General features: G+C 42.8%; 2 protein-coding genes across 6 annotated transcripts; one reads left to right on the forward strand and one right to left on the reverse strand.

The window, feature by feature from the left end:
- Nucleotides 1–11,467: 11,467 nt before the first annotated feature.
- LOC117507672 (bactericidal permeability-increasing protein-like) lies at nt 11,468–47,056 on the forward strand. Of its 3 annotated transcripts, XM_034167491.1 has the most exons (17): nt 11,470–11,564; nt 12,815–12,930; nt 17,582–17,690; nt 17,771–17,885; nt 17,954–18,085; nt 18,161–18,316; nt 18,401–18,464; nt 32,751–32,811; nt 32,895–32,986; nt 36,789–36,965; nt 37,563–37,622; nt 37,706–37,873; nt 37,996–38,063; nt 38,148–38,190; nt 41,063–41,126; nt 41,254–41,330; nt 46,769–47,056. In XM_034167491.1, the coding sequence occupies exons 3-17, from the start codon at nt 17,582–17,584 to the stop codon at nt 46,808–46,810; spliced, it is 1,428 nt and encodes a 475-aa protein (XP_034023382.1). In that variant the 5' UTR covers nt 11,470–11,564; nt 12,815–12,930; the 3' UTR covers nt 46,811–47,056. The 3 variants fall into 3 exon arrangements, with proteins under 3 accessions (XP_034023385.1, XP_034023383.1, XP_034023382.1); XM_034167494.1 differs by lacking the exon at nt 12,815–12,930 and having other exon boundaries at nt 11,468–11,564; nt 17,582–17,695; nt 17,775–17,885; XM_034167492.1 differs by lacking the exon at nt 12,815–12,930 and having other exon boundaries at nt 11,468–11,564.
- cdk5rap1 (CDK5 regulatory subunit associated protein 1) lies at nt 40,754–90,781 on the reverse strand. 3 transcript variants are annotated; one of them, XR_004559828.1, is made up of 15 exons: nt 90,360–90,781; nt 83,839–83,942; nt 82,483–82,517; nt 68,700–68,800; nt 65,666–65,876; nt 64,633–64,753; nt 61,830–62,060; nt 52,599–52,696; nt 52,452–52,507; nt 52,096–52,226; nt 51,870–52,019; nt 51,063–51,194; nt 48,535–48,678; nt 47,473–47,486; nt 46,837–47,149 (listed from the first exon to the last, which is right to left on the reverse strand). XR_004559828.1 is itself a non-coding variant. In XM_034167490.1 (14 exons), the coding sequence occupies exons 1-13, from the start codon at nt 90,571–90,573 to the stop codon at nt 48,580–48,582; spliced, it is 1,683 nt and encodes a 560-aa protein (XP_034023381.1). In that variant the 5' UTR covers nt 90,574–90,781; the 3' UTR covers nt 40,754–41,183; nt 48,538–48,579. The 3 variants fall into 3 exon arrangements, 2 of the variants coding, with proteins under 2 accessions (XP_034023381.1, XP_034023380.1); XM_034167490.1 differs by lacking the exons at nt 46,837–47,149; nt 47,473–47,486 and adding an exon at nt 40,754–41,183 and having other exon boundaries at nt 48,538–48,678; XM_034167489.1 differs by lacking the exons at nt 46,837–47,149; nt 47,473–47,486 and having other exon boundaries at nt 48,474–48,678.
- Between the last annotated feature and the right edge of the window lie 13,008 nt (nt 90,782–103,789).

The following is a 103,789-nucleotide window of genomic DNA, read 5'->3' on the forward strand; positions in this document are numbered from 1 at the left end:
GGGAACACCCTAAACTTAAAAATCTGCATGATGGCACAGCAACATTGTGCCACTGCTTTAGGGAGAGCCCTGCCACTACTGATATTGTTTAAAAACACAAAGGTACTTTTTATCCGATTACACGATTAATCGATAAAATAATTGATAGAATATTCGATTCCAAAAATATTCGATAGCTGCAGCCCAAATCACGACACAGGTCGTGCTACTGCATGAAGCAAAGGCATGCCTGTGTCAGTGGGCCTTAACGCATGCGCAGTGAAGGCAGGGGGACTGAGGGGGGAGTGCTGAGCCCCTGACACCAGTTCCATCCACCTATAGTTCCAGCGATTAGTAGCTCCCTCTTGGTCAACCAAGGAAATTACAGTGTGCCTGAAGGCCTGTTCTGCCAACAAATCATACCATTTGGAGCATAATTTTGAAAGAACATGACTTTTATGCAAAGCGACTAAGATGACTGAAACTTCAGTGAATGATCATACACAGTTTAAGTCCTTTGTAGGATCTATAACAATTTTTATGGGTTCTATTTTTTTTTGGGGGGGGGGGGGGGTCACCCTGTATGATTAAATAGATTTTGTTGCAGTATTTTTTGGGCTGCAGCTTAGAACAGCTTCACCAATTAATTCTGATATCATAATACAGCCAAAAGAATAAAATAGAAAAATAAAAATAATAATATGAGCAAAACGCCACACAGTGGTGCTAAGCTCGCTCTATGGTAGACGAAGCCACAAATCGGAAACGGCACAATGCCCTTAGATGAAGCCACAAACCAATGATAGGTTCTGCAACAATTATTCAATTTTAAATTGTTGGTTGATGACATACACAGATAGTGAAGAGCTTCGCTCATTAATGTCAGCGACATCAAACATATATTGTGTGAAATTCCAAGTGTTCCAATACTTTTGGAGGGCACAGTATCCTCACCTTGTGATGAGTGCAAAATGAGTGTGGTATTATTATTGTTTTTGTTTAAGAAGGTTTAATTTTCACTGTTGCTGCACTTTGTGTCAAATCATAGTCATATCATATATCAAACTGATATGACAATATTGAGATACGATAATTTGGCCATATTGTACATTATTATCACTTTACCGGGGCGTTGCTAGGCCGGTATCATAGATTTACGTCGATGCTATCTGGCTATACCCGCCCGCTGTGCGTAAACAAATGACGTCATAGTGCGCAGCCCAAGAACTGTCCACGGAGGAAAAAAAAAAACTGTCCGCAGAGGAAAAGATGAAAAGGTGAGAAAGTTCAAAAGCCAGCATCTGTGATGGTATGTATTAGTGGGGTGGGGATGGGGTGGTATGGTATGGGGGTGTATTAGTGCCCATGGCATGGGCAACTTACACATCTGTGATGGCACCATCAATGCTGAAAGGTACATCCAGGTTTTGGAGCAATCAGACTGACAGCTGCGTGTGCTGCCAAGCTGCGTGGTGCAAGGATGCCCTTGTGTGGCTATGTCTAGTAGTGTTTTAAATTAGTATTTATAAATTGTCATTTTAAATAGTTCTATTGTTAATAAAAAATTTTGTATTTTAGGAACCACTTCTCTGCCTCATTTGCAGCGAAACAGTGTGTTATTTTAACTGTCGAATTCCCTGAGTGAAACTCCCAGGGTGGTGTCAGAAGTCTGACCTATCATGTTTGTTCATGATTTCCAATTGTTTTGTTTTGATAATTTAAAGTAACTCATCCGCTTTGCCACACAAATAATATGCAAATTAGATGATGACATCATTTAGTGACTTCTGGCGACTTTTAGGACAGCCAATAGCTATTTTTCTTACTGAGGAGTTGGCAACACTGCACACTGCTCAGCGTGGCGCTCTTGCTGGAGCAACATAGCTGCTATTTTGGCATTGTGGGATAGCTCGCCGGACTACTTTCTCCACACTGCTCAGCACATCCGGTTGTTAAGCTCTGACGTAACGCATCACGTGATAAATCTGTTTCCGGGTCCAAAGACCTGCAAGTTTACAATTAAAGTTCCATCTGTATGATCCTTTTAAGGATCTACAGTTTAAGTTTAGTTTGTGTCTACAGTGTGTGCAAACCTCCGTCCCTCCCTTCTCCACCTCCACCTCTGTTAACCGCATTCGTCTGTTTCTAAGGTAAGAACACTTAATAAAACCTTTTTTTTCTTTTACTTTATATATTTTATTATGCACAGGTAAAATATACATGTCTGTTTGTTAATAAAAACATGTATTTTTTGTTCATTTAGAGTGATTTGGGGATGTTTTACAAGACTGGAACGGATTAAAATTATTTTAGTTATTTTCAATGGGGGAAATTCATTTGAAATATGAGCAGATTGTCTTACGAACTTGGTCACGGAACAAATTAAACTCATAAATCAAGGTTCAGCTGTACTACTAAAATGTAATTTTACTACTTTACTACTGTACTACTATACGAGGTCTGTTAGAAAAGTATCCGACCTTTATATTTTTTTGCAAAAACCATATGGATCGGAATCACGTGTGATTGCATCAGCCAAGCTTGAACCTTCGTGCGCATGCATGAGTTTTTTCACGCCTGTCGGTTGCCTGTGAGCACGCTTTGTGGGAGGAGTGGTCCGGCCCCCTCGGCGGATTTTTATTGTCAGGAAAATGGCTGAGCGACTGCCGCTTTGCTGCATCAAAATTTTTTCAGAAACTGTGAGAGACAGCCAGGTGGAAACCATTCGGAAAATTCAGATGGCTTTCGGTGAAGTTCTTATGGGCATCACACAGATTAAGGAGCATTACAACCGGATTAAAGACGGCCCACAGCAGCTGAGGGCACGCTGCGCTTTGAGCGGCCATCGACAGGCTGAAACGACCAGATCATTTCCAAAGTGAACGCTGTGTTGATCCGGGACGTCGTCTGACTACCAGAGAAATGGCAAGAGAGGTGGACATAGCACTTTTTCAGCACATTACACTGTTACAGGAGATTTTGTAATGAAAGATGTGCGGCGGAATTCGCGCATCATGACGGAGCCACTAATGGTGCAGAACAAAAAGCACCTCTGTGTTGGAAGTCTCACGGGACATGCCCAGCTCTTCCACCATTCGGAAGATTCAGACGGCTTTGGGTGGCTTTTCAGTCGAGTGAGTATCCGAGAAATTGTCTAAGATCTGGGCATGTCACATGTCCTATGAGACCAATCAATCAGTCAATCAGTTTTATTTATATAGCGCCAAATCACAACAAACAGTTGCCCCAAGGCGCTTTATATTGTAAGGCAAGGCCATACAATAATTACATAAAAACCCCAAAGGTCAAAACGACCCCCTGTGAGCAAGCACTTGGCGACAGTGGGAAGGAAAAACTCCCTTTTAACAGGAAGAAACCTCCAGCAGAACCAGGCTCAGGGAGGGGCAGTCTTCTGCTGGGACTGGTTGGGGCTGAGGGAGAGAACCAGGAAAAAGACATGCTGTGGAGGGGAGTAGAGATCAATCACTAATGATTAAATGCAGAGTGGTGCATACAGAGCAAAAAGAGAAAGAAACACTCAGTGCATCATGGGAACCCCCCAGCAGTCTAAGTCTATAGCAGCATAACTAAGGGATGGTTCAGGGTCACCTGATCCAGCCCTAACTATAAGCTTTAGCAAAAAGGAAAGTTTTAAGCCTAATCTTAAAAGTAGAGAGGGTGTCTGTCTCCCTGATCTGAATTGGGAGCTGGTTCCACAGGAGAGGAGCCTGAAAGCTGAATGCTCTGCCTCCCATTCTACTCTTACAAACCCTAGGAACTACAAGTAAGCCTGCAGTCTGAGAGTGAAGCGCTCTATTGGGGTGATATGGTACTATGAGGTCCCTAAGATAAGATGGGACCTGATTATTCAAAACCTTATAAGTAAGAAGAAGAATTTTAAATTCTATTCTAGAATTAACAGGAAGCCAATGAAGAGAGGCCAATATGGGTGAGATATGCTCTCTCCTTCTAGTCCCCGTTTGTACTCTAGCTGCAGCATTTTGAATTAACTGAAGGCTTTTCAGGGAACTTTTAGGACAACCTGATAATAATGAATTACAATAGTCCAGCCTAGAGGAAATAAATGCATGAATTAGTTTTTCAGCATCACTCTGAGACAAGACCTTTCTAATTTTAGAGATATTGCGTAAATGCAAAAAAGCAGTCCTACATATTTGTTTAATATGCGCTTTGAATGACATATCCTGATCAAAAATGACTCCAAGATTTCTCACAGTATTACTAGAGGTCAGGGTAATGCCATCCAGAGTAAGGATCTGGTTAGACACCATGTTTCTAAGATTTGTGGGGCCAAGTACAATAACTTCAGTTTTATCTGAGTTTAAAAGCAGGAAATTAGAGGTCATCCATGTCTTTATGTCTGTAAGACAATCCTGCAGTTTAGCTAATTGGTGTGTGTCCTCTGGCTTCATGGATAGATAAAGCTGGGTATCATCTGCGTAACAATGAAAATTTAAGCAATGCCAGTCTAATAATACTGCCTAAGGGAAGCATGTATAAAGTGAACAAAATTGGTCCTAGCACAGAACCTTGTGGAACTCCATAATTAACCTTAGTCTGTGAAGAAGATTCCCCCATTTACATGAACAAATTGTAATCTATTAGATAAATATGATTCAAACCACCGCAGCGCAGTGCCTTTAATACCTATGGCATGCTCTAATCTCTGTAATAAAATTTTATGGTCAACAGTATCAAAAGCAGCACTGAGGTCTAACAGAACAAGCACAGAGATGAGTCCACTGTCTGAGGCCATAAGAAGATCATTTGTAACCTTCACTAATGCTGTTTCTGTACAACAACACGGAGGTGCTTTTGTTCTGCGCCATTAGCGGCTCTGTGGCGAATTCCTCCGCTCCTGTTTTCATGACAAAATCTCCTTTAACAGTGGAATGTGCCGGAAAAGTGTTGATGTCCACCTTTTCTGCCATTTCTCTGGTAGTCAGACGACGTCCCGGATCAACACAGCATTCAGTTTGGAAATGATCTGGTCGTTTCAGCCTGTCGATCGCTGCTCGGTGCGCGGCGCGCCCTCCGCCATTGTGCGCCGTCTTTAAACCGGCTGTAACACTCCTTAATCTGTGTGATGCCCATAAAATCGTCCCTGAAAGCCATCTGAATTTTTCGAATGGTGTCCACCTGGCTTTCTCTCACAGTTTCTGGAAAAATTTGATGCAGCGCTGCTCCAGCCTTTCAGACATTTTCCTCACAATGAAAATCAGATGAGGGGGGAGAACCAATGCTCACTCAAAGCCTGCTCACAGGCGAATGACGCAACCGACAGGCGTGAAAAAAACTCACGCATGCACACAAAGGTACAAGCTTGGCTGATGCAATCACACGTGATTCAAATCCATCAGGTTTTTGAAAAAAAATAAAAAGGTTGGATACTTTTCTAACAGACCTCGTATATTAGTCTGGAACAAAGAGGACAAACAGTGTTGTAAAGGACAACAAACAGGACGTTAAAGAGCAAACTTCACCTTCCCCCAAACGACATGAACAGGAGGCGGTCGCAGCTCACAACAACTCCCACTGAAAATAACGGAGAAACGCTTCTGGCATTTTTACATAAAACAAACACAATAACAACGTCTAAAAACCCAGTTAATATATCCAGGAGAGTTTTAGGCACAATATACAAAGAGTTTTATGTTGCGATGTTAATGCTGTTGTCTGTGTGTAACGGTTTAAGTGCAGCCTGATCAGAGCGTCTCAGTGCAGTTCTCAGTGTTAATGACAGCGCGCCTTTTTTGTTTGGACCCGGAAGTTGAAAATCACATGATGTGTTACATCACACTTAACAACCAGATATGATTGTGAGTGGTGAAATCATTAGGATTTTCCTGGTGAAAATTAAATCAAAGCAAATGCCTGCCTATGGGTAACATACAGAATGTGTCTCTTTATCCCTGATTGATCTCTTTCAGTGCAGCTTCTTGTTCTGACTTTAACACGAAGTTAACACCCAAGTCTTTCATCACCAACTGTAAATGGTCATCAAACCATTCCAATCGTATCTTTCTGAACTCTTTTGCATCAAAATCCATTGTGTCAAATGTTTACAATGTGCTTCAAAACTTTGTTTTGTAAATATTTATTATGACCACTTTTAAAACTTCAGGTTATCTTTATAACTTTATTACTGGTAAATTTTAGACTTAATTTACATGAGATATACTCATTATCTCACAGGAATATGTCACAATTATCTGCGAACTACTTTTTGTGCAGGAATTCATTAAGCACATCGGCCGCAGGCGCGTACTAACACAGAATACGCAGAAACTGTATATCGTTGTTCGGCCAAAACGAGAGTGTCCACTGCCTGAGCTCGTGGCGCGCGTGAGAGTGTCGAGTGTCAGGTGTGGGGGTGGGGGGCTGGAAGCTGAAAGACAAAACAACAACAAAATATTTAAAAGTGGGGGTCTGGAAGCTGAAAGGCAAAAACAAACAAACAAAAACAAAAACTATTTAAAAGGCGGAGGGTCTGGGGGGAGCTTCCCAGAAGCTGAAAGGTTGATTTTTTTTTTTTTTTTGAAAAAGTCTGCAGGACCTAAATGACATGGTGAGATGCTGAAGAGCTTCGCTCGTTCATGTCCGCGACATATACATATTAATAATAATGTAACTTTGACAGATATTCATTACCCACTCGACGCTTAAAAAAAAAAAAAAAAAATGGTCAAAGTGCACAAACCTGGCGAGGTGAAAACCACATCCAGCAGGTGGCGCTGTCGGTCGTTCTCCTGTTTGGATCGGCACAGTTCATCCTCGTACTCAGTTATTGTTCTTTCAAACGCTCCGAAAATCTCCTCAGCAGCCACACTCAGCCGCTCGGCCACGAAGGCTCTCAGCATCTGGACTTTAGACATCTTGTCCCAACTTCGTTCTCTGTTCTTCCTGTCAGCCAACAAGCTAATTAGCTTTGTTGGCTAAAGGGAGACGCAAACTCCGGTTGGACGAGTTTATCCACACATACAGAGAGTAAAGTCCTCGTGTTTTTGTTAAATATTAAATAAGCACATAAAGAGAAAAGTGGAATTTAGCTAACAGATGTGCTCCAGACACACACTATCTAGCTAGCTGCATTAATGGCAAGTGTTTCCGCCTTTCATTTCCTGATGCCCTTCAGAATAAAAGCTTCAAATTGAGAAGTCTGAATCTTGATTTCTCTTCTGAAACGTTTTAATTACTGTACTTAATTAACACGTAAGTGGCTATAATGATACATCAGCTGTCAGAGGGAGAGGAGAAAAAAAAATCACCGAACAGATGGACTCAAAAGCTCTCATGTTCTTTGGTGATTTTTTATTTCTTATGCATCTGTATTAATAACTCCATAATACGATACGAAAATTCCACAGGTTTCACCATTGACATATCTCAAAGACAACAAAAAGCACACATAAACCATTACAGAGTAAAAATATAACAAAAATATAGGATAAATATATATAAAATAAAATATAGCAGAAAACTGTGACTGCATTACAAGTACAGTAGTCATCACACATTCAAAAACAGATCAATAAAAGTATACCATGCAATTTTCCAAAAAACAAGTAAAGGTAAGCAGCTCCCGCCTTCTCGTTTTATTTATTGCATTCATTGACAGCATCTGGGACAAAGGATCTTTTATACAGATTTTTCCTTGCTGTTGTCTGTAATTCTTCCCTGATGGTAAAATCTCAAATTCACTATACAGAGAATGGGAAGAGTCATTAATAATCTTCTCAGTTTTACTTGATAATTGATGAATTATTGAACAACTGATCAGTTCATAATTGATAAGAGTCCTTCACAAGCAGCAACAGGATGGAAAAAACAACAGAAGGTGTTGACATCAGTTATCTTCCTGACAGGAGCCTGTTCAGACCCATTTGAAGATGATGCTGTTCACACGCAGAGAGACCGTGGACAAAGTCCTGCTTCAGTCAGCCTGAAGAAGACAGAAGTCCTCAGTCAGGCAGAGCGCTGCCCACCCTTCATCAGCATCAGACAGGCAGAACTGACATCAGTCCATCAGTTCATTTAGTTTGGGGTAAACTGGATCATCAAACACCAAGTTTGGCAAGAACAATGAACAGCAGCGTGGTAAAGGCAAAACTAGAGCACTGCAATCGTGGAGCGCACCACATTTTTACCTGGGAAAAATTTTTCAAGGCCAAAGTCCTGTTAGAAGTGGCTTTTCATAAGATAATTTACATGTGACCAAATATCAGGAGGAAGTATTTAGTTCATGCACTTGAATCAAAGTTTTTCTGTGGTGTTGTCAGGGTTTTTTTTTTTTTTCCAACTTTTTCGATTTCTGAATTTTTTTCAGATAATTTTCACAGAAAAATTATCTGAAAAATTATTATCTGGTTATCTCTGCATGTACAATGTGTCATTGCTTTTTCGCACATGGTTTCTGACTGATAACTGGAAGACAAACAGGCATAAAACTGGAACCTCCATCCAATTTTGGTGGTGGAGGTAAATCAATAACAGAAAACGAGAGTGACTGAGGCATTTTTGATTGAGATATAATGCAAAATGTGCACCAAATGGGCTTTTCAATATTCATTTCAAATGTCCACAAAATCCACAATCCTGATCAGACCCAGGTCAAACTTTGTCAGGTGATAAAGGATACCATCCTACATAACACTCTCAAATCTGGAAGAAATTTGATTTTTCTTTAGTCATCCAAGTTTTTTCCTGACTTTGATGTTTGACCTTGAAAATGTATTCAGTTCTTGCCAATAAGGATATGAATCTTCAGTAAAAATTTCATAAGGATATAAAATAAGTATTTGAACACCCTGCGATTTTGCAAGTTCTCCCACTTAGAAATCATGGAGGGGTCTGAAATTTTCATCTTAGGTGCATGTCCACTGTGAGAGACATAATCTAAAAAAAAAAAAAAAACAATCCCAAAATCACAATGTATGATTTTTTTAAATAATTTATTTGTATGTTACTGCTGCAAATAAGTATTTGAACACCTGTGAAAATCAGTGTTAATATTTGGTACAGTAGCCTTTGTTTGCAATTACAGAGGTCAAACGTTTCCTGTAGTTTCTCACCAGGTTTGCACACACTGCAGCAGGGATTTTGGTCCACTCCTCCATACAGATCTTCTCTAGATCAGCCAGGTTACTGGGCTGTCACTGAGAAACACAGAGTTTGAGCTCCCTCGAAAGATTTTCTATTGGGTTTAGGTCTGGAGACTGGCTCGGCCACTCCAGAACCTTGAAATGCTTCTTACGGAGCCCCTCCTTGGTTATCCTGGCTGTGTGCTTCGGGTCATTGTCATGTTGGAAGACCCATCCACGACCCATCTTCAATGCTCTAACTGAGGGAAGGAGGTTGTTCCCCAAAATCTCACAATACATGGCCCCGGTCATCCTCTCCTTAATACAGTGCAGTCGTCCTGTCCCATGTGCAGAGAAACACCCCCAAAGCATGATGCTTCCACCCCCATGCTTCACAGTAGGGACAGTGTTTTTGGGATAGTACTCATCATTCTTCTTCCTCCAAACACGGCGAGTGGAATTAAGACCAAAAGGTTCTATTTTGGTCTCATCTGACCACATAACCTTCTCCCATGACTCCTCTGGATCATCCAAATGGTCATGGGCAAACTTAAGACGGGCCTGGACGTGTGCTGATTTAAGCAGGAGAACCTTCCGTGCCATGCGTGATTTTAACCCATGACGTCTTAGTGTATTACCCACAGTAACCTTGGAAACAGTGGTGCCAGCTCTCTTCAGGTCATTGACCAGCTCCTCCCATGCAGTTCTGGGCTGATTCCTCACCTTTCTTAGGATCATTGATACACGACGAGGTGGGATCTTGCATGGAGCCCCAGTCCGAGGGAGATTGACAGTCATGTTTAGCTTCTTCCATTTTCTAATAATTGCTCCAACAGTTGATCTTTTTTCACCAAGCTGCTTGTCAGTTGCCCCGTAGCCCTTTCCAGCCTTGTGGAGGTCTACAATTTTGTCTCTGGTGTCTTTGGACAGCTCTTTGGTCTTAGCCATGTTAGTAGTTGGAGTCTTACTGATTGAGTGGGGTGGACAGGTGTCTTTATGCAGCTAACGACCTCAAATAGGTGCTTCTAATTTGGAATAATAAGTGGAGTGGAGGTGGACTATTTAGCGGTGGACTAACTGTTGGGAAAGTGTAGTGACACGGACCCACAACAGGGGGTGTAAATGAACAGACAATGAAAGAGTCGAATATGAACACTTTACTGTTGTGAATGAGCACAACCACAATACAGAGGAATGTGAAATTTTGCAAACAGTCAATCACAAGGGTGACGTGTGGGCAGGCTCGAGGATAGAAGACGTCTGTCCTGAGAAGAACCGGAACCACACGATTTCCTCCGCCACCGAACCCGGAGAATACTGGAGCCGCCAAGTCCCGAGTCCCCAGGTGGCCACCGTCTCCGAATGTCGGATCTGGTACTGCTGGCAAGGAGCAGAAACAATAAGAGGTGGGTGTGTGCACACCCAGTAAAAACAATGGTGGAGATTCCACCTCCACCTCTCATCCACACTCGTGCAGCTCCTGTCTCAAACACTTATCTGGTGGGGGTGTAAAGCGAAGCTGTCGCCGGTCACGCCAATCTCCAGATAGATCACTCCGCAGGAAAACAGCTGCAAAAACGAGTTTACTAAACACAGTCAGTGATACGGCTGAGAGTATTACCTTCACAGGTCGATGATATCTCGGCAATGAGGTGGAGATGACGTCCGCGTTTTACGGAGTGAGATGATGTAGTGTAGATGGGTGACAGCTGTCACCCCCGGCTGTGTCCGTGGCGGCAGCGCCCTCTCGTGCCTGAAGCCCGCACTTCAGGCAGGGCGCCCTCTGGTGGTGGGCCAGCAGTACCTCCTCTTCTGGCGGCCCACACAACACTAACAGGTCTTTGAGGGCCAGAATTTCTGCTGATTGGCAGGTGTTCAAATACTTATTTGCAGCAGTAACATACAAATAAATTATTAAAAAAATCATACATTGTGATTTCCGGATTGTTTTTTTTTAGATTATGTCTCTCACAGTGGACATGCACCTAAGATGAAAATTTCAGACCCCTCCATGATTTCTAAGTGGGAGAACTTACAAAATTGCAGTGTTCAAATACTTATTTTCCTCACTGTGTGAACAATTGTGGGCTCCAGGCTTATTTTAAATACAGGAAAGCTTCTAATTCTCACATGTTCATGGTGTTTTTCAAACAGTTGAATCAAAAAATTTGTTTCTGAGACAAACCAAAGCACTGGATTCTTTGGAATCTGCCTTTTGTGCTTTGTTCCCAGTGTAATTCCTGACTGGGAAAACTGAAAATGCCTCAGCAGATCCAAGGAGCCACAAAATGCCGCATGAGATGAGATGTTTGAGTTCCTGTAGCGTTGCCCCGCCTCTGACAGTCAGACTGTGAAAAGCTGGAGATGTTTCGATTGGCTGCATGCTGCTCAGTTCCTGATGAAGTCTCCTTAAAGATCATGTGCCACTGTTCCCATTTCAGTCCGCCTCGCTGCCTGTCAGACTGACACAACTGGCTGCTTCAGGTCAGACCTGTTTACCCACATTATGTGTGTGTGTGTGTGTGTGTTGGTTGGTTTTCACTGCTATTATTCTCAAATGTTGAAGACTGGTGAATTGTCAAAGCCAATGTTCACCAAAGTGCACTGATGAGGTGAATCCAGATCAGCAATGATCAAACTGCTGACGGCCTTAACACACAAAGTCTTATGAGCAAATACGCGCGCAGGTGTGAATGTGTTTGTTTGTCTACAGTGGTTTGCAAAACTATTCAGCCTGTTGGTATTTCACGCATTTTAATTTGTTTAATGGCATTTCAAATACAAAAAGTAAATCAGGCTTCTCAATATAAAAATTTCAAAAATTATCTTCCTTAAACTCAAACTGAAAGTAAATCTCTACAACTTGATATAAATTAATTAAAAATATAAAAGCCAAGATGATGGGTTGCATAAGTAATCAGCTCCTTTGGTATAATACCTGTAAATAATCAGTTTTATTGCCAGTTTTCTTCATTTAGTTCTCTTCTTTATTTACTTTATTGCCTTTCAGCTTCCATCATATTTGATGTAAATAAAGTTCAAAACATATTCAGTGACTTGAAAATGTTCATGTATCCATCCCTTGACTTGTCTGAAGAAAACTGGCAATTAAACTGATTATTTACAGGTATTATACCAAAGGGGGTGATTACTTATGCAACCCATCATCTTGGCTGAGATTTACTTTCAGTTTGAGTCTAAGGAAGATCATTTTTGAAATTTTTATATTTAGAAGCCTGATTTCCTTTTTGTATTTGAAATGCCATATACAAATTAAAATGCATGAAATACCAAGGGGCCGAATACTTTTGCAAGCCACCTGTGACAGACTGGCGTCCTGTCCAGGGTGAACCCTGCCTCACGCCCTATGACTGCTGGGATAGGCTCCAGTCCCCCGTGACCTGATCTTGGATAAGTGGTTGAAGATGGGTGTATGTGGTCTGGTTTGAAGGTAAACCTCCCTGTAGTGGGATCAGACAGATGATCAGCAGCTGATCACAGCCGAGAGTCAAACCAGGAACCTTCTGCACACGTGGTCAGTGCTCTCACCTTGAAACAGTGAAGTGAAACTTTTGTTTTTCAGACTTTTCTTCCCAATGGGCTCAATTCGTTGTTAGAAGAGCTGTGTGTGATTAAAAACAGAACTGTGGGCCTGGCCTGTGGTCTTAATTTAATTAAAGCGGTCACGGGTTACGTGTCTCCACGTCCAGAACTCACAGTTGCCTCTTTCACAGGGCTGAACTCCACCAGCACTCCAGCTGTATCCAGGACTTCACATCACCCAAACTCGACCAACACTGAGAGAACGCATAGCTTGCCAAAACCAGACATCCCAGAATTCTGCAGCGAGGTACGTACGTTTTTTTTCAGATGAGCAGTGACCTCTAGTGGCCACCTGGGCCCTCATTTATCAACCATTCATATGTACAGATTTGTGCTTAAACTGTGCACGTGAACATTTCTACACAAAATGTGCAAATAACCTTCTTGTACTAATACTTAGAAATGTGTGTAAATATACACACAGCATGTAGTGGTAGAACAGGGAAACTACAGCTAGAAATCATTGGTGCAGTCACAGTGAACAACAGCCTCATCCACACACGTACTTCATTTCCTCAGATTAATAAGAACACAGTTAGGAATTACGTGGACTTAGAAACAGGTGTGTTGCCTCACCTGGTGTCAAAACCCACAAAACACATTGGTGTGAACTAAACAGCAGCTTTTGACCTCAGCACTGAAATAAAAAAATAAATTAAGACCTTTAGCATCATCAAGCACCTTGATCACCGCCTGTTACTACAAGGAAAAAATTAAAAATTTCTTCCTGCAATTTCGTATTAAAATGTGCCCACATTACTTTCAATGCTGAAAATTGAAGAGAAAACACTTAATAAGCTGCAGCAGTGCAGTGATGTTACAGGAATGCAAAGGATTCTGGGACAATTGAAATTAGTTGTCTCATTTTGTTAACTGAAAAGTTTTTAAAGGACATGTCGCATGTTATTTGATGTCCCGGTTAGCAACACAGCATCAAAGTATTCATGACTGTAAGTCTATCCACGCACATGCCGTAATATTTAGTGGTAGCTGATGTATTTTATTGCTAATTTTGTGGAAAACATCTTATTCTGAATTTCTCCCCATTTCTTGGCATGGGATGTACATTTTAGCAAACGTGGAAAGATCCCGATGGCCCAGTGAAACAAATGCTGCTATGTCCGATAACGAAGCTACTGAGCTTTCATTCGAAAGTGATAGCTCAGATTTACAGAGGATATACAGAGAGGAGACGACACACTTCACCCAAAAACTCTTTAATTTTTTGAGAGTCTGTCGGATTTTGGATCCCCCCTTGGTATTTCACGCATTTTAATTTGTTTATGACGTTTCAAATACAAAAAGTAAATCAGACTTCTCAATATAAAAATTTCTAAAATGATCTTCCTTAAACTCAAACTGAAAGTAAATCTCTACAACCTGATATAAATTAATTAAAAGTATAAAAGCCAAGATGATGGGTTGCATAAGTAATCAGCCCCATTGGTATAATACCTGTAAATAATCAGTTTAATTGGCAGATTTCTTCAGACAAGTCAGGAGATGGATACATGAACATTTCCAAGTCACTGAATGTCTTGAACTGTATTTACATCAGTTATGAAGAAACACAAACAGTATGATACTCTATGGTAAATCTGTGTGGAGTAGACAGTTCTCAAAAACTGAGTGACTGTGCAAGAAGGAGAAGAGTGAGGAAAGCCACCAAGACACCCAGACAACTCAGAAAACATTACGGGCTTCTGTGGCTGTGATTGGAGAAATTGTGCATAGTGCAAGTTTTGCATTTTGTATCCCCAGTTATACAGCTTCATGATGAAGTGGTACAGAGGAGGGTTTTCTTTCACCAAAACATTAAATCTAGGCTTGTATCTCAGATGTACCTTCTGGCAAATTGTAGCTGAACTTTCAGGTCTTCTTTTTAATAAATTCCTCCTCTGTACCACTTCATCATGAAGCTGTATAACTGGGGATACAAAATGCAAAACATACACTGTGCACAATTGCTCCAATCACAGCCACAGAAGCCTGTAACTTCTTCTGGGTTGTTTGGGTGTCTTGGTGGCTTTCCTCACTCTTCTTCTTGCACAGTCACTCAGTTTTTGAGAACTGTCTATTCCACACAGATTTACCATAGAGTATCATACTGTTTGTGTTTCTTTGTAATTAATGTAAATAAAGTTCAAAACATATTCAGTGACTTGGAAATGTTCAAACATCCATCCCCTGACTTGTCTGAAGAAAACTGGCAATAAAACTGATTATTTATATATATTTATATAAGTTGTATAGATTTGCTTTCAGTTTGAGTTTAAGGAAGATCATTTTAGAAATTTTTATATTTAGAAGCCTGATTTACTTTTTGTATTTGAAATGCCATAAACAAATTAAAAAGTGTAAAATACCAACAGGCTGAATAGTTTTGCAAGCCACTGTAACTCAGTTACAGCTCCCCCCCAAGGGCGCAATTTAGAACTAGAAATTGGTGGGGACAAAGTGCGAGGCCCGCAGGGCCGAAGCCCATAGGCCGGGGGTCTGGGGGCCACTTTAGGCTCCCAGAAGCCAACGGTTTCTAGATAAGCTCAGATGCATTCTGAGCATCCAGAACAGTAATTTTAATGTTTTGAGAAGACCATAAAATGGACACCATTTGACTTATGCAATTTGAAACTGTGGCTATAAGTACTTTACGAGGTCTGTGAAAAAAGTAACGTACCTTTTTATTTTTTTCAAAAACTATATGGATTTGAATCACGTGCGATTACATCAGACAACCTTGAACCCTTGTGTGCATGCGTGAGTTTTTTCACACCTGTCGGTTACGTCATTCACCTGTGGGCAGGCTTTGAGTGAGGAGTGGTCCACCCCTCCCGTCGGAATTCCTTTGTCTGACTATTTCCTGAGAGACTGGCGCTTTGCTTGATCAAAATTTTTTCAGAACCTGTGAGGCACATCGAAGTGGACACCATTCGAGAAATTCAGCTGGTTTTCGGTGAAAATTTTAACAGCTGATGAGAGATTATGGAGTGTTACTGTCGCTTTAAGGACTTCACACGGACCGGGACGTCGCGCCGCGTTCCGAGGCGCTGTCGTCAGCCTGTTTTGAGCTGAAAACCTCAAAATTTAAGCCTCTGTTGACCCAGGACGTCGTGAGAGAACAGAGAACTTTCAGAAGTGGTCGGGATCAGCAGTTTATCCGGACATTCCACTGTTAAAGGAGATTTTGTAATGAAAGACGTGCGGACGGATTCGCACGTCGGCAGGCATAAGTTTGAAAAAACAACAGATAATAAGTTTAGGATAAATTACTTATCATGAATTTAATTTTCGAAGTGGCACTAATGACAACACTCATAACTGAACATAATTTCGCTTGCATAGACTGATTTTGGAGATCAAGCAATAATTGCAGATGGGCTTTCTGAGGTCGCAGATAGCTTTTCTGATTTCCTTTTCTAACTTTCAGAATTTAGTAAATTAGCATATGGTCCACTGATAATTATGTGTAGACACTAGTCCCTAGAGGCAACTATTTTTGGTTTCAAATCTGGGCAAATGCAGTCCCAGAAAATTCTGAATGTGACAAACAAGAAACAGGTGTTGTAAACAAGTCAAGGCTGCTAAAAATACAAACTTGCAGAAACAAAGATACTATTCTGACATGGTTTGCACATAAGACTGGCATAGCATGTTTCAAGTACACACATATATGTCAGAAGGTGGGGGGGACATACCATATTGTCCCCCCTGGTTGAAAAGGTGGGGGGGACATGTCCTCCCTATCCCCCACCAAATTGCGCCCATGGCTCCCCCACCATGAACGTGCACACAGATGTATTTCTTAGGTTTCTAACAGGTACACTGATGACAACACTTATAAGTGTGCACAAAGCTGAGCCTCCAGCACACTTTTTTTAACATGCTGCATTCATGATTAATGGATGTCCATGCAAAGTAGTCTTCTCACAGTGGAGAGCGGCGGCTGCTTTTACAGTGACAGCATCAAAATTAACAGTTATCAATTAAAAATTAGTTCATCATAACACAACATCACACTTACGTAAACTTTGCAAATAATCTGTGGCTCTGTTCTTGACGTTAGCAGCTACATTCAACAGCACGCTGGGACGTTTCCTCAAAGCTACGTACACACTGTCGGAAAAACGAGTACTCACGAGTACTTTATTTTCGGCAGTCTCCATAGCTGTTTGTTGTGAATGTCGTATACTTTGACACCGGTCACGGAAGTGCACAAAGTAATCCCGGTGTATTATCAGATGGTCACTAACAGCCTAAAGCCGAAGTTGTTGTGATTTCTGTGCTACATGTCCTTTAATGCTGGTTCTTGTGGTAAGCTTGTTGAAGCTTGTTAAAGTGATTTCGTCAGTAACTGTAATGTCGAAATAAAGAAACATCTGACACCATCACTGAATGTTATGAAGAGCTGAGTTGAAAACTACTTTTGGACTCATCACTGCCACCTAGTGTTGCCACTCACTGATGTGCCCCCACATAAACACCTCAGTCTCTGTTTCACAGAAGTTGATGTTCTTTGCTGTTTTGTGCCAGTGAGGAACACAAGCAACAAACAGATGTTTTGTTTCCATATATGGTTCATTGAGGGCGTCTCTGAAAGCAGACAACCAAAACCAGTTTTGCAGTTTGTAGAACGTCTCATCCTTGTGACCTCAATCACGAAGACTGTCAGATGTGGACTTTTAAGACAAAGAAGCCACACATGCAGTAAGTTTTATGAGGTGTTCATTTCAAAAGAGAAAGTTCCCTTGCGACACAGTCTAAATACTGCACAGTTCATTTCATTAACCAATAACTAGTGAAAGAGGAAGTGCTGCTCTGTCGGTTGGTCAGAGAACGTGACAACTGCTTTATGTCACACTGCTGAAACAGAAGCTGCTGACAATTCTGTGTCTAAACAGATGAAGATGTTCCAATCCTGCTGGCTGCTTCTGGTGGCTTTCGTCCCAGTGACCTTCAGCACCAATGCTGGGGTGAAGGTCACGCTAACGGAAAAGGGCCTTGAATACGGTAATGTATGCAGCACAATTTGAAAGGTTCCGATCTCTCTGTGGTTTAATTTCTGAACTTAACTGCTCCTCTTTTGACAGGCAGAAAACTTGGAATGGCCACAATCCAACAGAAACTCCAAACTGTCAAGTTGCCAGATGTGTCGGGGAAAGAGAAAGTGTCACCCATCGGCAAAGTCGAGTACCATCTGTCAAAGTAAAGCAACACAGGAAAGCTTTTTGCAAATATTTTCTGTCGGATACTAACTACCACCTTTATTTCAGCATGCACACAGTCAGCGTGCAACTGCCGTCATCCACAGTGAGTCTGGTACCAGGGACCGGGGTTCAGCTCTCAATAGCTAATGCCTTCATCAACCTGGATGGAAACTGGAAAGTCAAATACCTCAGGGTCATGTGAGTGACATTCCAGCAGAATAAAGAAGCTTTTCCTCTCAGTGTTGTGACGACTATGCTGCTACGTCTCAACAGAAAGGACAGCGGCTCCTTTAATCTGAAGGTGAGCGGACTCGCTGTCAGTACGACTATCACAGTCAGAAGTGATGAGACGGGTCGACCTGCAGTCAGCACAGTTAGCTGTGCAGCCACCGTCGGCAGCGTCAGCGTCAAGTTCCACGGTGGAGCCAGGTGAGGAAATGAGAAAAGGTAACGTGTGCACTTCCTGTTTGAGTCGGCATCTATCCCCTGACTGCTGTGGCTGCCGTCTTCCAGCTGGCTCTACAACCTCTTCACAAAGTTCATCGATAAGGCCCTGCGCAGCTCTCTGCAGGGAAAGGTGAGGACAACCCACCTCCCATCACGTTTACATGACAATCACTCATCCTCCCATCACCTACATGCAACAAAGCAATGATATAATGGCAGCAAATCATGGAAAGTGAGGACTAGTCCAGTCAAGTTATTCAATTTAAGGCTCCAACCCACCACTAACTGCAAAAAAAAGAAAGTTTAATGTGGGAGTCTCCTCTGATATACCCCAGGAATAACATATTAACAGTAGAGAACAATAGAAGGGGTAGAAGGGCCCAAAATATGTTAATTAGGTCTAAACATCAAAGGAACAGTCAAACTAATGTAAATCTTGTATCTGTCATCAAAAGAGGGACTGATTTGCTGTCCAAATTCACCTGTAGTGTTGTTAGAAATACTAGAAACTGAAATCGGGTGCCCTTTTGGGTAATTAGATAATTACGCTGCTCAATGATTCTGAATTCAGGAAATATGTAGAAATCTGCCTGACTGGCCCAAATAGTGAATACGATCAAATTATTGAAGCTGGTGAGAAGGCAACTGTGTCCCTGTAGAATGGAGGAAAAAATGACGGACGGCCTCGACAAAGTGAGATGCCAGTGATTTAAAGAAAGACTGTCAGGTGTTCAAAAGAGATTCAGGCACAGGTTTTGCCACCAAGTTCAGGTGCAGCAAAGTATCACTCACTACGTGTCTTACATCAAATATGTGAATGGAACGGAGAAAGCCTAAGTGCCACTGAATATGGGCGGAAGGAAAAGAATGGCAAGTTCATTCCAGTACGAACAGACCAGCTCCTGACCTCCTCCTGGAAATTATTCACTGTAACTGTAAAATCGGATGCAGTACTTTGAAATGCACTTGTCACAGGCGCGGCCTTCAGTCTACATTTGGCTGTGGAAACTGCAAAGGGTCTAGCTGCTCTAATGCAATGGACCCAAAAGTTGTGACTGAAATTGATGAATGAACAATCACAGAGCTTCAAAAAGTGTTTCTGTGATTTAGAATCATCTCACTCCGGGTTTTGTCTTATCTGGTACAAGGTGTACATTTTGTTTAATCCATATTTGCATAATTAACACCTCCTTAGGATTCTTATATGTGTTAACTGAACACCTCCTGAATTTGACACACATTTTTGTTTGAAGTTCTAACTGTCATGGTGAAATAGGTGTTCTTTTCAATCATGGTGATACTTAATTATGATTACATAATTAGCTAATTATCCAAAAGGGCATCTGATTTCAGTTTCTAGTATTTCTAACAGCAGTACAGGTGAATTTAAACAGCAATTCAGTCCTTTTGATGACAGATACAAAACCTCTAATTGTTTGACTGGTTCCTTTGATGTTCAGACCTAGTTAACATAAATTACCACATTTTAGGCCCTTTCACACCTTCTATTCTCTATTTTTAATGTTATTCCTGGAGTGTATCAGAGAAGAACCCACTTTTTTTTCTGGCTGGCCACACTGGTACATGTCTGGAAAAAAACAGGGAGGATGATGACTCAAAGATAAGAACTTTATAGATACATGTACACATGACAGAAACCCACAACAAGGACATTTATGGAGACCTCAAACTACACAGTTTTGTGAATGTGTGGGCTGAAGTAGGAATGGTCACAGGGACTGGCTCTAAACTACCCTGAAATACTGCCAGAAATTACAGGCTGCTAATATAACACACTTTAGAAGAGCAGGACGTTCAGCGGGAGAGGCTGGGCCTCCAGTATGCAGACCTCAGTTCCAGTCCTGGTGTCAGCACCTTGTCTGTGTCCTTGGACAAGACACCTCATCTGCATCATCCAGGTCCAACAAGCTGTAAATGGGGATGCAACCTGTGTTGAACTGAAGTCCTGTCCAGGGGGACTGAAAGACTCTCATCCACTTCACAATACAGAATCTGGAGATAAGCTCCAGGGCCTGCATAGGACAAATTCAAGAGAAATCAGCCCCAACTCAGAGGCTATATTAGACACAAACATATTTTTGGAAAATCCATTACAGACTGACAGACTGAGCTCACAGAGATGATCGGTGCCTTTTTTTTTGTCATTTCTTCAGATATCACAGGTTTTTCAGATTTCAGTAACACTGAACATAATGTAAAATACCTTTGCAGATTGCTGAAATTAATATTTTGCTTCCTCGAGTGAAATAAAGAAATACAGGGTACAATAGGTGTCATGTGATGATAACAGATTTCTCCAGGATAAGTTCACACCTGGGTTGAGATCTTGTTCCTAACAAGACTTAATATACGAGGTGTATTAGAAAAGTATCCGACCTTATTATTTTTTTCAAAACCCATATGGATTTGAATCACGTGTGATTGCGTCAGACAAGCTTGAACCCTCGTGCGCATGCGTGAGTTTTTCCACGCCTGTCGGTTGCATCATTCGCCTGTGAGCAGGCTTTGAGTGAGGAGTGGTCCAGCCCCCTCGGCGGATTTTTATTGTCAGGAAATGGCGGAATGATTTGGGCTTTTTTTCCATCAGAATTTTTTCAGAAACTGTTAGAGACTGCCAGCTGGAAACCATTAGAAAAATTTTAAAAATTTGAAAATTTTACGGGCTTCACAGAGAATAACGACTGTTACTACAGCTTTAAGGACGGCTTTAAGGACGCTTGGCATGCCGCGCTCCGTGCCACCATCGAGAGCCACAAACCACCGGATCATTTCTAAACGGATGGCTCTGTGGATCCGAGACCGTCGTGTGCACTTTCTCTGGTTATCACAAGAGCTGGACATCAACCATTTTCCAGATTTCACTTTTAACAAGAGATTTTGTCATGGAAAGCCGAGCGGAGGCTTCGCGCGTCACGACCGATTTGCTGATGGAGCGAGACAAAGGAACACCTCCGTTTTGGTCTCACAGGACGGCTTTGAGATGGTGTTCAGACAGCTGTCGGTGGTTTTTCCATCGACTGATTATCCGAGAAATTGTGGATGTGCCTGGACATGCCAGAACATGTCCCGTGAGGCTTCATCATGGCATTGCTGTGCGCCATGCGGCACCGCCGCGACGAGCGAAGCCTCCACTCCTCTTTCCATGAGAAAAACTCCTGTAATAGTGGAATGTGCTGTTCATTTCCAAACTGGACGCTGTGTTTTATCCGGGACGTCGTCTGACTAGCACAGGAATTGTGAAAAGACGTGGACATCAGCACTTTTTCGGCATATTGAGACAGATGTGCGGAGGAATTCCGTGCGTCGCGGCGGTGCCGCATGGCGCACAGCAACGCCGTGATGAAGCCTCACGGGACATGTTCTGGCATGTCCAGGCACATCCACAATTTCTCGGATAATCACTCGATGGAAAAACCACCGACAGCTGTCTGAAAGCCATCTCAAAGCCGTCCTGTGAGACCAAAACGGAGGTGTTCCTTTGTCTCGCTCCATCAGCAAATCGGTCGTGACGCGCGAAGCCTCCGCTCGGCTTTCCATGACAAAATCTCTTGTTAAAAGTGAAATCTGCCGGAAAATGGTTGATGTCCAGCTCTTGTGATAACCAGAGAAAGTGCACACAACGGTCTCGGATCCACAGAGCCATCCGTTTAGAAATGATCCGGTGGTTTGTGGCTCTCGATGGCGGGACGGAGTGCGGCGCGCCAAGCGTCCTTAAAGGGGGCTGGACCACTCCTCACTCAAAGCCTGCTCACAGGCGAATGACGCAACCGACAGGTGTGGAAAAACTCACGCATGCGCACGAGGGTTCAAGCTTGTCTGACGCAATCACACGTGATTCAAATCCATATGGTTTTTGAAAAAAATAATAAGGTCAGATACTTTTCTAATAGACCTTGTAGTTTGAGTTCCACACAGCAAAAACGGACTCTACGGAACAAACAAGCGACTGCATGTTAAGGAAAGACACCACACCCCAACCCAGGTTAGAGACTGAGAGCTCTGAACTTTATGAACATCACTCGACGACTAATCGAGACAATTAAAAAACATCACCAGCAGTGAAACTAAACTGACTTTAATTACAAACACAAAAACAATAGAAGTCGAGTTTGAAAACATGGTGTCACTCAGAGAACTACGTGGACCCATCAGTGATCGACTCCTTGTTTTTCAGGTGGAGGCTCATTTGTGGGAAGTGACTTTTTACCTGTCTAACCCGTGTTACAGGTTATCAGCCTCTTTCCTGGAAACAGACATCGATCCTCGTTCTCTGCAACAGATTCTTTGCTGCAAACAAACAAACTGAAGCTTTCTTCCTTGAGATTTACTGATTCCTGCAAATTAAAGTCATCAACGTTCATGTCTGGTTAGAAATTAAAAAGTACGTACAGTGAGGTAAATAAGTATTTGATCCACTGTCAAGTTTACAAGTTTTCACACCTACAAAGAATGTAGAGGTCTGTAAATTTTATCGTAGGTTCACTTCAACTGTGAGAGACAGAATTGTAAAAAAAAAAAAAAAAATCCAGAAAATCACATTGTATGATTGTTAAATAATTTAGTATTTGATCACCTACCAACCAGCAGGAATTCTGTCTCTCACAGACCTGTCAGTTTGACTTTAAAAAGTCATCCTATTCTGCACTCTTTACCTGTATTAACTGCACCTGTTTGAACTTGTTACCTGTATAAAAGACACCTGTCCACACACTCAATCAGTCACACTCCAACCTATTCACCATGGCCAAGACCAAAGAGCTGTCTAAGGACATCAAGGACAAGCCATAACAGCTGTGTGGAACACAATCATCCAAATGTCATCCAGGTACATCCTATTCCAACATAAAAGGCCCAGTTTCCCTAATGTGACCGTAGGACCTTTGTGGCCAGGGCGGCGGTGGGATTGAACCCCAGACGGCTCGCACTAAAGACCATTCCTCTACCAGGTCACCCAAAGGGGAATTGGCCAGGACGACAGAGGGATCAAACCCTGGACGGCTCGAACTCAAGACCATTCCTCTATCAGGTCAGCCAAAGGGGAATTCCCTGTTAGCCAAGCTAGCGGGAACGTCTTTTCAATCAGGACCCAGGACCTTCATCCTGCTACATATCTCCCCACCATTTTTGACTTCGTCCCGAAGTCACAGGTGCATTTAAGCATGTTCTGTGACTACCCACATCCTGCCGACAATGCCAATTGTGACCGCAGGATGCTTTGTAGTCGGGACAGCTGTTGGGAAAGTGTAGGAACACGGACCCACAACAGGGGGCGCAAATGAACGGACAATGGAGTAAGTCAAAATAACAACGCTTTACTGTTGTGAATGTGCACAACGAATTCAACCAATTACAGAATTGGACAAAAGTCAATACACAAAGGTGTCGTGTGGGCAGGCTCGAAGATAGGAGACGCCTCTCCAAGGTAAGACCGGAACCACACGGCTTCCTCCGCCACAGGTCCCCGGGTATACTGGAGCCGCCAAGTCCCGAACTCCCAGGTGGCCACTGCCTCCGCGTGTCGGACCTGGTACTGCTGGCGAGGGAAAAAGAACAGTTAGATGGGGGCGCGTTTGCACCCAGAACTCCGAACGGCAGGAAAGGTACCTCCACCTCTCGTTGGAACAGTAACCAATAACTAGCTCAGTCAAATGCTGTGTACTCAGTAGGCTTTGATACGTCACCTCTCTGGTAGAAACGATATCTCGGCAATGAGGTGGAGATGCCGTCCCGCTGATATACCCGACTGATGATTGCTGTCAGCTGTCTCAGGTGATGGGTGACAGCTGTCACCTTGGCTGCTCCTGTGAGGCGGCGGCGCCCTCTGGTGCCTGGAGCCCGCACTCCAGGCAGGGCGCCCTCTGGTGGTGATGGGCCAGCAGTACCTCCTCTTCAGCGGCCCACACAACAACAGCGGTGGGATCGAACCCCACACGGCTCGCACTAAAGACCATTCCTCTACCAGGTCAGCCCAAGGGTAATTCCCCATTAGCCAAGCTAGCGGGAACGTCTTTTTAATCAGGACCCAGGACCTTAATCCTGCTACACTGATATCATTGGAGCTATTGAATGCACACATGTTCACATCATATGTGATGCGCAAATGCGCATCAGGCTGGTGACTGGCACAATGCATGATAATGGTAAATGGACTGCATTTATATAGCGCTTTTCCATCTGCATCAGACGTTCAAAGTGCTTTACAATGAATGAATGAATGATTTTTTTATTCGCCATGCACGCACAGACAAAATCTCTCATTTACAAAACAAGTCATGAGAAAACAAAAATTAAAACATATAGAACAAAACTCAAACAATTTACCAATTTAGTGCGGTTGAAAGGGTGTGGGCAGAAGCAAAAGCTTATAAATGCCCACCCCGTACATCAGTTTCTGTGTACAAACAAAAAATAAACACAAAAAACAATTATCAGTCAGCAATGTAACGCAGTGAAACACACAAAGTAATACAACGGACAAACAAACAAAAAATAGCCACACACAGTTTACTTAATTACGCAAACTATAACAAGTTAATGTATTATTTTTATACAGTCTTTTAAAACAAGCCAATGTACTGGATACTTTAATACAATCAAAACAATCATTCCACACTCTAACACCCTTTACAGAAATGCAATGACCTTTAGCAGTATTTCGAATCTTTCTTCTATCAAACAGTAGAGAAGCTTGAATCTTCGACTGGACTGGGTTGCTTAACGCGAGGACGTTTCGCTTCAAATCGCAGAAGCTTCCTCAGCTAAAATTCTTGCTCTGGTGGTCTGACTTCTGTCTTGACTCTTGTAGAGCAAGAATTTTAGCTGAGGAAGCTTCTGCGATTTGAAGCGAAACGTCCTCACGTCAAGCAACCCAGTCCAGTCGAAGATTCAAGCTTCTCTACTATGGAAACCACCTGGACAACTGAGAGCCTACACCAGGGGTAGGCAACCTGTTCCAGAAAGAGCCATGAGGGTGCAGGTTTTCTTTGCAGCCTCTGACTCCACCAGGTGATTTTACTGATTAATATCACTTTGAGCAGATGGAATCAGTTAATCAGTGAAATCACCTGGTGGAGTCAGCGGCTGCAAAGAAAACCTGCACCCTCATGGCTCTTTCTGGAACAGGTTGCCTACCCCTGGCCTACACAGAAACTTCTATCAAACACCAAAGATCCACGCAAATTATAACTGGACTCTCTCATTTTAAACAGCTCCTGGACATGATGAGGCAAGAGTCCATTTTTAACTTTATACATTATCTGTATTGTAAAATAATTAACCAAGTCATAAAATTTCAAAAACTCAAGACGAACAAACAGTGAATTAGTTGGTTCATGATATTTTTTTTTAATTTTCACTCTTATAGTTTGTTTTTTTTTTGTAACAGAAATATTGGATTAGGATTTGTTTTATATGTATTTCCCCAAACTTCAATGCAGTAAGTCATATAAGGAACAAGTAATGAGTGATACAATGAAACCAACAGATGTTGGGGGAGAAAGTATTGTACTTTGTACAAGACAGCAATAACTTTTGATATTTTGGTCTCAATATGCTTGTCATCAACAAAAACTCCAAGAAATTTAGTTTGAGATATCAATAATTTACTGCTTAAATTTCTAGGCTTGTTTCCAAATATAATGCACTTAGTTTTACCAAAATGAAGTGATAATTTATTAGAGTCAAACCAGTATTTAAATTTTTGCAGTTCCCTCTTCACCAAGTCCAAGAGCTGTCTCAAATTATCTCCACTACCAATCACAGTTGTATCATCAGCAAACAAAATACAACTCAAAGACTTAGAAACCAAACCTATATCATTAATATACAGCCAAAACAATAATGGCCCGAGAACTGACCCCTGGGGCACTCCACGTGTAATCCTCAATCCCACCGTGTAATCTTTTTATCCCACCAAGGTGAACACACTGATATCTATTATGTAAATAACTAGCTATCCAGTTAAAAGCCAGTCCTCTAATACCATACATCTGTAATTTTTCCAATAGTACGGTATGATCAATAGTATCAAATGCTTTCTGTAAATCAAAAAAAAAACAAAAACCCAAGTGTATTGCTTCTTCTCTATTGCATTTGTAACTTTTTCCACAAAATCTATTAAAGCCAAAGAAGTTGTTCGATTTTTTCTGAAACCAATCTGCTGTTCGTTAAGTATATGATGTTTTTCTATAAAATTTTTCAACCTCTTTACAAATATTTTTTCCAGAATTTTAGAAAACTGTGGTAACAAAGAGATTGGCCTATAATTTGAAAAAACGTGTTTATCGCCAGATTTAAACAACGGTATCACCTTAGCAATTTTCATTCTGGAGGGAAATTTCCCAGTCATAAGTGACAGGTTACAAATATATGTTAAGGGTTTGATAATACAGTCAATAATGTTCTTAATCAAAACCATATCAAAGCTATCAATGTCAGTGGATTTTTTTCCCCTTAATTTTATGAACTATGTTACAAATTTCTTTTTCATCCGTTTCTCTAATAAACATTGAATCCTGAATTTTATTAATTTACAGTTGTCCGTAGAACACTTTGCCGTAGTTACAATTGAAATTGATGATTTTTTTTTTATCAACATTAACAAAATAATCATTAAAATAATCAGCAATAATTTTATTTTCTTTTACAATTTTATCAGAGGCTATATAAAAGTAAGATAGATAATCTTTAACAACTTTTTTCTTTTTAATGATTTCACCAAATAGCTTTCAGGTTCCCCTAATATTAATTTTATTTTTCTCCAACAAATCGCAGTAATACTGCTTCTTACACAATCGCATAATGTTTGTTAATTTATTTTTAGATGTCTTGTATACGAGGGCTGTCCATAAAGTATAGGTCCTTTTTATTTTTTTCAAAAACTATATGGATTTCATTCATATGTTTTTACGTCAGACATGCTTGAACCCTCGTGCGCATGCGTGAGTTTTTCCACGCCTGTCGGTGACGTCATTCGCCTGTGAGCACTCCTTGTGGGAGGAGTCGTCCAGCCCCTCGTCGGAATTCCTTTGTCTGAGAAGTTGCTGAGAGACTGGCGCTTTGTTTGATCAAAATTTTTTCTAAACCTGTGAGACACATCGAAGTGGACATGGTTCGAAAAATTAAGCTGGTTTTCAGTGAAAATTTTAACGGCTGATGAGAGATTTTGAGGTGACACTGTCGCTTTAAGGACTTCCCACGGTGCGAGACGTCGCGCTGCGCTCTCAGGCGCCGTCGTCAGCCTGTTTCAAGCTGAAAACCTCCACATTTCAGGCTCTATTGATCCAGGACGTCGTGAGAGAACAGAGAAGTTTCAGAAGTCGTCGGTTTCAGCATTTTATCCAGATATTCCACTGTTAAAGGAGATTTTTTTAATGAAAGACGTGCGGACGGGTCCGCGCGTCGGGACGCAGCCGGCGCGGAGGCACAGGAAAAACACCTCCGTATTGATAACCATTTGTAAAATCCAGGCGGCTTTTGATGGCTTTCAGTGGAGTGAGTATATGAGAAATTGTTTAACAGCTGGACATGTTCCAACTTGTCCTTAAGGCTTCCAACAGAGGTGTTTTTCCTGTGGCGGAGCGTCGCGGCGGCTGCGAGCCGACGCGCGGACCCGTCCGCACGTCTTTCATTAAAAAAATCTCCTTTAACAGCGGAATATCCGGATAAAATGCTGAAACCGACTTCTTCTCGTATTTCCTATCGGCTTCATTAGTTCTAAATTTTAAAAACTGCTTATACAATAAATGTTTCTTTTTACATGCATTCAGGAGTCCCTTTGTTACCCAAGGTTTATCAGTCCTTTGTGTATCTCCGGTTTTAGGCACCGATGAACAATGTTAATCATACAGATTAGATACAATAGAAATAAATGATTCATATGATTCATCAACATCATCACAATAAATTTCACACCAATTCTGGCACAATAAATCCCTTCTGAGTTTCTCAATATTAACATTAGTTATTTTCCTAATAAAAAGTACAGTTTTTGTTTGGTGCACGCTGTCCACTGATGATTGAAAGGCTACAAAAACTGGCAATTGATCACTGACATTGGAAATAAGTATTCCACCTGTTATAGTCCCTACAGTGGCATTTGTTGATATGTTGTCAATGAGTGTTGATGTGTTCCTAGTTATCCTGGTTGGATGTGTGATCACAGGATATAGACTCATACAAAACATAGAGTTTAGAAATTCAGTTATTTGTAATTGACCATAAGGGTTTAAAAAATCAATATTAAAGTCTCCACAGACAAACAAAAGCTTGTTATTATTAATTGTGTTGTACATGTGAGTCAGTCTATCCACAAAAGTATTGATATCTGATCTTGGAGCTCTATAAACGCAGCTTATAATTATATTTTTTGATTTTTTTACATTTAATTTCAACTGTAACACATTCCATGATATTTTCCAAGGAAAATGACATACTATGTATAATTTCACATTGGTGATTAAAACTTACATAAAGTGCCACACCACCACCTCATTTATTCTTCCTGTTTATTACAAAAAAGTCATATCCCTCAAGCTGAACATCATCCTCTAGCTCCTCTCTCAATCAAGTCTCAGTAATTACTATAACTGAAAATTCCTTATTTGATGTTCTTAAAAAGTCCTGAATTTTAGAGAAATGTGTAAGGAGACTACCACTATTAAAATGTATAATAGAAAAAGTCCCATTTATTAAAGAGTAATCCTTCAGTTTCTCTTCAGTGAAATATTTACAATTTTGAATAATATTTTCACAAAAAAACAAACAATCTGGGTCAATATTGTTTTCAAAGTTATGAAAACTGTGTTCAGTATCAAAGATTTTTAAGCTAGACTCCTTTAAGCTAATTACATACAATTACAGTTGTATGGAAAAATTTGGGCCCCCCTGATGATTTCCATGATTTTCCTTTATAAATCATTGCTTGTTTGGATCAGCAGTTCCAGTTAAATATATCATATAGCAGACAAACACACTGATATTTGAGACATGAAATGAAGTTTATAGGATTTACAGAAAGTGTGCAGTAATTATTTAAACAAAATTAGACTGGTGCATCATTAATCTTTTTTTATTTTTGCTTGATGGTGAGCTGCAGAGCTTCTTAACAGTCTTCCTGTGTTCAGTATTTGTAAATAAACATGTACATTGTGAACGTCACACTGTCAGCAGAGGCGCGCATCAACTTTTTAAGATCACAGCTGTCGGCCTCACATGCACGCACACACACACACACGCTCTGTAGCTCCGTCAAACATTGTTCCAGTTTCATGATTAATCCGTTTAACAGCGTCCTGAATAAACTGTCCCTGTGTGTCTCCACGTCATTTCCAGTCATCTATAGTCTAATTTCTTTTGTGTGTTCATGTTGTCTGATGTGACGTCGTGGGGAATCCCTGCTCAAAGGACTTATTTACATGAAATTGCATATTTAAACAGGGCGTGGCCAGGGAGGAGTTTGGTTCCACGTTCAATTCCATGTTCAGAATGGAACGTGCGTGGATCCACACCTACGCACACTTTGATACATCTGAATATATTTGTGCTTATGCCACATTCAGGGTTTTGGTGTACACCATGTTTTAGTAGAAGGTCCACGCAAGTCTTTGTACACGAAGCCGCTGAAGATCTGTATAGAGGAGTGGGTCAAAATCCCTGCTGCAGCGTGAAAACTTGGTCAAGAACTACAGAAAACATCTGACCTCTGTAACTGCAAACAAAGGTTTCTGTACCAAATATTGAGGTCTGTTTGTATCAAATACTTATGCAAATAAAATGCTTAATTTATTATTTAAAAATTAAACAATGTGATTTTCTGATATATATTTTTTTAGATTCTGTCTCATTTTTATCATAGTGTACCTATGATAAAAATGACAGAGCTCTACATTCTTTGTATAGGTGGGAAAACTTGCAAAATCAGCAGTGAATCAAATACTTATTTGCCTCAGTTGGATCAAATGGTGAAGGAGGACTTTGGAAAGACCTGGTAAGCCCAAACGGATAGTGTAGGTGAACTGGGAACCTCTGGAGGAGCCCACTGTCCAACAGATCTTCAACTCTCACCTCCGGCGGAGTTTTTCTAGCATCCCTGTGGAGGTTGGGGGCATTGAACCAGAAATTACAATGTTCAAAGCTTCCATTGCTGAAGCTGCAGCAAGGAGCTGTGGCCTGAAGGTCTTAGGTACCTCAAGGGGTGGTAACCCTCGAACACCATGGTGGACACCGGTGGTCAGGGAAACCGTCCGACTGAAGAAGGAGTCCTTCCATGATCTGTGATCTCGGAGAACTCCAGAAGCAGTTGCAAGGTACCGACGGGCCTGAAGGGTGGCAGCCTCTGCTGTGTGTGTGTGTGTGTGTGTGGGGGGGGGGGGGGGGAGCAAAGCAGCACGTGTGGGAGGAGTTCTGAGCAACCATGGAGGCGAACTTTTGGTTGGCACCAAGGTGCTTCTGGCGGACTGTGAGGCACCTCAGGAGAGGAAACATGGAACCATCCAAGCTGTCTACAGTAAGGATGGGACTCGGGTGACCTCAACTCAGGAGGTAATCCACAACTGGAAGGAACACTTTGAGGAACTCCTGCATCAGACCGGAGCACCCTCTATAGAAGGGGCAGAGCTAGAAGCTGATGGAAGATTATCATCAATTTCCCTGGTGGAAGTCACTGAGGTAGTCAAACAACTCCAAACTGGCAAGGCCCTGGGGGTTCATGCGATCCACCCAGAAATGCTAAAGGCTCTGGGTGTGGAGGGATTGTCTTGGATGAGACAACATTCCATTGAGGTCTGGGACAGTGCCTAAGGAGTGGCAAACTGGAGTAGTGGTCCCCATATTTAAAAAGGGGGACCAGAGAGTGTGTGCCAGTTACAGGGGCATCACACTACTCGGCTTCTCTGGTAAAGTCTACTGCAGGGTGCTGGAAAGGAGGGTTCAGCCGACAGCCAAACCTCTGATTGAAGAGGAACAATGCATGTTCCATCCTGGTCGTGGAACAACTGACCAATTCTTCACTCTCACAAGGATCCTGGAGGGTGGCTGGGAGTATGCCACCCAGTCTACATGTGTTTTGTGGACTTGGAGAGGGTGTTTGATCATGTACCCCAGGAGATACTGTGGGAGGTGCTGCAGGAGTATGGAGTGAGGGGGTCCCTTCTCAGGGCCATCCAATCTCTGGACTCACAAAGCAAGAGCTGTGTTCCGGTGCTCAGCAGTAAGTCAGACTCGTTTCCGGTGGGGTTGGCCCCCGCCAGGGCTGCCCCTTGTTATCAATCATGTTTCTGATGTTCATGGACAGGATATCAAGGCATAGTCAGAGGGAGGAGGGTTTCCAGTTTGGTGGTTTCAGGGTCTCATCAGTTTTTTGCAGATGATGTGGTCCTGTTGGCTTCCTCAGCCTGTGACCTCCAACACTCACTGGATCAGATCACAGCCGAGTGTGAAGTAGCTGGGATGAGGATCAGCACCTCTAAATCTGAGACCATGGTTCTCAGCAGGAAACTGATGGATTGCCCACTCAGGCAGGAAACTGATGGATTGCCCACTCAGGCAGGAAACTGATGGATTGCCCACTCCAGGTAGGGAATGAGGTCTTGCTCCAAGTGAAGGAGTTCAAGTACCTCGGGGTCTTGTTCACGAGTGAGGAAACAATGGAGAGTGAGATTTCCCGGAGAATCGGTGCAGCAGGGGGCGGTGTTGCATTCGCTCTACCGTACTGTTATGATGAAAAGGGAGCTGAGCCAAAAGGTGAAGCTCTCGATCTACTGGTCAAGCTTCATTCCTACTCTCACCTATGGGCATGAGGGTTGGGTCATGACCGAAAGAACTAGATCACAGTTACAAGCAGCCGAAATGGGCTTCCTTAGGAGGGTGGCTGGTGTGTCCCTTAGAGATAGGGTGAGAAGCTCAGTCATCTGTGGGGAGCTCGGAGTAGAGCCGCTGCTCCTTCACGTTGAAAGGAGCCAGCTGAGGTGGTTCAGGCATCTGGTAAGGATGCTCCCTGGGCGCCTCCTTAGGGTGGTGTTCCAGGCACGTCCATCTGGGAGCAGACCCCGGGGAAGACCCAGGACTAGGGAACGCCTCAGGAACTCCCAGTCAGAGGTGGTCAATGTGGCCCGGGAAGCTGAAGTCTGGGGTCCCCTGCTGGAGCTGTCGCCCCCGCGACCCAATCCTGGATAAACAATTGACGATTACATGATCGTATTCATTGTTATTGAGTTATTATGTTAATAACATGGAGAGGATGTTTCCTGCAACACAGATACAGAAGGTGAACTGACCCACAGGGGGCAGCGCAAAGCAAAAGGTTAACAGATGCTGTGTATTTGTGCTTTTCAGTTTTCTCTTTGTAGCCAGTTGCTGAAAGTACTTTTTTCCATTTATCTGTTGCGTATTGTTGCAGATATGTCCCCTGGTGGCCGACGCTGTGTCTGATTTAAACCCTCATTTGAAAACTCTCAACGGTAAAAGCTTTTATTTACATTAAACATTAATGCTGACGGTGTTTAATTTCAACATATGAAGGACATTCTTCTGCATGCTGCAGTTTTAGCTCGAGTGGATCAGTACGCAGAGATCGACTACTCCATGGTGTCATCACCCACAGTTTCAAAGTCTTCAGTCAACTTGGATATCAAGGTCAGTCACTGGACATTGATCAGTGAATGTTCTACACGTTACAGCGTGAGGAAGCATTTAGATTACAAGCTGACAGATCTATAAGCTTTGGAAATTAAGAAACTGACAAACAAACTCATTGTAACTTCAAAAACACCTGCTCCTAATTTCCAGCACGTGTGTGATAAGTCCTTTTTTTTATGTTTTGAAGTTATAGTCTTTAATTCATATATTTTACAGGGTATGTGTCCATGCTTTTCCAGAGCCTAAGAATAATTGTAACTCCCTTGTTTGCACTTGGGGTCACCACAGCAAATCCAAGGTGGATCTGCATGTTGAATTGGCACAGGTTTTACGCCGGATGCCCTTCCTGACGCAACTCCACTTCACATGGAGAAATATGGCAGGGGTGGGATTTGAACCTGGAACCTTCTGCACTGAAAACAAGCGCACTAACCACTTGGCCACCACCCCTGCCAGCCTAAGAATAATGATTTGGAATTGTACGTCATCAAAGTAGAGAAGCTTGAATCTTCGACTGGACTGGGTTGCTTGACATGAGGACGTTTTGCTTCAAATCGTAGACGTTTCCTCAGCTAAAATTCTTGCTCTGGTAGTCTGACTTCTGTCTTGACCCTTGTAGAGAAGAACAAACAGAAGCCACAAAAGCTGGAGTTTTAAACCTAACCAGACCCCTCCTACTGAGAGGCAGACTGCTATTGGCTAGTGAGTAAAAAATGCTTTAATTAGCACCTATTGTGCTCTAGTTAGCACCCTCCTAATGACAGGGTAGCTGTCCCTCCTAATGATGGGACTGACGCATCTCCTGACGACGTGAATGACTCATTACCATGAACAAAAGACTGAAACTGCTTTGACCTGAGTACCCCATTGTAAACAGGGGACAAATCGTGTCGCAGACCCCCTCCCCGGTTAAGACTGGGTTTCAGCTGTTTCACATACAATGCCTTCTTCACCCCTCTCTCAAACCATTTCTACTCTCTACCTAAGATTTTAACTTCCTTGTCCTCAAACGTGTGGTTAGTGTCTTTAAGGTGGAGATGAACTGCAGACTGAGGTCCACTGGCGCCCTCTCTCCGGTGCTGGTATAGCCTTTTGTGTAATGGCTGCTTAGTCTCACTTATGTAGTGTTCATTACAGTTTTCCTGACATCTGATATAATACACTACATTGCTCTGTTTATAACTAGGGATCCTGTCCTTAGAGTGAACTAATTTCTGTCTCAAGGTGGTACCAGGTTTAAAGTAAACTGGGATTTTGTGCTGTCTGAAGATCCTTTGTAGTTTTTCCCCTACTCCTGCTAAATAAGAGAGAGACACTCCTCTTCTTGTCTCCGTCTCCTGTCTGTCTGGTCTCTTTGTTCTCTGGTACTTCTGCACTTTATCCAGGGACCATCGTGGGTAAACACATACTGTGAGGGCTTTCCGGACATGTTGTTCTTTAGCCTTTCCCTCTGTAGTTGTGGGCACCTGTAGGGCTCTGCGTTGAAGAGTCCTGATCACCCCGAGCTTGTGTTCAAGGGGGTGGTTTGAGCCAAAGAGCAGATATTGGTCAGTGTGAGTGGGTTTTCTGTAAACCCCTGTCTGGAGCTGCCTGTTCTCTCCAATACTCTACAGTAGCATGTTTGATCGTGACCCCAGTGTATCCAAAAAGTATTCACAGTACTTCACTTTTTCTACATTTTATGTTACAGAATTATCTCCTCAAAATTCTACTCATAACACCCCATAATGACAAAGTTAAAAAGGTTTCTTTTGAAATTTTTGAAGATTTATTAAAAATAAAAACACATACATAAGTATTCACACCATTTGCTCAATACCTTGTTGATGCTCCTTTATTTTTTTGGCAGCAATTACAGCCTCAAGTCTACTTGAAAATGATGCCACAAGATTGGTGCACCTATCTTTGGGCAGTTTAGCCCATTCCTCTTTGCAGCACTTCTCAAGCTCCATCTGGTTGGATGGGGAGCGTCGGTGCACAGCCATTTTCAGTTCAATCAGATTCAGGTCTGGGCTCTGGCTGGGCCACTCAACGACATTCACAGAGTTGTCCTGAAGCCACTCCTTTGATGTCTTGGCTGTGTGCTTAGGGTCATTGTCCTGCTGAAAGATGGATAATGACCCTACAATGAAAGTCGCCCGTTTGAGGTCAAGAGCGCTCTGGAGCAGGTTTTCATCCAGGATGTCTCTGTACATTGCTGCATTCAGCTTTCCCTCAATCCTGACTAGTCTCCCAGTTCCTGCTGCTGAAAAACATCCCCACAGCATGATGCTGCCACCACCATGCTTCACTGTAGGGATGGTGCCTGGTTTCCTCCAAACATGATGCCAAAGAGTTCAATCTTTGTCTCATCAGACCAGAGAATTTTGTTTCTCATGGTCTGAGAGTCCTTCAGGTGCCTTTTGTCAAACTCCAGGTGGGCTGCCATGTGCCTTTTACTAAGGAGTGGCTTCTCTCTGGCCTCTCTACCATACAGGCCTGATTGGTGGATTGCTGCAGAGATGATTGTCCTTCTGGAAGGTTCTCCTCTCTTCACTGAAGAATGCTGGAGCTCTGACAGAGTGACCATCGAGTTCTTGGTCACCTCCCTGACTAAGGCCCTTCTCCCCCAATTGCTAAGTTGAGATGGGCGGCCAGCTCTAGGAACAGTCCTGGTGGATCTAAACTTCTTTCATTTACAGATGATGGAGGCCACTGTGCTCATTGGGACCTTCAAAGCAGCAGAAATGTTTCTGTACCCTTCCCCAGATTTATCCCTCAAGACAGTCCTGTCTCAGAGGTCTACAGCCAGACCTTTGACTTCATGCTTGGTTTGCGTTCTGACATGCACTGTGAGACCTTATATGTAGACAGGTGTGTGTCTTTCCAAATCAAGTCCAAACAACTGACTTTACTCCAGGTGGACTCCAATTAAGCTGCAGAAACATCTCAAGCATGATCAGTGAAAACAGGAGGCACCTGAGCTCTATTTTGAGCTTCATGGCAAATTTGCCAAGAAAAAGCAAAAAAAAAAAAAAAAAAACAATACCCAAACCCTTTTTTCATGTCATCATTATGGAGTATTGTGTGTAGAATTTTGAGGGAAAACATAAAATTTCACCCATTTTGGAATAAGGCTGTAACTTAAAATGTGGCAAATGTGAAGCGCTGTAAATACTTGATGCACTCTTTGCAAAGGTTTCAGAGACTCTGCCCCCAATGCAAACATGCTGAACATTGAACTTGTCTTAGGTCTTCGGTAAGTGACCGAGTTCTGTTCTTTCAAAAGCACCCTGACTGGACCCCATACCAAACTTTAGTAATTCTACAGATACGCTGATCTGAACAAAACCAAACCTATATCTTCAAGTACAAACATTTTAACAGTTAATCAAACACAAAGTATGAACAAATGAAAGACAAGAAGACATCACATTTTAAATGTGCCTCAGTTGTAGTTAATGGCCTTGAAGATGGAATCTTATTCTTATGATGTCATTAAGTGCTGTGAGGCCGCACTCAGTCTGATGGACAGCCACACCTGTTTCTAATCCATCATCAATCCAGCATCCACCAGCCGTCCAGCAGAAGGCAGAAACAACTACGGGTTAATACACTGGCAAGAATGAGTCACCCGATGCAGAAGTTTGATTGTGGTGAGGTACAAAATGAGAAACTGAAAGGTGTGGGCTCAGGTTATCTCATCCGTCAGTGGTTTTGACATGGAACCTGTCTAGACTGTTCCAAAGCCTAGTTTAAAAAAAAAAAAGAAAAGAAAAAAAAAGAAGACGTTCAAATTTTTTGGTCTGTTTCATCTCAGGGTGAATTTTACAACATCGGGAAACATCAGGAACCTCCGTTCTCTCCTGCAGTCTTTTCCCTGCCACCAGAGAACAACAACATGTTGTACATCGGACTCTCTGTCTTCACTGCCAACTCTGCAGGCTTTGTCTACAACAAGGCCGGAGTCCTCAGCCTCTACATCACCGATGATATGGTGAGCCACAGCCTTCTACTCAACCTCACCTAATGACTACACAGCACAGGGACACACATAAGGGACAGACACAAATCCAGATCCACATCTCTCTGGTCTGCAGCTCAGGGAAGCTCCAGAAGAACGTCAGCCGTGACAGCAACAGAGAATATTAAACAGAAAAACTCAGGATAAAAAAAAACGTGTTGTGAAATTCATTTCACAGGGTATGAAAGTTTCATTCTAGAATTAAGGTGTAATCAGACATTAATCGGCACTGACAGTGGTTACAGTGTGAATGTATTTGCACTGGTGTAAATCCATAAATGTACTGTCATCTGCAGCATTTAAACAGAACTATGTTTAGTGAAATGTGGGCTGAAGGTAAAGAAGTCGTGTCCACATTACTGTGTCCCACATTCTCCTGCTGGCTGAACTCTGACGGAGCATGACAGTGTTATTAGTACTCAGGTGCGAATTCCTTCCTAAATACTTGTCCTGTGTTCTTTGTGTTTGAACTCTTAACAGACGAGGGGTCTGCTGAGAAACTCTGGTTTTGACTCAGTTGGTCACGTCGCGGTTTGAGGTTCTGGGTCTTCATGTGTCTCTGTCTTACAGATTCCTAAAAGCTCTCCCTTTCGACTGAGCACCGCTTCATTTGGAATTTTCATCCCACAGGTGACAGAAAACCACACGCCAGTTACACGCCGAACCCCGACCCACACGACACTTTGGCACCAAGGTTCTCACTGTTTTGTCAGGTTGCCAAACTCTTCCCGGGTCTGCTGATGAAACTCATGGTGAAGGCAACAGCAAACCCCCTCTTAACCTTTGAACCCAACAATGCAACCGTTCAGGCTTCGGGCACAGTGACGGCCTTTGCGATCCAAACCAATGGCACGCTGTCTCCCCTCTTTATCCTGAATCTGGTAGGTTACACCGTTAGCTAAACAAAGTACGATCGACCTCCTGCTTCCTGCTGTAAATGGAACACTTCAGCACAATTAGAATGTCAGCAAGTATGTGAATTAATGACCATGTTTGTTTTCAGGAGAGCAGCGTGAGCGCAAAACTGTTTGTCAGCAGCTCGAGGCTGGCTGGAAGCGTGACCCTCAACAAGTGAGTAACAAAAAAGTTCAGCAAAGAGATAAAAGGTCCTTTCACAGCCGAACATCAAGGTTTAATTCCACCTCATTTGCACAGCATGAACATGACCCTGGGGACAAGTTACGTGGGAGACTTCAAGGTGAAACACACACACACACACACACACACACACACACACACACACACACACACACACACACACACACACACACACACACACACACACACACACACACACACACACACACGACCATAGATATCTTTTCAGATGGAGAACCGGGGTGATCCGTTCATTCACTGGCTGTTACCAGAACGCCACCATCTTGATTAGCATCTAACAACCAGAGATAAATAGAAATCAATGTGGTCATGTTCAGTGATTTCAAGAGAGTTTCAGGATAAATCTGCATTTTCCGTGCTGTTACATTTATTCAAACTCATTCCCATGTTTGTACAGACACTATTTGTCAAAACAAATACAGAAGAGGATCAGACTGTTTATACAGTAGTGTTCAGAATAATAGTAGTGCTATGTGACTAAAAAGATTAATCCAGGTTTTGAGTATATTTCTTATTGTTACATGGGAAACAAGGTACCAGTAGATTCAGTAGATTCTCACAAATCCAACAAGACCAAGCATTCATGATATGCACACTCTTAAGGCTATGAAATTGGGCTATTAGTAAAAAAAAGTAGAAAAGGGGGTGTTCACAATAATAGTAGCATCTGCTGTTGACGCTACAAACTCAAAACTATTATGTTCAAACTGCATTTTTAGCAATCCTGTTAATCACTAAGCTAGTATTTAGTTGTATAACCACAGTTTTTCATGATTTCTTCACATCTGCAAGGTATTCATTTTGTTGGTTTGGAACCAAGATTTTGCTGGTTTACTAGTGTGCTTGGGGTCATTGTCTTGTTGAAACACCCATTTCAAGGGCATGTCCTCTTCAGCATAAGGGAACATGACCTCTTCAAGTATTTTGACATATCCAAACTGATCCATACCTGGTATGCGATATATAGGCTCAACACCATAGTAGGAGAAACATGCCCATATGATGATGCTTGCACCACCATGCTTCACTGTCTTCACTGTGAACTGTGGCTTGAATTCAGAGTTTGGGGGTCGTCTCACAAACTGTCTGCGGCCCTTGGACCCAAAAAGAACAGTTTTACTCTCATCAGTCCACAAAATATTCCTCCATTTCTCTTTAGGCCAGTTGATGTGTTCTTTGGCAAATTGTAACCTCTTCTGCACATCTTTTATTTAACAGAGGGACTTTGCGGGGGATTCTTGCAAATAAATTAGCTTCACACAGGCGTCTTCTAACTGTCACAGCACTTACAGGTAACTCCAGACTGTCTTTAATCATCCTGGAACTGATCAATGGGTGAGCCTTTGCCATTCTGGTTATTCTGTCCATTTTGATGGTTGTTTTCCATTTTCTTCCACACGTCTCTGGTTTTTTGTCCATTTTAAAGCATTGGAGATCACTGTAGATGAACAGGCTATAATGTTTTTGCACCTGCGTATAAGTTTTCCCCTCTCCAATCAATTTTTTAATCAAACTACGCTGTTCTTCTGAACAATGTCTTGAACGTCCCATTTTCCTCAGGCTTTCAAAGAGAAAAGCATGTTCAACAGGTGCTGGCTTCATCCTTAAATAGGGGACACCTGATTCACACCTGTTTGCTCCACAAAATTGACGAACTCACTGACTGAATGCCACACTACTATTATTGTGAACACCCCCTTTTCTACTTTTTTTTTTTTTACTAACAGCCCAATTTCATAGCCTTAAGAGTGTGCATATCATGAATGCTTGGTCTTGTTGGATTTGTGAGAATCTACTGAATCTACTGGTACCTTGTTTCCCATGTAACAATAAGAAATATACTCAAAACCTGGATTAATCTTTTAGTCACATAGCACTACTATTATTCTGAACACTACTGTATAAGACTTGAATTAATTTGTTGGTCCCAATCCAAATAGAAAATAATACCATTAGTTTGTCAAACATACTGTGTCTGCCACGACACGAGATACTAGTCTGATCCTTAATTAATTTCATTATGAAGTTAAAGATGGGAAATAATTGGGGTGAAAGTAAGAGCTTTGCGGGCTCACATTATGTTAAAGATATTAATATTAAAGACCCACCTGTGGAGCCGCTTTTATGGAGAGCTTCTCCGAGAAAATATCAAATAAAATGAAACAGCCACACCAGCCAGGGTGAAAGTAAGATTATTCAATCATTTCTGCACCAAGTTGAAAGAAATCTGAAAACACAACACTGGAATATGGAGTATATCAGAGAGAAATTAATCTCATTCATGTATATTCTTATATTAGTAGAATATACAATGTCAAAGCGACTGTCATGTGACCCACTAGAGAGAAAGCATTTCCATTCTATGAATTTGTTCTTACAGAATATCTCAGGATGGAAAACCTGATGTGAAGAAAAACCAGAGGCTAATTAAAAAGGGATAAAATGAGACTTTATGAAAGTGAGACTTCCAATTGAATCACTAAACAAATGGTGAGATATTTATCAGACAAAACATTCAGGCAGTAAAATTAAAGTCACTACTTTACAGAATACAAATCCACACACACACACACACACACACACACACACACACACACACACACACACACACACACACACACACACACACACACACACACAAAAAAATCATTTTCTAACCTTTATTCAGCAATTTTATTAATTTCCCCACATCAATAATACAGACTTATGAAAACTCACTCCACAGTTTATTTTTTATTTAACCTTTATTTAACAAGCTGACAATCCTGTCAGCTTGTTGCTGCAGTGCATCATATTTAATCTAACGCCTGATGGCGCAGAATATCGCTAACAAGATGGCGGCTGCCAACAACAGCTCACAGGCTGCATCCGCCACCTAGTGGTTCAAACAGAAATCAATGGTCAGCATGCAGCATCAGCACCCACTTAAACTAACGCCCACCCGTCCCCAGGTCACGCGCCTGGACGCCGTCTTCAACATGGTCCTGAAAACGGTGGTGATTCCCAAAGTGAACGGTAAGCCTGGCGTGGACATTCACCATCAGTTCTTCCTCACTGCTGAATTAGTTCCTGCTACAAGACAATAAATCAGAAACCATAAACGTCACTCGATGCCTCGTTTCCATCATTAACTGCTTCACAGCTCAACTTGCCAGTGGTTACCCGCTTCCTACGATTGGACAGATGAAGCTTGTCAACACCTCGCTTCAAGTCCTGAAGGTCAGATGTGGGTTTTGTTGTTGTTTACTTAATTACCGACACTAGCAGAGGTACAGTATGTGTCTCAGCCCAGGTGAAGAGCTGTTACCACCTTTTAAGGTTTTTTTCATGACAACTAATTTGTCCATAAGCTCAGAGACACAACTCTATGTTGATTTTTGGCCATCAGTCCGTCGTATTTTCTCTAAAAGTTAACTTCTAAATGAATAAATATTTGAGGCCTTGCTGCACATTTGAGCAGCTTTTATCTCCATTTAGTGGGCGACGTGAGCATTTCAGGGCTTCTGGAACATTTCCTACTTTCTAAACCGAAAATTCAGTTTAAAAAAAAAAGAAGAAATATATAAATGTCAGAAATGGTTGGGGTTTATTGTGGGAATTTGGGGTTTTTGGCCTCACAGAGCTTTGACCTCCCAGTATTACTGTACAAAGATTGAGAGTTTTACAGTTCCGGAATTTTCAGATACAAACGTTTGCCAGAAAGACGGAACTTCTGACAAACACAACTTACAGTTGTGAAAAATATACACATAAACTTAAGCACATGGTTGGAATCAGTGCATCACAGCGGTGGTCTTAGGCTGGAGATAAACTACAGCACTCATTCTTCTTCAGTCTGGATGATTTTGCTAAACTTGTGCCGGTTCTTGTGTAGCAGATATAAATTAAAACAATATTTAATGAAATCTGAAGTTTAATTAAATACCTCAAAAAGGGCACCACTTACTTACAAGTGTAGGAAAATGTATTATTTTCAGTATTAATCAATCTTTGACAATATGGGTAATGATTCATAGTTTTATTACCAAGACGATATGTTGATGTAGTGATGAAAGTGAGCCAGGAGAAAAAGAAAAAAAAGTTTGTGGCAAGGCCCGACGGCCCTGGTGGGGGTCTGGGGGTTCTCCCCCAGAAAAATGTGACATCTTGGATGCTGTCAGATGCATTCTGGTACATTTTCAGGTCACCAAAAAAACAAACTCCAAAAAACAAACTCCAAAAATTTCAAAGTGTTGTTGGGTCAGGTCAGTTTTTCCACCTCACAGAAGAATCTTTTCACACAACCTGCATCGTGATGATCCAAGTTGTATGAAAAGACAGTGAATTTTCCCATACTGTCAAGATGGCAAAACTATAATCCACAGTCTGCCAGATGGATCAGAATATGATGTTATTACTATTTGATAAGACCACTTATTATATGGCTGCGACGCTACGCGCACTCTGATTGGCTGATTTCCAGTCTGTCAGACCGGTTAACGTGACAATCAGTCCAGAACACATATCACATTCGTAACAAACCAGAAAGCTAAAAACACAATTCGAAAAACCAAGTATGGACATGCACATATTCCATAAATATCTAAACAGATTCAGAAAAAACAGATTAAAAGTTTTACCAGCTAACGATCGGACCATCTGTTAGCAAGTTCTTCATGGAGGTGAAGGGAATGGGTCGGACTACGAGCTGAAAACTGTCAGCAGCTTTCAGGCGATACCGTATGTTTGTGTGTTCATATTATATATAATAAACAAATTATTAACCTCGCTTGGTCTGTACGGGGATATCAAACCTCTGTGTTTTTTTGCAGACTGTCAACACCTCAGTCTGACATTTTTCCCGTACAGACCAAGCAAGCGGTTACTAATCCATTAATATCCACATTGGACTGTTCCTGTTCTCTCTCTACATTTATCTAAACATTCTGACTTCAGCAATTTGTGCTTTTATAACAAGTGGGCCAGATACGGGCCTCACTGTCCTAGCCTGTGATTGGTTGGCGGCCAAGACGCTGACATCAACCTCACTTTGATGTGACGCGAGCGCTGCTCTCCTATTGGTTGTTTAGGAGTGGGACTTCCCATTCCAAAATGGAGGCCAGTGTCTGGCCCAATTCAGGGCCGGTTGTCGGTCTAAACGTGCACCAGGAAAACAAAAATAACCCTTCGGGTTTATTGGCAGTTTGCAAACCAACATGGTGCATTACTGCCACCAACTGGTTGGGTGTTAATGGATTCTGATGTATGCTATCAAATATAACTGGAAATATTCACCACTTAAGTAAAAACCTGGATTTCTGGGAATTTCTGGAAAACTTTCATCACTATGATGATGAGACATGAAAAACGATGAAAACAACAACAACAAAAAAACGAGGCACAAAATATAGAAATTACTAAAAATAAACCTGGATGGAATTTATAGCGGTGAGTTTTGGGTTCACAAATTATTGTTATTATTATTAAGAAAATGAACAAAGGAAAATCACTGTGCATCACTGACAGCAAAGACAATCAGAACAGTTGATGGTTGAAGGTTCACTTATCTGGGTCCTTTGGATCGGGCAGAGTAATGAGGTGTGGTCCGGTTCCTAGTCAACCTTTTTCTGGCCTTCTTTAATTGACCTGCATCCAGGTAAACACTCCCAGATGACTACAAGTGACGATCTGGCTCATTTTTCCAGCAGGATCAAATGTGGTAGTTTGGTGGTTCTGTAGAAGTTTGGTGTCACTGACCGACCCAGGATGAAGATTTTGGTCTTTGCTGTGAAAAATGCTTCAGCAGCTTCCAAAACTTGTGGAAGATCACTTTAAAGTCTTAAGCTCCATTCACACTGGGCTGGTGTAGAGTTGCATTGCGCTGCTAGTACACAGCAATAGCTGCGGAAGTTGAACACAGGGAGAGAGAGTGAACTTTATGCGGAGAGGGAAGGAGCTTGGCCCCATGATGCAACACACTGCCTGGACACGCAGATGGATTTGATACACTGGAAAAAGACACAATACATTATTTCCAGGAGTTAATGACTTTATTTAACGTGCTACAATCGCGAGACAACATAAGAAGATGAACATGCTATGGAGCTGCAGCCGGCGATCACGCATGCATTTCATCCATGAGGAGTTAACGGTGGACATGTCCTCTCGCTGTCGATCTGTCCATGAGGAGTGGACCGTGGACATGTCCTCTCGCTGTCGATCTGTCCATGAGGAGTGGACCGTGGACATGTCCTCTCGCTGTCGATCTGTCCATGAGGAGTGGACCGTGGACATGTCCTCTCGCTGTCGATCTGTCCATGAGGAGTGGACCGTGGACATGTCCTCTCGCTGTCAATCTGTCCATGAGGAGTGGACCGTGGACATGTCCTCTCGCTGTCAATCTGTCCATGAGGAGTGGACCGTGGACATGTCCCAACGTTCAAAGCTTGGCAGCCCGCCTCTTCTTGTTCCGTGGTTTTGAACCTTCACTGCCAGCAAAGTCCAGTGGGATGGATAAAATCTAGCAATGAAGGTTTGTACTGATAAAAACATTAAAGGACTTTTCACCCTGGTGTAGGGTCGTGTAGAATTGTGGAGGCTTGGTGTTGTGTAGATTTACATCAAGTAGCAGAGTGTTGTGTAGACTTGCTTAAAAACTGCATACTTTCTGCGTCCAGTTGAATGGCTCCTTTGTGAGCATTTTGTTCCAAGCGTCTGTAATAATCTGACTTGTTCTGCAGTTAATTGGCCTCACAGATTCTCTAAAGCTCCTTTCAAACTGGCGTATTCATAGAGCTGCGTATTGTGGCGTATCGTCTAAGCTGATTTGAGCAGCTCTACGCCCACTTTTAGCAGCTCAACGTCGAGTTTTTGCTCCCTACGCAGCAGTACGTTGAGGGCTACGTGTGTAGGATGGAAGAAATTAAACATTTAATTTTCTTTGGCGTAGAGCGCTGGACACTGTTTTAAGCAGGTCTGCACAGCGTTACTGCAAGCAAGTCTGCAACACGGCGCTCCTGTACACAACCAAAAACTGAGTGGATCCAGAATGAATCAGCTGCAGCCACAGCGCCTGTGTGTGATCAGAACAGCTGACGTAACTGATGGACGTGTGTGTGCTCAGAACAGGAAATCGAACCTCAACTCAGAAATCCAGAAACAGAACACTAGCAGCAGATTGGTCGCTCTCTCTGTCACGCTCTCTGTCTGATCAAACAATAGGCGGTGTGACTCACGTCGGTGCGATCATCAAATGCCCTGATCGATCAGGTCTGTTCAAATCAGTGGACTTGATCGGAGCAACCGGAGGTTTAAAAGCTTAATGAGTCACAGCACTTCATTCACAGCAGCCTTACCACAGACAGACTCAGCAGCATCTGGACACAATGAAAATGATCCACCAAGACAAATAATAATAACAACAACAAAAAAAAAATAATAATGTTAAATGACACTTCCACAGAGGCAGAAAATAGCAGCTTTGGCTACATATGTGGCTGTAATGAAACTGTAAAACCCTCATGATACAATCCACTGTTTTCCAAGCGCTGTGATGTTGTTCTGCACAGCCGGCAGGAGGGAACTGGGTTTAAATAGCGGCAAGGTACACGCGACTGTGTGCACACATTAAAAAGTGAACACACAGCTGCAAGTAGATCTACGAACACGGACAACGGGTGAGTACGTGCGCATTTTGGGCGTACTTAAATCAAACACAATGCTGCAATACGCAGCTCTACGAATATGCAGGTTTTCTGCAGAGTGAGGTGGCGGTTTATGCACACAGAAAACCATGACAGAGTGCCGTCTTCGCTGTGGGCGCGGACACACAGGTGTCAAGGTCACAGAGGCTCAGAAAATCAAAATTACAATAAATAATATCAGCAATTCAAAGTTGCATCTTTTGGAAGATTAGCAACAATTCAGTCAAAATAAATCAGAGACACAGAGAATGAAAAACAACAAAAGGTTTCTTATTATTTGTCTTTTTACCGTCAACAGGCAGCGTAATTTTTGCCAAAACTCAATGACCTCAGATCTCTGCTGAACTCCGATCAAATGTGCAACAGGTTTTAAGATGAAAAATTCTAAAGTTAGCCGCTTACCTTAGCGCTCACTGAGTGATTATGAGTGGACCTATGAGGAGGGGGTGGGGCTTACTGGACAAGCTCCTCCTCAGCAGGTTGACTTGTGCTAATTCTTTTCTGTGCCAATTTATCGTGTCTCACCATAACTTTCCTTTCTTTTCGTGATCTTCTGTCCTCCAGCCTGAAAAATCAGTTGATGAGTCTCTGAATTTCTCCAGTGATTGTTGGTCTCATTAGAGTCATTTAAAGTAACAGAACAGTAAACTAAAACTGTAATTATGCAGTAGTTAGAATGTGTGGCTGGGGACGGCGGTGCAGAATATTTTGAAACCTTTGTTCAAACATTGTCCCAGAATCCATATTAAAAGGAAGACCTCACAAGCTGTGCTAAAGGGGACCTCAGTACGTCACCAACTGACTCAAAACAAACGCACTGAAACGTTCCAGTTGATCTGATGATGATGAAATATTAGGCAAATGTGAATGAACCAGAGTTACACCCTTTCTGAGTTTCACATTTAACGGCTGCACTCACTGCTCATCATTTATATACCAGATCAACACTGTCACTCTGTTTTCTTCTTCTTCTAGGACTACATGCTGATCGCCACAGACGCTCAGTTTACCAGCTGAACCGCATTTTTTTTTACCACATGAAGATACGATCACAGCTGACAAAAACAACCAAGGCCTGAAAAATGAAAATTTCAAAGCTACATGTTCTTTTGTTTTTTTGTAAGGATCATATCAGGAGGCACTGTGTCAGATTTGTTAACTGTTGATTTATTTTATTTTTTTAAGGATCAAATCAGTCAGAACACACACAGATGTGTGTGTGAAGGTGGTGAATATGTGCCTGAATAAACCCAGTTTAGTCTTGGTGGTGGTCTTTCTTTGCTCAGCCGCGTGGATCAGATTTAACATGGTAACACCTTCTGAACACGTCTTCATCATCTTTAGAGAGAAGAGGATGTTGTGCCGTCTACACGGGGTAAAGTACGAGGGCTGTCAATAAAGTAATGGTCCTTTTTATTTTTTTCAAAAACTGTATGGGTTTCATTCATATGTTTTTACGTCAGACATGCTTGAACCCTCGTGCGCATGCGTGAGTTTTTCCACGCCTGTCGGTGACGTCATTCGCCTGTGAGCACGCCTTGTGGGAGGAGTCATCCAGCCCCTCGTCGGAATTCCTTTGTCTGAGAAGTTGCTGAGAGACTGGCGCGTTGTTTGATCAAACTTTTTTCTAAACCTGTGAGACACATCGAAGTGGACACGGTTCGAAAAATTAAGCTGGTTTTCAGTGAAAAGTTTAACGTCTGATGAGAGATTTTGAGGTGAGACTGTCGCTTTAAGGACTTTTCACGGTGCGAGACATCGCTCAGCGCTCTCAGGCAGCGTCATCAGCCTGTTCAAGCTGAAAACCTCCACATTTCAGGCTCTATTGATCCAGGACGTCGTGAGAGAACAGAGAAGTTTCAGAAGAAGTCGGTTTCAGCATTTTATCCGGATATTCCACTGTTAAAGGAGATTTTTTTAATGAAAGACGTGCGGACGGATCCGCGCGTCGGGACGCAGCCGACGCTGTGCGGCGGCACAGGAAAAACACCTCCGTGTTGATAACCATTTGTAAAATCCTGGCGGCTTTTGATGGCTTTCAGTGGAGTGAGTATATGAGAAATTGTTTAACAGGCAGGACATGTTCCAACTTGTCCTTAAGGCTTTCAACAGAGGTGTTTTTCCTGTGGCGGAGCGTCGCGTCGGCTGCGTCCCGACGCGCGGACCCGTCCGCACATCTTTCATTAAAAAAATCTCCTTTAACAGTGGAATATCCGGATAAAATGCTGAAACCGACTTCTTCTGAAACTTCTCTGTTCTCTCACGACGTCCTGGATCAATAGAGCCTGAAATGTGGAGGTTTTCAGCTTGAACAAGCTGATGACGCCGCCTGAGAGCGCTGAGCGACGTCTCGCACCGTGAAAAGTCCTTAAAGCGACAGAATCACCTCAAAATCTCTCATCAGACATTAAAATTTTCACTGAAAACCAGCTTAATTTTTCGAACCGTGTCCACTTCGATGTGTCTCACAGGTTTAGAAAAAAGTTTGATCAAACAAAGCGCCAGTCTCTCAGCAACTTCTCAGACAAAGGAATTCCGACGAGGGGCTGGACGACTCCTCCCACAAGGAGTGCTCACAGGCGAATGACGTCACCGACAGGCGTGGAAAAACTCACGCATGCGCACGAGGGTTCAAGCATGTCTGATGTAAAAACATATGAATGAAATCCATATAGTTTTTGAAAAAAATAAAAAGGACCGTTACTTTATTGACAGCCCTCGTATAAACCATCTGTTGGCGTCACCTTTGAGTGGAGCTCAGACTTCAATCACGGCTGTGTGAGAGCTCAGCAGACGGATGGCGCCTCACGGGTTTCCACTTGATCTCTCAGCGAGCTGTTGGCCAGGACCCGACCTTTCAGGCTGTGGGGGCTGGCTGATAAAATCTATAATCACACACACAAAGAAAGAAAGAAAACACTCTCAAAGTACTGACGTAAAACAAAAAAACAACAACAACAAAAAGCCCCTGCTGTACTTTTTTGGTTTGTGTTGTTTGAAAAGTGAAGGTGACACTGCTCGGTTTCTCAGCTGCACACAGTTTGTCCACACACGATTTTTACATGACTCCAGTAAAACAAAAGTTCCAGCTCCCTTCATCCCACCGAAATGATGAAAATGGAGCATTAGAAATGTTTGCACCAAATACGTCAGCACTGATCCGAGTGTTTCAGGGTGGAACCAAGCAAACATGGAAGAACAGCAGCAATCTGGAGCTGGATATCCAAGTATTTCAAATGGTGGAGGGTTAGGGTTAGAGACTATGGAGACTATGTGCTGGTGCCTACCTGCACATAGTCTCCAGGGCTGATCTTCTTACACAATCACACACAAACCTGAAAAAAGGAACAGACATGAAACAGGAGCAGAGTGAGAGATTCTGCTCATCTCTACAGCTACTAAGCACAATTTAGAAGTGACACTGAATGCATCAGGTGAGAAACTTGTTACCGTGTGTTTGTGTTTTACAGTTTAAACGCTGTGAAACAATTACAAAACAGCATTTTGTTTGTCTGATTAACAGTTCTGTTAATCAGCCCATCCTGGATGGCGACCACCCAGTCAGACTACCGGTCCATCCCCGCCTCTCTAAAATAACCATCTATCTGCTAGGAGCCAGGAGACACATGGGCGTGTCCTTGACCTGCTCCAGCTGCTGAGGTACTCAGAGCTGAGACATCCATGTGCTGGATCATGATCCCAGAAACACACCACAGACAGAATGTCAAAGGTGACGTCCCTTCACAAGTGACACGTCTCACCCGAGTCTCCTCAAGTCACCGCTTGTTTGACACAAAGTCTTTCCAGCAGTACCCAAAGATCCTCGGAATAGACCTGGACATCCAGTCGTCCCTGTGTGAGCGCAGTCGTAAGCGTTTTGTCATTATTATGCTATTGCTGGATGATTCAAAAAAATTCAAATTGGGTCGAGTTGTGGATCCCAGCAGCTCAGGTGCTTTTGTTGGTGAGGAAACATTTACTGACACCAACTCCATGGACGATGCTGTGATCTCTACAGAATCACTGGACACTGTGATTGCAGCACTTGAGAAGATGAGTGAGGAATCGGAGGGTCTGCGGTTGTGACGATCCTGGATCAAGACTAAAATTCAGGCTTTGAATTACTTCTTGGACTCATCCATCAGACGTGTGTCTGTATGTGGTGAAAGTGTTGAACTTGTAGAGACAATCAGTCATCTCAGCAGTGACAATCATGTCCCTAGGTCCTCATCCTTTGAGATCAAGAGAATCCTGGGAAGATCTCATGAAATCACGAGGTCAAAGGTGTTTGGTTTTGCCGATATCATTGCAGGATATCTTTGAAGTTCTAAGTCTTTAGGATCCTGGTGCTTCCTGTCTAACTGTGTGGTTGTGAGATATTAACCAGTGACTTAAGGTGACAACCAGGGATTTTAGGAACTAGTTCTCCTCTGAGGATCTGTGGGTACCACTGCAATGAGTTTGTGTCAAACGAATATTGGCAAATATTCGTTTGACACACAGATAACTGTGTGTCAAACGAATCAAAACTCATCTGAATGTACTTGCATCTTTTTGCAAGTAAGTTCAGATTAAACATCAAAGCTGAGGAAAAATATTTTCATGTCTATTTCAAACTGATTAAGGACATAAGAAATGTAACCAACATTAGAAGAAATCTCAAATGAACCATAATCGTGCACCAGAGGTCCCAGAGCCGAGCCTCCTCCCATCTCTTTTTGTATCAAGTTGGTTAAACACCCACCTGAAATTAATTTTTTTTTTTTTAATTAAAGCCCACCTAAAAAATTAATTCTGTGACCCCCAGCATATTGTAAAAAGCAAAAAAATAAAAAATACAATAATAATAATAATAATAATGCTTTCACACACAATGTTTTTCCCATCTCTTCTGTGTCTGACTTGTGACGACATCATCTGTTTGACCCGTGCTCTTATTGTGAAAGACTCTTCTGCAAGTAACAGGTGTGCAAAATGTTTCAGCCAAGTAAATTATCGTCCATGTGGTTGAAAACTGACTGTGCACAACATGTCACTTTTTTTTTTGCTGCACCAGCTGACATGGAACACATTTAATAAATGACAAAAAGAAAAAAAGAAATAGGTGATTTGTTCTTTAATTTGTGAGGAAATCAGACATTTTATTGAAATGGACAGCCCGACAAACTATATTTGGGTGAGTTTGTGCAAACGTCCACCCCCACTTTAAGAAGAATTTAGCGTGGAACACCCAGGTGTGCGAATACGGTATGTTTAAATGAAAGCCTACCTGCACCAGCACATAGTCTCCAGGGCTGATCTTCACAGTGTTGGATTCATCAGCTGGAGCTTCTCTGGAGAAATTCACCATCATGTTGCCATCCGTTCTCCCACACAGGTCTCTGTCAGATCGCTTACTGTCCTTGATAAAAACACAGACAGCTGTGTTGGTTGGTTAGGTGTTCCTCTCCAGTGTTACAGAAATACAACTGTTAGCCATCGTGAGCTAATAAATACTGATTCAACTTGACTTTAATGGGGGCAAATATTACAAAGATGTTAATACATCAGCACAAATTTAGACACACAGACTGACATCTGTCTTTAACAGGAGCCACACGTCTTTATAGACAAAAACACCACTTCAGAGTTGTCTGGGTGTCGGTTCAAGATCATCCATGCTGACAACTAGTCTATCCCCACCTCGCTAAAGTAACCAAACATCTGCTGCAGCTACAGCAGGTCGACATCGGATCTGCTGTGGAGACCCTGAGTGGAAAAAGGAGAAGCTTTGACCACAGAATTACAGACACATACAGTATTTCAAAAGCTGCTCAGATTAACCCAAAGGATATTTCATTGCCTCACATCGGGGTGAATGTGAGGCATTATTTGTAAAGCGCTTTGAGCGTCTGATGCAGATGGAAAAGCGCGCTATAAATGCAGTCCATTTACATTTCATAAAGGGGGATGCAAACTTTGATGTTGGGCTGGGACTGAAGCTGAACAAATTTTTATTTATTTTTTAATCGCTATGACAGAGTGAATTTTGAGTCCAATGTGTCAGTCCTTGGACAGCTGTGGGTGCAGTACTCACTCCCTCCACTAGGACGAGCTGCGTGCTGCCAACAAGCGCAGCATTGACCTTGGCAGCCACTTCTCTGAATCTGGCGATGCACTCCACCAGCCGCCGCCGCTTCACCTCTGCTGGCACGTCGTCGTGCAGCCGATGGAAGGCGTGAGTTTTCTGAGTGCGACAGCCAGAAGAAGGACGTGAAAACAAACACCGCACAGAAACACGATGAGTCGATCAGAGCACTGACCTCTCTCATGCTGTAGGCAAAAAGGAACCCCTGGCTGTAGCCCACGTTCGTGATGAGCGACAGCGTCTGCTGATGGTCGTCCTCTGTCTCACCGCAGAAGCCGGAGATAAAGTCGCTGCTGAGACTCACTCCTAACACAAACATGTCAAACACACAAAAACCCCTCATCACTCCTTCATGGCTGCAGAACGTTTTCTTATTTTATCTTATTCTTACTAAGTGCTAGCATGAATGTCGACAGTATATTTATGATGTATCTACAGCCAGTACAACACCGCTGTGACCTCTGTTATAACTCGGAAGAGCTGGTGCAGGATGAAGGTTCCAAATGTCCATTTCACCTCTCTGGAGCATACCTGGAATAATTCTCCTGATGTTCTCCACAAGCTCAAGGTAGACCTCTCTCGTGTAACTGAAAATTGTGGAAAAGACGATGCTTCATATCTGAAGCCTTTCTGGGAGTGTTGAAGACACACTATGTCAAAGGTGCAGTGCTCTCTTACCCACGGCGCATGGCTTTCAGGACCTGGCTGCTCCCGCTCTGGGCTGGAAGGTGGATGTGCTTACAAATATTGTTTCTCTCTGCGATCAGATGCAAAACCTGTGAACACCAAAACATCGTGAAGCCTCAGATTCTCCAGTGACTCAGGTTCTTTCACACCACATTCAAACAGCAGCAGAGCGTGTTTGGGGCTGGACCAAGACTGCTTCCTCTTAAAGGGTCACAGTACTCAATACTCAATTCATTATTATTTAATTTATAGACACTTAAAAAGCAAAATCATAAAATTCATGCATTCAAATGATCCAGAACTGATTATTGCAACATTTTGTTTTCTGGTCTCCGGGTAAATAAGATGAGAAGTCTTCAGATATACTGAGGTGTTTGAGTGTTTGCTTCTTTACACTGGCTACCTGTTCATATGAGGAAGGATTATAAGGTTCTGTTGTTAACCTATAAAATGCTGAAAGCTGGCACAGCCGTATGTGCCGGCACGCGCACCAACGTCTCAGGAACCCGGAGTGTCGTATGTTCCTAAGGAAAACAGCAGACGGTCAAGGATTTGCATATCAGGCACCAATTCTGTTGAACAACAAGCTGAAAATCAGCAGTCGAGTTCTGACCGTACTATCAAATCCAGCCTGGGACTCCGATGAGGGTGGTCGCATCTCCTCCACTCTCCCTTATCTCTGCTTTCACCTTCAAGTCCCTACTTCACCAGACTGTGAATCCCTCAATTATATTGGATACTGGATCTATTGGACTACTACTGAACGCTATTGACACCATCCTTTCTACAAGAAGGTCAGGACCGGGGGATCCTACCTGCCCAGATGGAACATATCTTGTGGGCTATGTTCTCGACTCCTGGGGGTCGTGGCGTGTTGCATGCTTTTGCGCCATTCTCTGTGGAGGATGTTGAGGATTTATTCATATTTGGTCTTATGGTAGCAGGGCTGGTACTTTCTGGCTTATGTGCTGCCCTGATCTACCGGAAAATTGGCGAGACAAGGGCATCAAGAACCACGGCCCCTTCCTTGTCCGTCATGATTAACGAGGTGGGCAAGGCAGTGCATTCTCAGACTGCGATGACTCTTGAACTCAGACGCAAATTGGATGACATCTTGGAGTAGATGCGTGCCTTGCAGTTGAAGCTGAAAGTTTCGGAGGACGGTGAATATTCTTAATTCATAATTGGGAATATTCCTAATTCATAATTGGGAATATTCTTAATTCATAATTGGGATTTGGTTGTTCAAGTGAAGCTGTAAAAAGTGTTTTCACTGCTCAAACCACAACACAGCAGGCTTATCAGCCTGAAGGACAAATTGCCCTGCTGTTTTCCTCCAGAGGAATGTCTTCTTGGCCTTGGTGAAGATTTGGCTCTTTCTTATCTCAACTCGCAAAGACAATAAACTGGTTCACAGGACTGAAGCATGCCCCACTCCCTCTCCCCACTCCCTCCTACCCCATCACACACCCCCCACTCTGCTCACGTCATCCCTTTAATTCTGCGGGGGCGGTGCGGTTTTAGCTGCAGCTGGTCCCCCCAAGCTGACGTTGGCGCAACTCAGGGTTGCTGCGTGACCTTCACCCACTTGCCTCAATTCGGATAACGGACTTCTTCAAACTCAGTGCACATAAACAATGTCAAATGTGTATGTGCTGTCCTTAATTTTGATGTGTGCCATTATTACAGTAAACAAGTAATAATTGTGGACTAATTGCTGTCTGAGGTAACTGGAGTATAAACATAATTTCTCCACTGTGAGATCAATAAAGTATATCTCATCTCATCTCAAGTCCAGACTCAAGATGCATTTATTTTCTACTGTTTATGTTTAGTGAAGATGTACAGTTGCACAAGGTTTTTTTTTAATGTTTGGTTTTTTATCAACAGCCCTAAATAAGAAAATAAAATTGGGACAGCATCAAAAATGTAAAAGTGATTCTGGCATTTCTTTGATTTCTGTTTTATTACAGACAGTATGAACTAAAGATATTTAATATTTTGTGTGGTCAACTTCACTTTAGTTTAACATACATATATCCTACAAAGACGGCCTGCAACACTTCCCCCCCCCCAAAAAAAGGCGTGCGGGATTTGAGGGCAAAAATTAAAATAACAACTGATGTTATTTCAAACAGGTGATTGTAATCATGATTTGGAATTAAACCCACCAATGGTGGCATGCAGGGAAGGGGTGCCAACTTCCCGTGGTTTTTATCTTGCCAGGAAACGTCTTTGAGACCAGTGAAAATGTGATGTAAAATGCCGGGGGGGCAATGACAAGAGTCCTTTCCATGGGTGTGTCCTTCTCACAGCAAGTCAAAGTGCCGCTTGGTAAAGCAATAAAGCAACACATTCACATTTGCCAAAAACATGAGGAACCCTGAGAAGGTAAGCGGTAATCAATTTTTTTTTTTTTTTTTTTTTTTTGTACCTAAAGCAGTATGTAGGGGTGTGAGGTCTCCTTGGAAATGCAGAAAACTATTTATAATCATATTACACGTAAAATAAATAAATAAATAATTTCTACATAAAATATCTCTTTATGTTAAAAAAATATGTTTCCAACGTGAAAATACTGCGAAGCGAATGCAGTCGCGGTTTGAGTTCTGTGTCTCTTCCTCTGTGGCCAGTTTGCACTCTGCTATGCAAGAGGAGCAGGGGGGCAGGCGGAGGGGGCCGGAGGAGGGTGCCAGTGTGTTTGAGCCTGATACACATACACATATTATACTTCTTATAATATTTATTTTAACAACTAAAATGTTTAAGTCAGTGTTACTCTGGGCCTATGTTTTACTGTAGTTCTGGACTAAGTTTAATTGATGACTCTTGCTTGCCTCTACTGGTGGTTGGCTCTCACTGCGGTATTGTATCCTGTTCCGGAGCACAGCGGTGTTTTTCTGTATCTGTTAGCTGTTTAATCTGCATAGTTAGATTGATCTAGATAACTAGATAATTTATTTCACAGTGTAATCTTCATGTGCCTTAACTAAAGCACTCCCTCTGCTGAATCACCTCTAAATTATTCACACATTATTCACTTTGTGTGTTTTTAGAAATCCGCTAGCTTAGCGCAGCTACTAGCTCTTAGCCGATTTAGCATGGCGGCTTCTCCTATCTCTCCCGCACTTTTCTGCTCTGGGTGTGAAATGTTTAGTTATTCCTCGGCCTCCTTTAGCAGTAATGGTACTTGTAATAAGTGTAGCTTATTCGTAGCTTTGGAGGCCAGGCTAGCCGAATTGGAGATTCGGCTCCGCACCTTGGAAAATCCTACAGCTAGCCAGGCCCCTGTAGTTGGTGCGGACCAAGGTAGCTTAGCCGCCGTTAGCTGTCCCCCTGCAGATCCCGAGCAGCTGGGAAAGCAGGCCGGCTGGGTGACTGTGAGGACGAAGCGTAATCCTAAACAGAAGCCCCCTGTACACCACCAACCTGTTCACATGTCTAACCGTTTTTCCCCACTCAGCGACACACCCACCGAGGAACAAACTCTGGTTATTGGCGACTCTGTTTTGAGAAATGTGAAGTTAGCGACACCAGCAACCATAGTCAATTGTCTTCCGGGGGCCAGAGCAGGCGACATTGAAGGAAATTTGAAACTGCTGGCTAAGGCTAAGCGTAAATTTGGTAAGATTGTAATGACACCCTGTTACGCCAATCGGAGGTCACTAAAATTAACACTGAATCGGTGTGTAACTTTGCAAAAACAATGTCGGACTCTGTAGTTTTCTCTGGGCCCCTCCCCAATCGGACCGGGAGTGACATGTTTAGCCGCATGTTCTCCTTGAATTGCTGGCTGTCTGAGTGGTGTCCAAAAAATGAGGTGGGCTTCATAGATAATTGGCAAAGCTTCTGGGGAAAACCTGGTCTTGTTAGGAGAGACAGCATCCATCCCACTTTGGATGGAGCAGCTCTCATTTCTACAAATCTGGCCAATTTTATTAAACCCTCCAAACTGTGACTATCCAGGGTTGGGACCAGGAAGCAGAGTTGCAGTCTTACACACCTCTCTGCAGCTTCTCTCCCCCTGCCATCCCCCCAATACCCCATCCCCGTAGAGACGGTGCCTGCTCCCAGACCACCAACAACCAGTAAAAATCTACTTAAGCATAAAAATTCAAAAAGAAAAAATAATATAGCACCTTCAACTGCACCACAGACTAAATGTGGTCTATTAAACATTAGGTCTCTCTCTTCTAAGTCCCTGTTAGTAAATGATATAATAATTGATCAACATATTGATTTATTCTGCCTTACAGAAACCTGGTTACAGCCGGATGAATATGTTAGTTTAAATGAGTCAACACCCCCGAGTCACACTAACTGTCAGAATGCTCGTAGCACGGGCCGAGGGGGAGGATTAGCAGCAATCTTCCACTCCAGCTTATTAATTAATCAAAAACCCAGACAGAGCTTTAATTCATTTGAAAGCTTGACTCTTAGTCTTGTACATCCAAATTGGAAGTCCCAAAAACCAGTTTTATTTGTTGCTATCTATCGTCCGTCCACCTGGTCGTTACTGTGAGTTTCTCTGTGAATTTTCAGACCTTTTGTCTGGCTTAGTGCTTAGCTCAGATAAGATAATTATAGTGGGCGATTTTAACATCCACATAGATGCTGAGAATGACAGCCTCAACACTGCATTTAATCTATTATTAGACTCAATTGGCTTCGCTCAAAATGTAAATGAGTCCACCCACCACTTTAACCATACTTTAGATCTTGTTCTGACTTATGGTATGGAAATTGAAGACTTAACAGTATTCCCTGAAAACCCCCTTCTGTCTGATCATTTCTTAATAACATTTACATTTACTTTAATGGACTGGCCAGCAGTGGGGAATAAGTTTCATTACAGTAGAAGTCTTTCGGAAAGTGCTGTAACTAGGTTTAAGGATATCATTCCTTCTTTGTTATGTTCTTCAATGCCATATACCAACACAGTGCAGAGTAGCCACTTAAACTCTGTGAGTGAGATAGATTATCTCGTCAATAGTTTTACATCCTCATTGAGCACAACTTTGGATGCTGCAGCTCCTCTGAAAAAGAGAACCTTAAATCAGAAGTGCCTGACTCCGTGGTATAACTCACAAACTCACACCTTAAAGCAGATAACCCGTAAGTTGGAGAGGAAATGGCATCTCACTAATTTAGAAGATCTTCACTTAGCCTGGAAAAAGAGTCTGTTGCTCTATAAAAAAGCCCTCCTTAAAGCTAGGACATCTTACTACTCATCACTAATTGAAGAAAATAAGAACAACCCCAGGTTTCTTTTCAGCACTGTAGCCAGGCTGACGAAGAGTCAGAGCTCTACTGAGCCGAGTATTCCTTTAACTTTAACTAGTAATGACTTCATGACTTTCTTTGCTAATAACATTTTAACTATTAGAGAAAAAAAAATACTCAATTACTCACTTACTGCTGAAAAACTAATTCATGCATTTATTTCCTCTAGGCTGGACTACTGTAATTCATTATTATCAGGTTGTCCTAAAAGTTCCCTGAAAAGCCTTCAGTTAATTCAAAATGCTGCAGCTAGAGTACTGACGGAAGGAGAGAGCATATTTCACTCATATTGGCCTCTCTTCATTGGCTTCCTGTTCATTCTAGAATAGAATTTAAAATTCTTCTTCTTACTTATAAGGTTTTGAATAATCAGGTCCCATCTTATCTTAGGGAACTCATAGTACCATATCACCCCAATAGAGCGCTTCGCTCTCAGAGTGCAGGCTTACTTGTAGTTCCTAGGGTTTGTAAGAGTAGAATGGGAGGTAGAGCCTTCAGCTTTCAGGCTCCTCTCCTGTGGAACCAGCTCCCAATTCAGATCAGGGAAACAGACACCCTCTCTACTTTTAAGATTAGGCTTAAAACTTTCCTTTTTGCTAAATCTTCTAGTTAGGGCTGGATCAGGTGACCCTGAACCATCCCTTAGTTATGCTGCTATAGACTTAGACTGCTGGGGGGTTCCCATGATGCACTGAGTGTTTCTTTCTCTTTTTGCTCTGTATGCACCACTCTGCATTTAATCATTAGTGATTGATCTCTGCTCCCCTCCACAGCATGTCTTTTTCCTGGTTCTCTCCCTCAGCCCCAACCAGTCCCAGCAGAAGACTGCCCCTCCCTGAGCCTGGTTCTGCTGGAGGTTTCTTCCTGTTAAAAGGGAGTTTTTCCTTCCCACTGTCGCCAAGTGCTTGCTCACAGGGGGTCATTTTGACCGTTGGGGTTTTTCTGTAATTATTGTATGGCTTTTGCCTTACAATATAAAGCGCATCGGGGCGACTGTTTGTTGTGATTTGGCGCTATACAGTGTTGCCACAGTTACTTTGAAAAAGTAATCCAATTACTGATTACTGATTACTCCTTGAAAAAGTAACTTAGTTACTTTACTGATTACTCAATTGTAAAAGTAACTAAGTTAGATTACTAGTTACTTTTTTAGTTACTTTTCCCAGCTGCCGACAACAACCCTCTGCCACCTCAACATGACAATGATACCTGTTTTGCCAAAACTTACTTTATAGTCACCCTTTCTTGACTTCAATGAAAATAAATACTTGTTTTATAAAAAGTAAAATAAAGACCTCTTTCTTGACCTCATATTTAACTGTTGACAGCACTGTAACAGTAAAACTTGCAATTTCGAACCTACATTGTTTATAAATGTAACTATTAAATTCATTCTAGCATTTTTCTAACATTTAAATTCTCTCTAAATATTTTACTTGTCGAAATTAATATTATTTTAAGTAGTATTAGTAGTTGTAGTAAAAAAAGGCTTCAAAACTGGACCTTTAATCTAGGGGTGTTGTGAGGGGGGCACATCCCTCCCCCACGCCCCCATTCCATCTGGATTCGCCCCTACTTTGGCGTTTGAGCACAAAGAATGGATAACATTTATTTATGCAGAAAACGTGACCAGATTTACAGGTAAGAAAGTTTTATTGCGTTTTCACATCATGTGGTCCTCAGAAAGAGAGTTTAGGTGCATTTGAGTGGAAAATAGTGTTAGTTGTTGACGCGTCGCGGAGGATCAGCTGTTTTAACGTGCAGATACGGAGCGGCTCAGCTCAGCTCTAAATAAAGGAGGAAAAAAAGTATAAAAATGTCTTTGTAAAGCTCAGTGCAGGTGTGCTGATCACCGTGCTTTAAGAGGTGACGACGAGTCGAGCAGCTGCAAAAAACCGCGGATTAAAAGCTCACAGCTCGCTGAAAGTGGGACGTTCAGTCGAACCCCGACCTCCTGCCCACGGACCAAGTTTAATGCTGCTATCGACCCACAATGAAAAATAATAGTAACACACAGTGACATGAAGAAGTAACTTTAATCTGATTACTGATTTGGAAAGATTAACGCGTTAGATTACTCGTTACTAAAAAAAGTGGTCAGATTAGAGTAACGCGTTACTAAGTAACGCGTTACCGGCATCACTGATGCTATATAAATAAAATTGATTTGATGAGCCACATAAAAATAAGTTTATTTAATTTAAATTTTCTGCATAACTAAAGTGGGATGTGAAGCAATATCTTTTTTAATGTAATGTCTAAGCTCTACATTACTGGGTCTGTTTGGGGTTCTGGCTTTATAATCAGGTCAGTCAGGATGAGGGAAGCCAAAAATATGAAAATGATTACAGCTCATGTGGTTAGTAACCTTATCAAACAAACATGTAGGTTGTGATATCAATTTGGGATAAAGGTAAAGGAAAGTTGACAATGTGCAAAGGAAAATACAAATACACACATTAAGCAGTATAACCAAAATTGGGGGAGCATCAAGGTGAGAAAATAGTCATCCAAAAAGTATCCCTGGACATCAAAAACCCAAAATTTTTCACCAAAAAAGATCCTGGCTACAGGCCTGAGATTTCAATTGGTAATGAACGAAGTACTGTGAAGTACTATCACATGACATGACAGTACAGTTGACTAACATTTGACTGACAGTTTTGATTTCTCAAAATTTGAATTTTACTACTTGAATATCAATTATTATGTCTTACTTTTTACCTCGTCTTGTTCACATAAGTTGTGAAATGTGGTTGATTAAACACTTTATTCTGTTGAAATCATGTATTCTTTATACCCAAATTAATATACTGAAATGCAGGAAATGCAAGGAAAAAAGGCCCAAGTTAAAAAAAAAAAAAAATTTCCCCAGACCCCCTAACTTCCTCTTTTTTCAATTTGCCACCCACACACCTGAATATGTCAATAGCCATCTGTGAGTAAATGATAGCAAATCTGTAGCAGAACAATGATATATAAACAATCTTCCTGACATTTTTGACATTATTATTGCCACAACACCACAAACTCCAATCGAAATTTACCAATTTGTTGGTATCACCAACAGCTTTTCTTTTTTTTTGCAATTTATGCCAATTAGTGCTTGACTGTGATCAAAAAACAGTTAAATAATCAAACCTATGCCCTATCTTAGAATAAAACAAGTTACCTATATTTAGTTCAGGTTATTCATGTTCTACAGTTAGAAAAAAAATAAATAAATACATATTAAAGTGTCATAAAAATATCATTCCTACTCTGGAATTTGGCCTGATATGCCTAGATCTGCTCCTAGATCCTCCCATTTTATAAAATTAGGTGGCCCCCCTGTGCATATGGGCAAGTGATACTTCAGTTAACCTTTGCCAAGCACTACAGAAATGCCACGTAAAATGTTACAGTGCAAAAAAGAAACCTTTATATGCACTCATTGCATTTTCCGTATTTGGGGTTGTATTTTTCTCTGTACTGTTGAACTGGAATTTTTATTATTGGTGTTTATTATGTTGAGCAGTATACTCCTCAGAAAGCAATATATGAAGAACATCATTATTATTATTCCTATACTATCGACCTGCTTAGATATGAATCAAATCACACTAATTATCTGAGTCAACGTGGGCTGCAAAGCACTGCAAAGTCAAAATTCATGACCAGGTCCAAGGTGACAATTTCAACGTCTTATTTGTCGAATCACTCAGAACCCCAAACTATCACTGAAATGACAAAGAGAAAAGGGGAAACCCTCCAAGTGGATTAGCTGGAATCAGTGAAAACTACCACGTTGAACTTGTCGATCAGTCAATTCCTTTAATCTGTTAACTGACCGATCATTCAGCGCTCGTCACCGTTTTACTGGAGATGAACCATCTGATGCAGCAGCTGGTGTGAAAGTGAAAATAGAGGAGGTGTTACAGGCGTTTAGGTCTCACGCACCTCATCAGGAAAGTCTTTGGGATGTGGAGAAGTGAATCTGATCCTCATATCGGGATCGATGAGCGACACTCTGTCCAGCAGGTCGGAGAAACGCAGACCCCCCTGTTTGATGCAGTAGACGGTCGTGAAGCCTCGGCTGAGCCTGGTCGGGTCTGAGCCACAGAACTGTTCTTCAGACGTGTCTCTGTAACTGTTAACGTTCTGACCCAGCAGGGTCACCTCCTTCACTCCCTGTAGGAACGTCCGCACAGACACCAGTCACTCCAGCCACAACATCCAACCAACTCTGAATTCTGACCCTAAACCAGCTAAAAAAGACCGTGGTCCTGAACCACAGAGTCAGAGCTGAGACCAATCCAGGCTGGTGTTGCAGACTGAACAGTCCCCCCTAAAAATCAGCCTGCCCTGCCTTCACTGCGCATGCGTCATTAGCCGCGGTTCACCGATTATCACCTCGTTTCTGCTTCAAACTGCCTCCAGTCTTCATCTATCTCAGCGTCAGATATCTGAAGCTTTTGTACAACAATCATGTCCACATAAATTCAGCATTATTTCATCATAAAAGACGGAGGAAGCAAAGCGATCAGAGCACCGCGTCTACACAAGCTGCTAGCTGATACGCTCACTGCCCGTCCGTCATTTCAAAGCATCACTGATTATCACCTCGTTTCTGCATAAAACTGACTTTAGAATGATTAAAGAGGTTTTACTTTGTCATTCGATGGTTAATAACACTATGTAACACAATTTTTGTTCCTGGCTTCTAAGTGCTATATTTCAACTGCTTACGAGGGCTGTCAATAAAGTAACGGTCCTTTTTATTTTTTTCAAAAACTATATGGATTTCATTCATATGTTTTTACGTCAGACATGCTTGAATCCTCGTGCGCATGCGTGAGTTTTTCCACGCCTGTCGGTGACGTCATTCGCCTGTGAGCACTCCTTGTGGGAGGAGTCGTCCAGCCCCTCGTCGGAATTCCTTTGTCTGAGAAGTTGCTGAGAGACTGGCGCTTTGTTTGATCAAAATTTTTTCTAAACCTGTGAGACACATCGAAGTGGACATGGTTTGAAAAATTAAGCTGGTTTTCAGTGAAAATTTTAACGGCTGATGAGAGATTTTGAGGTGATACTGTCGCTTTAAGGACTTTTCACGGTGCGAGACGTCACGCAGCGCTCTCAGGCGGCGTCATCAGCCTGTTCAAGCTGAAAACCTCCACATTTCAGGCTCTATTGATCCAGGACGTCGTGAGAGAACAGAGAAGTTTCAGAAGAAGTCGGTTTCAGCATTTTATCCGGATATTCCACTGTTAAAGGAGATTTTTTTAATGAAAGACGTGCGGACGGGTCCGCGCGTCGGGACGCAGCCGCCGCGACGCTCCGCCACAGGAAAAACACCTCTGTTGAAAGCCTTAAGGACAAGTTGGAACATGTCCTGCCTGTTAAACAATTTCTCATATACTCACTCCACTGAAAGCCATCAAAAGCCGCCTGGATTTTACAAATGGTTATCAACACGGAGGTGTTTTTCCTGTGCCGCCGCACCGCGTCGGCTGCGTCCCGACGCGCGGATCCGTCCGCACGTCTTTCATTAAAAAAATCTCCTTTAACAGTGGAATATCCGGATAAAATGCTGAAACCGACTTCTTCTGAAACTTCTCTGTTCTCTCACGACGTCCTGGATCAATAGAGCCTGAAATGTGGAGGTTTTCAGCTTGAACAGGCTGACGACGCCGCCTGAGAGCGCTGCGCGACGTCTCGCACCGTGAAAAGTCCTTAAAGCGACAGAATCACCTCAAAATCTCTCATCAGCCGTTAAAATTTTCACTGAAACCAGCTTAATTTTTCGAACCGTGTCCACTTCGATGTGTCTCACAGGTTTAGAAAAAATTTTGATCAAACAAAGCGCCAGTCTCTCAGCAACTTCTCAGACAAAGGAATTCCGACGAGGGGCTGGACGACTCCTCCCACAAGGAGTGCTCACAGGCGAATGACGTCACCGACAGGCGTGGAAAAACTCACGCATGCGCACGAGGGTTCAAGCATGTCTGACGTAAAACATATGAATGAAATCCATATAGTTTTTGAAAAAAATAAAAAGGACCGTTACTTTATTGACAGCCCTCGTATGTCTAAAGTCTATGGAAAAATGACTACATTCAGCACAAACTTTGATTTTATTTTATTTTTTAACATTCTAGAAAGTTCTAAAAGTTTCTTGAAATTTCTAGATAATTCTGGAAACTTCTAGAAAATTGTGGACAGTTCTAGCAGTTAAAGAATATTCTAGAAGACTACTCAGTAGTAGTGAAGGCGAATCGAGAATATTCTTGAAAACAGACAAATTTCAAAATATCATTGTCCTGATCACAGAAGCAAAGTTTCTGTGGAATAACAGCTATTTTGTATTTATTTAAGGCATAACAGGTTAGGAAAACACACTGTGTACCCAGGAACAAAACAAAAATAAAAATTTGTTACATAGTGTAATCACATTAAACCATTTGATCGCTTTGGGTGAAGAGACTCAGACCAGCTGCTGAGCTCTGAAATGACGCATGAGCAGTGGAGGCAGGGCGGACAATTTTTAGGGGGGAACTATTTGGTCTGCGACACTGGGTCCACCTTTGGTTCAAATGGAACAACACAAACACACTCAAATACTATTATTTATCTAAACCATAACTGTAAACAGCGTCATTCTGCTAAACATCACAAACATCAGTGTAGACTGGTGATTTGCTGCTCTGGTTTCTGAAGCCCGGCTCTGGCGTCCGGGTGGGATAATGATGTTGGTACCACTCGCCTGGTAGGACAGCAAACGGACTTCCTCCAGAATGGAGCTGACAGGTCGACTCCGCTCCCTCCCGCGGGTGAAGGGAACGATGCAGTACGTGCACATGTTGTCGCAGCCTCGCATGATGGAGCTGCAGGGCCAGAGGACACACAAACACAGACACCCAGTGAGACAAGTCACATAAAGATCACAGGCAACACGCCCACAGAGTGATGTGGAATCTGCCATCTTGTGAGAGTGTAACCACAGCAACATGCCTGCACGCTGTGCAGCAGGTTTATATGGAACAGGTTCAAACAGGGCTGGGACACGGTCCACGTTTTTAAGGACAGATAAGGTCACACTGAGCAGGTTTTACTGGTGAGAGCGATCAGTTTCAGGGAAAACCTGCACGGCTCCGTGCCTCAGAGTTAAAATGATACTGTAGAAAAACTGTGTGCTCCTGTGACCAAAGGAGCTCTGACAATGACCACATCAATCACCAACATCAGCTACAAACTGCAAATTATTATTTCTACATGACTGAAATTTATGCTTTTACATTTACTCTTGGCTGAAATAATCAACAGTTCAATTGGGATCAAAAACATAATTTTTTTTTTTAAGTTTTGTATTTCAGCTCAATCTAAATGTTAAAATGATCTGTTAATCTAAAACTGCATAAATGTGCCACAACCTTCATAAAAATTGTACTAGTTTTACTACTTTACTAGTTCTTTTATTTTAATAAATTTTGCAAAAAATTTTAAACTCAAACTATTCATGTTGTCATTATGGGGTGTTGTGAGTAGAATTTTGAGGGAAAAACTGAATTTACTTCATTTTTGGAATAAGGCTGTAACACAACAAAATGTGGATAAAGTGAAGCGCTGTGAATACTTTCTGGATGCTCTGTAAGTGTTGTCTGTTATCTGTCTGTTTAGAACACACACAAGCTCCTCACAATATGCCCGCCATCGTTACGCCCTCTCAGCCAAAGCTGTGGCTGTAGTATGTCAGGTGACCAGATGAAACTCCTGCTGTAAAGACCGTGGCGGCTCACATGAAGGCGCTGTGCCCCTGGGGGGTGCGGTGCACAGGCATGATGTCAGCGTAGGTCTCCTCTAACGACAGCAGCACGTTGCTCGCCCGCTGACCTCCTTGGGCCACGGTCAAGAGGCGGGGAAGGTCTCGGTAAGCGTCTGGGCCGGCAACAATGTCCACCAGCTTCTCACGCTCCAAAAGCTTCGTCTTTAGTCTCTCTGCCATACAACCTGGAAAATGACAAAAAAGAGTCAAAGCGTAAACGAGCATTTGCTGAGTCGCTCTTACGGCACGTCACCGACTGATTCAAAACAAATGCTTCAAAATGTTTCCTTGTGTTGAATCATAAAAGAAACTAAAATCACAGTGCTCTGATCCAGAAATAATACTGAAGTAAAAATGACAGAATAAGTACAGATGTCGGCCTCATCTTTAAAGTCCACAGTCCGTCCAGGGTTTGTATCTCCAGTCGCACATATGATGTTTGTCAAAAAGAAATTCACGAAAAAGGAAGCTATCCAGAAACAGTCAAAGCATTTGCATTGTAACAGGGCTGTGTAACGTGTGACATCACGTCAGTTAGTAACAAATGGACCTTCTTGTGGCAGCTTCCTCTGAGATCAAGTGTCCAGCCAGAACAGATGACCTGCTGCTTCTCAGCATGTCCAGACAGACATCAAATTCAAAGGGATCCTCAGGATGTCTGAAAAATTCGGTCGTGATGTCACGAATAGACTTCACTAAGTCAGCAGTAACATACAGTCGTGTTCAGAATAATAGTAGTGCTATGTGACTAAAAAGATTAATCCAGGTTTTGAGTATATTTCTTATTGTTACATGGGAAACAAGGTACCAGTAGATTCAGTAGATTCTCACAAATCCAACAAGACCAAGCATTCATGATATGCACACTCTTAAGGTTATGAAATTGGGCTATTAGTAAAAAAAAAGTAGAAAAGGGGGTGTTCACAATAATAGTAGTGTGGCATTCAGTCAGTGAGTTCGTCAATTTTGTGGAACAACAGGTGTGAATCAGGTGTCCCCTATTTAAGGATAGTAGTGTGGCATTCAGTCAGTGAGTTCGTCAATTTTGTGGAACAAACAGGTGTGAATCAGGTGTCCCCTATTTAAGGATGAAGCCAGCACCTGTTGAACATGCTTTTCTCTTTGAAGCAAAAGTCAGTAAGTCAGTAACTGCTGACTTAGTGAAGTCAACAGTATATATATATATATATATATATATATATATATATATATATATATATACACATATACATATACACTCAACGTCAGTAACTGCTGACTTAGTGAAGTCAACAGTATATATATATATATATATATATATATATATATATACATATATATATATATATATATATATATACATATACATATACACTCAACAAAAATCTAAACGCAACACTTTTGGTTTTGCTCCCATTTTGTATGAGATGAACTCAAAGATCTAAAACTTTTTCCACATACACAATATCACCATTTCCCTCAAATATTGTTCACAAACCAGTCTAAATCTGTGATAGTGAGCACTTCTCCTTTGCTGAGATAATCCATCCCACCTCACAGGTGTGCCATACCAAGATGCTGATTAGACACCATGATTAGTGCACAGGTGTGCCTTAGACTGTCCACAATAAAAGGCCACTCTGAAAGGTGCAGTTTTGTTTTATTGGGGGGGATACCAGTCAGTATCTGGTGTGACCACCATTTGCCTCATGCAGTGCAACACATCTCCTTCACATAGAGTTGATCTGGTTGTCAATTGTGGCCTGTGGAATGTTGGTCCACTCCTCTTCGATGGCTGTGCGAAGTTGCTGGATATTGGCAGGAACTGGTACACGCTGTCGTATACGCCGGTCCAGAGCATCCCAAACATGCTCAATGGGTGACATGTCCGGTGAGTATGCCGGCCATGCAAGAACTGGGACATTTTCAGCTTCCAAGAATTGTGTACAGATCCTTGCAACATGGGGCCGTGCATTATCCTGCTGCAACATGAGGTGATGTTCTTGGATGTATGGCACAACAATGGGCCTCAGGATCTCGTCACGGTATCTCTGTGCATTCAAAATGCCATCAATAAAATGCACGTGTTCTTCGTCCATAACAGACGCCTGCCCATACCATAACCCCACCGTCACCATGGGCCAGTCGATCCACAACATTGACATCAGAAAACCGCTCACCCACACGACGCCACACACGCTGTCTGCCATCTGCCCTGAACAGTGTGAACCGGGATTCATCCGTGAAGAGAACACCTCTCCAACGTGCCAAACGCCAGTGAATGTGAGCATTTGCCCACTCAACTTGGTTACGACGACGAACTGGAGTCAGGTCGAGACCCCGATGAGGACGACGAGCATGCAGATGAGCTTCCCTGAGATGGTTTCTGACAGTTTGTGCAGAAATTCTTTGGTTATGCAAACCAATTGTTTCAGCAGCTGTCTGAGTGGCTGGTCTCAGACGATCTTGGAGGTGAAAATGCTGGATGTGGAGGTCCTGGGCTGGTGTGGTTACACGTGGTCTGCGGTTGTGAGGCTGGTTGGATGTACTGACAAATTCTCTGAAACGCCTTTGGAGACGGCTTATGGTAGAGAAATGAACATTCAATACATGAGCAACAGCTCTGGTTGACATTCCTGCTGTCAGCATGCCAATTGCACGCTCCCTCAAATCTTGTGACATCTGTGGCATTGTGCTGTGTGATAAAACTGCACCTTTCAGAGTGGCCTTTTATTGTGGACAGTCTAAGGCACACCTGTGCACTAATCATGGTGTCTAATCAGCATCTTGATATGGCACACCTGTGAGGTGGGATGGATTATCTCAGCAAAGGAGAAGTGCTCACTATGACAGATTCAGACTGGTTTGTGAACAATATTTGAGGGAAATGGTGATATTGTGTATGTGGAAAAAGTTTTAGATCTTTCAGTTCATCTCATACAAAATGGGAGCAAAACCAAAAGTGTTGCGTTTATATTTTTGTTGAGTGTATATATACCAACATACATCAAAAAAAGAGAAAGAATTACCTAAAATCCCAATTTTCACTGGTGCTTGAGTCTTTAAGCGCTTCTTCTTCAAGGCCGTGAGAGCTTGTAGTCGATTCCAAATGGTCTGTTCAGCTTTCTCTCTGTTCAAAGAAACCATTGTCAGTCTGTACACTTAAAACTAGATTATTTTAACTGATTAATCTGCTGATTATTTGTAGTGTCATCAATAAGATGTAAACATGTCTTCAGTCTGTTTCAGCCCAACGTAACATCTTCCAACCTGAACTTATTCTCACTAAAACTACAAAAATAAAAGTTCATTACATTACATTAGTACATTAAAGTTCCTGTCAGAGTCGACAAGTTTGTCATGTCACCTTGTTGATATAAACTATTTATGGCTTTTAAAACCAAATGTTTGGGGGGATTAACTGTTCAAACTGGTGCAGTTCTTTATGTTCTGGAATAAAGTTTGTAATATCACCTTTAGTGACATGTAATGTCTAAATGCATGCATATATATATATATATATATATATATATATATATATATATATATATATATATATATATATATTTATTGTGTGGCCGCCAGAAGAGGAGGTACTGCTGGCCCACCACCAGAGGGCGCCCTGCCTGAAGTGCGGGCTTCAGGCACGAGAGGGCGCTGACGCCACGGACACAGCCGGGAGTGACAGCTGTTACTCATTCTTCATCATCCCACTCCATAAAACCCAGACGTCATCTCCACCTCATCGCCGAGATATCGTACTTCAATGGAGGTAATATCCTCAGCCATTTGTGTTTACTTATAAGCTGTATATTGTGAGTGTTTGCAGGAGTACCGGTCCCTCTTCCTGTGGAGGCTGAGTGAGTGCAGGACGGCACTCTTTTCCTCTGAGGGATCACTGTAAATTCATCAGCATATTGAGTGAGGTGGAGGTGGCATTCCCATCGTTATTGTTACTGGGTGTACACACACCCACACTTGACTGTCTTTGTTCTTCGCCAGCAGTACCAGATCCGACAGTCGAGGACGGTGATCACCTGTGAATTCGGGACTTGGCGGCTCCAGTATTCACCAGGTTCGGTGGCGGTGGAAATCGTGTGGTTCCGGCTCTTCTCAGGACAGACGTCTTCTATCCTCGAGCCTGCCCACACGTCACCTTTGTGGATTGACTGTAATCATATTCCGAGATTGTCTGTGTATTCGTTGTGCACCTTCACAACATTAAATTGTTATATTTTGGCTCATCCATTGACCGTTCATTTGCGCCCCCTGTTGTGGGTCCATGTCACTACACTTTCACAACAGGATATCTCGGCCAGCGTCATGGATCCCGAGGGGCGTCATCCATCTGTTGGACAGCCAATGGTAGAGCAGGGTGCACAGGCATCTGCAGGAGGCGTGCTCGGTGAGTTGCAGCAAATCCTCACCGCCTTTACCGCTCGGCTGGATTTGATGTCCGAGCAAAACATCATCCTTAATCGCAGGATGGAGGCTCTCACCGCACAAGTGGAAGCGCGCGATCAGAGCGCTGCTGCGGCTCCTCCTCCTGCCGACCCGGTGCCGGGTATTAACATTCCACTGGTCGTTCAACAAACCCGCCCTCCATCCCCTGAAGCATACATAAGTCCTCCTGAGCCGTACGGGGGTTGTGTGGAGATGTGCGCGGACTTTCTGATGCAGTGTTCGCTCGTCTTTGCACAACGACCCGTGATGTACGCGTCTGACGCCAGCAAGGTGGCTTATGTTATTGCTTTGCTTCGGGGTAAGGCACGCGCCTGGGCTACGGCGCTCTGGGAACAGAACTCACGGTTGTTATCAGCAAACACTGGGTTTGTGGGGGAGTTCAGAACAGTGTTTGATCACCCTAACAGAGGAGAGACCGCTTCAACAATGCTGCTGTCAATGCGACAGGGGCGCCGGTGCGCAGCCGAATATGCAGTCGACTTCCGCATCGCGGCTGCGAGGTCCGGCTGGAATAACGTTGCGCTCAGCGCCGCCTTCATAAACGGACTGTATTTGGGCCTGAAGGAGCATCTGGTAGCTAAGGAGGAACCGCGGGATTTAGATGGGCTTATCGATCTCGTTATACGGTTAGACAATCGGTTGGAGGAACGCCGTCGGGAGCGAGGCGAAGGACGTGGACGGATACGCGCCGTCCCTCTCCCTTCCGGGTTCGAAAAGGGGCCGCCCTCCCCACGCTCCGCAGCCGCAGCGCTCCGTGGGGCAACAGCTCCCCCTGTTGACGTTGTTAGGGAAACGCACAGGGCCAAAATGAGGAGGCTGGTCCGCGGGGAGTGTTTTCTCTGCAGCTCAAAGGAGCACATACAGAAAAACTGCCCCAAACGGCCACAACAACAACCGCCATCAGAGACTGGGCTAAGGGGGGGGTCAAAATATTCACATGGGACACACACAGATTGCCACACGACTCCCAGTTACAATCCTGAGCGGGGATTTAACCCTTCAAGCCCCAGCACTGGTGGACACGGGGTCAGAAGGGAATTTGCTAGACAGCAGATGGGCAAGGGAGGTAGGGCTCCCTCTGGTGGTGCTTCCTTCGCCATTGCAGGTGCGGGCACTAGATGGCACCCTCCTCCCTTTAATCACACACAAGACACAACCAGTAACTCTGGTGGTGTCTGGAAACCATCGGGAGGAGATTTAGTTTTTTGTAACTCCTTCTTCCTCCCGCATGATTTTGGGCTTCCCATGGATGTTGAAGCACAATCCCCGGATTGATTGGCCGTCTGGGGTGGTGGTTCAGTGGAGCGAAACCTGCCATCGGGTGTGTTTAGGATCCTCGGTTCCTCCCGGTTTACAGGCTAAGGAGGAGGTCAAAGTCCCTCCCAATCTAACGGCAGTGCCGGTTGAGTACCACGATCTTGCTGACGTCTTCAGTAAGGATCTGGCACTCACCCTTCCCCCGCACCGTCCGTACGATTGTGCCATTGATTTTTTTTCCAGGCGTTGAGTTCCCGTCCAGCAGGCTGTACAACCTCTCATGACCTGAGCGCGAATCAATGGAGACCTACATCCGGGACTCATTAGCTGCCTGGCTGATGCGGAACTCCAACTCCCCGATGGGGGCAGGTTTCTTTTTTGTGGGCAAGAAAGATGGCGGACTCCGTCCATGCATTGATTACAGGGGGCTGAATGAGATTACGGTTCGCAACCGATACCCGTTGCCATTGTTGGATTCCGTGTTCACCCCCCTGCATGGAGCCAAAATCTTTACGAAGCTGGATCTTAGAAATGCGTATCACCTGGTTCGGATCTGGAAGGGAGACGAATGGAAGACGGCATTTAACACCCCGTTAGGTCACTTTGAGTACCTGGTCATGCCGTTCGGCCTCACCAACGCCCCCACGACGTTCCAAGCCTTGGTTAACGATGTCTTGCGGGACTTCCTGCACCGATTCGTCTTTGTATATCTGGACGATATTCTCATCTTTTCTCCGGATCCTGAGACCCATGTCCAGCATGTACGTCAGGTCCTGCAGCGGTTGTTAGAGAACCGACTGTTTGTGAAGGGCGAGAAGTGCGGGTTTCACCGCACGTCTTTGTCCTTCCTGGGGTTTATCATCTCCTCTAACTCCGTCGCCCCTGATCCGGCCAAGGTTGCGGCGGTGAGAGATTGGCCCCAACCAACAAGCCGTAGGAAGCTGCAACAGTTCCTCGGCTTCGCTAATTTCTATAGGAGGTTCATTAAGGGCTACAGTCAGGTAGTTAGCCCCCTGACAGCCCTGACCTCTCCAAAAGTCCCCTTCACCTGGTCGGATCGGTGCGAAGCCGCATTCAAGGAGTTGAAACGACGGTTCTCTACTGCGCCAGTTTTGGTGCAGCCCGACCCTAGCCGCCAGTTCGTGGTTGAAGTGGACGCCTCTGACTCAGGGATAGGAGCCGTGCTATCCCAGAGCGGAGAGACCGATAAGGTTCTTCACCCGTGTGCCTACTTTTCTCGCAGGTTGACCCCGGCTGAACGAAACTATGACGTCGGCAATCGAGAACTCCTTGCGGTGAAAGAGGCTCTTGAGGAGTGGAGACACCTGTTGGAGGGAGCGTCTGTGCCGTTCACGGTTTTCACTGACCATCGGAACCTGGAGTATATCAGGACCGCCAAGCGGCTGAACCCCAGGCAAGCCCGCTGGTCACTGTTCTTCGGGCGTTTTGACTTCCGGATCACCTATCGCCCCGGGACCAAGAACCAGAGGTCGGATGCCTTGTCCCGGGTACACGAAGAGGAGGTCAAAACTGCACTGTCGGATCCACCGGAGCCCATCCTGCCTGAGTCCACTATCGTGGCCACCCTCACCTTGGACTTGGAGAAGATCGTCCGGGAGGCCCTGGCACGAAGCCCGGACCCGGGAACTGGACCAAAAGACAAGCTATACGTCCCACCAGAGTCCAGGGCTGCAGTCTTGGACTTCTGTCACGGTTCCAAGCTCTCCTGTCATCCAGGGGTGCGAAGGACCGTGGCAGTTGTCCGGCAGCGCTTCTGGTGGGCGTCTATGGAGGCCGACGTCCGGGAGTACATCCAGGCCTGTACCACCTGTGCCAGGGGCAAGGCTGACCACAGGAAGTCCCAAGATCAGCTCCAACCGCTTCCTGTGCCTCATTGCCCCTGGTCCCACATCGGCCTGGATTTTGTCACGGGTCTCCCACCGTCCCAGGGCAACACCACCATCCTCACGATAGTGGACCGATTCTCCAAGGCCGCCCACTTCGTGGCCCTCCTGAAGCTCCCTACGGCCCAGGAGACAGCAGACCTCCTGGTCCACCACGTCGTCCGTCTGCATGGGATACCCACTGACGTAGTCTCGGATCGTGGTCCCCAGTTTTCCTCTCACGTCTGGAGGAGTTTCTGCAGGGAACTGGGGGCCAGCGTGAGCCTCTCATCCGGGTACCATCCACAGACGAACGGACAGGCAGAGCGGGCCAACCAGGAGCTGGAACAGACCCTCCGCTGTGTAACATCCGCGCACCCGACGGCCTGGAGTAACCATCTGGCCTGGATCGAGTATGCGCATAACAGCCAGGTGTCTTCTGCCACCGGCCTCTCCCCATTTGAGGTGTGTTTGGGGTACCAGCCCGCATTATTTCCCGTGGTGGAGGGAGAGGTCAGTGTGCCCTCGGTCCGGGCCCACCTTCGGCGGTACCGTCGGGTGTGGCGCACCGCCCGTTCTGCCTTGTTGAAGGCCCGGACGAGGGCGAAGACCCATGCAGACCGCCGGCGGTCCCCGGCCCCTGCATACCAGCCCGGGCAGGAGGTGTGGTTGTCGACGAAGGACATCCCTCTGCAAGTACAGTCACCGAAACTGATGGACAGGTTCATCGGCCCGTTTCACATCCTCAAGGTCCTCAGCCCTGCCGCAGTGAAGCTCCAGCTCCCAGCTTCACTGCGGATCCACCCGGTGTTCCACGTCTCCAAACTCAAACCAGGAGGCGCCCGTTGAGGGGGGGGTCCTGTTGTGTGGGCCGCCAGAAGAGGAGGTACTGCTGGCCCACCACCAGAGGGCGCCCTGCCCGAAGTGCGGGCTTCAGGCACGAGAGGGCGCTGCAGCCACGGACAAAGCCGGGAGTGACAGCTGTTACTCATTATGTCCTGACAGCTGTCACTCATTCTTCATCATCCCACTCCATAAAACCCAGACGTCATCTCCACCTCATCGCCGAGATATCGTACTTCAATGGAGGTAATATCCTCAGCCATTTGTGTTTACTTATATGCTGTATATTGCTGTGTTTGCAGGAGTACCGGTCCCTCTTCCTGTGGAGGCTGAGTGAGTGCAGGACGGCACTCTTTTCCTCTGAGAGATCACTGTAAATTCATCAGCATATTGAGTGAGAGGTGGAGGTGGCATTCCTACCGTTATTGTTACTGGGTGTACACACACCCACACTTGACTGTCTTTGTTCTTCGCCAGCAGTACCAGATCCGACAGTCGGGGACGGTGATCACCTGGGAATTCGGGACTTGGCGGCTCCAGTATTCACCAGGTTCGGTGGCGGCGGAAATCGTGTGGTTCCGGCTCTTCTCAGGACAGACGTCTTCTATCCTCGAGCCTGCCCACACGTCACCTTTGTGGACTGACTGTAATCATATTCTGAGATTGTCTATGTATTCGTTGTGCACCTTCACAACATTAAATTGTTATATTTTGGCTCATCCATTGACCGTTCATTTGCGCCCCCTGTTGTGGGTCCGTGTCACTACACTTTCACAACAATATATATATATATACATATATATATATATATATATACACACATATATATATACACATATATATATATATATATACACACACACACACACAATATCTCAATAGCCTCAATATCTTAAAATAAAAATCAGTTTTTCTTCAATTCAGCCTATGATCATAGGTTTACATACACTCATTGACAAAAATAAATAAATAAGACATTTACAGTAGAGTTCACAATAATAGTAGTGCTATGTGACTAAAAAGATTAATCCAGGTTTTGAGTATATTTCTTATTGTTACATGGGAAACAAGGTACCAGTAGATTCAGTAGATTCTCACAAATCCAACAAGACCAAGCATTCATGATATGCACACTCTTAACGCTATGAAATTGGGCTATTAGTAAAAAAAAAAAGTAGAAAAGGTAAAAGGTGGTGTTCACAATAATACAACCCCTGGCAAAAATTATGGAATCAACAAAGGCACTGGGGAGATGGCTGTCATTACATCATCAATAAATGCACAAGTTTCCGTTGATATTTTGGACACTTTTCTGATGTTTAAGGATGATGAAATCATTTTTCAAGAAGATAATGCATCTTGCCATAGATCAAAAACTGTGAAAACATTCCTTGCAAAAAGACACATAGGGTCAATTTCATGACATAGGGTTAATGTCAACGAGCAGATGTGATTTGATGCAGGTGTTAGTTTTGGGGATGAAAATTTACAGGGTGATTCCATAATTTATTCCTCAGAATTGAGAGTCCTTATTTTTTTCCTCTGCTTGGTCTAAAAAAGTAACCGTTACTGACTGCCACAATCTTTTTTTCTTGATTTCGTATAGTGTTTCTTAAAGCCAGAAAGTTGCCATTTGAAATTACTTTAGTTTTGTGTCATGTCTGTGATCTGCTTTTTTTTCTACAAAATTAAACAACTGAATGAACATCCTCCGAGGCCGGTGATTCCATAATTTTTGCCAGGGGTTGTAGTAGCATCTGCTGTTGATGCTACAAACTCAAAACTATTAAGTTCAAACTGCTTTTTTAGCAATCCTGTGAATCACTAAACTAGTATTTAGTTGTATAACCAGTTTTTCATGATTTCTTCACATCTGCGAGGCATGGAGTCAACCAACTTGTGGCACCTTTCAGCTGTTATTCCACTCCAAGATTCTTTAACAACATTCCACAATTCATTCACATTTCTTGGTTTTGCTTCAGAAACAGCTTTTTTGTTGTCACCCCACAAGTTGTCAATTGGATTTAGGTCCGGTGATTGGGCAGGCCACTCCAAAACAATTTTGTTGGTCTGGAACAAAGATTTTGCTTGTTTACTAGTGTGCTTCAGGTCATTGTCTTGTTGAAACACCCATTTCAAGGGCATGCCCTCTTCAGCATAAGGCAACATGACCTCTTCAAGTATTCTGACATATCCAAACTGATCCATGATACCTGGTATGCGATATATAGGCCCAACACCATAGTAGGAGAAACATGCCCATATCATGATGCTTGCACCACCATGCTTCACTGTCTTCACCTGTGGCTTGAATTCAGAGTTTGGGGGTCGTCTCACAAACTGTCTGCGGCCCTTGGACCCAAAAAGAACAATTCAGTCCACAAAATATTCCTCCATTTCTCTTTAGGCCAGTTGATGTGTTCTTTGGCAAATTGCAACCTCTTCTGCACATGTCTTTTATTTAACAGAGGGACTTTGTGGGGGATTCTTGCAAATAAATTAGCTTCACCCAGGCGTCTTCTAACTGTCACAGCACTCACAAGAATTTTTAAAAACTGAGGTAACAGTGAGATTGGCCTGTAGTATAAAAAACCATGTTTAATGATACAATCAATTATACATATCAAAATTAAAACATATCAAAATTATTGTAGTCAGTTTTTTTTTCCTTTTAGTTTATGGGGTATGTTAATTATTTCATATTCATCAGTTTCTCTGATAAACACTGAATCTGAAAGGTTATCCCAGGAACTCATTGGACATTACAATTAAGTTTCTAATTTTTTCCCGCGTTGGCATCATTATGGCAATCATTATAATGATCTACCATAGCTTTCTTTTCCTTAACAACTGTATCAGTATTTTTTTTTCCATTGAATCACTGTAATACTGCCTTTTGCAAGATCACATAACATTTGTTAACTTGTTTTTATATGTCTTATATTTAGTCAATGGTAAATGGATTGCATTTACAGTAGTGTTCAGAATAATACTAGTTCTATGTGACTAAAAAGATTAATCCAGGTTTTGAGTATATTTCTTATTGTTACATGGGAAACAAGGTACCAGTAGATTCAGTAGATTCTCACAAATCCAACAAGACCAAGCATTTATGATATGCACACTCTTAAGGCTATGAAATTGGGCTATTAGTAAAAAAGTAGAAAAGGGGGTGTTCACAATAATAGTAGCATCTGCTGTTGATGCTACAAACTCAAAGCTATTATGTTCAAACTGCTTTTTTAGCAATCCTGTGAATCACTAAACTAATATTTAGTTGTATAACCACAGTTTTTCATGATTTCTTCACATCTGCGAGGCATTACTTTTGTTGGTTTGGAACCAAGATTTTGCATGTTTACTAGTGTGTTTGGGGTCTGAACAATGTCTTGAACATCCCATTTTCCTCAGGCTTTCAAAGAGAAAAGCATGTTCAACAGGTGCTGCCTTCATCCTTAAATAGGCGACACCTGATTCACACCTGTTTGTTCCACAAAACTGACAAACTCACTGACTGAATGTCACACTACTATTATTGTGAACACCACCTTTTCTACGTTTTTTTTTTTTACTAATAGCCCAATTTCATAACCTTAAGAGTGTGCATATCATGAATGCTTTGTCTTGTTGGATTTGTGAGAATCTACTGAATCTACTGGTACCTTGTTTCCCATGTAACAATAAGAAATATACTCAAAACCTGGATTAATCTTTTTAGTCACATAGCACTACTGTTATTCTGAACACTACTGCCACGGAGCTTTCGATGATTTCTTTGAACCCTTGTTTTTATTGGACTCAGTGATGTCTGACAGGAAAACATTTCTCAATAACTTTTAATTTATTGTGCTTTCTGTAATCAACACAGACACATGACACATTTATTAGTGAGAGATAAAAATGTACAAGTTGTACATTGGAAGCACATCATTCAGACACAGAACATAATTTATCCGCTCAAAAATAACTTAAAAATAATAATAATGGTACAATCCAAATCCAGATTCAAAAAAAAAAAAAAAAAAAAAAAAAAAAAAAAAAAAAATCACAGACTACTCCCACATGTACTGGAGTGTCAGTACTACCAGTTTCCATAGTAACCATTACGTAAGGACATCACGATACAATAATTTCAAAACAAATAACATTTTTAAGAACCTTGGGACACGGGGGTTTAACAAACCTATTTCTTGTAGTAGTAGATACTTCAACACAATACTCAAGGTGAGGCGTAACGCACATTTTATACAACCAAACAAAAAAAATGAATGTGAGATTGATGTGAGAGAAGATCCGTAAAAAAAAAACACTTGACCTGTATGTTTGGAAAAGCATAATTTATCGTAACGGTATAAATTACAGCCATGCCCACTCAGATGACTCAACGGGCCTCTGAGCTTCCTGTGAGTGATCCTGATCAACTACAGCCCTGCTCTCACTTTCCTGGATATCCTTCCCTGACGGTCCTTGCTCATACCTTCAAAACCTTCAGACTGTCAGCTGTCACTGCACCATCCAGCACACAGTACAACACAATGTTCTGCAGATCAGAAACAGGATCAGACATTTACAGAAGCCTGAAATGTCTCAGAGGTATTTCTGGACAACAGCAGATTTTACAATCATCCATTCAAACAACTATAACTGCAAGTTACTGCGAGGTGAAGCCTCTTTGCCTCGTCGCCCAGGTCCAGATGAATACCCAATCTGTCACCCTGAGCTGAGAGAACACTGGTTTCACGAACAGCCCAGAAACCACCAAGGCTCAAGCCACACCAACGTTCAAGAGATTACATTTGGTCCAGTTACTGTTTTTTTCCAAGTCAGCTGCGGCGTGGTAACTTAAAATTATGCTTCTGCAACTCTGCGGGCATCCAATGATGTTGACGTGCATGGCAGTTTTGAAGCTCTCTGTCTCGTTTTTATGCAATTTCTGGATTATGCTTTTTCTGGATTAATTTGTCCCTCAACAAGCTCTTTTTTCGACAATCATCAACCTCCAAACCAAAAGATAATGTGTACAATTTCCTCCATGAACTGCAGGTCATTTGAACACCTTCATAGTTTTTTGACTCTGTGTTGTTGTATAAACAATCTTTGTTTTCAGGTCATTTGAGAGTTGTTTAGAAGCTCCCATGTTGGTACTCATTAGAAGAGATGCAAAGAGGGGAAACATTTGCAAATGGCCACCTTAAATACCCTTTCTCATGATTGGATTCACCTGTGTAAGGAGGTCAAGGGTCAGTGAGCTTACCAAACCAATTTTGTGGTCCAATAATTAGTGCTAAATGTATTTGAATCAATAAAATGACAAGGGTGCCCAAATTTATGCACCTGCCTAATTTTGTTTAAATAATTATTGCACACTTTCTGTAAATACGAGAAACTTCATTTCACTTCTCAAACATCAGTGGTGTTTGTCTGCTATATGATATATTTAACTGAAATTTCTGATCCAGACAACCAATGAGTTATAAAGGTAAATCATAAAAATTATCAGGGGTGCCCAAAATTTTGCATACAACTGTAATACTTTAATGCCTACATAAAGTCAAATCTTGATCCAGAATCTAGATTCAGATCCAGATCAACTCCAAAATTTAATGGAGACTCCCATGGCCTAATATGTATCAGTGGTGAAAATTTGGTGAGAATCTGTGAAATACTTTTGAAGTAATCCTTCAACGACTATATAAAGTGAAAAGATTGTTCAACATCATGGTTTAGGGGAAGGATACAAAAAGCTATCTCAGAGATTTCAGCTGTCAGTTTCCATTGTGAGGAACATAGTGAGGAAATGGAAGACCACAGGCACAGTACTAGTTAACCCTCTGGGGCTATCGCCGTCTAAGACCAAGTATTACAAAATTATAAATAACTTTTTAATGATATGAGATAGAAACTTACTTTTTTTTGCTGAAATTTAACTCTGCGGACTTTCGAGCCAGCCATCGGCCATCTTTGTACTCCTCATAGAAGCTGTGATGACATGTGCAATGTGAGTGTTCAATCGGAATTGGTTCACCGTCACATGGTTTTCCAAAATCCAATCGTAGGGCAGATTTACCTCACGTGAAAAGCCAAAGATCATTTTCAGGAGTGATATGTTACTACTTGGCCTGTTTGAATAGCCCCCTGGGTGCTCCAATGAGTACATACTATTAGTACATACTCAGTGCGCCCTGCGCCATTACTCACAGCGATCAGTTAAAGCAGACAGAGAGCCTCTGATGACAATCTCACGTGAAAGCTGCTTTAGGAGCAGCACAGAACAGTCCAAAACAGAGTAGAAGTTTGTGTTGTAAGCTTTGTGTAATAGCAGGTAGAAATTGCTTTGAGATGAAGACAAAAAAAAACCGCATAGACCATTTTGTATATATTGTTCAAAATGTGCATTTGTGTTTATTGTTTGAACCTTTTTGTTGTACAGACCTCACAATTTACCTTTATAAAGTGTCAAAACAGTTGTTTATTATAGTTTGCTGTGTGTTTTGAACAAATGTGTGGAAAATTATTTTCTGCTTCTCTTTTTTATTTTTGTCTGTAAACCTTTATTACACAACAAAAGCATATATATTCTGAAAACACAGGTTGTCCTGAAAAAAAGAGACATAAAACTTGATTGTGGGATGCAGGGAGAGCTGTTAACAGGAATAATAAAACATTTATGTCAGGCGAGTGAACTGCAAAAAAAATGCCCTCGGACCCCAGAGGGTTAAGGCCCGAAGTGGCAGGCCAAGAAAAATCTCAGATAAAGCTGAACCAAAGGATGGTGAGAACAGTCATAGTCAACCCACATAAGGTGCTGTGGACTGATGAAACTGAAATTGAGTTATTTGGACGTAAGGGGCAGCATGCATGGCTGAAAAACAACACAGGATTCCAAGAAAAACACATGCTGTGGGGCTGTGTGGCCAGTACAGGGACTGGGAATCTTGTTAAAGTTGAGGGTCACATGGATTCCAGTCAATATCAGCAGATTCTTGAGAACAATGTTCATGAATCAGTGACAAAGTTGAAGTTACGCTGGGGCTGGATCTTTCAACAAGACAATGACCCTAAACACTGCTCAACATCTACTAAGTCATTCATGCAGAAGAACAAGTGTAACATTCTGGAATGGCCATCTCAGTCCCCAGACCTGAATATTATTGAAAATCTGTGGTGTGATTTTAAGTGGGCTGTCCATGCTCAGAAACCAATAAGCCTGAGATGTTTTGTAAAGAAGAATGGTCCAAAATACCTTCAACCAGAATCCAGACTCTCATTGGAAGCTATAGGAAGCATTTAGAGGCTGTTATTTCTGCAAAAGGAGGATCTACTAAATATTGATATATTTTTTCTGTTGGGGTGCCCAAATTTATGCACCTACCTAATTTTGGTTAAAGAATTATTGCACACTTTCTGTAAATCCTATAAACTTCATTTCACTTGTCAAATATCACTGTGTTTGTCTGCTATATGATATATTTAACTGAAATTACTGATCCAAACAACCAATGATTTATAAAAAGAAAATCATGGAAATCATCAGGGGTGCCCAAACTTTTGCATACAATTCTATGTATCTGTGTTGAAACTTTCATCAAAATCCATGAAGTAGTTATGACTTAATACTTGAAAAAGCATACATAAAGTGAAATCTTGATACAGAATCTGAATTCGGATCTAGATCACCTCCAAAATTTAATGGAGTCTTCCATGGCCTAATGTGTATCCGTGTTAAAAAATTTCCTCAAAATCCATGCAGTAGTTTTGACGTAATCCTGCTAAGGGACAAACAAACAGACAAATAAATGCAGGTGATTTTATTACGTCCTTAGCGGACATAATAATCAAAATCAGCTGGCTTCTAGTTTCAACAGGACAAAGACGACTCCAAACAAATAGAAAAGCTTGTTGTTGAATAAATACAAAAGCTTAGGTTAAGCTTCTGCAATGGTCTTTGCAAAGTCCTGAACTCAACCCTGTCAAAAATATCTGCACTCTGCTAAAAAGTCACATCCTTGTCGAGAAACCAACAAATTTAACTGAATTCCACCAAATCCACCAAGAAGAGAGGTCCAACATCCAACAGCATCCTGTCAGTCGTGTGATGACGGTGCCCACATCTGGTCACAGTCAAACTTCCAAAGATAATATGAGGGTACTGTTTGTATACAACAGAACCCGTACTGATTTCAGAAAACCAAAAATAAATTAAAACTTGTGCACCAGATTCTTGAATGTTCTTTTTACCCCAGAAAACAAATAAATTAAGGAATGAAAGAAAGAAAAAACAAATACTGCTGTGACATGATGAGTGTGTGTTTACTTCTTACCACATTCTAAAGAATTCTATCTGTAATTTGGGACATAATTTTACCTTATGGAGCATGTGACCAGAAGGACAACATCTGCCTGTAAGAAAGACATTTTGAGTTAGTTGGCATCGAGTTAGATCAAACAGACAGACAAATACAGAATGTGAATAATAACTATGAGCTAATGTGTAAGTAAAAAGTAAAGGTTTATTGATCTCGACTTTGGGAACGATGACGTGATCTTTGTGGACTCAGATCCTCTAATTGCAGCGCGTGAGAAGCTGAGTGAGGAATCAGAGTGTCTGGGTTTGAGATGTCCCTGCATCAAGACAAAGATCCAGGTGATTTTCTGGACTCAGCCATGAGAAGTGAATCTGTATGAGGTGAAAGTGTTGAACTTGTGGAGACATTCACTGAACTGAACAGTGACATACATGTCCTTGGGTCCTCAGACTTTGAGATGGAGAGACACCTGAGAAGAACTTAAGAAATCATGAGGTTGCTGGACAAAAGTGTTTGTTGATGGTGATACAGTATATCTGCAGGAGAACGAAGGTTGAAGTCTTTAGGGTGCTGGTGCTTCCTGTCTTATTCCAAGTTTGTGAGACTTGGACCATAATCAGTGACATAAAGCAACAACTGGACAGATGTCTGTTATTAGGTCTCTTCGGAGGATCATTGGGTACTGCTGAAATTACTTCATGTCAAACAAACTCAGGCAGAGTATCGGTAAAGCAGCATCAGCTTCGACACTTTCATCAAGTGCTGCAGGGACACTGGGTGAGATCCTTAATCCCCAAGTTGCTCCCGCCATATTGTGAGCACCTTGCCTGGCAGCACCCTGATATCAATCAATGTGTATGTGAGACATCACTGCAAAGGGCTATGACATGAAATCATTAACCACAATCAAGTGTCAACTGAGTGTTGAGGACCTCAGTGACTGGAGGCAGCCAAGCAGATGCCTACGTATCACATGGTTGTGGCACAGTGATGGTTATCTTTGAGGGTGGGGATGGACCAGCTGTTTGCCTGGGTGGTTGCCACCCAGGACCCAAGCTGTGTGGTGGATGCAGCATGCTTCTATTTTTAACTCATTATCTGAAATCAGGTCTTTGTTTTTGTCCAAACTGAGATCCTGATTAATCTTCAGTGGTAACAGTGACATCTTCAGGCGGGTATCCACCTTGACCAGCAGTGGAGTGGAAGCCACCAAAGACTCTGAAGGAGTTAGCCTGTTTGTTGCATCTCTCCACATTCAGGGATTCATGGACCAGAGAATGAACAGGATTTGCTTTGATTTACAGCCTCACAGTGATTTGAACTCTATATTGAGAGCAGCATGTTCAATTAAACTAGCAGATTTCTCAAGTGTGCTGTAGTGGCAGACAGCAGCCAGTGGGGGTCGCTGTAAGTACCTGGTGGAGCTCAGAGGTCCGTTTGTAGCCGTTCTTCTGTAAAATGGACCAGGCGATGTCCGTGTCGTTGACGTTCATTTGACACCCGTAGGTCTCAAAGTAGACTGAGGAAAGAACAGAGCAGCTCGGTCACCTTTTCCGGTGTCGCTGATCGAACGGTTCCTCCTAAAAATCAGTCCACCTTCACTGTGCATGCGTCATTTCTGTGCATCACCACAGTTCACGGATTATCACCTCATTTCTGTTTCAAACTGCCTCCAGTCATCATCTTTCTGAGCAACAGATATCTGAAGCTTTTGTACAACAATCATTTCCACATAAATTCAGCATTACGAGGTCTATTATCAATCAATCAATTTTTTTTTTTATATAGCGCCAAATCACAACAGTTGCCCCAAGGCGCTTTATATTGTAAGGCAAGGCCATACAATAATTATGTAAAACCCCAACGGTCAAAACGACCCCCTGTGAGCAAGCACTTGGCTACAGTGGGAAGGAAAAACTCCCTTTTAACAGGAAGAAACCTCCAGCAGAACCAGGCTCAGGGAGGGGCAGTCTTCTGTTGGGACTGGTTGGGGCTGAGGGAGAGAACCAGGAAAAAGACATGCTGTGGAGGGGAGCAGAGATCGATCACTAATGATTAAATGCAGAGTGGTGCATACAGAGCAAAAAGAGAAAGAAACAGTGCATCATGGGAACCCCCCAGCAGTCTACGTCTATAGCAGCATAACTAAGGGATGGTTCAGGGTCACCTGATCCAGCCCTAACTATAAGCTTTAGCAAAAAGGAAAGTTTTAAGCCTAATCTTAAAAGTAGAGAGGGTGTCTGTCTCCCTGATCTGAACTGGGAGCTGGTTCCACAGGAGAGGAGCCTGAAAGCTGAAGGCTCTGCCTCCCATTCTACTCTTACAAAACCTAGGAACTACAAGTAAGCCTGCAGTCTGAGAGCGAAGCGCTCTATTGGGGTGATATGGTACTACGAGGTCCCTAAGATAAGATGGGACCTGATTATTCAAAACCTTGTAAGTAAGAAGAATTTTAAATTCTATTCTAGAATTAACAGGAAGCCAATGAAGAGAGGCCAATATGGGTGAGATATGCTCTCTCCTTCTAGTCCCCGTCAGTACTCTAGCTGCAGCATTTTGAATTAACTGAAGGCTTTTTAGGGAACTTTTAGGACAACCTGATAATAATGAATTACAATAGTCCAGCCTAGAGGAAATAAATGCATGAATTAGTTTTTCAGCATCACTCTGAGACAAGACCTTTCTAATTTTAGAGATATTGCGTAAATGCAAAAAAGCAGTCCTACATATTTGTTTAATATGCGCTTTGAATGACATATCCTGATCAAGATCAAGAGTTTTTTCACGCCTGTCGGTTACGTCATTCGCCTGTGGACAGTCTTTGAGTGAGGAGTCGCCCACCCTCTCGTTGATTTTTTCATTGTTTAGGAATGGCTCAGAGACTGCTGCTTTGTTTGATCCAATTTTTTCAAAACTCTAAGGCACAACTGAGTGGACACCATTCGATAAATTCAGCTGGTTTTAACAGCTGATGAGAGATTTTGGTCTGGTAGTGTCGCCGTAAGGACGGCCCATGGCGCCTGACGGCGATCTGCGCTTCGAGGCGGCAGCGTCTCGCCGTTTCAAGTTGAAAACTTCCACATTTCAGGCTCTGTTGACCCAGTAAGTCGTCAGAGAACAGAGAACTTTCAGAAGAAGCCGGCATGAGGAGTTTATTCGTACATTCCATTGTTAATGGACATTTTGTAATGAAAGAACGTGCGGGCAGGGTCGCATGTCGGGCCGGACCCGACCGCGGGGGGTCGCAACAGGAAAAACACCTCCGTTGGAAACCTTAACGGGCAAGTTGGAACATGCCCAAGCTGTTAAACAATTTCTCAGTTACTCACTTGTTGAAAGCCATCAAAAGCCGCCTGAATTTTACAAATGGTTTTCAACACGGAGGTGTTTTTCCTGTCGCGGCGCACACAGATTCGCCGAGTTGTCACGGAAACGACTCGGCGAATTTGCGCGCACGTCTTTCATTACAAAATGTCCTTAAACAGTGGAATGTCCACATAAAGTCCTCATGCCGGCCTCTTCTGAATCTTCTCTGTTCTCTCATGACGTCCTGGGTGAATTAAGCCTTAAATTAGGATGTTTTCAGGTCGAAACAGGCCAACGACGGCGCCTGGAAGCGCTGCACGACGTCCTGCTCTGTGGGAAGTCCTTACACCGACAGAAACACCCCGTAATCTCTCATCAGCCGTTAAACTTTTCACTGAAAACCAGCTTAATTTCTCGAATAGTGTCCACTCGGATATTCCTCACAGGTCCAGAAAAAATTTTGATAAAGCAACGCGCGCCGTCTCGAGCAACATGTGAAACAAAGGAATTCAGCCAAGAGGGCGGGACCACATCTCACTCAAGGCCTGCCCACAGGGAAATGACGTCACCGACACGCGTGAAAAAACTCACGTATGCGCACGAGGGTTCAAGCATGATTGGTGGAATCGCACGTCATTGAAATCCATATAGTTAAAAAAATAAAATAAAAGGGTCAGTTTATTATCTAATAGACCTCGTATTTCATCATAAAAGATGGAAGAAGTGAAAGCGCAGCAGCACGAACTGCTATCTGGTGCATTCACTGTCCTCCGTCATTTCAAAGCGTCAGTTGCGACTCACCAATTATCGCCTCGTTTCTGCTTAAAACTGACTTTAGAATGATTTAAGAGGTTTTACCTCATCAGCGAAGCTCTATGGCAGACAAAAGCACAAACCAGTGTCGCAGACTGAACGGTCCGCCTTTTGCATCTGCGCATGTGTCATTTCGGACCACAGCAGCACATGTGAGATGGAGTCTCTTCACCCAAAGCAAATGGATTCATGGGATTAATTCATCCATTTGGGACTCGTCTTGTTGCGTTCGCAGTGCTTATCGATCCGCTTTTCTGTGTGCTAAAAGTAGGCTTTACAGGTTTGCTATGTATTTTGTTGAGTCTTAAAGTAAATAAATATGAAATTGGTCACTGGATCCTTGATCTCTGGACATAAATAAAAAAATAAACAAAATCTGTAGTTTTTGTCAAAAGCATTTCCTTTCAGACATTTTGGCATGAATGTCTCTCCGTACCTCTGAGCTGAGCTCAGCTGACTGCTGCACGTCAGCGCAGGACGTCTCATTTTGGGAGGAAAATACATTTTGATTGATTACACTTTGTTTGTATTACAACATTTGGAAAGTGTGTCATTTGATTTAAACGGCATCTCTCTCTTTGAAGTTATTAATTCTGACTGGATTCTATCATTCTAACTTGACTCGTCACAGAGCTGCGCAGCGTTTGGAGCTGTGTGAACAGAACGGAGGACGATTCTCGTTTCTTTCTCCCAACAAGACAGGAGTCCCAGTTAGTGAATTTAATCCACACAAAAGTGACTCACGATTGACATATTCAGGGATGAAAGTGGTGAAAAACAAAAAAAGCTGAAACCCAAAATTACCCCCAACACCACCCGCACAAAAATGTTTGAATTCTTGAAGCTCTGAAATGCAATCTGGGACTATTCCTGACAATAAACTGCAGTGAGTGCAGCATCCATTTAGTGAGGAAAAACCCAACTTTCCTTATTCAAATTCATTCCAGTAGTATTCTGCTCTTACTAGGATGCAGCAGTTTTCTAGTTTGGCAGATAGTTCTGGAGGAAATCACTGAAGAAATTAACACATTGAAAATATGGTTTGACCAAAACAAATTGTCATTAAACTTAAATAAAACAGGGATGAAGTGAAGGTGCAAGCATCACTAGGTGTTCACAGGAAACACTTATTTATTGCTATATTTATTTATTTATGTTCATTGTTAGATGGTTTTATATTTTCTGTTGTGTTTTTAATCAGGTTCTTTTTGTCTCTTTCTCTAAAATTGTATTGTAGCATTATTAGTTATTATTACTATTATTGTTGTTGTTGCTATTATTATTATTATTATTATTCATATATAAACAACAATAAATTTAAAAAATATTACAATTTCTAATACGTTTGACTATTAGGACAACAAACGCTGAGCCATTAATTATTATACAGAAAACAAATGCACACAAACGTGCTGACAGCTGCAACAGCCTAATCAATCAATCAATCAATCAACTTTTTTCTTATATAGCGCCAAATCACAACAAACAGTTGCCCCAAGGCGCTCCATATTGTAAGACAAGGCCATACAATAATTATGAAAAACCCCAACGGTTAAAACGACCCCCTATGAGCAAGCACTTGGCCACAGTGGGAAGGAAAAACTCCCTTTTAACAGGAAGAAACCTCCAGCAGAACCAGGCTCAGGGAGGGGCAGTCTTCTGCTGAGACTGGTTGGGGCTGAGGGAAAGAACCAGGAAAAAGACATGCCGTGAAGGGGGGCAGAGATCGATCACTAATGATTAAATGCAGAGTGATGCATACGGAGCAAAAAGAGAAAGAAACAGTGCATCATGGGAACCCCCCCACAGTCTACGTCTAAAGCAGCATAATGCTAACTGTAACATTGAAAATACCATTGACATGCTAACGCATTAACAATGGTCCAGTTTTTAAGTTATAAAATACATCAACTGTTTCAGAAGACCATAACAGGTCAGTGTAACATAAAAAAGGTAAATATTACTCATAGACATATGTTCTTTAGGGTTTTAGCGTGGGAAAATTAAGATAAAGCGAAATAAAACAATGAATCAACAAAGCAGTAGATCGAAGCAGTAGATCGAAGCACTGCTTCGATCTGCAAATCACTGCTTTGATTGATTCAAGGTTCAAAGCAAAGCCGCGCTGCAGAAAAGTTGATTACAGACCCACTGCAGGGTCTGTAATCAATGTAGAGAAATGATCATTTTCCTGACAAACACCCCCAAAAACAACAGCCACTCTGAAGGACCGATAAGGGAATCGTTAAGCAAAAAGGTTATTGATGTCGATGGATCGAATAATTTCTTAACCATACCCGAAAGGAACCAGTTCTCGATACCCATCCCTAATGCCTACCCCTTTAAAACAAGGGGTAAGGCGAAGGGGTATGCCTCTAGCCCTATGAATTGAGACACCCCTCCACCTTATGGGAAAAAAACTTGCCCGTCTCAAACTGCCGTCTTCACTGTTTGTCAACATGGCAACTGAAGCGCAACTTGTTGCAGTAGCCTGTTTGCTCTTTTTATTTTTATTTAAGAAGTCACAGATTTCTTTGACGCATCAGAATCATGTCAGAGAACTTTGTGGTGGTAATAATTAATTTAATTAATTAGTAATTTATAATAATAATAATTAATAGTATCAATAATTAATTTTAATGATACTAATAATAATTTGTATTGTTAATTGATCAATCATTAACTGATTGATTAGTAATTAATTAGTCATTAAAATAAATAAACACTTGAAATATATCACTGTGTGGAATGAATGTATACATTATACAAGTTTCACTTTTTGAATGGAACTACAGAAATAAATAAACTTTTTCATGATATTCTAATTATATGACCAGCACCTGTATGTATGTTTTGGGCTGCATCTAGTTCTGTTAACCTTATATTTCTTTTCAAATTCTCCCATTTTTTTTGCATCCAGCCCTATTTCCTTTAGAAATTTCCTTGACAAATAATATCGGTCTATTAGGACGTCAGGTTATGTGTTACACATATACATGTGTGTGTGTGTGTGTGTGTGTGTGTGTGTGCATATATATATTTTCCAAGTTACTCCCATTGGTGAAACTTATACTCATTTTTTGCCTGAAAGCTTATTCGGAAACGAGTTTGCTCAGGACTCCGTTTGTTTACTAAATACACACGTGTTGCAGACCTTGAAATCCAACAGCAGGGGTCGCTGTTATTCAAAGATTTATGAACATACAAATTAATGTGCTTATCCTTTATCATGACTTTCTCCATTGTGAGAAATAAAAGTGTAATATCGTAGTGTTCGTGTGTATGTGCATTATAACGCCTCAGTGCATGAGCAAAGTTACGATATTCCTCAGAACGACAATATACGCAACATGCATCCAGCAGCATACACGTTGCTGTCATAGGTAATTGCCTGTAAAGTTTTTTTTTTTTTTTGACAAGTTATAACTTTCTAAACAGTGTAATTTGTAATGAAATCCGCTTACATTTGTTGCGGCTCTGTCCGTGCCATGTTTGTTTCTCTGGAGACAGCGGTAAGCTCCTCCTACCCCTCCAAACGGAGTGTGCTTCCAGATTCACTCCGTCGTTTGAAGGGGTTTGTAGCCCTCGGCCTACCACTGAAAACTGCGACACCCTTCAGTCTCTCGTGCCCGTGCAAAACGAAGGGGAAGGGCTGAGGGGTAGAACTGAGATTCAGCCTTAGTCTCAGACGTGCTACTGTGGTCCCAAATGACGCATGCACAGTGAAGGCAGGGCGGACCGACTTTTAGGGAGGAGCATTCGGTCTGGGACACCAGACCGACACCATCAGACTTGTGGTTCCAGAAAGCAGACTGACCTTTGCTGGAGTTGTTTCCCGCTTCAGAGTCCTCAGAGTCCCCAGCCTGTTTCTGGGACGCTCTTGTGATGAAGTCCTGAAAACTGGGACCAGAAGACACCCGAGTCCTGAACTGGTCTAAGACTGTCCTCTTGGTGCTGTTTGAACACCGTCTGACGTGGTTCCAGTGACGAGGAACCCGAAAAAAAGACGATAAAGTCCGAATGCTCTCCATGGCATGTCCCCCCGTGCTAACTAACAAAGCTAACTGCAGCTAGTTAGTTAACACGCAAAGCTTTGGCCCATTAAAAAGGTGTACGAATACTGACTAATAATAATTTTGGAATAGGTCGCAACATATATGTGTTCAAAAAAGGAAGATAATCATAATCCATGTAAATATGGAATTAAGTAAAGACGAGACGTGCTACACTCAGTGCGCCGCCATCATGAACCAAGTCATTGACCAATCACAGCTCAGAACGACAGTCTGCCAGCCGCAAATGGCCCCGGGTCCTAGCGCCCACCACATTATATAAATCCGTGGAGCTGTATTATAGTTTATATTTTATTATAGCGCACTAGAGTGCGCTGAGCCGCGTGCCGACAAGGAGGCGTGGCCTCCATTTTAATTCCGGGCAAGTTAGTGATTAGCGTGCATAGAAGTTCACTTAGTCTCGTCAAGAAACAGGTGGAATATGCCGGAAAGCTGCGCATGTTGGCAAAGCCACAAACGGAGGAACAAGGGAGACAATATTTCCTTCCATAAGTAAGTGGTTTTGGCCATTCTCCACGTATAAATCACTGATATGTGTAATAAATAAGTGTATGGAAGCACATTTCCGCCAAAAAAAAAAAAAATTAAAAAAAAAAAAAAAAAAAAAATATATATATATATATATATATATATATATATATATATATATATATATATACAGATTGCTAAATCATAATTATGAGATAAAAAGTCGTAATTATGAGTTTTCCAGTGCGCATGCGCATCACTCGCTCAGACGCAGAGGCTCCAGTGAACCTTGACCTGCTGCAGAGTTTCAATCCCTCAAAGTGTTGGAGGTTAATTATAGACTGCTGCTGCTTAAACGTAGTTACACACTGTTAGTTATGGTTTCAGCAACATAAACAAACTTCTTTGCATGGTTTGTGTTATGTTTTGATTATTGTGTCCAGCATATCGTCAGAACTGAGTTATTTACTGTGTTGTTTATCCACTTTAAGTAACGTTTATTGGCTTCTGCCTGCTGGGTGTCCTGTAATCCATGGCTGTCATGATTAGCTATTTATTTTCTTTCTTTTATTACTTTGACACTTTCTTCCATTCTATTCTCACTTACTGAATTCTAATCAATTCTAAAAATGATCATTCTTTAATCAAAATTTACACAAGTGTTGTGGAATCATCAGCATATATATATATATATATATATATATATATATATATATATATATATATATATATATATATAATACAAATACTGTATTGAATGTTTATGAGTTCAATGGTATGAATATTTAATTTTGTGAAAGCTGGAACAAACCATTCGACGAGTCGAATAGTTTGTTCCAGCTTTTAGTTAAGTTCATCCAACACAAAACACAACATGTTGAGTTAATGTTATTATTATTATTATTATTATTACTATCTTTGCCTATATGCTGGAATAAGGGATAGAACTCATCAAATTATTGTTCATTACTTCCCATTTCAATCACACTCACAGGTGAAATGTTCATCAACAGCCTTTGATCTGGCGACTTGCGCATTTCATAGCTGCACATGAAGGTTTTTTTTTTTTTAACAAAATCACAAAGAATAAAGTTGCGTGCGCCTCATTAAAGATCAATAGAAAAGAGCGTTCAGGAGCGAAGCGGAGTGTATATATATATATATATATATATATATATATATATATATATATATATATATATATATATATATATATATATGTACGTATATATGTATGCATGTACTGTATATAGATCAGTGAGCTGGAGGCTGTTTGTTTACAGCTTCACTTTTTCAGGCCACACGCTGCTTCTTCTAATGACGGTGATTCAGAGCATTTCTTTAGAGACTGCGCCACCTACCTGTGATTCAAGAGCATGACTTGCTATTTTCAAATCTGATTTCACTCCAAATATACTTAAAATTGAACTAAATCAGTTTGTAGAGCCTATAAGGCTGCACTTTCAGGAGCACATAGTATTGCACAAAAAGTGCAGGTCTTACCTATAATTGTAAAGGTGAAATGTTCCCAAATTTTTAAAAAAAGTTAAGATTTCAAAGGTTTATTCCACCCAAAAATATTACTTATTAATACAACCAATGAACAATTCCAATGAAGTTGGGACGTTGTGTAAAATGTAAATAAAAACAGAATACAATGATTTTCAAATCCTCTTCAACCTATATTTAATTGAATAAACCACAAAGACGATATTTAATGTTCAAACTGATAAACTTTATTGTTTTTGTGTAAATATTTGCTCATTTTGAAATGGATGCCTGCAACACGTTTCAAAAAAGCTGGGACAGTGGTATGTTTACCACTGTGTTACATCACCTTTCCTTCTAACAACACTCAATAAGTGTTTAGGAACTGAGGACACTAATTGTTGAAGCTTTGCAGGTGGAATTCTTTCCCATTCTTGCTTGATGTACGACTTCAGTTGTTCAACAGTCCGGGGTCTCCGTTGTCATATTTTGTGCTTCATAATGCGCCACACATTTTGAATGGGTGACAGGTCTGGACTGCAGGCAGGCCAGTCTAGTACCTGCACTCTTTTACTACGAAGCCACGCTGTTGTAACACGTGCAGAATGTGGCTTGACATTGTCTTGCTGAAATAAACAGGGACGTCCCTGAAAAAGACGTTGCTTGGATGGCAGCATGTGTTGCTCCAAAACCTGGATGTACCTTTCAGCATTGATGGTGCCATCACAGATGTGTAAGTTGTCCATGCCATGGGCACTAACACACCTCCATACCATCACAGATGCTGGCTTTTGAACTTTGTGCTGGTAACACTCTGGTCTTTTTCCTCTTTTGTCTGATTTTTTTTTTTTTTTTTTTTTTCTGAAATGTGGACTCATCAGACCACAGCACACTTTTCCACTTTGTGTCTGTGCATTTCAAATCTGCTCAGTTCCAGAGAAGGCACCGGTGTTTCTGGATGTTATTGATGTATGGCTTTCTCTTTGCATGGTACAGTTTTAACTTGCCCTTTTTTTTCAAGATGCCGCTGGTGACGCAGCAGCCTGTTACTTCAGTTCTGTTCCCTCTTTTCCCTCTTTCGCTATTTTTAATACTTTTTAATAGAGCTTATTTGTTTTTATTTGCAGTGGGTGGTACCCTGTGCAAGTATGCACATGGGAAACCCACTTTTATCATTTTGTGATTATTTTCATGCTGCTTCCGGCACTTTTTGAGGTAGCGCTGGGAAATTCCTTTGTTTCCAGCTCCGGACGTCCCATTGTTTATAGCCGGAATCAGCTGCTTGGACTAAGAGACTCGATGTACAGTGGGCCGGGTCCCCGCTATGCTGAGCACCTGGACTTACCGGCAGACGTACGGAAAAAACGGAGAGGCTGCAGAGGTGGACGGACGAAGCAGAGAAGGACTTATATTCCGTCTGTGGTCATGGGGATGTAAGGTCTCTCCGCAACAAGACCGAGGACCTAGCAGCGCTAACCCATTTCCAGAGGCTGTATAAGGGCTGCAGTCTCATGTGCTTCATGGAGACGTGGTTGGATGAACATGTACCGGACTCAGTCATTAACATGGACGGCTTTACACTCATCAGTGTACACAGTGTACATTCATCCCCGGTGCTGCACCTTACCACCTCAGACTGACAGCCGCGCAGCCGCGTGACTGTACTGTGAATCAATAAAGTTTATCTTTTATCTTTTTAGATGTAGCGATGAACTGTGTTAACTGACAGTGTTTTTCTGAAGTGTTCCTGAGCCCACGTGGTAAGATAAAATAAGATAAGATAAAACTTTATTGATCTCAAAGAGGAGAAATTCATGTTATGTCAGATCTTAAAAAACACATAAGATGGGTGCAAGTAGAGGAAAATGTGCATCAAACAACGTGTGCAAGGATAAGCAATAATAATAATACTTGTCACAGTACAATAAAATAAGAAAATGAGGTAAAAATAGAATATGTGTGTGTATATATATATATATATATATATATACACACTCGTATACACACATACAGTGAGGAAAATAAGTATTTGAACACCCTGCGATTTTGCAAGTTCTCCCACTTAGAAATCATGGAGGGGTCTGAAATGTTCAGTTGAAACCCAGCCTTAACCGGAGAGGAGGCCTGAGACACGCTTTGTCCCCTGTTTACAATCGGGTACTCAGATCAAAGCAGTTTCAGTCTTTTGTTCATGGTAATGAGTCATTCACGCCATCAGGAGAGGCGTCAGTCACATCGTTAGGAGGGACAGTTACCCTGTCATTAGGAGGGTGCTAACTAGAGCACAACTGTTGTGAAAGTGTCGTGACACGGACCCACAACAGGGGGCGTTAATGAACGGACAATGGATAAGCTGGCAGAGAACAGAGACAGTCCAGATGAGTGTGAGGTCGCACACTCAGTAATCCCACAGTCTGTATTCAGTAAAGGAGGAAGAACCTCCACCTCCAATCACACACGCGTGCAGCTCCTGAGATAACCACTTATCTGGGTGGGGTGTGAGGCGAAGCCGTCGCAGTCCACACCAAACGCCAACTCCACAGACAGGGTATCCGTCCCAGGAAAACGGCTGCAAAAAGAGATCAGACTAATACTCGAATTTGAGGTTTAGCAGAGAATTACCTGATTGGTAGTTGATTTCTCTGCGAGGAGGTGGAGTTGCAGTCCGGCCTTTATGGTGACGGTGATGAGATGAATGAGTGACAGCTGGTGCTGAGGATGAGTGACAGCTAAGATCCAATTTCGTGAAAATTTGGGCTCCATGCAGGGGCGTGAACACTGAATCCAACAGAGGTAACGGGTATCGGTTGCGAACCGTGATCTCATTCAGCCCTCTGTAATCAATGCATGGACGGAGTCCGCCGTCCTTCTTGCCCACAAAAAAGAAACCAGCACCCATCGGGGAGGTGGAGTTCCGGATCAACCCGGCAGCTAACGAGTCCCGGATGTAGGTCTCCATTAATTCGCGTTCCGGACGTGAGAGGTTGTACAACCTGCTGGACGGGTACTCAGCGCCCGGTATCAAATCAATTGCACAATCGTACGGACGGTGCGGGGGCAGCGTGAGTGCCAGATCCTTGCTGAAGACATCAGCAAGGTCGTGGTACTCGGCCGGCACCGCCGTCAGATTGGGGGGGACTAAAACCTCCTCCTTAGCAGTCACACCGGGCGGAACCGAGGATCCTAAACACTCCCGGTGGCAGGTTTCGCTCCACTGAACCACAACCCCAGACGGCCAATCAATCCGGGGATTGTGTTTTAACACCCATGGAAAACCCAAAATCACTCGGGAGGTAGAAGGTGTTACATAAAACACAATCTCCTCCCTGTGATTCCCAGACACCACCAATGTCACTGGCTGTGTCTGGTGTGTGATTAGTGGAAGAAGGGTGCCATCTAGCGCCCGCACCGACAATGGTGATGGTAAGGCCACTAGAGGGAGCCCAACCTCCTTTGCCCATCTGCTATCCAGCAGATTCCCCTCCGACCCCGTGTCCACCAGTGCTGGGGCGTGAAGGGTTAGATCCCCACTCAGGATCATGACTGGGATTCGTGCAGATCGTCAGGGTTTCCCCACGTGGGTGTTGTGACTCACCCTTAGCCCAGTCTCTAAGGACGAGTGCTGTTGTTTTGACCGTTTGGAGCATTCTCTCTGTATGTGCTCGGTAGAGCTGCAGAGAAAACACTCTCCACGGATCAGCCTCCTTTGTCTCTGATCTGATCGTTTTTTGGCCCTGCTCGTTTCCATAGCAACGTCAGCAGGGGGAGCTGTTGTCACGTGGAGAGCCCTGGCAGTGGAGCGTGGGGAAGTCGGCTTCCTTTCGGACCCGGGAGGAAGAGGGACGGCTTGTGCCTGGCCACGCCCCTCGTCTCGTTCCCGTCGTTGTTCCGTTAATCGGTTGTCTAACCGTATAACCAGGTCGATAAGCCCATCTAAATCCCGCGGCTCGTCCTTCGCCACCAGGTGCTCCTTAAGGACCAGAGACGGTCCGTTTACAAAGGCGGCGCGGAGCGCAACAGCATTCCAGCTGGCTCGCGCTGCCGCGATGCGGAAGTCGACTGCATACTTCACTGCGCTCCGATGCCCCTGCCGTATCGACAGCAGCACACTTGAAGTGGTCTCGCCTCTATGAGGGTGGTCGATCACCTGTCGAACTCCCTCACAAACTCAGTATAAACCGTTAGGAGCCGTGAATTCTGCTCCCAAAGCGCCGTAGCCCAGGCGCGTGCCTCTCCTCGAAGCAAATTGATCACATAAGCCACCCGGCTGGCGTCTGCTGCGTACATGATGGGACGCTGTGAAAAGACGAGCGAGCACTGCATCAAGAAGTCCGCGCACGTCTCCACACAGCCTCCGTACGGCTCCGGAGGACTTATGTATGCTTCAGGGGAAGGTGGGGGGGTTCGTTGAACGACCAGCGGAATGTCTGTTTCTGGCACACGGTCAGCAGGAGGAGGTGCTGCAGCAGCGCCCTGAGCACGCGCTTCCACCTGGGTGGTGAGAGCCTCCATCCTACAATTGAGAACACTGCTCTGCTTGGTAATTAAGTCCAACCGAGCGGTAAAGGCGGTTAAGATGTGCTGCAGCTCACCCAACACGCCTCCTGCTGGCGCCTGTGCACCTCGCTCTTCCATTGGCTGTTCAAGCGATGGTTGACGCCCCTTGGGATCCATGACGCTGGCCGCGAAATCCTGCTGTGAAAGTGTCATGACACGGACCCACAACAGGGGGCGTCAATGAACGGACAATGGATAAGCCAAAAAGTAACAATTTAATGTTGTGAATCACACAACGATGTACAGACAATAACAATACAGTGACTGTCAATCATACACCAGGTGACGTGTGGGCAGGCTCGACGATAGAAGACGCCTGGCGAGAGAAAAGCCGGATCCACACAGCTTCCACCGCCAACGGAGCTGAAGAACACCGGAGCCGCCAAGCCCTGCGCCCCAGGTGGCCGCCGTCTTCAGCAGTCAGACCCGGTACTGCTGGCAGAGAACAGAGACAGTCCAGATGAGTGTGAGGTCGTACACTCAGTAATCCCACAGTCTGTATTCAGTAAAGGAGGGAGAACCTCCACCTCCAATCACACACTCGTGCAGCTCCTGAGATAACCACTTATTTGGGTGGGGTGTGAGGCGAAGCCATCGCAGTCCACACCAAACGCCAACTCCACAGACAGGGTATCCGTCCCAGGAAAACGGCTGCAAAAAGAGATCAGAGTAATACTCGAATTTGAGGTTTAGCAGAGAATTACCTGATTGGTAGTTGATTTCTCGGCGAGGAGGTGGAGTTGCAGTCCGGCCTTTATGGTGATGGTGATGAGATGAATGAGTGACAGCTGGTGCTGAGGATGAGTGACAGCTGTCACTCCCAGTGGCTCCGGCGCCCTCTCGTGCTTGAAGCCCGCACTCCAAGCAGGGCGCCATCTGGTGGTGGTGGTGGGCCAGCAGTACCTCCTGTTCAGCGGCCCACACAACAACAATAGGTGCTAATTAAAGCCAGTAGCAGTCTGCCTCTCGGTAGGAGGCGTCTGGTTAGGTTTAAAACTCCAGCTTTTGTGGCTTCTGTTTGTTCTTCTCGACAAGAGTCAGACAGAAGTCAGACTACCAGAGCAAGATTTGAAGTGATTTGATGCGAAACGTCCTCGTGTCAAGCAACCCAGTCCAGTCGAAGATTCAAGCTTCTCTACTATGGAAACCACCTGGACAACTGAGAGCCTTCACAGAAACATTATTGTGCATTGTTTAATCTAAAAAACCACAAACTTTGCCCTGACCTGTGATGGTAAAGTGGACCACGGAAGGACATATTCTCTGCTTCCCGGGAGGAAGAAGCGTGCGGCCTGAGAGTGCAGCCTCCGGCTCTGCACAGACACCCGACTCACCGAAGTACACACAAAACAAAACCACACACACCTCCCACAATGCCACACACGAGATCCCAAAATCCTGTCTGCTTAAAACAAAGGAACAGGCTGAGTCAGTCACACCAGCAACCATGCCAAAGGATCCATCTACATGGCTGTTACATCTGTTATAAACCAGGTTATTATGGTACTGTAAGCAATAAGGACCATGGAAGGAGAGACTGTTCGAATATTAACTAAATTATCAGGAAAAACAGGTTCTGAAAATTGGAAGACCAAGTGAGTTATTTTAAATCCTAAAAAAAAAAAAAAAACCTTTCCTTTCCTCCAAAAATGAATAAGAGGCATCAAATTAATGACAATGGAGAAAAACAAAATTATAAGAATAAGTGTTTAGCTTTTCTGTGCAAAAGGTTATATTAAAGCTTAACCTTTGTTCAGCAGGATTGAAAGGTTCTTGGCACTGTTAAAAGATGGAATTGCTCAGTGAGGACTTAAGATCCGGACACGAGTCTGAAGAAGAAATACAGCGAATGGAACAGCAAAAGGTAGTCAGTATGAGAAAAAAGTGCCAGTTATGGAAATAAAATGTGATGCTGTATAGCATATAGATTATATATGAAGAGTTCAGATGCAAAACCCAGTAAGTACTTTTTTTAATGGAGAAAAATGCAGTTGAAAATGGAGATTTAAAGGAAACCATATTTGGAAATGCACAGACTTTCATTACTAAAATGAAAACAGTTTGTTCAAATTCTTTCATATTTTGCACACTGATGGTCCCCTTGACAGCCAAGTACATGTTGGCCTCAACTAAAAATGTATTGTTTTGGAGATACTGGGTTTTACACACACACACACACACACACACACACACACACACACACACACACACACACATATACATATATATATATATATATATATATATATATATATATATATATATAAAATTAAATGCCCTTTCTTTAGGAACTAATGAAATGTTTTTGAATTTCAGATTGATTCCAGTGTCAGAAATCTAATGACAGATGAACAACTAAAGGAGTATCTACCATCATACGGTGATCGACTGGCTGTTTTTGGGTACTCAAGACGTAAGGAAAAAGAACCAAGTAGTTGCAAGCTAAAGGTCTTTGAGTGGCTTAGATGAAAACTCTCAAGAAACCAAGGGAATCCTTCAACTCAAAAAGAACCTCGAACCACCTACCAAAATGCTCAGAAAAATCAATGAAAAGTTGATATAGGATGGATGCATTTTAGAGAAGAGGTATTTGTAGAGGTACACACCAAAAAATGACACGGATCTGGAAGAAGAGGATGGTGACACAGCTGTGAAAGAAAGTGAAACACGCACATACTGGGCACAATATGTCACAGACTGCTGCAGGAACCTCTGCAACAACTGTTGTGGGCACAGATGCAGCTGATGTCATTTTTGTGCGACGTATTTGTAGATGAAAGCAGCGAGTGTGTTCCTGTCCTCGGCACCACAGTTGACCTGACTAATGTAGGCAGTTTGCCAGGACTTGAAGCATTGCACCAGGTGGACAGTTTAGAAGACAGTGGCGTTATAACTGTCCACACAGAGAGCACGGTTGGGACGGAGTACTCCATTCTTGACGACACCCTGCCTCTACCTCAAGAACTGTCTTTGCTGCCTTCCGTGGATCTGCTACAGGGACAAACCTTTCAGAGAGAGAGTGTGAAGAAAATTGTTGCTCTTCATCATGGTCAGATTCTCAGAGAACGTCTACAATTTTTTTTCTGAAGAAAAAAACATGGAGGATAATCCTAACTTTCAAGTTATTCTGCCTGATGGTAAGCTTGAAAATGCTGTGGATGATGGTGGTGTTTTGAGGGATGTACTTTCAGAATTTTGGAATGACGGCTATAAGCAATGCACCATGGGAAATGGATTCAAAGTGCCTCAACTGCGACAGGATTTTGGTCAACATGAATGGGAGAGTGTGTGCAGAATCATCTCATTTAACTGTCAAAAAGAGAAATACCTTCCTGTAAAGCTTTCACTTGTACTGCTGGAACAAGCAGTTTTAGGTTTTGTGGACTGTGAGCTTATGGACTCCTTTTTCAAGTACGTGTCAGAGTCTGACCGAGTGATCTTTGAAACTTGCTGTTCAGATTTTGCAAGTGTTGACCAGGAAGAATTGATGGAAATTCTAGATAATCACGACTGCCGGAGACTCCCAACAGAAGAAAACATTGAGCAAATCTTAAGGGAGCTTGCTCACCAAAAACTGATTCAGGAACCAGCCTTTGTTATTGAACAGTGGTGCACCATACTCAAACCTGTCAGAGCTGAGCTCAAAAGGCTCCAAACTGTCTACGAAGAGCGACAACCAACATTACAAAAAATCATGAGATCAATGATCCACCCCAGTACTCAGAATTCCCAGGAAATACAAATTGTCAAGTTTGTCAGTACTTACCTCAGGGAATCAGACTCCAAGCATCTCTCCCTTTTCCTCAGAATCTGCACTGACTCTGATTTATTCATAAGAAAGAGCATCACTGTCACCTTTACTCAACTGCAGGGATTTCAGAGAAGACCTGCTGCTTACACATGTGGCTGCTACTTGAAGCTGCCAGTCAGTTATAGTGACCACCCAGATTTCAGTAGTGAAATGAACCACATGTGTGGGTGATGGACATTGTGTAAGTGTGAGGATTTCTTTTTCTGCCCAAAGTTTTGGGACTTCCACCAGAAGTTTGTCTTCCAGATTGATTTTGAAAAAAGGTAGAAACAAGCTTATTACTGGAGTATCCATGCTGATCGGCACCTCTTTATTTATTTATTTATCTTGTTTGGGTGGGGAGGGGCGGGGGTGAGGTTGGGTCTAGGATGCACTGTTTACTCTGTAGACTGTACTTTAAAGGGTTAACCTGAATACAAATTCACACACTTCAACAAAGTTGGAAGTTTAAGATAAGTGTAGTATTTTGAGTGTTGGGCAAAAATGTAATGTATTACTTATTAGACATTACTCCATAAAAATTAAAGTCACTTTAGCTGAAAGAAAAAGAAAATCTGACCATGTGTGTTCTGATACATTTACAATTTGTTTGTTAAAAGTTGTTGTAGGTAATATTGCCTTGATAAAAGGAAGAGCCATTTACACAGTTTTTGTCTTCTTTTATGAGGATAAAACAGGCCTGCACTTTTTTCTTTCTTTTTTCTTTTTTTTTGCTATTATTACCGCTGCCAACGAAGTTGGAGGAGGTTATGTTTTCACCCATGTTTGTTTGTTTGTTTGTTTGTGAACAGCCTGGAGCCCACAGATATCATTATGAAATTTTTACTGAAGATTCATATCCCGATAGGCAAGAAGTGATTCAATTTTTCAAGATCATAGGTCAAAGGAAAAATCTTGGAAAACTGGAAAAAATCTTTATCTTTAACATTGAATGAATGTTCAAAATGATCAAATTTCTTTCATATTTGTGGACATTTAAATTTAACATTGAAAATCCCATTTAATGTGTACAAGGTCTGTTAGAAAACTATCCGACCATTTTATTTTTTAAAAAAACTATGTGGATTTGAATCATGTGCGCTTGCATCAGCCAAACTTGAACCTTCGTGCGCATGCGTGAGTTTTTTCACGCCTGTCGGTTGCATCATTCACCTGTGAGCAGGCTTTGAGTGAGCACTGGTCCACCCTCCTCGTCAGATTTTCATTGCGTGGAAAATGTCTGAACAATTTGGAGCTGCATCAAATTTTTGCAGAAACTGTGAGAGACAGCCAGGTGGAAACCATTCGGAAGATTCAGACGGCTTTCAGGGACGATTCTATGGGGATCACACAGATTAAGGAGTGTTACAACCGGTTTAAAGACAGCACACAATGGCGGAGGGCGCGCCGCGCTCCGAGCGGCGATCGACAGGCTGAAACGACCAGATCATTTCCAAACTGAACGCTGTGTTGATCCGGGACGTCATCTGACTACTACAGAAATGGCAGAAGACGTGGACATCACCACTTTTTCGGCACATTCCACTGTTACAGGAGTTTTTGTCATGAAAAGACTGGATTGGACATGAAAAGGAATTTGTGCGTCGGGATGGAGCTGCTCATGGCGCAGGACAAAAAGCAACGCCGTGATGAAGCCTCACAGGACATGTTGTGGCATGTCCAGCTCGTCCACAATTTCTCGGATAGTCACACGACTGAAAAGCCACCGAAAGCCTTCTGAATCTTCTGAGTGGTGCAAGAGCTGGGCATGTTACAGCATGTCCTGTGAGACCAACACGGAGGTGCTTTTGTCTCGCACCATTAGAGGCTCCGTGGCCTCCGCTCCTCTTTCCATGACAGAAACTCCTGTAACTGTTGGGAAAGTGTAGGAACACGGACCCACAACAGGGGGCGCAAATGAACGGACAATGGAGGAAGTCAAATAACAACACTTTACTGTTGTGAATAAGCACAACAAACACAACAGATTACAACAATAGACAAAGAAGTCAATTCACAAAATGTGTCACGTGGGCAGGCTCGAAGATAAGAGACGTCTGTCCAAAGCAGAACCGGAACCACACGATTTCCTCCGCCACCGAACCCCGGGAATACTGGAGCCGCCAAGTCCCGAACTCCCAGGTGGCCACTGCCTCCGCGTGTCGGATCTGGTACTGCTGGCGAGGAACAAAAACAGTTAAATGTGGGTGCGTTTGCACCCAGCAACCCGTATGGCGGGAAAACCACCTCCACCTCTCGTCGGAAGAATGTCTGCTATTTAACGCACAAAAGTAACAAAGTGTTAATGTCAAAAAGACAACACAGTCGGCTGAGTACTGTACCTCCTAGGTAGAGCGATATCTCGGCAAAGAGGTGGAGATGTCGTCTTGCTGATATACCACTGCTGATCAGATGATTGGTGACGGCTGTCGTAGGCGATAAGTGACAGCTGTCACCCCGGCTGCTCCTGTGAGGCGGCAGCGCCCTCTGGTGCCTGGAGCCCGCACTCCAGACAGGGCGCCCTCTGGTGGTGGTGGGCCAGCAGTACCTCCTCTTCAGCGGCCCACACAACAGTAACAGTGGAATGTGCCGAAAAAGTGGTATGTCCACCTCTTCTGCCATTTCTCTGGTAGTCAGACGACGTCCCGGATCAACACAGCGTTCAGTTTGGAAATGATCTGGTCATTTCAGCCTGTTAAGGGCACGCCGCTCGGAGCGTGGCGTGCCCTTTAAACCGGTTGTAACACTCCTTAATCTGTGTAATCCCCATAGAATCGTCCCTGAAAGCCGTCTGAATCTTCTGAATTGATTGAATAAACTTTATTGTCCCCAAGGGGCAATTTGTGGACAAGTGGACCACTGCTCACTCAA

The sequence above is a fragment of the Thalassophryne amazonica genome, chromosome 3 (genome assembly GCF_902500255.1).
Source record: "Thalassophryne amazonica chromosome 3, fThaAma1.1, whole genome shotgun sequence".
Taxonomy (NCBI): domain Eukaryota; kingdom Metazoa; phylum Chordata; class Actinopteri; order Batrachoidiformes; family Batrachoididae; genus Thalassophryne; species Thalassophryne amazonica.

Coding starts and splice junctions, on each gene's coding strand:
- LOC117507672 (XM_034167492.1), top strand. CDS start 17,582: ATGAAGATGTTCCAATCCTGCTGGCTGCTTCTGGTGGCTTTCGTCCCA. Junction 18,317..18,400: donor AAGTTCCACGGTGGAGCCAG/GTGAGGAAATGA, acceptor GCCGTCTTCCAG/CTGGCTCTACAACCTCTTCA. Junction 32,987..36,788: donor CAGTCAACTTGGATATCAAG/GTCAGTCACTGG, acceptor GTTTCATCTCAG/GGTGAATTTTACAACATCGG.
- cdk5rap1 (XM_034167490.1), bottom strand. CDS start 90,573: ATGGAGAGCATTCGGACTTTATCGTCTTTTTTTCGGGTTCCTCGTCAC. Junction 83,943..90,359: donor GGGAAACAACTCCAGCAAAG/GTCAGTCTGCTT, acceptor TTCTTTCCTCAG/TCTACTTTGAGACCTACGGG. Junction 51,195..51,869: donor AGCTCGTCCTAGTGGAGGGA/GTGAGTACTGCA, acceptor GTTTTTATCAAG/GACAGTAAGCGATCTGACAG.